A 143169-nucleotide genomic window follows, 5' to 3' on the forward strand; every position below is an offset into this window, starting at 1 on the left:
AGATATATCATGCCCACGAATTAGAAGACTTAATATTGTTAAGATGTCAGTTCTTCTGAAATTGATCGACAGATTATTTGTAATCCCAACCAAAATTTCGGTAGGCCGTTTTTGTTTTGGTATAAACTAATAAGCTGATTTTAAAATTCTAAGCTGTGGCCAGGCACAGTGTCTCATGCCTGTAATCCCAGCACTTTGGGAGGCCGAGGCAGGGCTGGATCACCTGAGGTCAGGAGTTTGAGACCAGCCTGGCCAACATGGCAAAACTCTGTCTCTACTAAAAGTACAAAAATTAGCTGGGCATGGTGGCAGGCACCTGCAATCCCAGCTACTTGGGAGGCTGAGGCAAGAGAATCATTTGAACCTGGAAGGCAGAGATTACAGTGACCCGAGTTCGTGCCACTGCACTCCAGCCTGGGCAACAGAGCGAGACTCTGTCTCGAAAAAAAAAAAAAAATTCTAAGATGTATATCTTTTACAACTACTAGCCAAAGTAATTAGAAAAGAGTAACAAATTCAGAGGGTTCACCTTATTTTACAATAAAGTAGTGTAGGCATATACTGATCAATGAAATAGAAAAGAATGTCTAGAAACGGACACTTATATAATCAACTGATTTTTGATTAAGGTGCCAAAGATATTCAATGGGAGAAAGGAAAGTCTTTCAACGAAAGTGTTGGAATAACTGAATTTCCTTAAGGAAAAAATATGCTTTTGCTCTTATTTCACACTATATTTAAAAATTTACTCATAATGACTCAGACTTAAAAGTAAAAGCTGTAACTGTGAAATCTTCAAAAGAAAGCATAGGAGAAAATCTGTGTGACCTTGGGGTAGACAAAGATTTTTAAAATGAAAAAATCGATCATACTTCTTTATTTGGAAATTAAAATAAAAATGCCATACCTAGCATTATATTTGGCTTCCATTTAGTGTAAGACCTACACAGTAAAACCCACTAAACATTGCTGTATCATGTTGAAGAATTTTTTCCTTCCTTCCCTTTCTTCCTTGCTTCCTCCCTCCCTCCTTCTTCCCTTCCCTTCCATTCCTTTCGCTTCCCTCCTTCCTTCCTTCCTTCCTTCCTTCCTTCCTTCCTTCCTTCCTTCCTTCCTTCCTTCCTTCCTTACCTCTCTCTCTCTTTTTTTTTTTTTTTTTTAAAGACAGAGTCTCGCTCGGTCACTTAGGCTGGAGTGCAGTGGCACGATCACAGCTCACTGTAGCCTTGTCCTCCCAGGCTCAAGCCATCCTCCCACCTCAGCCTCCCAAGTAGCTGGGCCTACAGGTGCACATCACCATGCCTAGCTAATTTTTGTATTTTTTGTAAAGACAGGGTTTCACCATTTTGCCAAGGCTTGTCTTGAACTCCTGAGCTCAAGTGGTCCTACCTGCCTTGGCCTCCCAAAGTGCTGGGATTACAGGTGTGAGTCACCGCACTCGGTCAACCTTTTCTTTTTCTTTCATAAAAGTTGTACTATTTATGGAGCACATGTGATATTTTGACACATACACACAATTTGCAATGATCGAATCAAAGAAATTGGGATAACCATAACTTCAGGCATTTATCATTTCTTTGTATTAGGAACGAACATTCCAATTCCACTCTCAGTTATTTTGAAATATACTACAAATCATTGTTAACTACATTCACCCTATTGTGCTACCAAACACTAGATGTTATTCTTTCTATATAGCTGTATTTTTGTACCCATTAACCATCTCCTTTTTATCCTCCCTTCTCCAATACCCTTTTCAGCTTCTGCTAACCATCATTGTACTCTCTACCTCCATGAGTTCAATTTTTTTTTTTAAGCTCCCCCGTAGGAGTGAGAACATGTGACATTTGTCTTCCTGTGCTTGGCTTGTTTCACTTAACATAATGTCCTCCACATCCGTGTTGTAAATGCAGAATCTCATTCTTTTTTATGACTGAATAATACTCCATTGTGTGAATGTACCACATTTTCTTTATCCATTTATCTGTTAATGGACACTCAGGTTGTTTCCAAATCTTGTCTACTGTGAATAGTGCTGTAGTAAACATGGGAATGTGGATATATCTTGGACATACTGATTTCTTTTCTTTGGATATATATAGTGGTATTGCTGGATCATGTGGTAATATGGACGTATACACCAGGGTTGCTGGATCATATGGTAATTTTATTTTTAGTTTTATGGGGAACCTCCGAACTGTTCTCCATAGTGGTTGTACTGATTTACATTTCCACCAACAGATATGTATGAGAGTTCCCTGTTATCCACATTCTTGCCAGCATTTGTTATTGCCTGTCTTTTGGATAAAAGTCATTTTAACTAGGGTGAGATGACATCTCATTGTAGTTTTGATTTGCATTTCTCTGGTGATAATTATGATGAGCACTGATATGGTTTGGATCTGTGTCCCCACCAAATCTCATGTTGAATTGTAGCTCCCAATGTTAGAGGTGGGCTCTGGTGGAGGGTGGCTGGATTTCTCATGAATGGTTTCATACTGTCCTCTTGGTGCTGTTCTTGTGATAGTGAGTGAGTTCTCATGAGATTTGGTTGTTTAAAAGTGTACAGCACTTCCCTCCTCACTCTCTCTTGCTCCTGCTCCCGCCATCTAAGATGCCTCACTCCCCCTTTGCTTTCTGCCATGATTGGCAGTTTCTTGAGGCCTCCCCAGAATGCTTCCTGTACCGCCTACAAAACTGTAAGCCAATTAAAACTCTTTTCTTTATAAATTACCCAGTCTCAGGTATTTCTTTATAGCAGTGTGAGAACGGATTAATACAAGTCTCAGGTATTTCTTTTCTTTTGTTTGAGATGGAGTCTCACTCTGTCCCCCAGGCTGGAGTGCAGTGGTGCGATCTCAGCTCACTGCAACCTCCACCTCCCAGGTCCAAGCAATTCTCCTGCCTCAACCTACCAAGTAGCTGGGACTACAGGCACCCACCACCACGCTTGGCTAATTTTTTTGTATTTTTAGTCGAGACAAGGTTTCACCATGTTGGCCAGGCTGGTCTCGAACTCCTGACCTCAGGTGATCTGCCTGCTTTGGCCTCCCACAGTGCTGGGATTACAGGCATGAGCCACTGCGTCATCAGGTATTTCTTGATAGCAGTGTGAGAATGGATTAATACAAGCACCTTCTCATATACCTGTTTGCCATTAGTATGTCTTCTTTTGAGAAATGTCTATTCAGATCTTTTACTCATTTTAAAATTGGATTATTAGATTTTTTCCTATTGTCTGAGATTCTTTTTTTTTTTTTTTTTTTTTTTTTTTTTTTGAGACGGAGCCTCTGCCGCCCAGGCTGGAGTGCAGTGGCCCGATCTCAGCTCACTGCAAGCTCCGCCTCCCGGGTTCATGCCATTCTCCTGCCTCAGCCTCCCAAGTAGTTGGGACTACAGGCGCCCGCCACCTCGCCCGGCTAGTTTTTGGTATTTTTTAGTAGAGACGGGGTTTCACTGTGTTAGCCAGGATGGTCTCGATTTCCTGACCTCGTGATCCACCCGTCTCGGCCTCCCAAAGTGCTGGGATTACAGGCTTGAGCCACCGCGCCCGGCCTGAGATTCTTATATATTTTTGTCAATAATTCTTTGTCAGATGGATAACTTGCAGATATTTTCTCCCATTCTGTAGGTTGTCTCTTCACTTAGTTGATTGTTTCCCTTGCTATGCAGAAGCTTTTTAACTTGATGTGATCCCATTTGTCTGTTTTTGCTTTGGTTGCCTGTGCTTGTTGGGTATTACTCGAGAAATCTTGCCCAGCGCAATGTCCTGGAGAGCTTTCTCAATGTTTTCTTTTAGTAGTTTCATGTTTGAGGTCATAGATTTAAGTCTATGATCCATTTTGGTTTGATTTTTGCGTATGTCAAAAATAGGGGTCTAGATTCATTCTTCCGCATATGGATGTCCAGTTTTCTTGGCATCATTTATTGAAGGAACTGTTATTTCCCCAATGTATGAATATTCTTGGCACCTTTGTTGAAAGTGAGTTCACTGTAGATGTATGAAGTTGTTTTTGGACTCTCTATTATGTTCCATTGGTCTACGTAACTTATTATGGTAGTATCTTGCTGTTTTGGTTACTATAGCTCTATAATATGATTTGAGGTCAGATAATGTGATTCCTCCAATTTTGTTCTTTTTGCTTAGGGTAGCTTTGGCTACTCTAGCTCTTTTGTGGTTCTGTTTAAATTTTAGAATTGTTTTTTTCTATTTCTGTGAAGAATGTCATTAGTATTTTGATGGGAATTGCATTGAATCTGTAGATTGCTTTGAGTAGTATGAACATTTTGACAATATTGCTTCTTCCAGTCCATGAACACAGAATATCTTTTCAATTTTTGGTGTCCTCTTCAATTTCTTTTATCAGTGTTTTATAGTTTTCATTATAGAGATCCTTTACTTCTTGGGTTAATTCCTAGGTATTTCATTGTATTGTAGCTATTGTAAATGGGATTACCTTTTTTTGAGATAAAGCCTTGCTCTGTCATACAGAGCTGGAGTGCAGTGATGTGATCTTGGCTCACAGCAGCCTAGACCTCCTGGGCTCAAGAGATTCTCCTACTTCAGACTCCCAAGTGGCTGGGATTACAGGCACACACCACCAGGTCCAGCTAATTTAAAATATATTTTTAGTAGACCTGGGGTTTCGACATGTTGCCCAGGCTGGATTTTTAAAAATTTCTTTTTCAAATTGTTTGCTGTTGGCAGATAGAAATGCTACTGATTTTTGTATGTTGATTTTGTATTCTGCAATTTTACTGAATTTGTTTATCAGTTCTAATAGTTGTTTTGTGGAGCCTTTAGGTTTTTCCAAATAGAGGATCATACCATCTACAGACAAGGATAATTTGACTTCTTCTTTTCCAATTTGGATGCCCTTTTTTTCCCTTCTCTTGTCTAATTGCTCTAGCTAGGACTTCTGGTACTATGTCAAATAACAGTGGTGAAAGTGGGCATCTTTGTCATATTCCAGATCTTAGAGGAGGAATTTCAGTTATTCCCCATTCAATATGATTCTAGCTGTGGGTCTGTCATTCATGGCTTTTATTATGTTGAGCTATGTTCCTGCTATACCTAGTTTTTTGATGGCTTTTATTATGAAGGGATGTTGAATTCCATCAAATGCACTTTCAGCATCAACTGAGATGATCATATGGTTTCTCTTCTTCATTCTGTTGATATGATGTATCACACGGATTGATTTGAGGTGCCAGCTCAGTTGCAATAGACTAGAGCACCAGGTAGATTGCTAAGGCCTTGGCTCCTGGACAGCATCTCTCTTCCTGCCTGGGGCCTGGAGGAACTCGCCACAGCAAAGGGAAGAACAAACACCTCCTTCCTCCCTAAACTCCTGGCAACTACTATCTTTGTACTGTCTTCACAGTTTCATTTCTCCAGACTGTCATATAGTTGGAATCATATAGTATGTGGCCTTTTCAGAGGGGCTTCTTTCACTTAGCTACATACATTTCAGGTTCTTCCATGTCTTTCTGTAGCCTGATTTCTTTTTATTGTCGAATAGTATTTCTTTTCTTTTTTCTTTTTTTTTGAGACAAAATCTCACTGTGTCTCCCAGACTGGAGTGCAGTGGCTCCATCTCAGCTCACTGTAACTCATGGGTTCAGGCAATTCTTCCACCTCAGTCTCCCAAGTAGCTGGAAGTGCAGGCGCATGCCACCATGCCTGGCTAATTTTTGTATTTTTGGTAGAGATGGGGTTTCACCATGTTGGCCAGGCTGGTCTTGAATTCCTGACCTCAAGTGATCTATCTGCCTGCCTCTGCCTCCCATAGTGCTATAATTACAGGTGTGAGCCATCACGCCCTGCCATATTTCATTGTATGAACATATCACAGTTCATTTATCCATTCACTTGTTGAAGAACAGCTTGGTTGATTACAAGATTTGAATTACGAGTAAAGCTGCTATAAACATCTGTGCAGAAGTTTTTGTGTGGCTATTTGTTTTCAACTCATTTAGGTTAATACTGAAGAGCATGATTGCTGTCACACATGGTAAGAATATGTTTAGCTTTGCAAGAAACCGCCAATTTGTCTTCCAAAGTAGCTGTGCCATTTTGCATTCCCACCATCAATGAATGACAGTTCTGTTGAGCCACCTCCTTGTCAGCATTTGGTGTTGTCAGCTTTGAATTTTAGCCACTCTAATAGGTGGGTAGTGGTACATCATTATTGTTTCAATTTGAAATGGCTACTGACATATTATATGGAGCATCTTTCCTTATGCTTATTTGCCATGTGTATATTTTCTTTGGTGAGGCGTCTGCTCAGATTGCTTGCCCATTCTTTAATTGGGTTGTTTTCTATTGTTGAGTTTTAACAGTTTTTTGTGTATTTTGAATGTAAGTTCTTTATCAGGTATGTCCCCTTCAAATATGTTCTCCCAGTCTGTAGCTTGTATTCTCATTCTCTTGACAAATCTTTTGCAGAGGAGAAGTTTTTAATTTTAATGACACAGAACTTATCAAGTGCTTCTTTCAAGCATTGTTCTTTTGGTGTTGTATCTAGTAAGTCATCACCAAACTTAAAGTCATCACGATTTTCTCCTACATTATCTTTTAGAAGTTTTATAGATACTCATTTTTCATTTAGGTCTACAATAAACTTTGAGTTAATTTTCATGAAGGCTGTAAGGGAGTTTCTAAGGGGGACATACGCTAACTTCTTTGAGAGTGGGCAGTGACTGTGAAACTCTTAGCTGGGTCTTACAGTGGACCCCAGATCCATCAGGAGAGCCCAACCTTCAGAAACCCATAGTGGAATGTGTTTCATGGATACACAGAGGAGAATATGTAGTCATATGCTCACATGCACACCTGCACATGATCACACACATGCATATGGTATGTCCTGATCCAGAGTTCTCTCATCACTCTCTGTAAGTGGTTCTCTCCTTCAACTTCTTCATTAGGGGATATATTGACAGAATGTCATTAAAATTAAAAACTTCTGCTCTGCAAAAGAATTGTTAATGGACTGACTATGTCCATTCATGTCTCGTTGTGTCCCCGGACTGACTCTGAATGGGCCACAGCGGCCTTACCTGGTAGTGAGCACAGATTACACCCTGGTATTCAAAGCATGTTGAGTAGGTGAGAGTGTGGGCAAGTGGGCAGTGAAGGCAGGACGGCCACTCACCAGGTCTCTGGAAAAAGCCCCAGGACAGGGATGTTCAGGCCATGTGATGCTATACTAAGCTGTTTTAGTGAGGAATGGGTGCTTTTTAAGAATCTTTCTAGAGGGCTATGGGCACAGATCTGTGTTCAAAGATTTTCTGGGCACTTAGACATTTTGTGAGACATCAGATAGACAACTTTCTAAGTCTCAGCTTTGTCACGTGTAAAATGGGCATGAACGCTTTTCCCCTTCGCAGAGGTTTGTGGCAATTAAGTGAGGTGAGCGTGCAACGCTTTGTGAACAAACGCTTTTTGTACAAAGCTGACATGGGGGTACTTGTTCAGGAAATAAGAGCTGCTATTATTACTACTCTTCATAGCATAAGGTAAGGTTTCCCTTCCTCTCATCCCAGCTCGGAAGCACCTTATCAAGGTCAACTAAGCCCCTTCTGTTTCTTCTCTTCCCTCTAACCACCTCGCGGCTTCCTTTCCCCCATCCTGTCCCCATTCTTAGCCCCGCCCCTCCCACGAGCCCCGCCCCTAGCCCCGCCCTTTCCACGGCCCCGCCCACCAGACCTGCACCAGCGCAGCCCTCACTCAGCGGGGCAGGAAGCTCATGGTGTAGTTTCGTGGGATCGTGGCAAAGCCCACGTGTTTGGGGGACACGTCGATGTCCTTGGGCGACTGGGGGGACTTGAAGCGGAAGTTCTGCATGATGGTGGTGAAGAAGAGAAAGAGCTCCATTCTGGCCAGGCCTTCTCCAAAACAGTTCCGCTTTCCTGAGGAGGAGAGGCGGGAGGGGTGGAGGTGAAGCCCACTCTCAGTGCAGCCTCGCCCCACTACCGACCCCCAGCTGCAGCTCTCCCAGGGAGGAGAGGTGGAATATTATGAACTCAGAGACTTTCAGAGGAGACTTTAATCCTCCCTGAGCCTCAGTTTCTTTCTATAAGAGATGTAACAATGGTGAACCAATATTGATATATTATTACTAACCAAAGTCCATAGTTTACATTAGGGTTTACTCTGTGTTGTACATTTTTATGGGTTTTGAAAAAGGCATAATGTCACGCACGCATCCATCAGAGATGGATGATCCATGCCAGGTGTAGCAATGGGAGGTTTAGATGTCCCTTCCTGCAGGATAGACTTGAAAATACGACTCCTGTGCCATCATCTCTTTTTTAGGGATCTGAAGAATCTGCTGTGTGACCCTAGACAAATAAATACGGGGAAAGATGTTTCCTTTCCTTTTACCTGGGCGCAGGTAGTGGGTGCTTGGTAGTTAAGGAAGTATCAGCTGGTGGCTCAAGGGTAGATTCTAACAGGAACTTCCAAGCTGGAGAAATACCAGACTACACAGCACAGAGGGGAGCTGGGTGAGGGAGGCGCCTGCTGGTGTGAGCAGTGGCCTGGCGGCAAACAGTAGTTAGTCTCTTACCGATGGAAAAGGGCACAAAAGCATCGCTCTTCTTAAACTGCCCCTTCTCATCCAAGAAGTGCTGGGGATTGAAGTCCTGGGGGTTGGAGAAGAACTTGGGGTCTTTCAGCACGGAGCCCAGCATAGGGAACACTTCGGTGCCCTGGGAGGGAGGAGGAAGGTGTGTGTGATGAGGCAGGTTGGGGGATTGGTGAAAGTACACAGGGGCTGGAGGGGGAACTAGGGTGCCCCAGGTAAGGGGAAGTGGCAGGCATGGAGGAGTTGGGGACCTCTGAGGGAGGAGCTTTGGGGGATAGAAGGTTCACATCTCCAAAACAGGGAGTTTGGGAGACATGGGGTCCATGTCCTGCTAGGCCGGGTGTTTGGGGGACCTGAGACTTGTGTCCCTAAGGCAAAAGGCCTAATGGAAAGGGGGCTCTTGTTTCTTAAGACAGGAAGTTTGGGAACATGGGGTTGATTCTCCTGATACAAAGAGTCTGGGAAGATGCAGGACTCAGGAGTCTCTAAGTGGGAAGGTGGAATGGATGTGCTGGTGGGGGAAGTCCTTTTGGACTGATTGAGGGAGTGGGACAGGGTCTAGAAAGCTTCTAATGGGGGTGGGATGTTGGGGACACAGAGAGGGGCTGGAAGTCCCCATAGTCTGGGGGGATGGGGAGGGTAGCACCTTAGGGAGGAAGAAATCCCGAAACTTGGTGTCCTTGTTGACCCTGCGGGCCAAACTCATGGGGATCACGTTTCCAAATCTTTGGATCTCATGGATCACTGCCTCCATGTAGGGCATCTTGACCCGGTCCTCAAACTTGGGCTGCCAGTTCTTGCCGATCACTCTGTCAATCTCCTCATGGACCTTGGCTGGGGGAGGATGGGGAAAGCGTTTGGGTGGCTAGAGGTCTCAGGGCAGGGATGATAGTCCAAATAGGTAAAACGGGGTGGATGACATGTCTCCACATATGATACAGAGGTAGATCATTCATAACAGACCTCAGCCATTCTCATTGTTGGAGTAGAATCCTGTTAACCAGACCGTGCCAGAATCACAGGGGAGGCACAGAGAGGAACTTAGGGGATGATCCGGAGGAGCAGGTAGCAGGGCACTCAGTGGGCTTGGGACAGGAGTGACTGACCAATCACTACAGACATTTTCAGTATTTTAATAGCTAGTGAGACTCAGCTGATGCCTATCAGCTGAATATTGCCCTGTCTCTGGACAGCAAAGCACGTCTCACCTGGGATCTGGGACAGGTGGGGACATTGCACCAGGCTCAGGGGAGTTTTGAGGGTCTGGGGCTCTCCACTTCCCTCCCCATCCAGCCTTACCCTCCACCTCTGGGTGCTTCATGAGCAGCAGGAAGCCATAGCGCAGGGTGGTGCTGACGGTCTCGGTGCCTGCAATGAAGAGGTTCAGCGCGGTCATCAACAGGTTCTGCATGTAGAACTCCGTGTTGGGGTTCTTCTCCTCCTGCAGGGAGAGGGGGCTTTAGACCAACCTCACTCCTCTTGCCCTCAGGGCCCTTCTAGGGCTTTTCCTTTGGATCTACCTCTCTTTGGTCCAGATGAAAGGTGGAAAGAGGGACCCTAGATCTACCAGACTCGCTCTAGCTTCCAGCCCTTGCCCTGGCTGCTGGCTTTGCCCAAAATGCTCTTCCTTCTCACCTTCTTTACCTTGCTGACCATCTGTCCTTTAATTATCAACTTAGCTGTCAATTTTTTTTTTCTTATACTGACTTGGTGTTGCTAAGTTGCACAGGCCGGACTCGAACTCCTGGGCTCAAGGAATCCTCCAGCCTCAGCCTCCTGAGCCTCACTGAGTAGCTGGAACTACACATGCACACGACCATGCAGGCTCACTTGTTACTTTTTAAAAAATAATTAATTTTTTTTTTTTTTTTGAGACGGGGTCTCATTCTGTCACCCAAGCTGGAGTGTGGTGCTGTGATCTTGGCTCACTGCAACCTCTGCCCCACTGGACGCTACCATACGCAGCTAATTTTTGGATTTTTAGTAGAGAGGGGGTTTCACCATGTTGGCCAGGCTGGTCTTGAATTCCTGACCTCAGCTGATCCACCTGCCTCGGCCTCCCAAATTGTTGGGATTACAGGTGTTAGCCACCGCGCCTGGCCAATTGTGAGGATTATTATGATGAGGGCTAATTTGATGGGCCTGTGTCTTCTGCCCGCCTCACTCCCAGCCTGATTTCCCTCTGCCTGGCTTTGCATCTCCCCGCACTGGCTGCTGGGGTGTACCTCCTGCATGCGGATGAGAAATGAGTCGATGAAGTCCCGTGGGGAGTTGGGATCCAGTGTGCGCTGGTTGTGCTCCACCTTCTTGGCTATGAAGTCCTCCAGCCCTTGCAGCTCCTTAAAGGCCTGTTGCTGTGGTCCTGGCAGGTGTTTCATCACTGAAGAGAACATCTCATGGAGCTGGGGTTTGCAGAGAGAGGATGGGAGGAAAGGACAGTTGTCAGGGGCCAGGAGCTGATGGGAATGGGACTTGTTTCATAGCAAGGAAGGAATTGAGTTAAAGGCATCTGTCCAGGTGTTTAGGTATTTCAGTGGGGTTGGATGGGAAGCTATATCTAAGTTTTCACGTGAGTTAGATGCCAGGGCCACGGTCTAGTAATTTAGGTGAGAAGAACTCAGGCATATATCCAGGTTTCAGGTATGCAAATGAGGCTGGATTGGAGCACACATCTAGGTGTTCAGATATTCAAGTGAAGTTGAGTTGGAAGACACCTGTCCAGGTGTTTAGCTATTCAGGTGGGGCTGGTATGAGGGGAGTGTCATCTGTCTAGGTATTTAGGCATTCAGATGGGCTTGGTTGGAGACAACTACCCAGATATTTATTGGGTCTGGATTGGGGGCTTTTGTTCAGGTGTTCAGGTATTAAAGCGGGGCTGGTGAGGATGTTGAAGTGGAGGGGATACCTGTTCAGGTGTTTACCTATCCAAGTGGGATGCATCAGGGGCACCTCTGTAAGGTGTGTGATTGGAAAGGGTTGGGGAACACTTATTTGGGTGTCTGGGGAATAATCTGTCTAGATATTTATGTGTTTAGGGTGTTGGTTAGGGCAGCTGTCCATGTTTTCAGGTTTTCAGGTATTTAAGTGGGTGAAGTAGAGGGCGCTTGGCCAGATATTCCAGTGGGCTAATTTGGGACATTTGTGTAGATGTGAAATGATTATGATGGGCTGGATTTTGCAGCACCAGGTGTTCAGGTATGCAGGAGGCCAGTTGAGGCAGTCACTTGTCCAGATGTTAAAATAGTCAGAACAGGGTAGGGAGCACCTGTTACAAATTACAGTAAGTTGGGGATGGGAACACGTGCCCAGGTGAGAGAGCTGAGCTGAGGGCTTGCATCCTGCTGGCAGGCTCTGTTCTGGGGAGCATCTGTTGAGCTATCCAGGTGCTCTTGGAGACTGGGTATTGGACACCCATCTTGGGTTCTGTTGCAACTGCCCAGTTGTCCAATATTGGGGGCTGATTTTGAGGGGACACTGTCTGGAGGGGGGTGGGAGTTTGGGGCACCTGTCTCCAGGTAGGGGAGCAGTTGACAGGTTGCAGTAGGGGCGTCAGGGGCCGGGCTGCAGCCGGTTACCTGCCCCATGGAGGTTGATGTGAACTGGAAGCTTCCCAGCATCATGCGCAGCAGTGACAGGAACTCTTTGTCCTCATAGTCAAAGCGGTCCCCAAAGACAATGGAGCTAATGACATTACAGACGGTGCGGCTCAGGAAGAAGGTGGGATCGATATTGGCGCCTGCAGATGTGGCCGGAGAAGAGGGTTGGGGAGAGAGTCAACTCAGAGGCCTGGGGAGAGTCAGAATTCCGGGAGGCAGGGCCCTGTTGAGCCAAATTCCCAGCGCCAGACTCCAGGGCTGGAAGTGCGGGGGCCTTTCCCCACCGAGTCCCCATCCCCAGGCAGAACGCGCGCGCGCGGGTCCCTAGCCCTGGGCGTTTTCCTGCTCTTGCCCCCGCACTCGGGGTCCCCTGCTCACCATGCGTGCCCCGGAGGGCCTCGATGAGGAAATCCGCCTCCTCCTGGATGCGCTCCTCGATGCCGCGCTTGCCCACCCCGAAGTCCCGCAAGGTGGCGATGGAGAAGCGCCGGAGCTGCTTGGCGCGCTCCCCGTTGCTGAACGCCACGCCTGAGAAGGTGAACGTTGGGGTGGAGAGAGGTCAGGGGGCGGCGGGGGCAGGAGCAGACCAGTCCCAGCGGGCTTCCCAAGGGTGGAGCAGAGAGGGAGTGGGGTGGGAGAGAGATGGATTCCGAGAGAGATGGATTCAGCGAGAGTGCCCAGGAGAGCTGCAAACTCAGAGTGAGAGAGAGAGAGAGAGAGAGAGAGAGAGAGAGAGAGAGAGAGAGAGAGAGAGAGACTGGGTAGAAAGAAAAGAGAATGAGAAGAGAAGCAGAAAGTCCAGACAGACAGATGCCCAGAGAAACAGAGGAATAGGGGGACACTCCATGGAGGAAGGGAAGGAAGGGGGGAGAGAAAGAGAGAGAGAGATGGAGGAAGAGGATGGAGGGAGGGGAAGTGAGATATGGGGAGATCTGGGAGGAGGAAATAAAAATGGTGAAAGATTCTTAAGCTGAGCTGAAGAAGAGAGAAAAATACGGAGACAGAAACAGAGAGGGTCTGGAAGGAAGAGAGACTGTTACCAGGAGATGGAGGCTGGAGATGTGGAAGTTTGAATACCATGAAATCCTAAGACAGAGGAAGAAGTGGGAGAGGGAAGCGGAGAGAGGAGAAACACGGAGAAGCACAGAAGCTGAGAGTGACAAAAAGACAAATGAAGACAGAGGACCAGGGTTGGAAAACAGAAACCCGGGATGTCCTCAGAGGTGGAGAGAGAGGGAAAAGAGGAGATTCCAGTGAGAGAGAAGGAGGAGAGAGAATAAGGGGCAGAGAGAGGCAGGGAGGAATCAGGATAGGGACGCTGGAGACAGGTGAGGGATACACAGGGAGAGCCCACAATGAAGGGAGATGGGGAGATAAAACCAGACTGGGGTCTCTGTCATAGCCTCCAGTGGGCAGGAGAGTCAGGGAGAAGGCTGGGGCACTGAGACTATTGAGTTCTCTTGGCCACCTTCCCCCTCTTGGGCACCCCCTCACCATAGCCTTTGAAGACCCAGTTGAAGGTGGCTTGCTCGCCTCGCCCGCTGAACTCCTCAGCATGGTCCACCAGAGCCTCCTTGACAGCATCATATCCGCACAGCACCACCACCCGCCGGGGCCCCAGGTGAATGGTGAACACCGGGCCATAGCGCTCACTGATCTGATGGAGGCGGGTGGGAGTGGTTAGAGGGAGCAGCCCCCACTCTGAATGGGCCCAGCACGGAGATGTCAAGTACTGGGATCCTTCGTCCCCAAGTTCTCACAGTCAGGGAGCTGGACATCCCAAGATCCTTTCTTTCCTGGCTAGGACCCTGATGCTGAATCTCCAAAACTCCCTTTCCTGAGACTCTGGTCCACAGTGGTCAATCCCCGCCACAAAGCCCCAGCCAGCTGGGCAGCCCCCACCCTGTGCCACCCATCTCCCTGCCTTGGGACACCTTCATGATGGAGTTGTACATCTGCTCTGTGTTCAGCTGCAGGTAGTTTCCAATGAAGGGCAATGGGGTGGGTCCCGGAGGCAGCTTTCCCTTGCTGTTCCTCTGCTGCCAGACAGACATCAAGACCATCACAGTCAGGCAGGCCAGCAAGGCCACCAGGAGCAGCCCCGAGGCCAGCATGGTGGCAGTGGGATGATCGATGGTGACGGCTGGGGTGGTTTGCCTTTATACTGCCTGAAAAAGAGGGGTGGACTTTGGCTGATTACACAATCACCTCATTTCACCTCCCCACTACACCCCCCACCATGAATCCCGCCTAGCTTGGGACACAGTCAGCAAGGGAGTGGGAGGGGGACCCCAGGGCAGCTGAACAGGGAGGGGACCTCCAGACTAAATCTGTGGTACTTCAGGAGGGATGCCCTAGGGCAGTGGATTAAGGAAGGGGCAACAGATAAACTGTACAACGGAGGAGTTTGGAATATTTGCACAGGGGAGCACCTGGACTTTGGATTTTTGGTCTGAGAATGAGAATGTACCCCAAAGTTTTGGATTTGGGGGTTCCAGGGAGAGGAATCCAAAGGTCTGGGTTTTATTAGGGTGAGATGGAAGTGTGGCTGTGCATTTGGGGGTCTTCTGGTGAGGAGGATGCAGGATTAAGAGTCTCAGGAGGGGGGATTCCAGGCATATGGACTTGAGAGTCTTGGGGCTAGGAAGACCCAGGGTGTGGGTGTGGAGTTTCTGGGAGGAGGAGTGTGTAGCAAGCCCAGCAGCTCCTCCCAGGAAGCCCACAGCTCACCACTGCGCCCGGGTACTGACTTGATTTTGTTGTGGCCCAGAGCTGTCTCTTGATGCCCAGAATCCTCATTGGAACCTCAGAGTGAGGCCAGAATGGGTGCCATAGAACCTCCACTGCACATCTCTGGTTGGGAAAGGGGTGGAAGACCAGAGCCATATTTCAGGGGAACTTTCCCCACACCTGGAGGAGAGTACCTCGAGTTACCAGTTGGCAGAGGGATTGGCCAGGTCTGGAGAAATAGTAATAACAACCCCCAAATGGTGGAAAGATCTCATGTCCCAAGGGTTGTAATTTACAAAGACCTCCACTGGTTTCCAACAAGATCCTTAGGGAAACGCACTAGATTGATTGTATCATCCCTATTAATATTATTATTGTTATTTATGTTTCTCATTTTATATAAGGGTCTATGGAGGACAGAAAACAGACAGTGGGCAGGGGATATGCGTGAGTGGCCCTGAACTCCCGTCTTTCCTCCTCTGCGTCCTTAGTTCCACTTTGTGGATTTGGTTTTCCCGCCAGTGGAAAGGGAGTGTTTAGGAAGAGAAGATCATATTTGAGGGTGAGTTAAGTCTCCTTTAAGGGTGATGCCTGCTTTGTCAGGGGCTACTACTATTAGCAGGCAGAGGGAACAATCGCAGAAGAGATTGGGGTAAACTCCAGTGTCAGGCACAGAGGCAGAGCCTGGGGTGGGTGGGAGTGGAGAAGGGATGAGTAGCCCTCCTGTCCTTCCCTCAGGGAAATTCTTCCTTAGTAAACAGGACAGTTACCCTTTGGTGAGCACGGTCGCATATGGGAAGATTAAGTCTAGGTGTGTATGATCTGGTCGAATCTTTGTAACAATGAGGTTGGTTCATCATCATCCTCATTTTGAAGATGAGCAGATCTGGACTCCATAAATCCTCTTGAGTGAGGTCACACAGGGAGTAAGTGAGGGAGCTGGGATGTGAACTCTCTCCTCGTCCACCTGCAGTGACTGGCCTAGATCACCCTGGGAGTCAAGTGCGGGCCAGGCTTAGCAGGAGGTGAGTGCTGAGATTGGTATCAGCAGTGGACACAAGGATGACACTGGCGGGTTCTGATATCAGCCTCAGGTACGACCCGGGAGGGGAGGCATCGTGTTGGCTTTGGGACTGCCCCCAGGTGTACGCGAGGATGGGAAACAAGTTGGCACTGAACTTGACAGCAGGAGAATATTAAAGTCATGTTTGGTACCAAGAGGGCTCTGTGTGTTGTCTGAAGTGTCATTCAGGGCATAAGTGTGTCCTGCTTCAGGAGGGCATAGGAATGGCACCATATAAGGTCTGAGGTTGGTTCCAGTGAGCTCTGACGTGAGCATGAGGCAGGTGCTGAGATTGGTCCTATGTGGGCCTGAGATGAGCCTCAGCGAGACCCTGAGAGGGTCCTCAGATGGCCACAGGACAGGCTCTGATGTTTGGACCCTCCAGGGTTGCACCTGTCCTCAGGGTCACCAACTTTGGACAAGGGGAGGTGGGTGAGGTTGGCACCCCCAGGACTGACATCTTGTTCCAAGTGTTCTGGGATGCTGAGCTCTGAGACCTGTGTGGAGGGAGCAAAGTTCAGAGAACAAAGCGGAGAGAGGAAAGTTGTTTGTTGATTTTGGAGGGGAAGAGGTGGGAAGGAGGATTAACACCAGCTGGGCAGACATCAATCCCTCTAATCCTGGTCACCAGCCTGCACCTGGGCTTGCCCCAAGCCTGGGTCTTTCCTTTTCCTTCTTGTTTCTTAGAAAGGTGGGAGACAGAAATCTGGGGAGTTTGTTTCTCAGTGATGTTGGCACAGGGAAGGGCACTGAGTGGTCAGCAGGCTGCCATGACCTGGCCATGGAGGGGTGAGGAGAGACAGGCTGGGAGAACTCCAGTATTTGTGGACATAGAGGTCAATCGATGTTGGACTTGTTGATTACCCTGGAGCGTGGAGTGAGAGAATGGTGTCTGAAATCATGTGGGGTGGACTTGTCCTAGTGGGCAGTGTCTTGGGTACAGGCTTTCAGAATGAGTTAGTGACGAACCCAGGAAGATCCCTTTTCTTTGCTGGGCCTCAGTTTCCCTTTCTGGATGGATGGTACAATGATTAAGGCCTGGATTGGAATCCTAACCTTATCCCTTCTTTGTTGTGTGGCTTTGAACAGTTGACTTTATCTCTGTGAGCCTTATGGAGCCAAGAACAGCTCCTACCTCTTTGGCTATTTAGGGGAGAAGTGTATGTGTTAATGCCGATGAGGTACATGGCAGTAGGTGTTCAATGAACAGTAGTTGTTCTCTTTAATCTGTAGGATGAAGTGGATGGATGAGATGTTCCCTAAGCACCTTCTCTGCTTTTACATTCTCTAGTCTAAAGCTCCCAAATCTTTTCCTTTGGGAAGGAGGGAAGGGACAGAGTCTTTGGGAACCTCTTTCCCCATCCCTTCCTCAGCACAGCCAAGACTTACCCCATGGAGCTGTGAATAGGAAATTAATCCTTCATGGCCTCCTGGAGCGTGGTGCTGAGTTCAGCAGTATCTGCAGAAGGACAGACCAGCATTAGACTCTCAGGTTATTCTGGTTGGCCCTGGAGCCCTGCACAGGACTTTGCCCACCTGTCTGTCTACCCGTGTCTTGGATCCCGTCTTTCTATCTTTCTCTTTCTCCTTCCCTGCAAGTCAGTGTTCCCCTCAATCACCCTGAGTGCTCCTGCATCTTTATATTTTATGCCATTTTGTCCATTGGGTTCTCCTGGATGCCTCTGCCATGTTTATCCTCATTTATACAACCGTCTGTGTGTCATTCTGGGTGCATGCTTGTAGTGTCTATGTGCATGTATGTTTCAGTATGTCCATGTTGATACACGAATTTATGTGTGCACCAGGCTTTGTGGGGTGTATGTTAGTGTTTGATAATGGGTATCCATTCCAACTTATGTCTACACATGCACATGTGTGTGTGTGCCTGACAGGGTGTGCCACTGTTTCTCAATGTTTGCCAACTTTTGCGTGTGTCTCTGCATACAGCATGTGTGCACACATGATTTAGGGGTGTCTACGATGTGCATTTCTGTGTGAAACAAGATGTATGCTGCATATTCATATTTGTGTGTACGCATTCACAACTGGGTGACTACATGTAAGTATGTGGATGTTTTCATGTGTGCATTCAGGTGTCTGTGCAGGCTTGTGGGCCATGTTGCATACATGTGAACAGCTGATATTTTTCTGTGCTCGTCTGTGTTTGGATTAAAACAGTCCTAGCCCAGCTCCATTTATCTGCTTGAAAAAAACCCCAGAACTGCAGGAAGCTTTTTATGAGCATAATCTTAATTAAACTCCTCATCGCAAGACTGTGAGGTTGGCTTTATCATCTCCATTTTGCAAATGAGTTAGGCAAGGACCCAAAAGTTGGTCGTAAGTGACTTGGTTCTGCATTCCACAGCTAATGAGGGTAGAGTCTTAGTATGGTCTTGGGTTACCGTAAATTTTTTTTTTTTTTAGTTGGAGTTTTGTTCTTTTGCTCTTGTTGCCCAGGTTCAGTGCAGTGGCGCGACCTTGGCTCACTGCAACCTCTGCCTCCTGGGTTCAAGTGATTCTCCAGCCCCAGCCTCCCGAGTAGCTGGGATTACCGCCACCACGCACAGCTAATTTTTGTGTTTTTAGTAGACACGGGGTTTCACCATGTTTGTCAGGCTGGTTTCACACTCCTGACCTCAGGTGATCCGCCCACCTCGGCCTCCCAAAGTGCTGGGATTACAGGCGTGAGCTACCACGCCTGGCTGTGAATGTAAATTTCGTGCTGTTAACCACCACTTTGAACTGCCAGGTCCCGCTTGTTTTTCTTTATGAAACATTAGAAAAACTGCTTGTAATCTTTTGTGTTTCTTCAAATACTTCTGTGTAAACATGTAGCAAAAGATTTCAAAATGTTAGAAAAAAAAGTCTTTTAATAGGAGGGAGACTTGACCTTCTATAGTGTTTGCACTCTTTGGAACCTTAACCAAAGACCTAGCTGGCCAGTATACCCCTCAGGCCATTGGCAATGAAGCAGTAGAGGTTGTGGTCAGAGAATGAAATGTCTGTGTTTGACATTTCAGAGTGATGACAAGGATTGGGGGTGGCTGTGGGAATGTTGGCTGAAATAGAGTGAAGAAGGTCAAAGAAGAGAAGATAGTCAAGATTCTTTTCTTCTGAGTGTTTGGATAACTCACATCCATGGCCATGAAGTTCCTCCCTACCAGGAAAATGGCAGGACTTAGAGTTCAGTGATGGGAAAGAAGTTGGATAGATGACAGGATGAACAGCTTTTTTTTTCTTTTGAGCGGAGTCTTGCTCTGTCACCCAGGTTGGAATGCAATAGTGCAATCTTGGCCCACTGCAACCTCCACTTCTTCGGTTAAACCAAGTGACAAATGTCTCAGTAATGGATATAATAATTACCTGAATTTGATTGTTATACATTGCACACATGTATGAAAACATCACACTGTACCCCACAAATATGTACGATTATTATGTGTCAATTTAAACAATTTAATAACTGATTAATTAGGGTTATCTTTAATTAAATAATGAAGAAAGAGTTTTCCTTGTTGTCTATCAAGACTTTCTAAAACAACATGGTCTGCCAGCTGCGGTGGCTCACGCCTGTAATTCCAGCACTTTGGGAGGCTGAGGGGGATGGATCACTTGAGGCTGTGAGTTCGAGACCAGCCTGGCCAACATGGTGAAACCACATCTCTAGAAAAATACAAAAATTAGCTGGACATGGTGGTATGCGCCTGTAGTCCTAACTACTTGGGAGGCTGAGGCATGAGAATTGCTTGAACCCGGGAGGCAGAAGTTGTAGTGAAATGAGATCACGCCACTACACTCCAGCCTGGGTGACAGAGTGAGAATCTGTCTCAAAAATAAAATAAAATAAAATATAAAATAAAATAAAATAAAATAAAGTTTCCCTATTTGATAGATGGTGAAACAAGTCCCAGAGGTTAAGTGACTTGCCCAGTGAAGAAAAGACAGAGCTGCTACTTGTACCCAGATCGTCTGGATCCTAAAATCAATAGCCTAAAAAGAGAATAATCTGCCTCTTCACACCCCACCAAGAAATTCTGTTCAGTTCTGTTGAGCTGAGAGAGAAGAAGAGGCAGACTGGAAATATGAAGAAAGGGGAATGGCCCCAGAGGATTTCCAAGTGTGAATTCAATTTACCCTTATTCAGATGGGAGATTATAGGTTATATAACCACCCCCCATATAAAGCAATCTCTTCCCCGATGACATTCAAACCTGGAAAACTTGAATCCCAGGGTGTTCAGATTTTGGTATAAGCTGATCTCCCAGGACCTATTTAGGCAGGATCTGGTGCCCAGGACAGAACCTGTTGACCTGGCACCATGGAGCTGGGAGGGGCTGTCACCATCTTTCTGGCACTCTGCTTGTCTTGCCTGCTCGTCCTCATTGCCCGGAAATGAATGAATAAGGCAGGAAAGCTGCCCCAGGTCCTACACCAATTCCTTTCCTGGGGAACCTGCTGCAAGTTCGAACTGACGCTACGTTTTAGTCTTTCATGAAGGTGAGTGTGTCTGTCTCCTCTAACAGGGCTTAGAGGAACTAATCCTGTAGCCAGATTCACATAGAACCTTATGCCTTCTAAAGATAGACTCTCAGAAGCACAGACTTTGCAAATCTTAGAATTCTGAAATTCCAGAATCCTGAAATGTTGGAAACACACATTCTCAGTGCATTGAAATAAGACTTTCATGATCTCAGGACTTTGGAATCACAGTACATTATATTTTTTAAACACAGGATTCTTTGACTCAGGTTGTCTTAGCGCTTTGAGACTTGGTATCATGACGTCTTCAGATTCTAGAAATTTAACATTTCAGAGAGAGAAGTATGAATCTTGGAATTTATCAAATCCAGGTCCATTATTTTATAGATAAGAACAGTAAGTCTTGTGGGGAGGGATGAGCTTTTGCCTAGGATGACAGAAGCCAAGACTTCCGTGCCTGTTTCCCAGTAGTCCTTCCAAGCCCAGATTTACCTTGATTCCTTAGTACCATGTTTATATCCCCCGGAAATCACCATCCTCTAAAATCCTATTGGCCTATATGTGGTACTCCAATCAGCCCCTCCTCTTGTGTTTTCCTTCACTCCAAGCTCAGGGAGAAATACGGCTCTTTGTTCACTGTGTACATGGGTCTCTGGCCTGTGGTGGTTTTATGTGGACATGAAGCAGTGAAGGAAGCCTTGATCGACCAAACGGATGAGTTCAATGGCCATGGAGAATGGACTTCAATAGAGCAAAACTTCCAAGGTCATGGTAGGTAGCAACAACAACAAAAACAATAAAACCAGAAATGACTGCAATGTACTCCCTCTATGCCAGGTTCTTTGGTAAGTAAGTACTCTACATGACTACTGCATTGACTCCCTTAGGAGAGCTGTAACATTATACTAATGTTGTCAATGAAAAGCTAAGACAGGCCAGGGGTGGTGGCTCACGCCTGTAATCCCAGCACTTTGGGAGGTTGAGGCGGGCAGATCACCTGAGGTCAGGAGTTCGAGACCAGCCTGGCCAACATGGTGAAACCCCATTTCTACTAAAAATTAAAAAAAATTAGCTGGGCATGGTGGTGCACGCCTGTAATCCCAGGTGCTCAGGAGGCTGAGGCAGGAGAATCGCTTGAACCCTGGAGGCAGAGGTTATAGTGAGCTGAGATCGCACCATTGTACTCCAGCTTGGGCAACAAGAGTGAAACTCTGTCAAAAAAAGAAAAGAAAAGAAAAGAAAAGAAAAAGCTAAGATAAAGGTTAGATAATGTCACACAGTAAGTGGTATGATCATTTTATTTTGAGCCTATGCCATCTGACTCTAAACTGTTTTTTGTGTTATTTTCTGCTCTTATTTTTAATGGATTAGTGATATATACATATATATATATATATATATATATATATATATTTTTTTTTTTTTTTTTTTTTTTTTTTTGAGACAGAGCTTCACTCTTGTTACCTAGGCTAGAGTGCAGTGGCATGATCTCGGCTCACCACAACCTCTGCCTCCTGGGTTCAAGCGATTCTCGTGCCTCAGCCTCACGAGTAGCTGGGATTACAGGCATGCACCACCACACTGGGATAATTTGTATTTTAAGTCGAGATGGGGTTTCTCCATGTTGGTCAGGCTGGTCTCGAACTTCCAACCTCAGGTGATCTGCCCGCCTCAGCCTCCCAAAATGCTGGGATTACAGGTGTGAGCCACCAAGCCCGGGGGATTAGTGATATTCTTTATGCACCCATAGCCAGCCCTCATAGCCCTCATAGCCAACCTTATTTCTCATCTTCCTATACTTATACACATACCTAACCCATAGGTCTCTGCCTCCTTCACTTAGGTAGATCTCTTTCTCTCATGCATCCATCTCTAACTGCCCACATCCTTCAATTCCAAGCAGGCTCACCACATGCTGGTTGTCTGTCTGTCTATCTATCTATCTATCTATCTATCTATCTATCTATCTATCTATCTATCTTTCTATTACCTTTTCTTCCTCTGTGCATTGATCCATATTCATCAGAAATTCCATTCATTATTCTTTCTATAAAAATCTTTCACTCTATTATCTATGTATTGGTCAATTAACTTTCTATTTATTCATCTATTTATCATTCCATCCATTCATTAATGCTTTCATCATTCATACATCTATCAATCTCTCTATTCACTCTCCAACCATCATTCACTCAGTTATTTTTTTATTCATCCAATTCCACCTCTCCTTCCTGTGAAAAACACTGTTTGATCTCCCCTATCACTCCTGCACTGATTCCCTTTTCCTCCACCTCAGTCTGAACTTTTTTTTTTTTTTCCCGAGGATCCTGCAGAGAGGGAACCTTACTCTCTTGATTGAGCCTTGAAGGTTGAGGATGGCTTCCTGGACAGCACAGTCTAGAGCTTTCATAATCTGTCCCCATCACTGTGTAGCACCGAGTTGAACACAGCAAGGGGAGGGAGGCAGAAGCCTGAGACTGAGATCTTGGCAGGTGTAGCTCTGGCCAATGGAGAACGATGGAGGATTCTCCGACGCCTCTCCCTGACCATCTTTTGGGACTTCAGGATGGGAAAGAGGAGCATTGAGGAGCGAATTCAGGAGGAGGCCAGCTACCTACTGGAGGAGTTCCGGAAGACCAAGGGTATGGGGGCCACAAGGGGGAGAGCCACTAGGTGACTGGGTGGTTATGGAGCTCTCAGTCAAGAGAAGATGGGCTTTCGTGGGGGAAGCTCTGGAATGGAAGAAGAGGGAAAATATTAAGAATCCACTGAGATTTCTTCCGTATTAAGAGTTTACATGAGCTGGGCATGGTGGCACAGGCCTGTAGTGTCAGCCACTTGTGGGGCTGAGGCCGGAGGTTGCTTGAGTCCAGGAGTTCAAGGTTGCAGTGAGCTATGATCGTGCCACTGCACTTCAGTATGGGAGACACAGTGAGACTCTGTCTCTTAAAACAACAACAACAACAAAACAGTTAACATGGAAGACCCTTAGGGACCACTCATCTAGAAACTGTAATCAGTGGATCTCAGGGGGTCTGTGAGCTCTTGATATCCTATGCAGATTTTGGTGACATGTGACTTTGTGACTTTTCCTGAAGACAGGCTCAAATTTCATTACATTTGTCTATCTGTATTGTGGTAAAAAAATACATAACATAAAATTTACCATATTCAGCATTTTAAGTGTCCAGTTCAGTACTGTTAAGTATATTCATGTTGTGAAAAAAATCTTTTGAACTTTTTTATCTTGCAAATCTGAAACTCTATACTCATTTCGTTGTGATTTTAAAAGAGTTCAGTCCCACCAAAAAATAAGGTCTAGAAACACTGGGGTTTATAGAGAAAAGACACAGAGGCTGAAAAAAACAAAAACAAAAACAAAAACAAAAAAACCAGAGAAAAATAGATAAGAGGTAGAAATAGAGACACATTTTCTCTACATCCGAGGCTCCTTGCCTGGTCTACATGAGTGATTCACAGGTCTATATAAACGTTTCAAATGCCCATGTACCCCAGACATTATTCATAAAATTGTGTATTTGTGAATATGTGCATTATTCTAGAGAAATTCTTCCCAGATCGACTGATCTTGTTTTACAGAAGGTGTAGGTGATGGCAAGGGAAGGATTTTGTTTTGTTTTGTTTTGAGACAGAGTCTTGCTCTCGTTGCCCAGGCTGGAGTGCAGTGGCATGATCTCAGCTCACTGCAACCTCCACCTCCCAGCTTCATGCGATTCTCCTGCCTCAGCCTCCTGAGTAGCTGGGATTACAGGCACCTGCCACCACGCCTGGCTAATTGTTGTATTTTTAGTAGAGATGGGGTTTCGCCATGTTGGCCAGGCTGCTCTCCAACTCCTGACCTCGTGATCTGCCCACCTCGGCCTCCTAAAGTGCTGGGATTACCAGGCATGAGCCGCCACGCCTGGCCGGGAAGGATTTTTTAAATTACCCAAATGGAATCATCGGTAGAGCTAAACAGAATTCAGGAACTTTTATAATGTGTCCCTTATTCCACTTTTCCCCAAATATGTGAGTCTCTAACATCAACACATTTAAGTAATAATAATAAAAAATAATGATTAAGCTCAATGATTAGGTTTTCTTTTTTTTTTTTTTTTTTGAGACGGAGTCTCGCTCTGTCACCCAGGCTGGAGTGCAGTGGCCGGATCTCAGCTCACTGCAAGCTCCGCCTCCCGGGTTCACGCCATTCTCCAGCCTCAGCCTCCCGAGTAGCTGGGACTACAGGCGCCCGCCACCTCGCCTGGCTAGTTTTTTTTTGTATTTCTTAATAGAGACGGGGTTTCACCGTGTTAGCCAGGATGGTCTCGATCTCCTGACCTCGTGATCCGCCCGTCTCGGCCTCCCAAAGTGCTGGGATTACAGGCTTGAGCCACCGCGCCCGGCCAACTAGGTTTTCTTGAGTGCTTACTGTATGCCAGGCTTTGTGCTAATTATTTTATACAGATAATGATATTGAATCCTCATGAATCAGTGAAATAGTTCCCAAACCAATTTGCCGATTGGCCAATCTTGACCCAAAACACAAAAATGAAGTGGTTCACACATGCGATTAAGTAGTAGAGCTGGGACTCAGATGTATCACTGTGACTCCACACCCCATATTCATGACGATTACCTCCAACATAGACAATTTCCACTGCCCAGGTGCCCCCATCGACCCCACCTTCCTGCTGAGCTGCAGCGTTTCCAACGTCATCAGTTCTGTTGTCTTTGGAAGTCGCTTCGACTATGAGGACAAGCAGTTCCTGAATCTGCTGCGGTTGATCAATGAGAGTTTCACTGAGATGAGCACTCCCTGGGCGAGGTGCCCACGCAGCCACCTCTCTGTCCTCGCACCAACCCCAGTTAACTAAGCACCTTCCTATACCCCACATGATCCTCCCCACACCCCAGGGAAGTTAGTACAGTAGTTCCCCCTCATTGCTGGGGGATATGTTCAAGACCCCCAGTGGATGCCTCAAGCCATGGATAGTACCCAATTCTATAGATACTAAGTTTTTCTGATATATACATATCATGATAAAATTCAATGTATAAATTGAGTACAGTAAGAGACTGGCATTCATAAGTAATAAAATAGAACAATTATAACTATATTCTAACAACAGTTATGTGAATGTACTCTTTCTGTCTCAAAATATCTTATTATATGTAATATTTTTAGACTGCAGTTGACTGCACACATAACTGCAATGGTGGAAGGCAAAACCAAGGTGAAGGGGGAACTACTGTCTCAATAGGACCCAACTTCTGGGAAGCAAAAGGGCCTCACCTGATTCTTAGACCCAGCACTGGACTTTGAGCCCAGCTGTCCAACTCCAGACTCAGCCCATGCGGGCCCCTGGCACCCATCACTGACAAAGTCCTCTTGCCTATTCCCACAACTATATGACATGTACTCTGGAATCATGCAGTATTTGCAAGGAAGACACAATCGCGTCTACTACTTGATAGAAGAGCTCAAGGACTTCATTGCCTCCAGGGTCAAGATCAACGAAGCATCCTTTGACTCCCAAAACCCTCGGGACTTCATTGACTGCTTTCTCATCAAGATGCACCAGGTATCTCCTCTTCTTCCACTGGTCCTTCCCTCTCATCTCCCCAACCTCTAGTCCCTGCAACTTTCCACCAATCTGCAAACATTGAGGGCAAAACAAAACAAAACAAAACATAAAAAAACAAGCATTATTTCACAGCGTTTACTTTTATCTGTAGATGAATATAGAGACTGTAAAAGTATAAACTGTTACAACTTTAAAACAGACTTTGAATCTAGAAATTTCAGGAGTTTGGAAAATTTAGGAACTTGGAAACTTAAAATCTTCCACCTTATACATGCCAGAGAGTTACAACTGTAGTTTTGAACCTTAGAATCTCAAAAACTTAGAAATTTAAAGTTTTTAAATGTAAGACTTTAAACATTTAAGTTAAAGTTAAAAGACTTGAACGTGTAGGGACAGTAGGGTATAGAATTTAAATTTCCAAGGTCAAAGGTTCAATAACATAAAAATATAAATTTACAAATGTATAAAACTCTAAGAAATGATGATGCAGAAGTGTTAACCTTCTGAATTTGTATAGAGATATATCTCTATTTCTATATCTCTTTAGAAATTTAGAAGGTTAATACTGCCATATCATCATTTCTTAGAGTTTTATGCATTTGCATATTTATATTTTTATATTTTTGAATCTTTGCCCTTGGAAATTTAAATTCTATATCCTACTGTCCCTACATGTTCAAAACTTACAAGGCATCCTACATTCTTCTCCTCCCATCCTCCCTGTTGTTCACTCCATCCCATCCACCCTGGCTTCTGCCTTGCTGTTCCTCTAACACACCAGGCACGTTCCTGCCACAGGACCTTTGTTCTGACTGTGTCCTCTCTCAGACACGTTTGGTTTACCCACCTCCTGTCTCCGTATACGATAGACAATAAAGCCAATGAGAAAATAACACAATAGGCCAGGCGCCGTGGCTCAGTCCTGTAATCCCAGCACTTTGGGAGGCCGAGGTGGGTGTATCAACTGAGATCAGAAGTTTGAGAGCAGCCTGGCCAACATTTTATATTTTTTTATATTATTTTTCTTTTTTTTTTTTTTGAGACAGAGTCTTTCTCTGTTGCCCAGGCTGCGGTGCAGTGGCGTGATCTCAGCTCACGCAACCTCTGCCTCCTGGGTTCAAGCGATTCTCCTGCCTCAGCCTCCTGAGTAGCTGGGATTACAGGCGTGTGTCACCACACCCAGCTAATTTTGTATTTTTAGTAGAGACAGGCCTTCACCATGTTGGCCAGGCTGGTCTCAAACTCTTGACCTCAGGTAATCCACCCGCCTTGGCCTCCCAAAATGCTGGGATTACAGGTGTGAGCCACTGCGCCCAGCCTCACATCTTTTTTTTTCTAACTCCAATTCTCCTGCCTCTCTTATGCAGACACACAATATTCTATTGAGGGCCAATCTCGACAACCCAGGCTAATCTTTTCATCTCAAGATTCTTAATTTACTGGCATTTTCAAAGTCTCTCTTGTCTTTTTGTTACCCTTATATACACAGCCTTCCAGGCATTAGGTTTTAGGGACTTGGAGGTGATTATCTTTGATGGCCATTATTGAGCCAACCACCCTGCCAAAGTTAAATAGAATCCGTCTCCAATAAATTATGATCTGGTCCATTTGAGTAACTTTAGTGATGAGAAACTCATTACTTGATTAAGGAAAGTTCCCAATTTTGGCCCCTCTCCTTAATAATACAATTCAAAACAAGCCAAAGGATTTCTCCTGGTGCAGATGAGAGACACTAACACACTTCCACTCAAACGTTTCTAGTCTTAGCTCCGTTGTCTGAGTTATCTTTCACGGGTCTAAATAATCAGGCTGGGTGCGGTGGCTCACACCTGTAATCCCAGCACTTTGGGAAGGCAGAGATGGGCAAATCGCTTGAGGCCAGGACTTCAAGACCAGCCTGGCCAACATGGTGAAACCCTGTCTCTACTAAAAATGCAAAAATTAGCCAGGTGTGGTAGTGCACACCTGTAATCCCAGCTACTTGGGAGGCTGACACACCAGAATCATTTGATCCCAGGAGGCAGAGGTTGCAGTGAGGCAAGATTGCACCACTACACTCCAGCCTGGGGGACAGAGCGAGACTCCATCTTGAAAAAAAAAAAAAAAAAGAAAATCAAATATTTATTGGATGCTTCTATGTGCCAAGCACTGTCCTAGTTCCTTGTACACCAGATTTATGTAATGTTTACAACTCTATGACCTTGTCCAACCATCACACTCATTTTGAAGATGATGAAACCCAAGTTCAGAAGGTGAAGTCACTCATCCCTAAAATGCAAAGAGGAGTAACTCCACCAGTGGTGATCTTAATCAGTCACGTAACCACTTGCCATTTGTGTTGATCCTGTCCTAGTCACCCAGCATGCCTCTTTCCCATTCTGTAAAATACCCATGTATGAAAACCAAGCTGGGACCATGGTTTTTTGATGCTTTTAAGTAAAGACCAATTGTCCTGGCAGCATTCCAGACTCCAAGCTGCCTGTTTCCCGATGTCTGACGAATAATTGAGCACCACCAGTGTGTCAGTTGTTAAGTTAAAGAAGTGACAAAACAGGCCAGGTGCCTTGACTCATGCCTGTGATCCCAGCACTTTGGGAGGCCGAGGTGGGTGGATCATGAGGTCAGGAGTTCGAGACCAGCTTGACCAACATGGTAAAACTCCATCTGTATTACAAATACAAAAATTAGCCGGGCGGATGGCAGGTGCCTGTAATCCCAGTTACTCAGGAGGCTGAGGCAGGAGAATCACTTGAACCTGGAAGGCGGCGGTTGCAGTGAGCCGAGATCGTGCCATTGCACTCCAGCCTGGGTGACAGGCTGTCCAAAAAAAAAAAGAAAAAATAAAAGAAGCAACCAAACATGCATGGCTTGCATCTGACATCTCTCTGCTGGAGCTTGGAATGCATGATTTGCCCTGGCTTCCCTAACAAAAACACCCTTTTATTTGTGTGTGTGCCATTCTCCGCTATATTTTCTGGCCCCTTCCAGCTAAGATCCACAAAGAGATTAACCAGGTGATTGGACCACACCAGCTTCCAAGTGTGGATGACCGGGTCAAGATGCCCTACACAGATGCCGTCATCCATGAAATACAGAGATACAGAGACTGGTAGATATCGTGCCCATGGGTGTCCCCCACAACGTCATCCGGGACATTCAGTTTCGAGGTCACCTTCTGCCCGAGGTGGGGTAGCCCCCTCATTGCCTCCCTTCCACTGCACTCATCTCTCCCCCTGGTTCCCTACTCCTGTAGCCCAACACTGATTTCTCCTAACTGCCCCCATTTTCACCCCAGGGCACAGACGTATTTCCCCTGCCTGGCTCTGTCCTCAAAGACCCCAAATACTTCTGCTAGCCAGAAGCCTTCTATCCCCAGCACTTTCCGGATGAGCTGGGCCGCTTCAAGAAGAATGGAGCCTTTGTGCCTTTTTCCTCTGGTAGGTTTCTCTGGTCTGACTCCCCCCAGGCATGTGCTAAATCCACCCCTCAGCCACTGGTCTGTATTTGAGGTCAAAGTCATAATGTGAATTTGAAGGTTATATCTTAGAACCATAAAGTTTTAGAATCCCAGAATTAGTAAATATTGGAACGATTATCCCTGATAATTAGAAAAAAAGTTAGGATGGCAATAGCACTAAACAGGGCATAAACCAACTGGCTGTTAAGAAGAAAATAAGATATATTTTCTATGTTTCCAGGCAGATAGCCTCTGAACCTTTGCCATTGATCTACAAAAGCAGCCATAGACAATATGTAAATGAATGAGCATGTGTGTGAGCCTGAAAAACTGTTTATGGACAATGAAATTTGAATTTTGTTTTATCTTCATATATCACAAAAAAGTCTTTTTTCCCCAACCATTTTAAAATGCCAAAAGCATTCCTAGTTTGCAGGCTGTATGAACACAAGCAGCAGGGCAAATTTGCCCGACAGTCATTTGCCTACTCATGGCAAAAAATCTTTATGCAGCAACATTTTAAGTATATATTGGTGGGGCACAATGGCTCACACCTGTAATCCCAGCACTTTGGGAGGCCAAGACAGGTAGAGCACTTGAGGCCAGGAGTTCGAGACCAGCCTGGCCAACATGGTGAAACCCTATCGCTACTAAAAATACAAAAATTAGCCAGGCATGGTGGCCTGCGTCTCTAATCCCAGCTACTCGGGAGGCTGAGGCACAAAAATCACTTGAACCTGGGAGATGAGGTTGCAGTGAACCAAGATCATGCCACTGCACTCCAGCCTGGGAGACAGAGTGAGACCCCGTCTCAAACAAACAGAAAACAACAACAAAAGTGTATGTTGTTTGGATCCTGGAGTCAGGGCAGCGGTTGGGAACCTGGACTCCACTCCACCTTTTAGAAATGGTGAGGCCTTGGGTGAGTCACTTCAGCCGCCGTCTGTGAAACAGGGATTCATCCCTCCAAACAATTGGAAGAGCGGCTTACAAACAGTAGGTGTTATTAACGGTGAGTTTTCACTTTTTTTCTCACCAGTGTCTGGCACGTAATAGGCATTTGACAAACCCTTGAGGAACTGAAATGAACACAACCTTGAAACTCATGGGTCCTATAGAACCATTCCCTCTTGGAATGGGATGGAATCAGAGCCATCAGAGAAGTAGCAGGTCCTAGCTGAGCCTAACTATAGACACCCACTAAGCCTGTGTAACACCCCTTTATAAAGCAGGCACAGTCATGAGTCCTGAGGTGCTGATGAGGCAGCTGAGGCTCAGTGGGGTGGTCAGTCCAGACACCCCCGACACCCCATGACCTGTGCAGGTGCGACCCTTCCTTCTGTCCTCCCCTGTGCCTGCAGGAAAGCGCACCTGCCTGGGCGAGGCCATGGCCCGCATGGAACTCTTTCTCTACTTCACCTCCATCCTGCAGAACTTCTCTCCACGCTCGCTGGTGCCGCCTGCGGACATCGATGTCACCCCCAAGCTCTCAGGCTTTGGTAACATCCCTCTGACTATGAGCTCTGCCTCGTGGCCGCTGAGTGCCACCTGTGGGGCAAGGAGGAAGCGGTGAAGAACGCAGCTCCACCAATGACACGGAGGTAGACCATTCATAACAGACATCAGCCATTTGCATTGTTGGAGCAGGGTCCTGTTAACCAGGTTGTGCCAGAATCACGGGGGAGGTACAGAGAGGAACTTAGGGGATGATCCAGAGGAGTGGGCAGTGGGCACTCAGTGGGCTTGGGACGGGAGTGACTGACCAATCACTACAGACATTTTCAGTATTTTAATAGCTAGTGAGACTCAGCTGATTCCTGTCAGCTGAATATTGCCCTGTCTCTGGACAGCAAGGCACGTCTCAGGGTCCTGGGATCTGGGACAGGTGGAGACATTGCACCAGGCTCAGGGGAGTTTTGAGGGTCTGCGGACCTCCTCTTCCCTCCCCCTCCAGCCTTACCCTCCACCTCTGGGTGCTTCGTGAGCAGCAGGAAGCCGTAGCGCAGGGTGGTGCTGACGGTCTCGGTGCCCGCAATGAAGAGGTTCAGTGAGGTCAGCATCAGGTTCTTCAAGTAGAACTCCGTGTTCTTCTCCTCCTGCAGGGAGAGGGGGCTTTAGACCAGTCTCACCCCTCTTGCCCGTAAGGCGTGCCACCACATCTGGCTAATGTTTTAAAAAATTTGTTGAAAAGACCGCCTCCTGCCACGTTGCCCAGGCTGGTCTCAAACTCCTGGGCTCCAGCAATCCTCCTTCCTCAGCCCCACAAAGTGCTGGGATTTCAGGTGTGAGCCATTGCTCACAGCCCAGATTATTATTTATTTATTTATTTTTTGAGATGGAATCTTGCTATGTCACCCAGGCTATAGTGTAGTGGCGTGATCTCGGCTCACTACAGCCTCCACCTCCTTAGTTCAAGAGATTCTCCTGCCTCAGCCTTCCAAGTAGCTGGGATTACAGGCGTGCACCACCATGTCTGGCTAATTTTTGTATTTTTAGCAGAGATGGGCTTTCACCACGTTGGCTAGGTTGGTCTCGAACTCCTGAACTCAAGTGATCCGTCCTTCTCAGCCTCCCGAAGTGCTGGGATTACAGGTGTGAGCCACTGTGTCTGGCCGAGGCCCAGATTAAAATGTTAAAAAAAAAAGCTCTTAATGCAGATTCACCTGAGGTTAACATTTTAACCCATTCCCAGTGTGATTTGTTCTATTCTATCAATCAATCATCTATCTATCTTACTGTGTTTTATGCTACTATAACAAAATACTACAGACTAGGTAACTTATTCATTTGTTTGAGATGGAGTTTCACTCTTGTTGCCCAGACTGGAGTGCAAATGGCATGATCTTGGCTCACTGCAACCTTCGCCTCCCGGGTTCAAGTGATTCTCCTGCCTCAGCCTCCAGAGTAGCTGGGATTACAGGCACCTGCCACCACGCCTGGCTAATTTTTGTATTTTTAATAGAGACAGGGTTTCACCATGTTGACGAGGCTGGTCTTGAACACCTGACCTCAAGTGATCTGCCCACCTGAGTCTCCCAAAGTGCCAGGATTACAGGAGTGAGCCATAGCACCTGGTCTACTTACAAATAATAGAAATTTATTTCCCACAGTTCTGGAGACTGGGAGTCCAAGATCGAGGAGCTGGTAGGTTCGGTGCCCGGTGAGGATCAGGTTTCTCCTTTCAAGATGGCATCGTGTTGTTGGATCCTCCAGAGGGGAGAAACCTTGTGTCCTCACATGGGTGGAAGGCAGAAGACCAAGAGAGGTGAAGTTCATCCATCAGGCCCTTTTGTAGGGTACCTAATCCCATTCATGATGGTGGAACCCTCCTGACCCAATCACCTGTCATAGGCCACACATCCCAATACTGTTGCATTGAGGATTACATTCCAACATGGATAAAAACATTCAAACCATAACAATATCTATTCAGTACTTTTTCTGAACCACTTAGGGTAAATTACATACAACATAGCTTTTACCTGTAAATACTTTGGAGTGTATTTCCTAAGAATAGGGACATTTTCTGATATAACTGCAGCTATATATATATATTTATCAGCTATAGTAAATTTAATGCTGATGATGCAATACTTTCATCCGTAAGGTTTATACTCCACCTGTTGGTTTGAGAAGTAGTTTGACAACTTTGAAATGAAATGGCAGTTTCTTTGTTGCCTGAGTGACGCCACGCTTAAGACTCACTCATGGTTGGGCGTGGTGGCTTATGCCTGTAATCCCAGCACTTTGGGAGGCTGAGGCAGGAGGATTGCTTGAGGCCAGGAGTTTGAGACCAGCCTATGCAACACAGTGAAACCCTGTCTTTACCAAAAACAGAAACAAAACAAAATAAAACAAAAAAGAAAATCACATCTAAGTTTCCAGAGGCATCACAACAGTTAAAGGCAAGGGCCCTGGAACCAGGGAGCTGGGCTTTTGATCCTGGCTCTGAATCCCATCAGAAAAGTGACCTTGATTAAGTTATGTGATCTCATCATGCCTCAGTTTCCCCAGTGGTAAAATGGGGATAATTTTAGAGATGCGTGGTGAAAACATTTATAGGTGAATTGATGCAAGCTCTGGACTTTGCTTCAAAATAATCCCAATTTTTGGGGGTGCAGGGAGGGGGATTGTCGGGAGCATAGATGAAACAAGATTGGCCATGAGTTGATCATTGTTGAAGCTGGATGATGAATATATTCTTACATCTACTCTAGTGTATGTTTGAAATAATCCACAGATAAAACAGTTTTTTCAAAGAAAAGTAAAACTGAAGGACATGAATAGACAATTCTCAAAAGAAGATATTCAAATGGTCAACAAACCTATGAAAAAAATGCTCGACATCACTCATTATCAGGGAAATGCAAATTAAAAACACAGTGAGATACCACTTTACTCCTGCAAGAATGATCATAATTAAAAAATCAAAACATACAGATGTTGGCCGTGGATGTGGTGAGAAGCGGACTTTTACACGTCCGGCGGGAATGTAAACTAGTACAATCACTATGGAAAACAGTATGGTGATTCCTTAAAGAACTAAAAATAGAACTATCATTTGATCTAGCAATCCCACTACTGGGTATCTACCCAAAGGAAAATGAGTTGTTATATGAAAAAGACACTTGCATGCACATGTTTATAGCAGGACAATTTGCAGTTGCAAAAATATGGAACAAATCTAAATGCCCATTGACCAGCCAGTGGATAAAGAAAATGTAGTACCAGGCGTAGTGGCTCCTTCACGCCTGTAATCCCAGCACTTAGCGAGGCCGAGGCAGACAGATCATGAGGTCAAGAGATCGAGACCATCCTGGCTAACATGCTGAAACCCCGTCTCTACTAAAAATACAAAAAATTGCTGGGCTTGGTGGTGCACGCCTGTAGGCTGAGGGAGGAGAATCGCTTGAGCCTGGGAGGTGGAGGTTGCAGGGAGCCAAGATCGCACCACTGCACTCCAGCCTGGTGACAGAGTGAGACTTCGTCTAAAACAAAAACAAAAACAAACAAACAAACAAACAAACAAAATTGTGTATTCACCAAGGAATACTGCTCAGCTACTCAGCCATAAAAAGGAACAAAATAATGACATTTGCAGCAAGCTGGATGGAGGTGGAGACCATTATTGTAAGTGAAGTAACTCAGAAATGGAAAATCAAATATCGAATATTCTCACTTATAAGTGGGAGCTAAGCTATGAGGGTGCAAAGGCATAAGAATGTTCTAATGGACTTTGGGGACTCATAGGGGAAGGGTGGGAGGGGAGTGAGGGATAAAAGACTACACATTAGGTATAGTGTAAACTCCTCAGGTGACGGGTGCACCAAAATCTCAGAAATCAGCCCTAAAGAAATTATCCATGTAACCAAAAACCACCTGTTCCCCCAAAAATATTGAAATAAGAAAAGAAAAATGGGTGAAAAGTGGAAGGGGTGCCGATTACAACTTACGTGCCTTAGCGGGTTGTTAAGAGGAGGGATTAAGTAATTTAAATTAAATCGGCCGGGCGCGGCGGCTCACGCCTGTCATCCCAGCGCTTTGGGAGGCTGAGGCCGGAGGATCACGAGGTCAGGAGCTTGAGAGCAGCCTGTCCAACATAGTGAAACGCCATCTCTACTAAAAAAATCACAAAACATTAGCTGGGCGTGGTGGCAGGCCCCTGTAATCCCAGCTACTTGGGAGGCTGAGGCAGGAGAATCCCTTGAACCCGGGAAGCAGAGGTTGCAGTGAGCCGAGACCATGCCACAGCACTCCAGCCTGGTCGAAGAGTGGGACTCCGTCTCAAAAAAGAAGAAGAAGAAGAAAAAAATCTAAGTAAAGCACTTAGAATAATGACTGGCACATAGTAAATGCTGTGTGAGTTGCTGTTCTTCCAGGCCAGAAGCGGCGCAATGTTACCACCAGGTGGCGCTGTATTCTCCCTGCTCCACAGGTTACTCAGGCTCAGAGTCCTGGGGGGCATCACAACAGCCCTGAATTTGAATCCTGCTCTGCCACTGCCTGGTTGAGACTTTTACTACCTGCCTAGCTGAGACATTTACTAGCTCTAGGCCTTATTTTATTCATCTCATTACTTTTCTTCTTTTTTTTTGAGACAGAGTTTCACTCTGTCGCCCAGGCTGGAGTGCAGTGGCATAATCTCGGCTCACTGCAACTTTCGCCTTCAGGGTTCAAAGGATTCTCCTGCCTCAGCCTCCCGGGTAGCTGGGATTACAGGTGCCTGCCCCACGTCTGGCTAATTTTTGTGTTTTCAGTAGAGACGGGGTTTCACCATGTTGGCCAGGCTGGTCTTGAACTCCTGACCTCCTGTGATCCACCCACCACGGCCTCCAATGTGCTGGGATTACAAGCGTGAGCCAACACACCGGGCAGAAAGCTGGTTTTCTTGAGAGATGATGAAGACTTGAGGCCACGTCAATCATACCTGAGTTAGAATTCCAGTTCCAGCACCTACAATCTATATTTCCTTTGATAAATTACTTAACCAATCTGCCCTTCAGTTTCCTCCTTTATCAAATGAGTATTTTAACAAAATCTCTATATAACATACAGCAATCACGATAGATACACCATGAGGATTCAATATGATACTGTAGGAAATCCTTTAATGCAACGCTTGGCACCAAAAGCAACTCCTATCAACCTTAAAATATTAAGACTAATATTAAACTAATACTTGAGGGCTTGTTATGTGTCAGGCACATAACACCATGAATTCTCATAGTAACACCATGAGACAGATAATACTGTCATGATCCCCATATTATGGAAGAGGGAACTGAGGCTCAAGGAGATATTACTTGTGGAAAGTCACACATTTGGGATTTTAAAAAAGGCATCCTGTCTCCAGAGCCCGTATTACACACCATTATGCTAGACTGGACTCCCTCACCCTCCTAACCCATCTTGTGTGCCCCAAATTCAAGTTTCTTCTGGGTGCAAGGTCTTTGAACAGCCAGAGGTCTTCCATCCCTTCCATCTTCTCTACTGGAGTGGATGACTCAAGAAGTAGAATATAGGCCAGGCGCGGTTGCTCACACCTGTTATCCCAGCACTTTGGTCTGGGGTCAGCGTTCAGGCGGAAGCAAGGCTTGGGGTTCAGGTTGTCCATTTTTCATTTTCTCAGAATATTTACTGACCTGTTGTCAGCTGATATTTTGAGATATCCAAGCCCTGGCCCATTCCCGCACCAGATAAGTCCAAAAGCTAGGCTAGGATAGCATGTTCAATCTCTCCTTCTATCACCACATCACCTTTTCTTTCTTTGTTTCTTTCTTTCTTTCGTTCGTTCATTCTTTTTTTTGCCAGGATCTCACTCTGGCACCCAGGCTGCAGTGCAGTGGCATGGTCTGGGCTCACTGCAGCCTCGACCTCCTGAGCTCAACTGATTCTCTCACCTTAGCTTCCCAAGTAGCTGGGAATACAGGTATGTGCCACCACATTCAGCTCCTTCTTTTTAATTTTTTTATAGAGAGGGTAGAGAGGGAGTCTTGCTATGTTGTCCAGGCTAGTCTCAAACTCCAGGGCTCAAGCAGTCCTCCTACCTCGGCCTCCCAATATATTCTGGGATTACAGGTGTGAGCCACCGCACCCAGCCTACATTACCTTTTCTTACTCGGTCCCTCCTGCCTCCCTCTAAAAAGGATCCCTGTGATTACATTAGGCCCAGCCAGATAGTCTGGAGCAAACTTCTTATCTCAGAATCCTCAACTTAATCCCATCTACAAGGTCCTTTTTACCACGTAAGGTAACAAATTCACAGGTTGTAAGCATAAGGACATGGACATCTTTGGGGGCCATCACAACCCGCCACGACACCATGATCTGTAACAGCCTCGCACTGGGTCAGGCCCTTCACTGACTCCCAGTCACACACTCACTAACTCCTTATAGTAGCTCCATGATGAGAGAAGTGCCATCAGACCCATTTTACAGATGAGAAAACTGAGGCTCAGAGAAAGGAAGTCAGTTTGCCAAGTCACACCAAGACTAAGAGACCAATGAGGATTCAAACCGCGTCCATCTAACTCCAGATCTGGTTTTCTGGGCTGTGCTATTGCGTCCTGGGTGCTGTGTTGAAATGTGTTGTTTCGGCTGGGCATGGTGGCTCACGCCTGTAATCCTAGCACTTTGGGAGGCCAAGGTGGTGGATCACTTGAGCTCAGGAATTCGAAACCAGCCTTGGCAACATGGTGAAACCCTGTCTCTACAAAAAATACAAAAACTAGGCCTGGCACGGTGGCTCATGCGTGTAATCTTAGCACTTTGGGAAGCCGAGGCGGGCGGATCACTTGAGGTCAGGAGTTCGAGACTAGCCTGGACAACATGGTGAAACCCCATCTCCACTAAAAATACCAGAAAAAAAAAAAAAAATTAGCCAGGTGTGATCTCAGCTCCTTGCGGGGGCTGAAGCAGGAGAATCACTTGAACCCGGGAGGCAGAGGTTGCAGTGAACCGAGATCCTGCCACTGCACTCCAGCATGGGCGGCGGAGCAAGATTTCATCTCAAAAAAAAAAAAAAAAAAAAAAAAAAAAAAAAAAAAACCCAGAAAGAAAGAAGTGTGCTGTTCGGTATTTACTATGGTCTGTTCAGCTGTTGGACGGCCAGATGCTAGGTGTTGTGTTATTTCTGGGTGAGATTGTAGAGTTGTCAGGCGCTGCATGTGGTTTTGCGTTGTGTCATCTGCTGGCTGCCAACGTTGTTGCGTTGCTGCATAGTGTGGCCTTTGTTCTGCTGCCTTGATTGTACGTGTTGTGATGTCACATCGTGTGTTGGGTGCTGTCTGCTGGGTTGTTGTGTACTAGTGTGTGTTGTGTGGCAGGATTATGGAGCTGTATGCTGGCATGATGTGTTGGTGTGTGGTTACCGTGTCTTGGGATGTTTCCGGGCTGGTTGTTAGGTCACCGAGTGTCCTGTGTTAGCATCTACTGTGATCCTATTTGCTGGGTGTTCTGTTCCCTGTGTTGTTGTGTTCCGTGATGCCTGATGATTGCCTTGTGCTATGTTGCGTGTTGTGTGTTGTGTTGCCAAGAATAGCCGGTTCTGTGGTTGGGTATTGTTGCTGTGGATGTGCTGCAGGAAGTTGTGGGTTCTGTGCTGTCTGTGGCATTGACACATGCTTTTGGGGTGTTGTTAAGCAGCATGTTGTGACCATGTGCCTGTGCTCTGCACCGCAAGACACGTTGCCATGCTTGAGTCGGATGTTGTGCAAATTAATGGTGTTGCTGCATGAGGTCCGGTGTGCTGCACATCGCGTCTTCCTGATCCATTCCATTCCCCACCCTCAGGCGAGCCCTTTGACCCCACGTTTGTGCTGAGTCACTCAGTGTCCAACATTATCTGTTCCGTGCTCTTCGCCAGCTGCTTCCACTACGATGATGAGCGTCTGCTCACCATTATCCGCCTTATCAATGACAACTTCCAAATCATGAGCAGCCCCTGGGGCGAGGTCAGCCAAGTGAGTCCAGCTGGGACGGGGTGTGGGTTCCGCAGGACCTAGGAATGGAGAGGAAACAGTGGGCGGGGAAAGGGCTGCGAATGGCCCTCCCAGGGCCCGCCCCTCCCATCTGACCCCGCCCAGAGTTACACGGCCACGCCCCCTCCCCTCCCCTGAGCATTTATGGCCGCCATTCCCTCCTTCCCACTCCCCCTCAGCCCCAACCCCAACCCCGGCCTCTCCAGAACCTGGCTACCTTTGGAGACCCAGTCCCTGCCTACCTCATCCACACAGAACCCGTTCGCCCCTGAACACCCTTCGTCCTCCTCCAAAACCCTCCCACTCTGTCTGGTCCCCAGTTGTACAACATCTTCCCGAGCCTCCTGGACTGGGTGCCCGGGCCGCACCAACGCATCTTCCAGAACTTCAAGCGCCTGAGAGACCTCATCGCCCACAGCGTCCACGACCACCAGTCCTCTCTAGACCCCAGATCTCCCCGGGACTTCATCGACTGCTTCCTCACCAAGATGGCAGAGGTAATCCCTACCTGGAAATCCCACCTCTAGTCTGACCTGAAATTCTCCTGCTGCCCCGGCCTCAAACCCACAGGGACCCCAGATGGGGCAGGGTTGGGGGACCTTCTCCCTGAAGAAGCTGAAGCATCTGGCCCAGCTGGGCTGGAGCCAGGAGCCACTGGCAGCCACCTCCAATTACAGCTCATTAAGAAGTCATCAAAGGAGGTGGGGCGGGGCGGGGCGGGGGAGGGCGCGGGAGGGCGCAGTTGCTCACCCTTGTAATCCCAGCACTTTGGGCGGCCGAGGCAGGAGGATGGCTTGAGTCCAGGAGTTCGAGACCAGCCTGGACAATATAGTAAGACCCAGTCTCTACAATACATACATACATACATAAAACATATTTTTTAAAAAACAAAAAACAAGAAGTCATTCAAGCTCTATCTAAGAAGTTAATTGTAGGCCCTGCAGCTGAGATTTTCCCAGCCCTGCCCTTCTGCGTTCCCCAGCTCTCCTAGGGAAAGAAAGTTAAACCCAGCTGGGACTGAATGGGCCCCCAGCAGCAGTCCTACTGGTCTAGAGGGAAGGGGTCTCCATCCCTGGCTCACATCCCCACCCCTCCACCCCGGCAGGAGGAGGACCCGCTGAGCCACTTCCGCATGGATACCCTGCTGATGACCACACATAACCTGCTCTTTGGCGGCACCGAGACTGTGGGCACCACGCTGCGCCACGCCTTCCTGGCACTCATGAAGTACCCGAAAGTTCAAGGTGAGGCCCACCCACACAGCAGCGCGGAGGTGCCCATGTGTTCCAGCCTCCCCCCAGAGCAGGGAGCCACTGCCCCGCCTCCCAGGTCTGAGATAGCCTCCTGCTGACCCCAGGAGTCCAAGCCAAACCCACAAACCCACACGGAGGCCGATCCCACCCACACAGACCATGAGGTCCACGCAGCCTGCCCGAATCCCGACCCACATCCCACCCGCTTAGTTGTTTTTTTTGTTTTTGTTTTTGTTTTGTTTTTTTGGAGATGGAGTCTGGCTCTGTCACCCAGGCTGGAGTGCAGTGGTGTGATCTCGGTCGGCTCACTGCAATCTCTGCCTCCCAAGTTCAAGGGATTCTCCTGCCTCAGCCTCTCAAGTAGCTGGGATTACAGGTGCACAGCACCACATCCAGCTAATTTTTGTATTTTCAGTAGAGACAGGGTTTCACCAAGTTGGCCAGGCTGGTCTCGAACTCCTGGCCTCAAGTGATCCACTCGCCTCAGTTTCCCAAAGTGCTGGGATTACAGGCGTGAGCCACTGAACCCAGCTCTGCTTAGTTTTTTGTTTGTTTTTGAGACAGAGTCACTCTGTCGCCCAGGCTGGAGTACAATGGTGCAATCACAGCTCACTGCAGCCCCTTGGGCTCAAGAGATCTTCCCACCTCAGCCTTATCAATAGCTGGGAGTACAGGCGTGCACCACCACACTCAATACACTCAGCTAACTTTTTATTTTTTGTAGAGACAGGGTCTTGCTGTGTTGTCCTGGTGGGTCTCCAACTCCTGGGCTCAAGCAATCCTCTCACCTCGGCCTCCCAAAGTGCTGGGGTTACAGGTGTCAGCCACCGTTCCCCACCTCCACCCACTTGGTCTTGCCTTGTTCCGACCGTGTCCACCACTGCATACGTCCACCTCCGGCTCCAGAACCCAGCTAACAGTCTTCCCAGAGCCCCAGCCACACACCTGCCAGGGAACCCTACCTCTCCCACACAGCCTGGCCCCCACACACAGCTCTGTCTGCTATTCCACCTCCCCAAGCTCTACCCTGGCTAATTCTTTTTTTTAATTTTTCCTTTTTTTTTTTTTTTTTTTTTTTTATGACGGAGTCTCGCTGTGTTGCCCAGGCTGGAGTGCAGTGGCCCGATCCCGGCTCACTGCAACCTCCGCCTCCCGGGTTCAAGCGATTCTCCAGCCTCCGCCTCCCAAGTAGCTGGGACTATAGGTGTGCGCCACCATGCCCAGCTAATTTTTTTATTTTGTTTTAGAGACGGGGTTTCACCATGTTGCCCAGGCTTGTCTCTGACGGGGGCCAGCCCCTCCACACCTGTGGGTATTTTTCGTCAGGCGGGACGAGAGGCAGAGAAAAGAAATAAGGCACAGAGACAAAGTATAGAGAAAGAACAGTGGGCCCAGGGGACTGGCACTCAGCATACGGAGGACCCGCACCGGCCCCAGTCTCTTGAGTTCCCTCAGTATTTATTGATTACTATTTTCACTATCTCGGCTAATGGAATGCGGCAACAGAACAGGGTGATAGTGGGGAAAAGGTCAGCAGGAAAACATGTGAGCAAAGGAATCTGGGTTACATATAAATTCAAGGGAAGGTACTGTGCCCGGATGTGTGCCTAAGCCAGGTTTATGCTTCTCTCCATCCAGACGTCTCAGTGTAGCAAAGAGTAACCGAGCAGCATTGCCGCCAGCATATCTCGCCTCCAGCCACAGGGCGGTTTTCTCCTATCTCAGAATAGAATGAATGTATGATCAGGTTTTACACCGAGACATTCTGTTCCCAGGGATATGCAGGAGTCAGAGGCCTTCCTCTTATCTCAACCGCAAGAGGCTTCCTCAGCACAAACCCTTCAAGTGTGTCAGGCTGGGGGACGGTCAGGTCTTTCCCTTCCCATGAGGCCATATCTCAGGCTGTCTCAGTAGGGGGAACCTTGGACAATACCCGGCTTTCTTGGGCAGAGGTCCCTGCGGCTTTCCGTAGTGCATTGTGCCCTGGTTAATCGAGAATGGAGAATGGCGATGACTTTTACCAAGCATACTGCCTGTAAACATATTGTTAACAAGGCACATCCTGCACAGTCCTAGATCCCTTAAACCTTGATTCCATACAGCACGTGTTTCTGTGAGCACAGGGTTGGAGTTAAAGTTACAGATCAACAGCATCTCAAGGCAAAACAATTTTCTTAGTACAGATCAAAATGGAATTTCTTATGTCTTCCGTTTCTACATAGACACAGTAACAGTCTGATCTCTCTTTTCCCTACATATCCCCCTTTTCTTTTTGACAAAACCGCCATCGTCGTTATGGCCCTTTCTCGCTGGTCACTGTCTCTTCGGAGCTGCTGGATACACCTGTAGACTAACAACAGACAAAACAGGCATACAAGGATTACTATGAAATTTACAATAGTGGAACTTCTAATGATTTTAACCCAACTGACCGGGTTAAGATTGGCGAGGCCATCAGCAGCATTCACGATTGCCTCAGTTCCTGGCACCACATTTAAATGGGCTTTTGATGCCTCAAAAATGTGTTCTTTTAATTTTGAAAAGTCTAAAGTAAGATTATCTTTTCCTTGTAGGTGGTGTCTAACCATGTCCCGGTAATGCTCAGACTCATTATAGGCTTGGGGTGTAATACAAAAATCTGACGTATTCCAGTCACACTGTAACTGAAAATGATGTTCCAAGCTCATGAGCCTATCTCTCATCCAAATGACAGTTTGTCTAAGATCATTAATTTGGTTTGCCAATTTTTGATCTATTTGGGTCTCAGATTTTCACAATTTTGAGAAATTCTTTGGCCAATCATGGACAGATTTTGCAGTTTGAACAGAGGATTGTAAAGCAATTCCAGCACCCGCAGCAATAGCTGTGACTGCAATAAGGCCCATAATCACTGAAATCAAAGTAAAAATGAATCTTTTGGATCAAGTTAGAATTCCTTTATAATACTTCCATTAAAATATGGATGAATGGCGAGGCCTCCCACGGTTGGTCCATGGACACAGGATCCACACGTCCTCTCTTGCTCTCACTAGTAGAATATGGTGCTGCCAATTAAAAGTCGAATCAATGCAAGGAAAAAATCTACAATTTTCACAGGTTATAGTTTGGGAATCTGGTTTGATAACTATGTTTCCTACAACTAGCATATAAGGGGGTTTTATACAACTTTGCAAAGAAATTTTCAGACTGGAATTTAGGTTGATAGTATAATATGGCTTATAATCTCTTGTTCCTGTGGCTTGATTTCCAGACCAAATTCTAATGTGGTGCAAGGCCGCAGTAAACTTCCGTAATTCTGGATGTTCAGGACCAGTAACAGGACTAACTAACTTTGGTCGAGGTGATGAAATTCCCTTTTCACCCCATTTCCATGGATAGGGTGATTCTAACCTTCTATAAATCTGGTTCAGTGTTTCAGTTAAATCACTATCATAGGCCGGATTAATGGGCAAGATGGCTGGGGCCTGTGAATATGAGTGAGTCTGGCCCATACAATTATGATATAATTGGCCTCGAGGGGCCCAGTCTCTACTAGTTCCGAGTTCATTGTTTTGTAGTACCACCGCAGTGTCAGCCACATATTCTTCCCAAACTGAGACTTCTGGGCTTTTTGGTTCTTCGGGAATTTCCTTGGGGCAAGGCTTCCCCTTAAGCCTAGGTTTTAATGATCTTTGATAAGAAGGGTCCTATAAATCATTTATTTGTGGCCCGAGTGACATTCCACTTACCATGTGATAAGTAAATCTACTGGTGGCACTGACAGTAGGTACTTTTACCAACCTTTTGGCTTGTAGGCATTAAACATCCTGGTGCCTTCCCTAAGCAAATAGGAGGATAATGATACCCAATGGAAATATTTATCATCATTTCTTCTTCTTCAGGATGGGCAGAGCAACGGTCATCTGTGGGGCCAGGTACGCATGCACTATTATTAACATATACTTCAATAGGATTATCCATCCATGTGACTGCCCGAATGAAGGGCGGGAAAGGCACATAGGCCCAGTGGGTATAATTAGCTGCAGCTGCTCCTGCAGACATGGGAAGACTTACCACCATTGATACAATCATCAAAGCTGCAAGCAGCATATTCTCTGGAGTTTGTGTCACCTTTGTGTTTTCTAGGCTTTTTTCAGCCAACTGTGTCAGCTTCTTTAATTGTGCCCAAGTTGGCAGCTCTGCTTTCTTGGTGGATGACAGCATTATCTCTAAGTTATAGATACCTAAACTGGAAGCTGGTTTTTTTCCTGGAGAAATACAAGCAAAACCTCTCCCCCACGTTATCACCTTCCCTATTTCCCATGTTTTATTTTTATTATCTTTTTACCAAATCAGTTTTTCTTCATGTGGGCTGTTCCTTTTACCATTAAGTTGTTGTTCTACAGAGGTAGTGGTCTGATTTCTATAAATGTGTAAAAAATTTAAAGTATAGTGTGCTAGATTAAGTTGCATCTGGGGAGCGTTACACTCTTTACTGTCTTTTCCTTTTTTTTTTTTTTTTTTTTTAACCAATTGAGCTTTGAGTGTTCTATTAGTTCTCTTAATTATGGCCTGTCCTTGGGAATTATAAGGAATTCCTGTTGTGTGTGTAATTTTCCACTGATTTAATAATTTTTGAAATGCTTTACTACAGTATCCTGGTCCATTGTTCGTTTTAATTTTTTTTTTTTGAACTTTTGTGGTAGCAAAACAAGATAATAAATGTCTTTTTTTTTTTTTTTTTTTTGAGACGGAGTCTCGCTCTGTCACCCAGGCTGGAGTGCAGTGGCCAGATTTCAGCTCACTGCAAGCTCCGCCTCCCGGGTTCACGCCATTCTCCTGCCTCAGCCTCCGGAGTAGCTGGGACTACAGGCGCCCGCCACCGCGCCCGGCTAGTTTTTTGTATTTTTTAGTAGAGACGGGGTTTCACCGTGTTAGCCAGGATGGTCTCGATCTCCTGACCTCGTGATCCGCCCATCTCAGCCTCCCACAGTGCTGGGATTACAGGCTTGAGCCACCGCGCCCGGCCAATAAATGTCTTTAAACATGGGAAGTACTTTCTCCTGTCTGGCAGGTTGCCCATATGAAATGTGAATAATTATCAACTGTCACATGGACAAATGACAATTTTCTAAATGAACCTAGGAGGCAGAGAGGTTACAGTGAGCCAAGATTGTGTCACTGCACTCCAGCCTAGGTGACAGAGCTAGACTCCATCTCAAAAAAAAAAAAAAAAAGAAAAGTATAAATTGCTTAAAACAGTGTGTGACACATAGTAGGCATTCAGCTCATGTTAACTGTTGTTTTCCCTGTGGCCACTGATAATTCTTCACACCCTGTGTGATCTGATCTCATTTTTGATGGAGAGGGCAGTAATTATTACCACCCCCCAGATCACAAAACAGGAAACTGTTGTTCACAGACGGCCTAGGATTAAATAAGGAGTTTCGGCAAAACTAGGCCAGAACTCCAAATCCTGCTACATAAGCACTCACGAGGGTTGCTAGTTATTAGTAGTATTACTTTCTTGTTATTTTTAGGAGTGGAGCAGGTTGTATTTGTATCTTACATCACAGGCTCTGATCGGATTTCAATTAATGTCACAAATAGCATTTAAACATTTCTTTTATTATTTTTAAGATTTTAGGCCAGGCGCGGTGGCTCACGCCTGTAGTCCCACAACTCTGGGAGGCCGAGGAGGGGCAGATCACCAGAGGTCAGGGGTTCAAGACCAGCCTGGCCAACATAGTGAAACCCCATCTCTACTAAAAATACACACACAAAAAATTAGCTGGGCTTGTTAGCACATGCCTGTAACCCCAGCTGTTCAGGAGGCTGAGGCAGGAGAATCGCTTGAACCCAGCAGATGGAGGCAGTGAACTGAGATCACTCCACTGCACTCCAGCCTGGGTGAGACAGCAAGACTCCGTCTCAAACAAACAAACAAAACATTAATTGCACAGCTCAAAATTAGGGGAGAAATCACTTTTTAAAAACATTACAGATATAGCAAAACAAAAACAAACAAAACAAAACAAAACACCCACACACACATAAAACAACAGAAATTCCTCCCTAATCCTAATTTTTACAATAATTTTATCTGTAAGTATTTTAAAAAGTGTAGCCTTTTAGAATAATCATATTTTCATAATCACCTTGAATAGTTATATTTAGTAATTTTATAATGCAATTAGAAGATGTTTAATATATTGCCTTGAACCATATGGCATAGAAATACTTATTTCTGAATGATTCTCTAATACAAGTTCATTTATCTTATCTCTTTCTATAAATTAAGAGTGCAGGTTGGGCACGGTGGCTCGCACCTGTAATCCCAGCAATTTGGGAGGCTGAGGTGGGAGGATTGCTTAAGGCTTGAGGCCCAGGCTAGTCTCAAACTCCTGTATTTTAGTAGAGATAGAGGTTCACCATATTGGCCAAGGCTGATCCTGACCTCAAGTGATCCACCCTCTTTGGCTTCCCAAAGTGCTAGGATTACAGGCGTGAGTCACCATGCCCAGCCAGAAGTATCCTTTAAACAGGATTTTGAAAAGTGGGAGTTGACCCTTTCAAAAATCTGGAGTTGGGATGGGCATTAGTGGTTTGGAGAGGAAAGAGCAGGTGTGTTGTGGCTGGGAGGCGATTCCTTTCAGCACCTTGGGTGATGTCTGAGGCCATACCCGCTTTCTGTGCTAGTTTTGGGATTATGATGATTAAACCAAACTCCCTTTGTTCCTCCCATGTAAGCTGGATTTTTGGGCATTCAACCAATATTAAATCCTTCCTCTGAAAAATTCCTGGATTGACAAGACCACACTGGACCCATTTTCATTCCCCATCATGATCAATAGGTATCAAAAGAAATGATAGCTTCTGGCCGGGCGCGGTGGCTCAAGCCTGTAATCCCAGCACTTTGGGAGGCCGAGACGGGCGGATCACAAGGTCAGGAGATCGAGACCATCCTGGCTAACACGGCGAAACCCCGTCTCTACTAAAAACACAAAAAATTAGCCGGGCGAGGTGGCGGCGCCTGTGGTCCCAGCTACTCGGGAGGCTGAGGCAGGAGAATGGTAGGAACCCGGGAGGCGGAGCTTGCAGTGAGCTGAGATCTGGCCACTGCGCTCCAGCCTGGGCGACAGAGCGAGACTCCATCTCAAAAAAAAAAAAAAAAAAAAAAAAAAAAAAAAGAAATGATAGCTTCTTAGAATAGAAATTTGTAGCCATTGGAGAATGTAGTTCTTAAATGTGAATACAGAAGAATCTTTTATTACAAAACTCTGTATGGCTCTGGATTTAAGATATTTTCATTTGTTTATTTTTTTAAACATGGTCTCTCTCTGTCACTCAGGCTCGAGTGCAGTGGCACAATCTCAGCTCACTGTAGCCTCTGCCTGCCAGGCTCAAGCGATCCTCCCACCTCATCCTCCCACCTCATCCTCCCGAGTCGCTGGGACCATAGGTGTGCACTACTACACCCAGCTAATTTTCTTGTATTTCTGTATTTTACCAAGTTGTCCAGGCTAGTCTCGAACTTCTGAGCTCAAGCGATCTACCCACCTTGGCCTCCCAAAGTGTTGGGATTACAGGTATGAGTCACTGCGCATGGCCAGGATTTAAGATTTTAAGAGATATTGAAAGCCTTTTATTATAATACCATTGAAAACATAAACTACTTAAAGATAAAATTAATAAAAGTTGTGCAGTAGCATAACTACAAATCATTGATGAGAGAAATTAAATATCTAAATAAAGAGATATACCATGGCCATGAATGGGAAGACTTAATATTGTTAAGATGTCAGTTCTTCTGAAATTGATCAATAGATTATTTGTAATCCCAATCAAAATTTCAGCAGGGCTTTTTTTGTTTTGATATAAGCTAATAAGCTGATTTTAAAATTCTAAGATGTGGCCGGGCGCGGTGTCTCACACCTGTAATCCCAGCACTTTGGGATACCAAGGTGGGCAGATCACCTGAGGTCAGGAGCTTGAGACCAGCCTGGCCAAGATGGTGAAACCCTGTCTCTACTAAAAACACAAAAATTAGTTGGGCATGGTGGCAAGTGCCTGTAATTCCAGCTACTCGGGAGGCTGAGGCAGGAGAATCACTTGAACCCCAGAGGCAGAGGTTGCAGTGAGCTGAGTTCGCGCCACTGCACTCCAGCCTTGGTGACAGAGCGAGATTCTGTCTCTAAAATAAAATAAAATAAAATAAAATAAGATTCTAAGATGTGTATCTTTTACAACTACTAGTCAAAGTAATTATAAAAGAGTAACAAACTCAGAGGGCTCACCTTATTTTTCAATAAAGTCATGTAGGCATATACTGATCAATGAAATAGAAAAGAAGGTCTAGAGATGGACACTTATATAATCAACTGATTTTTGATTAAGGTGCCAAAGCTATTCAATGGGAGAAAGGAAAGTCAACGAAAGTGTTGGAATAACTGAATTTCCTTAAGGAAAAAATATGCTTTTGCTCTTATTTCACACTATATTTAAAAATTTACTCATAATGACTCGGACTTAAAAGTTAAAGCTGTAACTATGAATTCTTCAAAAGAAAGCATGGGAGAAAATCTTTGTGAACTTGGGGTAGACAAAGATTTTTAAAATGGAAAAATCGATCACACTTCTTTATTTGGAAATTAAAATAAAAATGCCATAAGCAATAACACAAAAAATGCCATACCTAGCATTGCATTTGGCTTCCATTTAGTGTAAGACCTACACAGTAAAACCCACTAAACATTGCTGTATCATGTTGATGAATATTTTCCTTCCTTCCCTTCCTCCCTCCTTCCCTTCCCTTCCCTTCCCTTCCCCTCTTTTTTTTTTTTTTTTTTAAGACAGAGTCTCGCTCAGTCATTTAGGCTGGAGTGCAGTGGCATGATCACAGCTCACTGCAGCCTTGTCCTTCCAGGTTCAAGCCATCCTCCAACCTCAGCCTCCCAAGTAGCTGGGCCTACAGGTGCACATCACCATGCCCAGCTACTTTTTGTATTTTTTATAAAGACAGGGTTTCACCATATTGCCAAGACTGGTCTTGAACTCCAGGGCTGAAGTGGTTCTGCCTGCCTTGGCCTCCCAAAGTGCTGGGATTACAGGTGTGAGCCACTGCACCCTGGCCAATCTTTTCTTTTTCTTTCATAAAACTTGTACTGTTTATGGAGTACATATGATATTTCGATACATACACACAATGTGTAATGATCGAATCAAAGAAATTGGGATATCCATAACTTCAGGCATTTATCATTTCTTGGTTTTAGGAACATTTCAATTCCACTCTCAGTTATGTTGAAATATACTATAAATCATTGTTAACTACATTCACCCTATTGTGCTACCAAACACTAGATTTTATTCTTTCTACCTAACTGTATTTTTGTACCCATTAACCATCTCCTTTTTATCCTCCCTTCTCCACTACCCTTTTCAGCTTCTGCTAACCATCGTTGTACTCTCTACCTCCATGAGTTCAATTTTTTTTTTTAGCTCCCCCGTAGGAGTGAGAACATGCGACATTTGTCTTCCTGTGCTTGGCTTGTTTCACTTAACATAATGTCCTCCAGTTGCATCTGTGTTGTAAACGCAGGATCTCATTCTTTTTTATGACTGAATAATACTCCCCTGTGTGAATGTACCAGATTTTCTTTATCCATTCATCTGTTGATGGACACTCAGGTTATTTCCAAATCTTGTCTACTGTGAATAGTGCTGCAGTAAACATGGGAATGTGGATATATCTTGGACATACTGATTTCTTTTCTTTGGATATATACAGTGGTATTGCTGGATCATGTGGTAATATGGACGTATACACCGGGGTTGCTGGATCATATGGTAATTTTATTTTTAGTTTTATGGGGAACCTCCGAACTGTTCTCCATAGTGGTTGTACTGATTTACATTTCCACCAACAGATATGTATGAGAGTTCCCTGTTATCCATATTCTTGCCAGCATTTGTTATTGCCTGTCTTTTGGATAAAAGCCATTTTAACTAGGGTGAGATGACATCTCATTGTAGCTTTGATTTGCATTTCTCTGATGATAATTATGATGAGCACTGATATGGTTTGGATCTGTGTCCCCACCAAATCTCATGTTGAATCGTAGCTCCCAATGTTGGAGGTGGGCTCTGGTGGAGGGTGGCTGGATTTCTCATGAATGGTTTCATACTGTCCTCTTGGTGCTGTTCTTGTGATAGTGAGTGAGTTCTCATGAGATTTGGTTGTTTAAACATGTACAGCACTTCCCTCCTCACTCTCTCTTGCTCCTGCTCCCGCCGTCTAAGATGCCTCACTCCCCCTTTGCTTTCTGCCATGATTGGCAGTTTCTTGAGGCCTCCCCAGAATGCTTCCTGTACCGCCTACAAAATTGTAAGCCAATTAAAACTCTTTTCTTTATAAATTACCCAGTCTCAGGTATTTCTTTATAGCAGTGTGAGAACGGATTAATACAAGTCTCAGGTATCTCTTTTCTTTTGTTTGAGATGGAGTCTCACTCTGTCTCTCAGGCCGGAGTGCAGCGGTGCGATCTCGGCTCACTGCAACCTCCGCCTCCCAGGTCCAAGTAATTCTCCTGCCTCAGCCTCCCAAATAGCTGAGACTACAGGCGCCTACCACCACACTTGGCTAATTTTTTTGTATTTTTAGTCGAGACAAGGTTTCACCATGTTGGCCAGGCTGGTCTCGAACTCCTGACCTCAGGTGATCTGCCCACTTTGGCCTCCCACAGTGCTGGGATTACAGGCATGAGCCACCGTGCCATCAGGTATTTCTTTATAGCAGTGTGAGAACAGATTAATACAAGCCCTTTCTCAAATAACCTGTTTGTCATTAGTATGTCTTTTGAGAAATGTCTATTCAGATCTTGTACCCATTTTTAAATTGGATTATTAGATTTTTTCCTATTGAGTTGTTTGAACTTCTTATATATTTTTGTCAATAACTCTTTGTCAGATGGATAACTTGCAGATATTTTCTCCCATTCTGTAGGTTGTCTCTTAGTTGATTGTTTCCTTTGCTGTGCAGAAGCTTTTTAACTTGATGTGATCCCATTTGTCTGTTTTTGCTTTGGTTGCCTGTGCTTGTTGGGTATTACTCGAGAAATCTTTGCCCAGCACAGGGTCCTAGAGAGCTTTCTCAATATTTTCTTTTAGTAGTTTCATGTTTGAGATCATAGATTTAAGTCTATGATCCATTTTGGTTTGATTTTTGCGTATGTCAAAAATAGGGGTCTAGATTTATTCTTCTGCATATGGATGTCCAGTTTTCTTGGCATCGTTTATTGAAGGGAATGTTATTTCCCCAATGTATGAATATTCTTGGCACCTTTGTTGAAAATGAGTTCACTGTAGATGTATGAAGTTGTTTTTGGGCTCTCTATTATGTTCCATTGGTCTACATAACTTATTATGCTAGTATCTTGCTGTTTTGGTTACTATAGCTCTATAATATGATTTGAAGTCAGATAATGTGATTCCTCCAATTTTGTTCTTTTTGCTTAGGGTAGCTTTGGCTACTCTAGATCTTTTGTGGTTCTGTTTAAATTTAGAATTGCTTTTTCTGTTTTCTATGAAGAATGTCATTCATATTTTGATAGGAACTACATTGAATCTGTAAATTACTTTAAGTAGTATGAACATTTTGACAATATTGCTGCTTCCAATCCATCAACACAAAATATTTTTTCAATTTTTGGTGTCCTCTTCAATTTCTTTTATCAGTGTTTTACTGTTTTCATTATAGAGATCCTTTACTTCTTGGGTTAATTCCTAGGTATTTCATTGTATTGTAGCTATTGTAAATGGGATTACCTTTTTCTGAGATAAGGTCTTGCTCTGTCATGTAGAGCTGGAGTGCAGTGATGTGACGTTGGCTCACTGCATCCTAGACCTCCTGGGCTGAAAAGATTCTCCTACTTTGGCCTCCCAGGTTGCTGGGATTACAGGTGCACACCACTAGGTCCAGCTAATTTTTAAAATATTTTTAGTAGAGATGGGGTTTTGACATGGTGCTCAGGCTGGATTTTTAAAAATTTCTTTTTCAAATTGTTTGCTTTTGGCAGATAGAAATGCTACTGATTTTTGTATGTTGATTTTGTATTCTGCAATTTTACTGAATTTGTTTATCAGTTCTAATAGTCTTTTTGTGGAGCCTTTAGGTTTTTCCAAATAGAGGATCATATCATCTACAGACAAGGATAATTTGACTTCTTCCTTTCCAATTTGGATGCCCTTTTTTTTCCTTCTCTTGTCTAATTGCTCTAGCTAGGACTTCTGGTACTATGTCGAATAACAGTGATGAAAGTGGGCATCTTTGTCATGTTCCAGATCTTAGAGGAAGACTTTCAGTTATTCCCCATTCAATACGATACTAGCTGTGGGTCTGTCATTCATGGCTTTTATTATGTTGAGCTATGTTCCTGCTATACCTAGTTTTTTGAGGCCTTTTATTATGAAGGGATGTTGAATTCCATCAAATGCATTTTCAGCATCAATTGAGATGATCATATGGTTTCTCTTCTTCATTCTGTTGATATGATGTATCACACGGATTGATTTGAGGTGCCAGCTCAGTTGCCATAGACTAGAGCACCGGGTAGATTGCTAAGGCCTTGGCTCCTGGACAGCATCTCTCTTCCTGCCTGGGGCCTGGAAGAACTCGTCACCCCAAAGGGAAGAACAAACACCTCCCTCCTCCCTAAACTCCTGGCAACTACTATCTTTGTACTGTCTTCACAGTTTCATTTCTCCAGACTGTCATATAGTTGGAATCATATAGTATGTGGCCTTTTCAGAGGGGCTTCTTTCACTTAGCTACACACATTTCAGGTTCTTCCATGTCTTTCTGTGGTCTGATTTCTTTTTATTGCTGAATCATATTTCTTTTCTTTTTTCCTCTTCTTCTTTTTTTTTTTTTTTTTTTTTTTTTTTTTTTTTTTTGAGACAAAATTTCACTGTGTCTCCCAGGCTGCAGTGCAGTGGCTCCATCTCAGCTCACTGTAAGCTCTGCCTCATGTGTTCAGGCAATTCTCCCACCTCAGCCTCCCAAGTAGCTGGAACTGCAGGTGCATGCCACCGTTCCTGGCTAATTTTTGTATTTTTGGTAGAGATGGGGTTTCACCATGTCGGCCAGGCTGGTCTCGAATTCCTGACCTCAAGTGATCTGCCCTCCTCAGCCTCTCATAGTGCTATAATTACAGGTGTGAGTGATCATGCCCTGCCATATTTCATTGTATGAGTGTATCACAGTTCATTTATCCATTCACTTGTTGAAGAACATCTTGGTTGATTACAAGATTTGGCAATTAGGAGTAAAGCTACTATAAACATCTGTGCAGAAGTTTTTGTGTGGCTGTTTTCAACTTATTTGGGGTTAATACCGAAGAGCATGATTGCTGTAACACATGGTAAGAATATGTTTAGCTTTGCAAGAAGCCGCCAATTTATCTTCCAAAGTAGCTGTGCCATTTTGCATTCCCACCATCAATGAATGACAGTTCCTGTTGAGCCACCTACTTGTCAGCATTTGGTGTTGTCAGTTTTGGACTTTAGCCATTCTAATAGGTGGGTAGTGGAACATCATTATTGTTTCAATTTGAAATGGCTACTGACATGTGATATGGAGCATCTTTCCTTATATTTATTTGTTATGTGTATATTTTCTTTGGCGAAGTGTCTGCTCAGATCATTTGCCCATTTTTTAATTGGGTTGTTTTCTATTGTTGAGTTTTAACAGTTCTTTGTGTATTTTGAATGTAAGTCCCTTATCAGGTATGTCCCCTGCAAATATGTTCTCCCAGTCTGTAGCTTGTATTGTCATTCTCTTGACAATTCTTTTTCAGAGAAGAAGTTTTTAATTTCAATGACACAGAAGTTATCAAGTGCTTCTTTCAAGCATTGTTCTTTTGGTGTTGTATCTAATAAGTCATCACCAAACTTGAGGGCATCTAGATTTTCTCCTACATTATCTTCTGGAAGTTTTATAGATACTCATTTTTCATTTAGGTCTATAATAAACTTGGAGTTAATTTTCATGAAGGCTGTAAGGAAGCTTCTAAGGGGGCCATACACTAACTTCTTTGAGAGTGGGCAGTGGTTGTGAAACTCTTAGCTGGGTCTTACAACAGACACCAGATCCATCCGGAGAGCCCCACCTTCAGAAACCCATAGTGGAATGTGTTTCATGCATACATGGAGGAGAATATGCGGTCACATGCACACCTGCACATGATCACACACATGCATATGGTATGTCCTGATCCAGAGTTCTCTCATCTTTCTCTGTAAGTGGTTCTCTCCTTCAACTTCTTCCTTAAGGGATATACTGATGGAACATCATTAAAATTAAAAACTTCTGCTCTGCAAAATATTTGTTAATAGACTGACTCTGTATGTCCATTCATGTCTCGTTGTGTCCCCGGACTGACTCTGAATGGGCCACAGCGGCCTTACCTGGTAGTGAGCACAGATTACACCCTGGAATTCAAAGCATGTTGAGTAGGTGAGAGTGTGGGCATGTGGGCAGTGAAGGCAGGACAGCCACTCACTAGGTCTCTGGAAAAAGCCCCAGGACAGGGATGTTCAGGCCATGTGATGCTATACTAAGCTGTTTTACGTGAGGAAGGGGTGCTTTTTAAGAATCTTTCTAGAGGGCTATGGGCACAGATCTGTGTTCAAAGATTTTCTGGGCACATGTTTTGTGAGACATCAGATAGACAACTTTCTAAGTCTCAGCTTTGTCACGTGTAAAATGGGCATGAACGCTTTTCCCCTTCGCAGAGGTTTGTGGCAATTAAGTGAGGTGAGCGTGCAACGCTTTGTGAACAAACGCTTTTTGTACAAAGCTGACACGGGGGTACTGGTTCAGGAAATAAGAGCTGCTATTATTACTACTCTTCGTAGCATAATGTAAGGTTTCCCTTCCTCTCATCCTAGCTCGGAAGCACCTTATCAAGGTCAACTAAGCCCCTTCTGTTTCTTCTCTTCCCTCTAACCACCTCGCGGCCTTTCCCCCATCCCGTCCCCATTCTTAGCCCTGCCCCTCCCACGAGCCCCGCCCCTAGCCCCGCCCTTTCCACGGCCCCGCCCACCAGACCTGCACCAGCGCAGCCCTCACTCAGCGGGGCAGGAAGCTCATGGTGTAGTTTCGTGGGATCGTGGCAAAGCCCACGTGTTTGGGGGACACGTCGATGTCCTTGGGCGACTGGGGGGACTTGAAGCGGAAGTTCTGCATGATGGTGGTGAAGAAGAGAAAGAGCTCCATTCTGGCCAGGCCTTCTCCGAAACAGTTCCGCTTTCCTGAGGAGGAGAGGCGGGAGGGGTGGAGGTGAAGCCCACTCTCAGTGCAGCCTCGCCCCACTACCGACCTCCAGCTGCGGCTCTCCCAGGGAGGAGAGGTGGAATATTATGGCCTGAGAGACTTTCAGAGGAGACTCTGATCCTCCCTGAGCCTCAGTTTCTTTCTATAAGAGATATAACAATGGTGAACCAAAATTAATATATTATTACTAACCAAAGTCCATAGTTTATATTAGAGTTTATCTGTGTTGTACAGTTCTATGGGTTTTGAAAAAGGCATAATGTCACGCATCCATCATAGATGGGGTGATCCATGCCAGGTATAGCAATGGGAGGTTTAGATGTTCCTTCCTGCCCCATACACTTGCAAATACGACTCCTGTGCCTTCATCTCCTTTTTAGGGATCCGAAGAATCTGCTGTGTGACCCTAGACAAATAAATCTACGGGGGAAGATGTTTCCTTTCCTTTTACCTGGGCGCAGGTAGTGGGTGCTTGGTAGTTAAGGAAGTATCAGCTGGTGGCTCAAGGGTAGATTCTAACAGGAACTTCCAAGCTGGAGAAATACCAGACTACACAGCACAGAGGGGAGCTGGGTGAGGGAGGCGCCTGCTGGTGTGAGCAGTGGCCTGGCGGCAAACAGTAGTTAGTCTCTTACCGATGGAAAAGGGCACAAAAGCGTCACTCTTCTTAAACTGCCCCTTCTCATCCAAGAAGTGCTGGGGATTGAAGTCCTGGGGGTTGGAGAAGAACCTGGGGTCTCTCAGCACGGAGCCCAGCATAGGGAACACTTCGGTGCCCTGGGAGGGAGGAGGAAGGTGTGTGTGATGAGGCAGGTTGGGGGATTGGTGAAAGTACACAGGGGCTGGAGGGGGAACTAGGGTGCCCTACATAAGCGGAAGTGGCAGGCATGAAGGAGTTGGGGTCCTCTGAGAAAGGAGCTTTGGGGGATAGGTTCATGTCTCTGAAACAGGAAGTTTGGGAGACATGGGGTCCATGTCCTGCTAGGCAGGGTGTTTGGGGGACCTGAGACTTGTGTCCCTAAAGCAAAAGGCCTAATGGAAAGGGGGCTCCTGTTTCTTAAGACAGGAAGTTTGGGAACATGGGGTTGATTCTCCTGACACAAAAAGTCTGGGGAGATGCAGAACTCAGGAGTCTCTAAGTGGGAAGGTGGAACGGATGTGGTGGTGGGGGAAGTCCTTTTGGACTGATTGAGGGAGTGGGACAGGGTCTAGAAAGCTTCTAATGGGGGTGAGATGCTGCGGACACAGAGAGGGGCTGGAAGTCCCTGTAGTCTGGGGGGTGGGGAGGGTAGCACCTTAGGGAGGAAGAAATCCCGAAACTTGGTGTCCTTGTTGACCCTGCGGGCCAAGCTCATGGGGATCACGTCTCCAAATCTTTGGATCTCGTGGATCACTGCCTCCATGTAGGGCATCTTGACCCGGTCCTCAAACTTGGGCTGCCGGTTCTTGCCGATCACTCTGTCAATCTCCTCATGGACCTTGGCTTGGGGAGGAGGGGGAATGTGTAGGTATCTAGGGGTCTCAGGGCAGGGGTGATAGTCTGAATAGGTAAAACAGGGTGGATGACATGTCTCCACATATGATACAGAGGTAGACCATTCATAACAGACCTCAGCCATTCTCATTGTTGGAGTAGAATCCTGTTAACCAGACTGTGCCAGAATCACAGGGGAAGCACAGAGAGGAACTCAGGGGATGATCCGGAGGAGCGGGTAGCGAGGCACTCAGTGGGCTTGGGACAGAAGTGACTGACCAATCACTGCAGAGATTTTCAATATTTTATGAACTAGTGAGACTCAGCTGATGCTTGTCAGCTGAATATTGCCCTGTCTGTGGACAGCAAAGCATGTCCCACCTGGGATCTGGGACAGGTGGGGACATTGCACCAGGGTCAGTGGAGTTTTGAGGGTCTGGGGCTCTCCACTTCCCTCCCCCTCCATCCTTACCCTCCACCTCTGGATACTTCATGAGCAGCAGGAAGCCATAGCGCAGGGTGGTGCTGACGGTCTCGGTGCCTGCAATGAAGAGGTTCAGCGTGGTCATCATCAGGTTCTTCAAGTAGAACTCCGTGTTGGGGTTCTTCTCCTCCTGCAGGGAGAGGGGGCTTTAGACCAACCTCACTCCTCTTGCCCTCAGGGCCCTTCTAGGGCTTTTCCTTTGGATCTACCTCTCTTTGGTCCAGACCAAAAATGGAAAGAGGGACCCTAGATCTACCAGACTCGCTCTAGCTTCCAGCCCTTGCCCTAGCTGCTGGCTTTGCCCAAAATGCTCTTCCTTCTCAGCTTCTTTACCTTGCTGACCATCTGTCCTTTAATTATCAACTTAGCTGTCATTTTTTTTTTTTTCTTATACTGACTTGGTGTTGCTAAGTTGCACAGTCCGGACTCGAACTCCTGGGCTCAAGGAATCCTCTAGGCTCAGCCTCCTGAGTAGCTGGAACTGCACATGCACATGGCCATGCAAGCTCATTTATTACTTTTAAAAGAATTAATTTTTTTTGAGACGGGGTCTCATTCTGTCACCCAGGCTGGAGTGCAGTGCCGTGATCTTGGCTCATTGCAACCTCTGCCCCACTGGGCGCTACCATGCGCAGCTAATTTTTGGATTTTTAGTAGAGAGGGGGTTTCACCGTGTTGGCCAAGCTGGTCTCGATTTCCTGACCTCAGGTGATCCACCTGCCTCGGCCTCCCAAAATGCTGGGATTACAGGTGTAAGGCACCGCGCCTGGCCAATTGTGAGGATTATTATGATGAGGGCTAATTTGAATGGGCCTGTGTTGTCTGCCCGCCCCACTCCCAGTCTGATTTCCCCCTGCCTGGCTTTGCACCTCCCCGCACTGGCTGCTGGGGTGTACCTCCTGCATGCGGATGAGAAAGGAGTCGATGAAGTCCCGTGGGGAATTGGGATCCAGCGTGCGCTGGTTGTGCTCCACCTTCTTGGCTATGAAGTCCTCCAGCCCTTGCAGCTCCTTAAAGGCCTGTTGCTGTGGTCCTGGCAGGTGTTTCATCACTGAAGAGAACATCTCATAGAGCTGGGGTTGCAGAGAGAGGATGGGAAGGGAAGGACAGTTGTCAGGGGCCAGGAGCTGATGGGAATGGGACTTGTTTCATAGCAAGGAAGGAACTGAGTTAAAGGCATCTGTCCAGGTGTTTAGGTATTTCACTGGGGTTGAATGTGAACTTATATCTCAGTTTTCACACGGATTAGGTGCCAGGGCCATGGTCTAGTAATTTAGGTGAGAAGAACTGAGGTATATATCTAGGTTTCAGGTATTTAAATGAGGCTGGATTGGAGCACACATCTAGGTATTCAGATATTCAAGTGGAATTGAGTTGGCAGACACCTCTTCAAGTGTTTAGTTACTCAGGTGGGGCTGGTATGAGGGGAGTGTCATCTGTCTAGGTATTTAGGCATTCAAGTGGGCTTGGTTGGAGACAACTACCCAGATATTTATTGGGTCTGGATTGGGGGCTTTTGTTCAGGTGTTCAGGTATTAAAGCGGGGCTGGTGAAGATGTTGAAGTGGAGGGGATACCTGTTCAGGTGTTTACCTATCCAAGTGGGATGCATCGGGGGCACCTCTGTAGGGTGTGTGATTGGAAAGTGTTGGGGAACACTTATTTGGGTGTCTGGGGAATAATCTGTCTAGATATTTATGTGTTTAGGGTGTTGGTTAGGGCAGCTGTTGATGTTTTCAGGTTTTCAGGTATTTAAGTGGGTGAAGTAGAGGGCGCTTGGCCAGATATTCCAGTGGGCTAATTTGGGACATTTGTGTAGATGTGAAATGATTATGATGGGCTGGATTTTGCAGCACCAGGTGTTCAGGTATGCAGGAGGTGGGTTGAGGCAGTCACTTGTCCAGGTGATAAAATATTCAGAAGAACAGGGTAGGGAGCCCCTGTTACAAATTACGGTTAAGTTGGGGATGGGAACACGTGCCCAGGTGAGAGAGCTGAGCTGAGGGCTTGCATCCTGCCGGCAGGCTCTGTTCTGGGGAGCATCTGTTGAGCTTTTCAGGTATCCTTGGAAACTGGGTATTGGGCACCCATCCTGGGTTCTGTTGCAACTGCCCAGTTGTCCAATATTGGGGGCTGATTTTGAGGGCACACTGTCTGGAGGGGGGTGGGAGTTTGGGGCACCTGTCTCCAGGTAGGGGAGCAGTTGACAGGTTGCAGTAGGGGCGTCAGGGGCCAGTCTGCAGCCGGTTACCTGCCCCGTGGAGGTTGATGTGAACTGGAAGATTGCCAGCATCATGCCCAGCAGAGACAGGAACTCTTTGTCCTTGTAGTCAAAGCGGTCCCCAAAGACAATGGAGCTGATGACATTAGAGACGGTGCGACTCAGGAAGAAGGTGGGATCGATATTGGCGCCTGCAGATGTGGCCGGAGAAGAAGGTCAGGGAGAGAGTCAACTCAGAGGTCTGAGGAGAGTCAGAATTCCGGGAGGCAGGGCCCTGTTGAGCCAAATTCCCAGCGCCAGACTCCAGGGCTGGAAGTGCGGGGGCCTTTCCCCACCGAGTCCCCATCCCCAGGCAGAACGAGCACGCGCGGGTCCCTAGCCCTGGGCGTTTTCCTGCTCTTGTCCCCGCACTCGGGGTTCCCTGCTCACCATGCGTGTCCCGGAGGGCCTCGATGAGGAAATCCGCCTCCTCCTGGATGCGCTCCTCGATGCCGCGCTTGCCCACCCCGAAGTCCCGCAAGGTGGCGATGGAGAAGCGCCGGAGCTGCTTGGCGCGCTCCCCGTTGCTGAAAACCACGCCTGGGGAGGTGAACGTGGGGGTGGATAGAGGTCAGGGGGCGGTGGGGGCAGGAGCAGACCAGCTCCAGGGGGCTCCCCAAGGGTGGAGCAGAGAGGGAGTGGGGTGGGAGACAGATGGATTCAGCGCGAGTGCCCAAGAGAGCTGCAAACTCAGTCAGAGGAGAGAGAGAGAGAGAGAGAGAGAGAGAGAGAGAGAGAGAAAGAGAGAGAGAGAGACTGACCGGGTAGAAAGAATAAGAGAATGAGAAGAGAAGCAGAAAGTCCAGACAGACAGATGCCCAGAGAAACAGAGGAATAGGGGGACACTCCATGGAGGAAGGGAAGGAAGTGGGGAGAGAAAGAGAAAGAGAGATGGAGGAAGAGGATGGAGGGAGGGGATGTGAGATATGGGGAGATCTGGGAGGAGGAAATAAAAATGGTGAAAGATTCTTAAGCTGAGCTGAAGGAGAGAGAAAAATACGGAGACAGAAACAGAGAGGGTCTGGAAGGAAGAGAGACTGTTACCAGGAGATGGAGGCTGGAGATGTGGAAGTTTGAATACCATGAAATCCTAAGACAGAGGAAGAAGTGGGAGAGGGAAGCGGAGAGAGGAGAAACACCGAGAAGCACAGAAGCTGAGAGTGACAAAAAGACAAATGAAGACAGAGGACCAGGGTTGGAAAACAGAAACCCGGGATGTCCTCAGAGATGGAGAGAGGGGAAAGAGGAGACTCCAGTGAGAGAGAACAAGGAGATGGAGGCAGAAAGAGGCAGGGAGGAATCAGGATAGGGACGCTGGAGACAGCTGAGGGATACACAGGGAGAGCCCACAATGAAGGGAGATGGGGAGATAAGACCAGACCGGGGTCTCTGCCATAGCCTCCAGGGGGCAGGAGAGTCACGGAGAAGGCTGGGGACACTGAGACCATTGTGTTCTCTTGGCCACCTTCCCCCTCTTGGGCACCCCCTCACCATAGCCTTTGAAGACCCAGTCGAAGGTGGCTTGCTCGCCTCGCCCGCTGAACTCCTCAGCCTGGTCCACCAGAGCCTCCTTGACGGCATCATATCCGCACAGCACCACCACCCGCCGGGGCCCCAGGTGAATGGTGAACACCGGGCCATAGCGCTCACTGATCTGATGGAGGTGGGTGGGAGTGGTTAGAGGGAGCAGCCCCCACTCTGAATGGGCCCAGCACGGAGATGTCAAGTACTGGGATCCTTCATCCCCAGGTTCTTACAGTCAGGGAGCTGGACATCCCAAGATCCTTTCTTTCCTGGCTACGACCCTGATGATGAATCTCCAAAACTCCCTTTCCTGAGACTCTGGTCCACAGTGGTCAATCCCCGCCACAAAGCCCCAGCCAGCTGGGCAGCCCCCACCCTGTGCCACCCATCTCCCTGCCTTGGGACACCTTCATGATGGAGTTGCACATCTGCTCTGTGTTCAGCTGCAGGTAGTTTCCAATGAAGGGCAATGGGGTGGGTCCCGGAGGTAGCTTTCCCTTGCTGTTCCTCTGCTGCCAGACAGACATCAAGACCATCACAGTCAGGCAGGCCAGCAAGGCCACCAGGAGCAGCCCTGAGGCCAGCATGGTGGCAGTGGGATGATCGATGGTGACGGCTGGGGTGGTTTGCCTTTATACTGCCTGAAAAAGAGGGGTGGACTTTGGCTGATTACATAATCACCTCATTTCACCTCCCCACTACACCCCCCACCATGAATCCCGCCTAGCTTGGGACACAGCCAACAAGGGAGGAGGAGGGGGACCACAGGGCAGTTGAACAGAGAGGGGGCCTCCCGACTAAGTCTGTGGTACTTCAGGAAGGGTGCCCTAGGGCTGTGGATTTAGGAGGGGGCAACAGATAAACTGTAGAACTGAGGAGTTTGGAATATTTGCACAGGGGAGCACTTGGGCTTTGGATTTGGGTTCTGAGAGTGAGAATACACCTCAAAGTTTTAGATTTGGGGGTTCCAGGGGAGAGAAATCCAAAGGTCTGGGTTTTATTAGGGTGAGACAAAAGTGTGGCTGTGCATTGGGGGTCTTCTGGTGAGGAGGATGCAGGGTTAAGGGTCTCAGGAAAGGGGATTCCAGACATATGGACTTGAGAGACTTCGGGCTAGGAAGACCAGGGTGTGGGTGTGGAGTTTCTGGGAGGAGGAGTGTGTAGCAAGCCCAGCAGCTCCTCCCAGAAAGCCCAGGAGCTCCTCCCAGAAAGCCCAGGGGCTGACGATTTTGCTTTGGCCCAGAGCCGTCTCTTGATGCACAGAATCCTCACTGGAACCTCAGAGTGAGGCCAGGATGGGTGCCATAGAACCTCCACTGCACATCTCTGGTTGGGAAAGGGGTGGAAGACCGGATCCGTATTTCAGGGGAACTTTCCCCACACTTGGAGAAGAGTGCCTCGAGTTATCAGTTGGCAGAGGGATTGGCCAGGTGTGGAGAAATAGTAATAACAACCCCCAAATGGTGGAAAAAACTCAAGTGTCCCAAGGGTTGTAATTTACAAAGACCTCCACTGGTTTCCAACCCAGATCCTTAGGAAAACCCACTAGATTGATTGTATCATTCCTATGAATATTATTATTGTTATTTATGTTTCTCATTTTATATAAGGGTCTACAGAGGACAGAAAACAGACCGTGGGCAGGGGACATGCGTGAGTGGCCCTGAACTCCCGTCTCTCCTCCTCTGCGTCCTTAGTTCCACTTTGTGGATTTGATTTTCCTGCCAGTGGAAAGGGTGTATTTAGGAAGAGAAGATCATATTTGAGGGTGAGTTAAATCTCCTTTAAGGGTGATTCCTGCTTTGTCAGGGGCTACTACTATTAGCAGGCAGAGGGAACAATAAGAGAAGAGATTGGGGTAAACTCCAGTGTTAGGCACAGAGGCAGGGCCTGGGGTGGGTGGGAGTGGAGAAGGGATGAGTAGCCTCCTGTCCTTCCCTCAGGGAAATTCTTCCTTAGTAAACAGGACAGTTACCCTTTGGTGAGCACGGTCGTATATGGGAAGATCAAGTCTAGGTGTGTATGACCTGGTTGAATCTTTGTAACAATGAGGTTGGTTCATCATCATCTTCATTTTGAAGATGAGCAGATCTGGACTCCATAAACCCTCTTGAGTGAGGTCACACAGGGAGTAAGTGAGGGAGCTGGGATGTGAACTCTCTCCTCGTCCGCCTTCATTGACTGGCCTAGATCACCCTGGGAGTCAAGTGCGGGCCAGGCTTAGCAGGAGATGGGTGCTGAGACTGGCATCAGTGGACACAGGGATGACACTGGCGGGTTCTGATATCAGCCTCAGGTATGGCCAGGGAGGGGAGGCATCGTGTTGGCTTTGGGACTGCCCCCAGGTGTACGCGAGGATGGGAAAGAAGTTGGCACTGAACTTGACAGCAGAAGAATATTAAAGTCATGTTTGGTGCCAAGAGGGCTCTGTGTGTTGTCTCAAGTGTCATTCAGGGCATAAGTGTGTCCTGCTTCAGGAAGGTATAAGAATGGCACCATATAGGATCTGAGGTTGGTTCCAGTGAGCTCTGACGTGAGCATGAGGCAGGTGCTGAGATTGGTCCTATGTGGGCCTGAGATGAGCCTCAGCCAGATCCTGAGAGGGGCTCCAGATGGCCACAGGACAGGCTCTGATGTTTGGACCCTTGAGGGTTGCACCTGTCCTCAGGGTCACCAACTTTGGACAAGGGGAGGTGGGTGAGGTTGGCACCCCCAGGACTGACATCTTCCTGAAAGTGTTCTGGGATGCTGAGCTCTGAGACCTGTGTGGAGGGAGCAAAGTTCAGAGAACAAGGTGAAGAGAGAAAAGTTGTTTGTTGATTTTGGAGGGGAAGAGGTGGGAAGGAGGATTAACACCAGCTGGGCAGATATCAATCCCGCTAATCCTGGTCACCAGCCTGCACTTGGGCCTGGCCCCTCCTTTTCCTTCTTGTTTCTTAAAAAGGTGGGAGACAGACATTTGGGGAGTTTGTTTCTCAGTGATGTTGGCACAGGGAAGGGCACTGAGTGGTCAGCAGGCTGCCATGACCTGGCCATGGAGGGGTGAGGAGAGACAGGCTGGGAGAACTCCCGTATTTGTGGACATAGAGGTCAATCGATGTTGGACTTGTTGATTACCCTGGAGCATAGAGTGAGAGAATGGTGTCTGAAATCATGTGGGAGGGACTTGTCCCAGTGGGCAGTGTCTTGGGTACAGGCTTTCAGAATGAGTTAGTGGCGAACCCAGGAAGATCCCTTTTCTTTGCTGGGCCTCAGTTTTCCTTTCTGGACGGATGGTACAATGATTTAGGCCTGGATTGGAATCCTAACCTTATCCTTTATTTTTTGTGTGGCCTTGAACAGCTGACTTCATTTCTCTGAGCCTTATGGAGCAAAGAACAGCTCCTACCTCTTTGGCTATTTAGGGGAGAAGTGTATGTGTTAATGCAGATGAGGACATGGCAGTAAGTGCTCAATGAATAGTAGTTGTTCTCTTTAATCTGTAGGATGAAGCGGATGGATGAGATGTTCCCTAAGCACCTTCCCTGCTTTTACATTCTCTAGTCTAAAGCTCCCAAATCTTTTCCTTTGGGAAGGAGGGAAGGGACAGAGTCTTTGGGAACCTGTTTCCCCATCCCTTCCTCAGCACAGCCAAGACTTACCCCATGGAGTTTTGAATAGGAAATTAATCCTTCATGGCCTCCTGGAGCGTGGTGCTGAGTTAGGCAGTATCTGCAGAAGGACAGGCCAGCATTAGACTCTCAGGTTATTCTGGTTGGCCCTGGAGCCCTGCACAGGACTTTGCCCACCTGTCTGTCTTGGATCCTGTCTTTCTATTTTTCTCTTTCTCCTTTGCCATGTTTTCCTCATTTATACAACTGTCTGTGTGTCATTCTGGGTGCATGCTTGTAGTGTCTATGTGCATGTATGTTTCAGTATGTCCCTGTTGATACATGAATTTATGTGTGCACTAGGCTTTGTGGGGTGTATGTTTGTGTTTGATAATGGGTATCCATTCCAACTTATGTCTACACATGCACATGTGTGTGTGTGCCTGAGAGGGTGTGCCACTGTTTCTCAATGCTTGCCAATTTTTATGTGTGTCTCTGCATACATCATGTGTGCACACATGATTTAGGGGTGTCTACGATGTGCATTTCTGTGTGAAACAAGATGTATGCTGCATATTCATATTTGTGTGTACGCATTCACAACTGGGTGACTACATATAAGTATGTGGATGTTTTCATGTGTGCATTCTGGTGTGTCTGTGCAGGCTTGTGGGCCATGTTGCATACAGCTGAACATCTGATATTTTCCTGTGCTCGTCTGTGTTTGGATTAAAACAGTCCTAGCCCAGCTCCATTTATCTGCTTGAAGAAAACCCCAGAACTGTGGGAAGCTTTTTATGAGCGTAATCTTAATTAAACTCATTGCCAAGACCGTGAGGTTGGCTTTATCATCTCCATTTTGCAAATGAGTTAGGCAAGGACCCAAAAGTCGGTTGTAAGTGACTTGGTTCTGCATTTCACAGCTAATGAGGATAGAGTCTTAGTATGGTCTTGTGTGACGGTATATATATGTATATGTACACACACACATCTATATATACACACACATATACATATATGTGCATATACATATATATACACATATACGTATATATATACATACACACACACACACACACACACACACACACACATATATTTTGAGATGGAGTTTTGCTCTTTTGCTTTTGTTGCCCAGGCTGGAGTGCAATGGTGCGACCTTGGCTCACTGCAACCTCTGCCTCCTGGGTTCAAGTGATTCTGCAGCCTCAGCCTCCTGAGTAGCTGGGATTACCACCACCATGCACAGCTAATTTTTGTATTTTTAGTAGACACGGGGTTTCACCATGTTTGTCAGGCTGATTTCAAACTCCTGACCTCAGGTGATCCGCCCACCTTGGCCTCCCAACGTGCTGGGATTACAGGCGTGAGCTACCACGTCTGGCTGTGAATGTAAATTTCGTGCCGTTAACCACCACTTGGACTGCCAGGTCCCGCTTGTTTTTCTTTATGAAACATTAGAAAAACTGCTTGTAATCTCTTGTGTTTCTTCAAATACTTCTGTGTAAACATGTAACAAAAGGTTTCAAAATGTTAGAAGAAAGTCTTTTAATAGGAGGGAGACTTGACCTTCTGTAGTGTTTGCACTCTTTGGAAACTTAACCAAAGATGTAGCTGGCCAGTATACCCCTCAGGCCATTGGCAATGAAGCAGTGGGGGAGTTGGGGTACCAGTGGTTGTGGTCAGAGAATGACATGTCTGTGTTTCACATTTCAGAGTGATGACAAGGATTGGGGGTGGCTGTGGGAATGTTGGCTGAAATAGAATGAAGAAGGTCAAAGAAGAGAAGAAAGTCAAGATTCTTTTCTTCTGAGTGTTTGGATAACTCACATCCATGGCCATGAAGTTCCTCCTTACCAGGAAAATGGCAGGACTTAGAGTTCAGTGATGGGAAAGAAGTTGGATAGATGACAGGGATGAAGAACTTTTTTTTTTTTTTTTCTTTTTTGAGTGGAGTCTTGCTCTGTCACCCAGGCTGGAATGCAATGGTGTAATCTTGGCCCACTGCAACCTTTGCTTCTTGGGTTCAGCCAATTGTCCTGCCTCAGCCTCCCAAACAGCTGGGATTACAGCCACCCGCTATCGTGCCCGGCTAATTTTTGTATTTTTATAGAAATGGGGTTTTGCCATGTTGGCCAGGCTGGTCTTGAACTCATGACCTTAGGTGATCCATCTGCCTCAGCCAACCAAGGTGTTTGGATTACAGGGATGAGCTGCCATGCCTGAACAACATTTTTTTTTTTTTTTTAGACAGAGTCTCGCTCTGTCACTCAGGTTGGAGTGCAGTGGTGCAATCTTGGCTCACTGCAAGCTCCACCTCCTGGGTTCATGCCATTCTCCTGCCTCAGCCTCCCAAGTAGCTGGGACTACAGGTGCCCGCCACCACACCTAGCTAATTTTTTGTATGTTTAGTAGAGATTCTGTCTCAAAAACAAAACAAACAAAAACAAGCAAACTTGATGCAACTATATGCTGCCTATAAGAAACTCACTTTACCTGTAAAGGTGCATATAGACTGAAAGTACATAGATGGAAAAAGATATTCCATGCAAACAAAAACCAAAGCAAGCAGGAGTCGCTATAACTTATACCAGTTAAAACGGATTTTAAGGCCGGGTAGATGCAGTGGTTCACGCCTGTAATCCTAGCACTTTGGGAGGCTGAGGTGGGTGGATCATGAGGTCAGGAGATGGATACCTTCCTGGCCAACATGGTGAAACCCCGTCTCTACTAAAAATACAAAAATTAGCCAGGCGTGGTGGCGTACGCCTGTAGTTCCAGCTGCTGGGGAGGCTGTGGCACGAGAATCACTCGAACCTGGGAGACGGAGGTTGCAGTGAGCAGAGATCGCGCCACTGCACTCCAGCATCGGTGACAGAACGAGACTCCAAAATAAAAAACAAAAAACAAAAAACAAAACAAAAAATGACAAAAAGAACCCCAATTTTAAATCAAAAACATTAAAAATAAAAACGAAACAAAGAATGAACCTGGAGGGTGGAGGTTGCAGTGAGCCAAGATCGTACCACTGCACTCCAGCCTCAGTGACAGAGTGAGACTCCGTCTCCAAAAACAAAACAAAACAAAACATGACAAAAAGAACCCCAATTTTAAATCAAAAACATTAAAAATAAAAATGAAACAAAGAATGAACCCGGGGGATGGAGGTTGCAGTGAGCCAAGATCATACCACTGCACTCCAGCCTGGGCAGCAGATCAAGACTCTATCTCTAAACAAAAAACAAAAAACAAACAAATTCTGGCAGCGTTACATTTCTTAGTCCCAGAAAGAGGGGCATGTGACTAGGCATAAAATGACCCAGGTTCCATTTCACGCACACACCCTCTGGAGCACAAATCTCCTTCTCTCTATCCCACTTAGATCTGGGTTTGTCTCTTGTCTCTGTATCTCTTTGTTTCTTTGCCTTTCTCTTTGTTCATCTCCATCTCCAACTTTTTGTCTAGTTGGATTTCTCTCTGAGTCACTGGTGCATTCACTCTTTGGGTTCCTCTTGATGCTCTTCTCAGTCATATGTCACTTTTTCATTCTCTGTGTCACTGAAACTTTTTTCCTGTCTTTTATTCTTTCTGTTTCTATCTGCTTCTGTCTGTTTCTTTGAATTGTCTTTTGTCTCTGTGTCCTCCTTGACATTGTCTTTGACTCATTGAATCTCTCTCTCATCTCTGTTTTGTTTTGTTTTTGAGACAGAGTTCCGCTCTTGTTGCCCAGGCTGGAGTGCAGTGGCGCGATCTCAGCTCACTGCAACCTCCACCTCTCGGGTTCAAGCAATTCTCCTGCCTCAGTCTCCTGAGTATCTGGGATTACAGGTGCCTGCCACCACGCCTGGGTAATTTGTGTGTGTGTGTGTGTGTGTGTGTGTGTGTGTGTGTGTGTGCGCGCGCGCGCGCGCGCGCATGTATTTTTTATTAGAGACGGGGTTTCACCATGTTGGTCAGGCTGATCTTGAACTCTTGACCTCAGGTGATCCACCTTTTCGGCCTCCCAAAGTGCTGGGATTACAGGTGTGAGTCACCAAGCCTGGCCTCATCTCTATTTTGATCTCGCTCTGGTTCTGTTTCTATGCACTTCTATTTTCTCTCAATCTTGACCTCTGTCTCCATCACATAATACCTGGCATAATCTGCCATGCTCTGAATTTCTCTGCCTCAAGTCCTCTGCAATTATTTTTCCTCTTTAGCTTGCTTCTACTTTTTAGTGCAAGTTCCTCCACTCCTGGCTTCCTATCTGGAGGTGGGATGGTGAGGGGAGCTGTTCTAAGAGTACTTGCTCTCTTCCTTCCTGTCTGAATCAGAAAATCAGACTCACAACCGACCACCTTCACCACACACACACCACCACTGCAAGATGGTTAAGAGATTAGTCCTGAATGGGTGTTAAGTGCTGGGGGGTGAGGATCAGAATGGGATGGGGAGGTGAAAGCTAAGAGAGTCAAAGGAGATGGGCTGAGCTGAGTCTCTACTCCAAGAAAGACATTCTAGCAGCAGATCCAAGAGACAAAAGGTGGCACTGTGTGTGAGTCACTCAGTTTTCCCAGAATTTCCACCACTTCTGGACACAGGATGCCTCAGCTCAGCCAGCCAAACCCCATTCCTCAAACCTACAGATACCTTGAGGGATTCAGTTTCCAAGTCTGAGAATACAGTCGCATGAAAAGGACATTGAATTTTGATAAATAGCATATGTGGGTAGGATATGATATCCACGAAGTTCATTTCAGAACATTAAGGCTTTGAAAATATTTGGTGCAGAAAAGGTAGTGAATCACTTTCTAGATTATTAAGGAACGCAATCACTAATTGTGCTGGAGGAGACGTTCCCCTCCAGAGACTGCGGTTCAGGGGTGATCCCTACACCTTAGACTTTCCAAATACACACACACACACACACACACACACACCCCGACACATACTACAGCAAAGTTCTTTTTTCTCTTTTTTTAAATTTGATACAGCAAAGTTCTGATACACCAACACAGGTAATCTTTGATTATTGTTATTTAACATTATCTTGAGTAGAAAACAAGAACTTTTTGAACAAACCCTTTCAATTGATTTATTTATCTTGTTTTCTAAATCTTCAGCTTACTTTGCTTATTAATATTCTAGTGTTCCATTACATAGTAGAGTGGCTGTAGTTAATGATAATACATTGCGTATTTCAAAATAGTTAGAAGAGAGGATTTTGAATGTTCTTACCACAACAAAATGACAAATGTCTCAGTAATGGATATAATAATTACCTGAATTTGATTGTTATACATTGCATACATGTATCAAAACATCATACTATACCCCACAAATATGTACAATTATTAATGGATATAATAATTACCTGAATTTGATTGTTATACATTGCATGCATGTATCAAAACAGCACACTGTACCCCACACATTTGTACAATTATGTGTCAATTAAAAAATTTTAATTAATTAGGGTTACCTGAATTAAATAATGAACAAAGAGTTTTCCTTATTGTCTATCAAGGCTTTCTAAAACAACATGGTCTGCCAGCTGCGGTGGATCACGCCTGTAATTCCAGCATTTTACGAGGCTGACGGGGGTGGATCACTTGAGGCCAGGAGTTTGAGACCAGCCTGGCCAACATGGTGAAACCACATCTCTAGAAAAATATAAAAATTAGCTGGGCATGGTGGTATGCGCCTGTAGTCCTAGCTACTTGGGAGGCTGAGGCATGAGAATTGCTTGAACCCGGGAGGCAGAAGTTGTAGTGAAATGAGATCACGCCACTACACTCCAGCCTGGGTGACAGAGTGAGAATCTGTCTCAAAAAATAAAAATAAAAAAAATAAAACAACATGGTTTCCCCGTTTGATAGATGGTGAAACAAGTCCCAGAGGTTAAGTGACTTGCCCAGTGAAGAAAAGACAGAGCTGCTACTTGTACCCAGATCGTCTGGATCCTAAAATCAATAGCCTAAAAAGAGAATAATCTGCCTCTTCACACCCCACCAAGAAATTCTGTCAATCCTATTGAGCTGAGAGAGAAGAACAGGCAGACTGGAAATATGAAGAAAGGGGAATGGCCCCAGAGGATTTCCCTGTGTGAATTCAATTTACCCTTATTCAGATGGGAGATTATAGGTTATATAACCACCCCCCATATAAAGCAATCACTTCCCCGATGACATTCAAACCTGGAAAACTTGAATCCCAGGGTGTTCAGATTTTGGTATAAGATGATCTCTCAGGACCTATTTAGGCAGGATCTGGTGCCCAGGACAGAACCTGTTGACCTGGCACCATGGAGCTGGGAGGGGCTGTCACCATCTTTCTGGCACTCTGCTTGTCTTGCCTGCTCGTCCTCATTGCCTGGAAACGAATGAATAAGGCAGGAAAGCTGCCCCAGGTCCTACACCAATTCCTTTCCTGGGGAACCTGCTGCAAGTTCGAACTGACGCTACGTTTCAGTCTTTCATGAAGGTGAGTGTGTCTGTCTCCTCTAACAGCGCTTAGAGCAACTAATCCTGTAGCCAGATTCACATAGAACCTTATGCCTTCTAAAGATAGACTCTCAGAAGCACAGACTTTGCAAATCTTAGAATTCTGAAATTCCAGAATCCTGAAATGTTGGAAACACACATTCTCAGTGCACTGAAATAAGACTTTCATGATCTCAGGACTTTGGAATCACAGTACATTATATTTTTAAACACAAGGACACTTTGACTCAGGTTGTCTTAGCGCTTTGAGACTTGGTATCACGAAGTCTTCAGATTCTAGAAATTTAACATTTCAGAGAGAGAAGTATGAATCTTGGAATTTATCGAATCCAGGTCCATTATTTTATAGATGAGAACAGTAAGTCTTGTGGGGAGGGATGAGCTTTTGCCTAGGATGACAGAAGCCAAGACTTCCGTGCCTGTTTCCCAGTAGTCCTTCCAAGCCCAGATTTACTTTGATTCCTTAGTACCATGTTTATATCCCCTGGAAATCACCATCCTCTAAAATCCTATTGGCCTATATGTGGTACTCCAATCAGCCCCTCCTCTTGTGTTTTCCTTCACTTCAAGCTCAGGGAGAAATACGGCCCTTTGTTCACTGTGTACATGGGTCTCTGGCCTGTGGTGGTTTTATGTGGACATGAAGCAGTGAAGGAAGCCTTGATAGACCAAGCAGATGAGTTCAGTGGCCATGGAAAAGTGGCTTCAATAGAGCAAAACTTCCAAGGTCATGGTAGGTAGCAACAACAAAAACAATAAAACCAGAAATGACTGCAGTGCGCTCCCTCTATGCCAGGTTCTTCGGTAAGTAAGTACTCTACATGACTTACTGCATTGCCTCCCTTAGGAGAGCCGTTAACATTATACTAATGTTGTCAATGAAAAAGCTAAGATAGGCAGGGCATGGTGGCTCACGCCTGTAATCCCAGCACTTTGGGAGGTTGAGGCGGGTGGATCACCTGAGGTCAGGAGTTCGAGACCAGCCTGGCCAACATGGTGAAACCCCATTTCTACTAAAAATTAAAAAAAATTAGCTGGGCATGGTGGTGCACACCTGTAATCCCAGGTGCTCAGGAGGCTGAGGCAAGAGAATCGCTTGAACCCTGGAGGCAGAGGTTATAGTGAGCTGAGATTGTACCATTGTACTCCAGCTTGGGCAACAAGAGAGAAACTCTGTCAAAAAAAAAAAAAAAAAAAAAAAAAAAGAAAAGAAAAAGCTAAGATAAAGATTAGGTAATGTCACACAGTAAGTGGTAGGATCATTTTATTTTGAGCCTTTGCCATCTGACCCTAAACAGTTTTCTGTGTTATTTCTGCCCTTATTTTCAATGGATTAGCAATATATATATAATATATATATTTATATATATATACACACATTTTTTTTTTTTTGAGACAGAATTTGACTCTTGTTACCCAGGCTGGAGTGCAGTGGCATGATCTTGGCTCACCACAACCTCTGCCTCCTGGGTTCAAGTGATTCTCGTGCCTTAGCCTCCAGAGTAGCTGGGATTACAGGCATGCACCATCACACAGGGCTAATTTTGTATTTTAAGTCGAGATGGGGTTTTTCCATGTTGGTCAGGCTGATCTGGAACTCCCAACCTCAGGTGATCTGCCCGCCTCAGCCTCCCAAAGTGTTGGGATTACAGGTGTGAGCCTCCGAGCCTGGGGGATTAGCGATATTCTTTATGCACCCATAGCCAGCCCTCATAGCCCTCACAACCAACCTTATTTCTCATCTTCCTATACTTATACACATACCTAACCCATAGGTCTCTGCCTCCTTCTCTTAGGTAGATCTCTTTCTCTCATGCATCCATCTCTAACTGCCCACATCCTTCAATTCCAAGCAGGCTCACCACATTCTGTCTGTCTGTCTATCTATCTATCACCTTTTCTTCTGTCCATCGATCCATATCCATCAGAAAATCCATTCATTATTCTTTCTATGAAAATATCTTTCACTCTATTATCTATACATCAATCAATTAACTTTCTATTTATTCATCTATTTATCATTCCATCCATTCATTAATGCTTTCATCATTCATACATCTATGAATCTCTCTATCCACTCTCCAACCGTCATTCACTCAGTTATTTTTTTATTTATCCAACTCCACCTCTCCTTCCTGTAAGAAACACTGTTTGATCTCCCCTATCACTCCTGCACTGATTCCCTTTTCCTCCACCTCAGTCTGGACTTTTTTTTTTTTTTTTTTTTTTTTTTTTTCCTTTCCCGAGGATCCTGCAGAGAGGGAACCTTACTCTCTTGATTGAGCCTTGAAGGTTGAGGATGGCTTCCTGGACAGCACAGTCTAGAGCTTTCATAATCTTTCCCCATCACTGTGTAGCACCGAGTTGAACACAGCAAGGGGAGGGAGGCAGAAGCCTGAGACTGAGATCTTGGCAGGTGTGGCTCTGGCCAATGGAGAACGATGGAGGATTCTCCGACGCCTCTCCCTGACCATCTTTTGGGACTTCAGGATGGGAAAGAGGAGCATTGAGGAGCGAATTCAGGATGAGGCCAGCTACCTACTGGAGGAGTTCCGGAAGACCAAGGGTATGGGGGCCACAAGGGGGAGGGCCACTAGGTGACTGGGTGGTTATGGGGTTCTCAGTCAAGAGAAGATGGGCTTTGGTGGGAGAAAGCTCTGGAATGGAAGAAGAGGGAAAATATTAAGAATCCACTGAGATTTCTGGCCAGCTTCCGTATTAAGAGTTTACATGAGCTGGGCATGGTGGCACAGGCCTGTAGTGTCAGCCACTTGTGGGGCTGAGGCTGGAGGTTGCTTGAGTCCAGGAGTTCAAGGTTGCAGTGAGCTATGATCATGCCACTGCACTTCAGTATGGGAGACACAGTGAAACTGTCTCTTAAAAAACAACAACAACAACAAAACAGTTAACATGGAAGACCCTTAGGGACCACTCATCTAGAAACTGTAATCAGTGGATCTCAGGGGGTCTGTGAGCTCTTGATATCCTATGCGGATATTGGTGACGTGACTTTGTGACTTTTCCTGAAGACAGGCTCAAATTTCATTACATTTGTCTATCTGTATTGTGGTAAAAAAAATACATAACATAAAATTTACCATATGCACCATTTTAAGTGTCCAGTTCAGTACTGTTAAGTATATTCATGTTGTGAAAAAGATCTTTTGAACTTTTTTATCTTGCAAATGTGAAACTCTATACTCATTTCATTGTGTTTTTAAAAGAGTTCAGTCTCACCAAAAAATAAGGTCTAGAAACACTGGGGTCTATAGAGAAAAGATACAGAGGCTGAAAAACAAACAAACAAACAAACAAACAGAGAAAAATAGATAAGAGGTAGAAATGGAGACACATTTTCTCTACATCCAAGGCTCCTTGCCTGGTCTACGTGGGTGATTAACAGGTCTATATAAAAGCTTCAAATGCCCATGTACCCCAGACATTATTCATAAAATTGTGTATTTGTGAATATGTGCATTATTCTAGAGAAATTCTTCCCAGATCTACTGATCTTGTTTTACAGAAGGTGTAGGTGAGGGCAAGGGAAAGATTTTGTTTTGTTTTGTTTTGAGACAGAGTCTTGCTCTTGTTGCCCAGGCTGGAGTGCAGTGGCATGATCTCAGCTCACTGCAACCTTCACCTCCCAGCTTCAAGCGATTCTTCTGCCTCAGCCTCCTGAGTAGCTGGGATTACAGGCACCTGCCACCACACCTGGCTAATTGTTGTATTTTTAGTAGAGACGGGGTTTTGCCGTGTTGGCCAGGCTGGTCTCCAACTCCTGACCTCGTGATCTGCCCACCTCGGCCTCCTAAAGTGCTGGGATTACCAGGCATGAGCCACCACATCCGGCCAGGAAGGATTTTTTTAATTGCCCAAATGGAATCATCGGTAGAGCTAGACAGAATTCAGGAACTTTTATAATGTGTCCCTTATCCCACTTTTCCCCAAATATGTGAGTCTCTAACATCAACACATTTAAGTAATAATAATAAAAAATAATGATTAAGCTCAGCTAGGTTTTCTTGAGTGCTTACTGTATGCCAGGCTTTGTGTTAATTATTTTATACAGATAATGATACTGAATCCTCATGAATCAGTGAAGTGGTTCCCAAACCAATTTGCCGATTGGCCAATCTAGACCCAAAACACAAAAATGAAGTGGCTCACACATGCAATTAAGTAGTAGAGCTGGGACTCAGATGCATCACTGTGACTCCACACCCCATATTCATGACCATGGCCTCCAACATAAACAATTTCCACTGCCCAGGTGCCCCCATCGACCCCACCTTCCTGCTAAGCTGCAGCATTTCCAACATCATCAGTTCTGTTGTCTTTGGAAGTTGCTTCGACTATGAGGACAAGCAGTTCCTGAATCTGCTGCGGTTGATCAATGAGAGTTTCATTGAGATGAGCACTCCCTGGGCGCAGGTGCCCACCCAGCCACCTCTCTTTCCATGCACCAACCCCAGTTAACTAAACACTTTCCTATACCCCACTTGATCCTCCTTAGACGCCTGGGAGGTGAGTACAGTAGTTCCCCCTCATTGCTGGGGGATATGTTCAAGATCCCCGTGGATGCCTCAAGCCATGGATAGTACCCATTCTATAGATACTAAGTTTTTCTGGTATATACATACCATGATAAAATTCAGTGTATAAATTGAATGCAGTAAGAGACTGGCATTCATAAGTAATAAAATAGAACAATTATAACTATTCTAACAACAGTTATGTGAATGTACTCTTTCTCTCTCAAAATATCTTATTATATGTAATATTTTTAGATTGCAGTTGACTGCACATATGACTGCAATGGTGGAAGGCAAAACCAAGGTGAATGGGGAACTACTGTCTCAATAGGACCCAACTTCTGGGAAGCAAAAGGGCCTCACCTGATTCTTAGACCCAGCACTGGACTTTGAGCCCAGCTGTCCAACTCCAGGCTCAGCCCATGCGGGCCCCTGGCACCCATCACTGACAAAGTCCTCTTGCCTATTCCCACAACTATATGACATGTACTCTGGAATCATGCAGTATTTGCCAGGAAGACACAATCGCGTCTACTACTTGATAGAAGAGCTCAAGGACTTCATTGCCTCCAGGGTCAAGATCAACGAAGCATCCTTTGACCCCCAAAACCCTCGGGACTTCTTTGACTGCTTTCTCATCAAGATGCACCAGGTATCTCCTCTTCTTCCACTGGTCCTTCCCTCTCATCTCCCCAACCTCTAGTCCCTGCAACTTTCAACCAATCTGTAAACATTGAGGGCAAAACAACACAAAAGAAACAAAAAAACAAGCATTATTGCACAGGGTTTACTTTTATCTGTAGATGAATATAGAAACTGCAAAAGTATAAACTGTTACAGCTTTAAAACAGACTCTGAATCTTGAAATTTTAGGAATTTGGGACATTTAGGAACTTGGAAACGTAAAATCTTCCACCTTATACATGCCAGAGAGTTACAACTGTAGTTTTGAGTCTTAGAATTTCAGAAACTTAGAAATTTAAAGTTTTGAAGTGTAAGACTTTAAGCATTTAAGTTAAAGTTAAAAGATTTGAATGTGTAGGGACAGTAGGGTATAGAATTTAAATTTCCAAGGCCAAATGTTTGCTAACATAAAAATATAAATTTACAAATGTATAAAACTCTAAGAAATGATGATGCAAAAATGTTAACCTTCTGAATTTGTATAGCCCTCCACTTCCCTCCCCTTCCAGCCTTACCCTCCACCTCATGAGCAGCAGGAAGCCGTAGTGCAGGGTGGTGCTGACGGTCTCGGTGCCTGCAAAGAAGAGGTTCAGTGAGGTCAGCACCAGGTTCTTCAAGTAGAACTCCATGTTTGGGTTCTTCTCCTCCTGCAGGGAGAGGGGGCTTTAGGCCAGTCTCACTCCTCTTGCCCTTAAGGCATGCCACCACATCTGACTAATGTTTTAAAAAATTTTGTCGTCAAGACCGCCTCCTGCCATGTTGCCCAGGCTGGTCTCAAACTCCTGGGCTCCAGCAATCCTCCTTCCTCAGCCCCACAAAGTGCTGGGATTTCAGGTGTGAGCCATTGCACACAGCCCAGATTATTTATTTATTTATTTATAAGTAGACTGGGTTCATGCCTGTAATCCCAGCACTTTGGGAGCCTGAGGTGGGCAGGTTTATTTTCTGAGATGGAATCTTGCTATGTCACCCAGGCTGTAGTATAGTGGCATGATCTTGGCTCACTACAGTCTCCACCTCCCCAGTTCAAGAGATTCTCCTGCCTCAGCCTTCCAAGTAGCTGGGATTATAGGCGTGCACCACCATGCTCAGCTAATTTTTGTATTTTTAGTAGAGATGGGGTGAAACCTTGGCTCTACTAAAAATACAAAAAAATTAGCGAGCTGTGGTGGTGTGCACCTGTAATCCCAGCTACTCTGGAGGCTGAGGCAGGAGAATCGCTTGGACCCTGGAGGCGGAGGTTGCAGTGAGCTGAGATCGTGCCAATTGCACTCCAGTCTGGGCAACAAGAGCGAAACTCCATTTCAAAAAAATAAATAAGTTACCTAGTCTGTAATATTTTGTTATAGTAACATGAAACAGAGTAAGATAGATAGATGATTGATTGATAGAATAGAACAAATCATATTGGGAATGGGTTAAAATGTTAACCTAAGGTGAATCTGCTTAAAGAGTATTATTATTATTTTTTTTGCCGTTTTATATTTTACTTTTTTTTTTTTATTATACTTCAAGTTCTAGGGTACACGTGCACAATGTGCAGGTTTGTTATATATGTATACATGTGCCATGTTGGTGTGCTGCACCCATTAACTCATCATTTACATTAGGTATATCTCCTAATGCTATCCCTCCCCCCTACCCCGTCACCGCAATAGGCGCTGGTGTATGATGCTCCCCTTCCTGTGTCCAAGTGATCTCATTGTTCAATTCCCCCCTGTGAGTGAGAACATGCGGTATTTGAGTGAGAACATGCGGTATTTGGTTTTCTGTTCTTGCAATAGTTTGCTGAGAATGATGGTTTCCAGCTGCATCCATGTCCCTACAAAGGACATGAACTCATCCTTTTTTATGGCTGTATAGTATTCCATGGTGTATATGTGCCACGTTTTCTTAATCCAGTCTGTCACTGATGGACATTTGGGTTGATTCCAAGACTTTGCTATTGTGAATAGTGCCACAATAAACATACGTGTGCATGTGTCTTTATAGCAGCATGACTTATAATCCCTTGGGTATATCCCCAGTAATGGGATGGCTGTGTCAAATGGTATTTCTAGTTCTAGATCCTTGAGGAATCGCCACACTGTTTTCCACAATGGTTGAACTAGTTTACAGCCCCACCAACAGTGTAAAAGTGTTCCTATTTCTCCACATCCTCTTCAGCACCTGTTGTTTCCTGATTTTTTTAATGATTGCCATTCTAACTGGTGTGAGATGGTATCTCATTGTGGTTTTGATTTGCATTTCTCTGATGGTGAGTGATGATGAGCATTTTTTCATGTGTCTGTTGGCTGTATGAATGTCTTCTTTTGAGAAGTGTCTGTTCATATCCTTTGCCCACTTTTTGATGGAGTTGTTTGTTTTTTTCTTGTAAATTTGATTGAGTTCTTTATAGGTTCTGGATATTAGCCCTTTGTCAGATGAGTAGATTACAAAAATTTTCTCCCATTCTATAGGTTGCTTGCTCACTCTGATGGTAGTTTCTTTTGCTGTGCAGAAGCTCTTTACTTTAATTAGATCCCATTTGTCAATTTTTGCTTTTGTTGCCATTGCTTTTGGTGTTTTAGATGTGAAGTCCTTGCCCATGCCTATGTCCTGAATGGTATTACCTAGGTTTTCTTCTAGGATTTTTATGGTTTTAGGTCTAACATTTAAGTCTCTAATCCATCTTGAATTAATTTTCATATAAGGAGTAAGGACAGGATGCAGTTTCAGCTTTCTACTTATGGCTAGCCAATTTTCCCAGCACCATTTATTAAATAGGGAATCCTTTCCTCATTTCTTGTTTTTGTCAGGTTTGTCAGAAATCAGATGGCTGTAGATGTGTGGTATTATTTCTGAGGGCTCTGTTCTAAGTCATGCTGCTATAAAGACACATGCACACGTATGTTTATTGCGGCACTATTCACCATAGCAGAGACTTGGAATCAACCCAAATGTCCATCAGTGACAGACTGGATTAAGAAAATGTGGCACATATACACCATGGAATACTATACAGCCATAAAAAAGGATGAGTTCGTGTCCTTTGTAGGGACATGGATGCAGCTGGAAACCATCATTCTCAGCAAACGATCGCAAGAACAGAAAACGAAATACCGCATGTTCTTACTCATAGGTGGGAATTGAACAATGAGATCACTTGGACATAGGAAGGGGAACATCAAACACCGGGTCCTATTGTGGGTGGGGGAGGGATAGCATTAGGAGATATACCTAATGTAAATGACGAGTTAATGGGTGCAGCACACCAACATGGCACATGTATACATATGTAACAAACCTGCACATTGTGCACATGTACCCTAGAACTTAAAGTATAATAATAAAAAAAAATACTGAAATAACAACTCTATCAACCCAGGATTCTATATCCAGCAAAAAGAACTTCCAAAAACAAACACAAAATAAAGATATTTTTAGATGTACAAAAGTTTAAAGAATTCATCACTGGTAGGTTTACAGAGTAAGAAATGTTAAAGTCCTTCAGGCAAACTACATTGTTACTAATTTTGTTCAAGCAATCAATTATTCTTCTAAATGTTTAAATAATAGGGGAAAATCTTATATATTTACCGTTTCTGGTGCTCTTCATTCTGTTGTGTAGACGTGTATTTCCATCTGGTCTTGTAGTTTTGTAGTTTTCCTTGTAAAAGTCTTTTACCTCCTTGGTTAAATTTATTGCTAGGTTTTTTTTTTTTTTTCCGGGAGCTATTTTAAATGGGATTGCTTTCTTGATTTCTTCCTCAGCTAGTTATTGGTGCATAGAAATGCTACTTTTTTGTCTGTTGATTTTGTATCTTGAAATGTTGCTGAATTTATCAGATGTAAGAGTTTTTTTCATGGAGTCTTTCGTTTTTTCTAGAAATAAGATCATGCTGTCAGCAAAGAGAGACAAATTGATTTTCTCTTTTTCAATTTGGATGCCCTTTACTTATTTTTCTCTTGTCTGATTGCTCTGTCTAGGACTTCCAGTACTGTATTGAATAGGAGTGGTGAAAGTGATCATTCTTGTCTTGTTCCAGCTCCTTCAGAGAAGTTTTCAGCTTTTCCTCATTTAGTATGATGTTAGCTGTGAGTTTGTCATATGTAGCCTTTATTTTGTTGAGGTGTGTTTCTCCTGTGCCTAATTTGTTGAGAGTTTTTGTCATGAAGGGATGTTGCATTTCACCAAATGCTTTTTCTGTGTCTATTGAGATGATCATACGGGTTTTGTCCCTCATTCTGGTGATGTGATGTGTGATGTATATTGATTTACATATGTTGAGCCATCCTTGCATCCCTGGGATAAATTCTACTTGATTATGGTGTAATCATACCATCATTTTCAATGTATTGTTGGATTTGTTTTGTGTATTAGTCCATTCTCACATTGCTATAAATAAACACCTGAGACTGGGTAATTTATAAATAAACTAGGTTTAATTGGCTCATGGTTTCACAGGCTGTACAGGAAGCATGATGATGGCACCTGCTCAGCTTCTGAGGAGGCCTTAGGAAACTTTTACTCATGGCAGAAGGCAAATCGGGAGCCGATGTCTTCACATGGCCAGAGCAGACAGAAGAGAAAGAGGAGGTATGTGCTACGCAGTTTTACAAGGCCAGCTATCATGAGAACTCAATTACTATACAGTACAAAGGAGGGATGGTGCTAAACCAAGAGAAATCACCCCCATGATACATTGGGGATCCATGATGGATCCATGTTCCATTGCAGCAGGCTCCACCTCCTACACTGGGGATTACAATTCCATATGAGATTTTGGTGGGAACACAGATCTAAATCATAGCAGTTTGGTAATATTTTGTTGAAGATTTTTTGTCTATGTTCAGCAGGAATATTGGCTTATAGTTTCCTTTTTTGTTGCTGTGTCTGGTTTTGGTATCAGGGTAATATTGGCCTCAGGATGAATTGGGAAGATTTCCCTTCCCTTCATTTTTTTGAAAGAATTTGAGGAGAATTGGTGTTAGTTCTTTGTAAGTTTGGTAGAATTCAGCCATGAAGTCATCAAGTCCTGGAATTTTCTTTGTTGGGATAGTTTTTATTACTAATTCAACCTCCTTTCTCATCATTGGCCTTTTCAGGTTTTCTGTTTCTTTCTGCTTCAAACTCAGTGGGTTGGATGTGTCCAGCAATTTATCCATTTCCTCTAGATTCTCCAGTTTGTTAGTATATAATTGTTCATAATAGCCTCTGATGATCTTTTATATTTATGGTATCAGTTGCAATGTCTCTTTTTTATTTCTGAATTTAATTATTTGGGTCTTCTCTTTTTTTGTTCTTGGTTAGTGTAGCTCATGGTTGATTTATCATTTTTTTCAAAAAACATTTTTCATTTCATTGATCCTTTGTATTTTTTTAAGTCTCTATTTTGTTTAGTTCTGCTCTGATGTTTATTCTTTCATTCTACTAATTTTGAGTTTGGTTTGTTCTTGCTTTTCTAGTTCCTTGAAGTGCATGATGAGATTGTTTATTGGAAACCTTTCTACTTTTTTGATGTAGGCATTCATTACTATAAGTTTCCCTCTTATTACTGCTTTTGCTGTATCCCATAGGTTTTTCTATATTTTGTTTCCATTTTCATTCATTTCAATACATTTTTTTGATTTTCTTCTTAATTTCTTCTGTGACCCAGTTGTCACTCAGGAGCATGTTGTTTAATTTCCTTGTATTTTTACAGTTTCCAAAGTTTCTCCTGTTTTTGCTTCTAGTTTTAATCCATTATGGTCTAAGAAGGTACTCAATATGATTTTGATTTTCAAAAATGTGTTGAGAGTTGTTTTGTGGTCTAACGTATGATCTATCCCAGACAATGTTTCATGTGCTTATGAGAAGAATGTGTATTCTGTAGCTGCTGGGTAAAATGTTCTGAAAATATCTGTTAGATTCATTTGTTCTATGGTGCAATTTCAATCCCATGTTTTGTTGTTCATATTCTGTCTAGATGATCTGTCTAATGCTGAGAGTGGGATGTTGAAGTCCTCAACTATTATTGTGTTGGAGTCTATCTCTCCCTTCAGATCTAATAATATTTGCTTTGTATATCTGTGTGCTTCAGTGTTGGGTGCATATATGTTTAGAATTGTTATAACCTCTTGCTGAATTGATCCCTTTATCATTATGTAATGACCTTCTATGTCTCTTTTTAGTTTTTGATTTAAAGACTGTTTCATTTATAAAACCTAACTATTCCTGCTCACTTTTGGTTTTCATTTGCATGGAATATCTTTTCTCATTTCTTTACTTTAATTACATATGTCTTTACAGTTGAGATGAGTTTCTTATAGGCAGCATATAGTTGGGTCATGCTTTTTAAAAATTCATTTAGCCAGTCCATTTCTTTTAAATGGAAAGTTTAATCCATTTAATTCAAGGTTATTATTGATATGTGAGAGGTTAACCCTGTGATATTATTAGTTGGCTTGTGGTTATTTTGTATATCCTTTGTTCCTTTCTTTCTCTCTTATTGTTTATTATTGTAGTTTTGAGAGATAGGACTAGCTGGATTTCCCAGGCTGACTAAGAATTCCTAAGTCTAGCTGGGGAAGGTGACCACACCTACCTTTAAATATGGGGCTTGCAACTCAGCTCACACCAGACCAATCAGGTAGTAAAGAGGGATCACTAAAATACCAATTAGGCTAAAAGTAGGGGGTAAAGACATAGTCAAATCATCTATCATCTGAGAGCACAGGGGGAGGAACAATGATTGGGATATAAACCCCAGGCATTCGAGCAGAGAGTGGGCAATCCCCTTGGGGTCCCCTCATACTGTATGGGAGCTCTATTTTCACTGTATTAAATCTTGCAACTGCACACTCTTCTGGTCCGTGTTTGTTCCAGCTCAAGCTGAGCTTTCGCTTGCTGTCCACCACTGCTGAATGCCGCCATCACAGACCCAATGCTGACTTCCACTCCTCTGGATCCGGCAGGGTGTCTGCTGTGCTCTGAACTAGTGAGGCGGCCATTGCCACTCCCATTTGGGCTAAAGGCTCGCCATTGTTCCTGCATGGGTAAGTGCCCAAGTTCATCCTAATCAAGCTGAACACTAGTCGCTGGGTTCCATGGTTCTCTTCCATGACCCATGGCTTCTAATAGAGCTATGACACTCACTTCATGGCCCAAGGTTCCATTCCTTGGAATCTGTGAGGCCAAGAACCCCAGGTCAGAGAAGAAAAGGCTTGCCACCATCTTGGAAGTAGCCCACTCCATCTTGGGAGAGGCCTGCCACCATCTTGGGAGCTCTAACAACAAAGACCCCACCGTAACAGTTTGGTGGGTTTTTTGTTGTTGTTGTTGTGCTACCATTTGAGTCTATTCTCTTCCTCATTTGTGTGTTTTCTCTACCAATGGGTTTTACATTTTGTGTGCTTCCTTATGTTAGATATCCTCCTTTTGCTTCTATGTGTAAGACTCCTTTAAGCATTTCTTGTAGGTCTGGTTTAGTGATGCTGAATTTACTCAGCTATTATTTGTTTGGAAAAGACTGTATTTCCTTTTCATTTATAAAGCATAACTTTTTCAGGTACAGTATCTTGGCAGATAGTTTTTTTTCTATCAGCACATTGAATATATGATCCCACTTTCTCCTGGCCTGTAAGGTTTCTGCTGACGAATCCACTGTTGATGGGCTCCTTTATAGATGGCTAAATGCTTTTCTATCACTGTTTTTAGAATTTACTCTTAATCTTTGACTTTAAGCAGTCTGACTACAATTTGCCATGGAGAAGACTTTCTGCATTTGTAAATACCTAGGAATCTTGGAACTTCTTATATCTAGATGTCTAAATCTCTTGATAGACTTTAGAAGGATTTAGCTATTATTTCATTAAATAGGCTTTCTATCCCTTTTGTTTCCTTTTTGCCTTCTGGGATAGTGAAAATTTGAATAGTTGGTTGCTTTTTGGTGTTTTATATGTCAGGTATGCTTTGCTCAGTTTTTAAAAAAATTTTTCTGAGTTTTTCAAAAGACCTGTCTGCAGGTTCTGAAACTCTTAATTTTTTTTGATCAGTCTGTCATTGAAGATTTCAATTTTGTTTTGTATTTAATTCAATGAATTCTTCAGTTCCAGAATTTCTGTTTGGTTCTTTTTTTTAATGATAGTGATCTGTTTGGTAAATTTCTCATTCATATTCATATTTCACTGAGCTTTCAAAATATCATTATTTTGAATTTTAAGGCATTTTATGGATTTCTTTTTCTTCTTCCTCTTTTTTTTTTTGATGGAGTCTCACTCTGTAGCCTAGGATGGAGTGCAGTGTTGCGATATCAGCTCACTGCAACCTCCACCTCCCAGGTTCAAGTAATTCTAATGCCTCAGCTTCCCAAGTAACTGGGATTACAGGTGTGCACCACCATACCTGGCTAATTTTGTATTTTTAATAGAGGTGGGGCCTCACCAAATTGACCAGGTTGGTCTCAAACTCCTGACCTCAAGTGATCCACTTGCCTCGGCCTCCCAAAGTGCTGGGATTACAGGCATGACAACCCCACCTGGCCTAGATTTATCTTTTATTAGAATCTCTTGCTGGAGAATTATTGTGTTCCTTTGGGGGTGTCATGTTTTCTTGCTTTTGCATGTTTCTTGTGTCTTTACGTTGATATCTGTGCATCTGGGATCATGGTTGCTTCTTTTAATTTTTTGAATCTGCTTTCATAGGGGAGGACTTTTTCCTGAAGATGTGTACCTATGGTGTTGATTGGGTTGGGCACTTTGACTTTGATTCTGGGTGCATACATTAGTGTGCTTCCCATACGATTTTTTCCTCTGTATACAGTGGCAGTGGACATGGCATGAGCAGTAGTAGTGGCAGGATAATCCTCTAGCTCCAAAATAGTCCATGCTGGTGGTGTTGGTGGTGTAATGGGCTGGATTTACAAAAAGGAGAACTACAGACCAATACCCTCATTAACATAGATTTAAAAATACTAAACAAAATTTTGGCAAATCTAACAACATAAAACAAGTATACTGTATTATGGGATAAACACAATGGAAATGGGTTTAACCAGGGATGCAAGGTTGGTTTAATGTTTGAAAATCAATTAAGGAAGCTCAGCATATTAACAAGCATATATATATTCATTAAAATACGTTATAGGATGTCAGGGACCCTAAATGGAGGGACTGGCTGGAGCAGCAGAAGAGGAACATAAATTGTGAAGATTTCATATTAATATGAACATTTATCAGTTCTCAAATAATACTTCTATAATTTCTTATGCCTGTCTTTAATCTCTTAATCCTATTATCTTCATAAGTTGAGGTTGTATGTTACTTCAGGACTGCTGTGATAATTGTGTTAACTGCACAAATTGATTGTAAAACGTGTGTTTGAACAATATAAAATCAGTGCACCTTGAAAAAGAACAGAATAATAGCGATTTTTATGGAACAAGGGAAGACAACCATGGGGTTGAGCAAAAAGAGCCATATTTTTCTTCTTGGAGAGGGCCTATAAACGGATGTGCAAGTAGGAAACATATTGCTAAATTCTTTTCCTAACAAGGAATGTTAATATTAATACCCTGGTAAAACTATGCTTTCCTGGGAAGAGGTTTATAAATGGCTGCTCTGGAAATGTCTGTCTTGTGCAGTTGAGATAAGGACTGAGATAAGCCCTGGTCTCCTGCAGAACCCTCAGGCTTACTGGAGTTGGGAAAACTCAACCCTGGTAAATTTGTGATCAGACAGGTTCTCTGCTCTCAAACCCTGTTTTCTGTTATTTAAGACGTTTATCAAGACAATATGGGCACCGCTGAACATAGACCCTTATCAGTGGTTCTGCTTTTGCCCTTTGCCCTGTGATCTTTGTTGGACCCTTATCAGTTGTTCTGCATTTGCCCTTTGCCCTGTTCCCTCAGAAGCATGTGATCTTTGTTAGACCCTTATCAGTGGTTCTGCTTTTTGCTCTTTGAAGCATGTGATCTTTGTACCTACTTTCTGTTCTTACACCCCCTCCCCTTTTGAAACCCTTAATAAAAACTTGCTGGTCTGAGACTCAGTTGGGCATCACGGTCCTACCGATAAGTGATGTCACCCCGGTGGCCCAGCTGTAAAATTCCTCTCTTTGTACTGTCTCTATTTCTCAGCCAGCTGACACTTATGGAAAATAGAAAAAGAACCTATGTTGAAATATTGGGGGCAGGTTCTCCCAGTAATAATACAGATATGAAAAACATTTGATAGAAATCCAACATCTATTCATGATTAAAAATTATCAGCAAGCTGGAAATAAACAATTTCTTTTTTTTTTTTTTTTTTTTTTTGAGACGGAGTCTTGCTCTGTCGCCCAGGTTGGAGTGCAGTGGCCGGATCTCAGCTCACTGCAAGCTCCGCCTCCCGGGTTCACGCCATTCTCCTGCCTCAGCCTCCCGAGTAGCTGGGACTACAGGCGCCCGTCACCTCGCCCGGCTAGTTAGAAATAAACAATTTCTTACCATGACTAAAACCATCTACAAAAAAGTCCACAGCCAATATCATACTTAAAGGTGAAAGATTTAATGCTTTCCCTCTAAGATTGGGAGCAAGTAAAGAATGGCTGTTCTTACTACTCTGATTCAAAATTGCATTGGAGGTTCTATCAATCCACTCTCTAGGTCGGTGTGTACACATTGTTTAGCACCCACTTAGGAATGAGAACATGTGATACTGACTTTCTGCACCTGACTTGTTTCACTTAAGATAATCACCTCCAGTTGTATCCATGTTGCTATAAAAGACAAGACTTTATTCCTTTTTATGGCTAAACAGTATTCAACAGTGTATATATACCACATTTTATTTAACCATTCATCTGTTGATTCCCTATCTTTGCTATTGTAAACAGTATTTGGACCACATTTCAAGTACTTAATTAGTGTCCACATGCAGCAAGTGACTACCATATTGGACAATGTAGCCCTAACCCACTGTACGACCTTGGGTAAGACTTGCAAACTGTCACTGCTTCGATCTCTCCATTCATAAAATGAGGATGGCAACAATACTTCCCTAAAAGGGTACAGACTGAGTTACCGTGTGTACAGCACTTCATGCCTCCCCATCGGTGCTTCACCCGGGGGCTGGAATGAGGACCCAATCTTAGTGTCAGATGACACAGCACAGCAGGACCCAGGTCCTTGGTTCAGAAAAGTCCATGTTCGCACCTCTCCAGTGTCAGGAAAGTACAGCTTCCTCCTCTTAAAAATCAGAACTGTTTGTCTGCTTTTCCTGGGTCAAAGTAACTTCTGGGCTCAGGGTAAACACCGAGTTACTGTGTGTAAAGCACTTCACGCCTCCCCATCGGTGCTTCACCCTGGGGCTGGAGTGAGGACCCAATCTTAGTGTCAGACAACACAGCACAGCAGGACCCAGGTCCTTGGGTCAGAAAAGTTCATGCTGGCACCTCTCCAGTGTCAGGAATGTACGGCGTCCACCTCATAAAAATCAGGACTGTTTGCTCTCCTGGGTCAAAGTAACTTCTGGACTCAAGGTAAACACTGAGTTACTGTGTTTAAAGCACTTCATGCCTCCCCATTGGTGCTTCACCCTCGGGCTGGAGTGAGGACCCAATCTTAGTGTCAGATGACACAGCACAGCAGGACCCAGGTCCTTGGGTCAGAAAAGTCCATGCTGGCACCTCTCCAGTGTCAGGAATGTACAGCGTCCACCTCTTAAAAATCAGGACTGTTTGTCTGCTCCTCCTGGGTCAAAGTAACTTCTGGACTCAGGGTAAACACTGAGTTACCGTGTGTACAGCACTTCACGCCTCCCCATCGGTGCTTCACCCTGGGGCTGGAATGAGGACCCAATCTTAGTGTCAGATGACACAGCACAGCAGGACCCAGGTCCTTGGGTCAGAAAAGTCCATGCTGGCACCTCTCCAGTGTCAGGAAAGTACAGCTTCCTCCTCTTAAAAATCAGGACTGTTTGTCTGCTCCTTCTGGGTCAAAGTAAGTTCGGGGTCAGGATCCTGGATCCAGCAAAGGGTTTGGTTAACATTGCAAGAAAGATGTTGCCTCATGGTCAAAAGTCAGGCCTAGGATGAGACAGGGAGACACGGACACATTCACACCCACATTTTGCAAATATGGACTGACCCTGTCAGAGGCTGTGTGGGTGCAGGCTCACAGTGAAGATAGAGACAAATGGGAGTCCAGTAGACGTCAATCAAACTGGACCCAGTTTCTGCACACCTGGAGCTCAAGAGTCTCCGGGGGGAACACAGAGACACAAAGTTAGAGAGAGACAGAGCCAGAGAAATTTCCTGCACTGTGAAGATGGTCAGAGGCAGGGAAGAAACTCCTCAGCACTAGTTAGAGTGATCAGAAACCAAGGGGACCTGATCGCTGCACCTGCGAGGTCTCAGTTTCTGTCTCCCTCCAACTGACCACCTCTTCCTCTGAGACTCACCAGTTCTGCATCTCTTGTCTCTCATTCTGTTTCTCCCATCACTTCCACCTGTGGCTGTCACAGAAGGGCGGATTAAGGAGGGGACACTGGAGATAGACCCTGACCATTGAAGGGAGCTAGCCCCTCCACAACTGTGGGTCTTTCTCATCAGGTGGGTTGAGAGACTGAGAAAAGAAATAATACACAGAGACAAAGTATAGAGAAAGAACAGTGGGCCCAGGGAACTGGTGCTCAGCCTACGAAGAACCCGCATCGGCGCCAGCCTCTGAGTTCCCTCAGTATTTATTGATGATTATTTTTACTCTCTTAGTGAAGGAAATGTAGCAGGGCAACAGGTGGGGAGAAGGTCAGTAGGGAAACATGTGAGCAAAGGAATCTGTATCATGAATAAGTTCAAGGAAAGGTACTGTGCCCGGATGTGCACGTAGACTAGATTTATGTTTCTTTTTACCCAAACATCTTAGATTAGCAAAGAGTAACAGAGCAGTATTGCTGCCAGCATATCTCGCCTCCAGCCACAGGGCAATTTTCTCCTATCTCAGAATAGAACGAATAGGAATGGTCAGTTTTACACCAAGACATTCCATTCCCAGGGAGGAGCAGAAGACAGAAGCCTTCCTCTTATCTCAGCTGCAAAGAGGCCTCCCTCTTTCCCTACTCCTCCTCAGCACAGACTCTTTATGGGTGTCGGACTGGGGGACGATCAGGTCTTTCCCTTCCCACGAGGCCATATCTCAGGCTGTCTCAGTGGGGGGAACCTTGGACAATACCCGGCTTTCTTGGGCAGAGGTCCCTGTGGCTTTCCGCAGTGCATTGTGTCCCTGGTTAATCGAGAATGGAGAATGGCGATGACTTTACCAAGCATACTGCCGGCAAACATATTGTTAACAAGGCACATCCTGCACAGCCCTAAATCCTTTAAAACTTGATTCCATACAGCACGTGTTTCTGTGAGCACAGGATTGGGGCTAAAGTTACAGGTTAACAGCATCTCAAAGCAGAAACAATTTTTCTTAGTACAGGTCAAAATGGAATTTCTCATATCTTCCTTTTCTACGTAGACACAGTAACAATCTGATCTGTCTTTCTTTTCCCCACAAGCATCTGCAGGCTTCCAAAGAGAGGGGCTAGGAGACGCACCAACACACAAGCACAAATACGCCAGCACACAGATACACACAACTGGTTCACATATTGCTGGATTACAGTTTGCTATGCTACAAAGACTGTGGGCCAAATTTGATTGAATTGAACAATTCCTTCTTTTTGTCAGCTTCTTAATTTTTATTTTATTTTATTTTCTTGAGATGGAGTATCGCTCTGTCATCCAGGCTAGAGTGCAGTGGCATAATCCTAGCTCACTGTAGCCTCCACCTCCCAGGTTCAAGTGATTCTCTTGCCTCAGCCTCCCGAGTAGCTGGGATTAAAGGTGCCCCTCACCACGCCTGGCTAATTTTTATGTTTTTAGTAGAGATGGGGTTTTGCCATGTTGGCCAGGCTGGCCTCGAACTCCTGATCTCAAGTGATCTGCCCGCCTTAGCTTCTCAAAGTGCTGGGATTAGAGGCGTGAGCCACTGCGCCCAGCCAGCCTCCCAATTTTGAACATACACTACCACCACCTCCACAACACACAAATGAAATGCACTTTCATATATGAAGCTGTATAAATACAAGGAAGCTCCAAACATGCAAGGATATACACATAAGCACCCCCAGATTCAACCACAGAAACACACAAACCAGGTCCCTGCCCTCTGCCCCTTTTGGGAAACCTTCTGCAGATAGCAGAAGAGGCCTACTCAGATCCTTTCTGAGGGTAAGGCACAGATGAATGGGGTCTGAGGGTGGGCTGCTTCTTGCCTCTGTACTCGGGGATCCTTCACCAAACAGAATGAGGCAGACTTCCTGAGTCAGGTTGGTGAGTACGGCGCATAGTGAAGCATGATGGGTACTCTTATTAGGAGAAAAACATCAGTCAAATTAAATTCAGCAGAGTTTATTTGAGCAAAGAAGTGACTCATGAATCGGACAACTCCCTAAACCAGGAGACATCACACGGCAGTATGGGCAAGCGGTATTTACAGGCAGAAAAAGGAGGTGACATACAGAAACAGCCTGATTGGCCACAGATCACAGCTTGCCTTACTTGGTAACAATCTGAGCAGTTAGTAGCCTGTGATGGACTGAAGGCCCAGCTGCTCTGATTAGCCAACACTTGGCTACTTGTCACAAGAATATATTCGTGTGGGCCGGGTGCAGTGGCTCATCCCTGTAATCCTAGCACTTTGTGAGGTTGAGTGGGTGGATCACCTGAGGTCAGGAGTTCAAGACCAGCCTGGTCAACATGGTTAAACTGTGTCTCTACCAAAAATACAAAAATTAGCTGGGCATGGTGGTGCGTGCCTGTAATACCAGCTACCCAGGGGGCTGAGGCAGGAGAGTCACTTGAATTCAGAAGGCGAAGGTTGCAGTGAGCAGAGATGGTGCCACTGCACTCCAGGCTGGGTGACAGTGTGAGACTGCATCACAAAAACAAACAAACAAACAAACAAACAAAAGAATATACTCCCTCCTAAGTTAGGTTGCAGTTCACTCTATGCAGAGAGAGCTTTAGGTCAAATTTAATTTAATTAAACAATTCTTAGGCATCAACATTACTTCTGTCACCATCGTAATTGACTTGTTTGCTCTCAGTATGGAATTCACAATGGACAATGTCAAAGTAGTTGAGTGATTCTTTATGTTTTCTTCATGTTTTTGTTATTCATACTGTAATGAAGCCATTGGATGTACAAAGAATGGCTGCATATGAGCATTTAAGACTCTCTCTCTTTTTTTTTTTTTTTTTTTTTTTTGAGACAGGGTCTCACTTTGTCACCCAGGCTGGAGTGCTGTGGCATGATCTTGGCTCTCTGCAGCCTTGACCTCCCAAGGCTCAGGTGATCCTCCTGCCTCAGCCCCCCAAGTAGCTGGAACTACAGGTGCATGCCACCATGCCCAGATACTTTTTGTATTTTTTTGTAGAGACAGGGTTTTACCATGTTGCCCAGACTGGTCTCAAACTCCTGGGCTCAAGCAATCCACCTGCCTTGGCATCCCAGAGTGGTTGGATTACAGGTGGGAGCCATTGCACCGGCCAAGACTCTTGAGAAAATACAACACATCAGGGAGACTGTTATGATGGCTCTCAGGAGGGTAATACAAAGAAAATGAATTCTGTACCTTACCAGGAGTCTCCATGAACCAAACTGATCAAAATCGAATAATTCAAAGCTCAGGCAATAAAGATAGTTCAATAGTATTAGAGTCTGATTGGTCATGGACTTTGTTCAGGGCACGATGGTGATTAAGGACCAGAACTTGCTATAAAATAACTTGATTTAAAGAGTTATTCATTTTTGTAGTTGGCCTGGTAACACATGTCATAGTATCCTGGAGACCCACTAGAAGAAACATTAAGAGTAGAAAACCTTGGGATAGTCAGGCTTGCTGTGTTAGTCTGTTCTCACACTGTTATAAAGAGATACATGAGACTGGGTAATTTATAAAGAAAAGGGATGTAACTGACTCACAATTCCACATGGCTGGGGAGGCCCCAGGAAACTTACAATCATGGCAGAAGGTGAAGGAGAAGCAAGTACCTTCTTCACAAGGTGGCAGAAGAGAGAGCGAGCGAGCGAGAGAGAGAGAGAGAGAGAGAGAGAGCAAAGAGGGAAGAGCCTCTTATAAAACCATCAGATCTTGTGAGAACTCACTCACTCTCACAAGAACAGCATGGGGGAAACCGCCCCCAGGATCCAATTACCTCCTACCAGGTCTTTGCCTCCACACCTGGGGATTACAATTCAAGATGAGATTTGGGTGAGGACACAGAGCCAAACCATATCACTTGCCATCCCATTCAGGATGCTTGCAAACGAACTGTTAGCTGCCCCCATAAACACATATCTTCTTTTTGCCCTGAGAAATTTCATTAGTGTATTTTGTGGCAGTGTCTAGAGAAATAGCATTGTCAGCCACATTTTAAATTAAGTTATCTGTACTAGCAAATTCATGGGAAAGATAAGAGCAATATTTGGTTTTGTTCAGCACCATACACAAGCCTCCAAGATGGGCAAAGAGGAGATCTAAAACTGGATGATGTTCCATTAGGCGTTTCTGTTGAACACAAATGTTCTTATCCTCCTTTTGGAGAGTGGCTTCTACCCATCTGGACACCTTGGAGGTTCAATTGGCTACAAAATTCAAGATATCCCTTAATGTATAAATTAGCCTCAGATTCCATACAACTGTCACCCCAGTACCACCAAGAGTGAACACCCAGGGACTCCACTGGAAACTTTTCTCAGCAGAAACCAACTTATCTTCATCAATTTTGAGGTTGATAGTGATTTCAGTTATTGACTGGTTTGGCTTTTAACTATGGGAGGTATTATTGAAATCTCAGGGAAACAATTTGGAAACCAGCAGTGAACTCAGGAAGGACCAGGCGTCCATCCAGGTTCTCCATGAGTGCATGCTTCACACTGGAGTTACAGCCTCTTAAATACAAATTTTTAACACCATAAGTAGCAATTTATGCTTCTCTAATTCAGGCACATAACACTGGTTTATTAAATAGGTTATCATAGGTAATTTGATGGTGCCATTGCACTCCAGCCTGGGTAACAGATTGAGACCCTGTCTCTGAATTGGAACAATGTGGGGGCACTGTCCTTGGAGGGGCGAGTGGGCATGAAGAGGTGTCTGGGTATGAGCCACAGGTGTGGAATTTCACTCTTCTCTGCCATCCTCTGTTACATCTTTGGGTACCTGCCTGCCACTGAAAGAACGAGGTAAAAGAAGTGGTGGCACGAATCAAATAGATTTTGCTGTGCCATTGAGAGACAGCAGACTAGCAAATCTCTGTGCCAGGCCAGTGGAGGAGAGAGGAAGAGCAGGAAAGGAGTCTGGGCAGGGAGTGCTTATCAACAATATACATAATGCCCTATAACGGTAACTGCCACTTGGTCAGTGTTTACCTGGCTTATCACTGCTTACCATGCATGATTTTATGTTTAAATATGTACTTATTATTAGTAATCAATCAACCCATTTTCCAATGGGAGAATTAGAACACTGACAATACCTTCCAGCTCTTCTTCCCCTTCCCCCTCCCATGTTGACCATACTCCTGAATCTTAGGCTTGTTATCCCTTTGCTATTAATAAAGCTTTTTTTTTTTTTTTTTCTGATCAATGGTCTTTTTACTGATACCAAGCACAGAGTATATATGCCAATACTATTATGAATTTTAAAAGTATTTGCTTAGACAGAATACATGGACATACAAATGATGAATGTGATAATTGTCATACATATATGTTTATCTTAGACACTTAATCGAAACACATGGTCTTTGGTTATTGTTAGACACTGACACTTTACCTGGAAGATACAAGATAATTGGGTCATAGACTCTCAAATTATGGAACCTTTAGATTTTTCAGGGCAATGCCATGGAGGGAGCCAGGGAGGCTTATGATTAGGTAAGATGTTGTTTGGGTGGCTCACCACCCAACTGGTCAACACCCAAAGACGTGGTGGCTTATAGCTGTATTCCCAACACTTTGGGAGGCTGAGGTGGGAGGATCGCTTGAAGCCAGGAGTTAGAAATGAGCCTGGGCAACCAAACAAGACCCTGTCTCTACAAAAAAATTTTTAAAATTTAGCCAGTCATGATGGCATGTGCCTGTAGTCCCAGCTACTTGGGAGACTGAGGCAGGAGGATCACTTGAGCCCCACAGTTTGAGGCTGCAATGAGCTATGCTCACGTCACTGCACTCCAGCCTGGGTGACAGAGCAAGACCCTGTCTCTTAAAAATATATCATCTGCAGTGTGAGGGGTGATAACATTTAGGAAAGTGTGTATAGGTTTAAATTCTGACCAAAGACATCCTACACAATGCACTGAACCTTGTCTTTAAGGGCTTTTTCTAAGCAAGGCAGAGGCTACCTGGGTACCAATCATGCCTCTATTAACAGAATTTGTTGCTCCTTCTAGTTCTTGGTATCTCACTGCCCCCTTTCTTTATGAGAGCTGGTATGGTCATTGAATAGCCCAATCATTTACAAATTCTGAAACAAGCAAAACTGTCAGTGAAATTTGTATTTGCCTAAACTGAGTTTTCAAAAGGATCTTTGTGGCTAACTTGTTAGTTCATAGAAAGTAGAGGCTTGTCAGGAATGATACTGAATTTTTTCATTTCAATTGTTTTAGAGACAGGGTCTCAGTCTGTTACCCAGGCTGAAGTGCAATGGCACAGTCATAGCTCACTGCAGCGTTGAACTCCTGGGGTCAGGAGATTCTCCTGCCTTAACCTCTAGAGTAACTGGGACTACAGGTATGAGCCACCATGCCCCACTATTTATTTTTATTTTTGTAGAGATGGGTTCAGGGGAGGATCTCACTAAAATGCCTAGGCTGGTCTCGAACTCCTGGCCTCAAGCAATCCTCCTGCCTCAACCTCCCAAAGTGTTGGGATAAGTTTTGAAAAGACATGTTTGACCCTCTCCCCTTCTTTCTTGCAGCAAAGATTTCTATTTTCCCACACGGAGGACTTGGGGTAAATAGTTTGTTTTGCTGTTGTTGTTGTTGTTGTTTGAGGATGTGGGTGGATCATCTTGGTTAATGTCAATGCAAGAACAGTGTCTGTTCCTCATTATTGGGGTTCCTTAGCTATCCAGGCAGGCAGCAGCTCCCTTGAGAAGATTGCCTGAACCCCAGGTTCCCACCATATGCTCTCATACACCAGCTGCCCCTTGTTACTGAGCCTATGTTCTTGACAGTGCTGCATTTACCTGTGAACCTGTGGCTGAGCTCTCCCTCACACTTCCAGACAAGGAAGGCCTGTGAGGTCTCAGCAAAGTGCTGAACATAGTGCCTGGTACACAGTAGGCGTTTAGTAAATATGTGTCCAGGAACAAATGAAGGAGTCAGTGAGTGAAAGCTCCAAGCCTGACTTAGCAGAACTGGCAGTCAGCCAAGTCCTGTAAAGTGCTGCTTGGCCCCCAGTAGGGGGTCAGAGATCTGGGGATCCCTCCCCACCAAATAGAGCTGCATCACGTAGGTGAAGGTCCCAAGTGCCCATTGTTTTCTTTTCATTGTTTTCCACGTGTCACAAGAGTATCATGTGAATCAATGGACTTAGTTTTCTCACTAGAGTAATGTGGCTGGGAATTATCTGTGTTGTCATAGGGGATTTTCCAGGTGTCATTTACAACTACCTGTGGACAAGGTGAGGTGCTACCCTCATCTTAGAAGTAGGGATGGTGGCCAGGCATGGTGGCTGATGCCTGTAATCTCAGCACTTTGGGAGGCCGAGGAGGGCAGATCAACTGATGTCGGGAGTTCGAGACCAGACTGACCAACATTCACCTGCCTTATCCCATTCCATCTTCACTGCAACCCTCTAAGGGGGCTTGAGAAAGAAGATTACATTCCCAAAGGCACATCTTGGAAAGCAGGACCTTGGGCAAGTATTTTAATATCTCTAAACCTCAGTGAATTCATTTTCTTAAAGAGAAAAAAATCTGTTGAGCACTACCCTAAGGGCAGTGCTGTATTGGGGGCTGAAGATAATGCATCAAACAAGTCACACAGAGACAGGGTTCCTGCCCCAGGAAATTTAAAGTCCAACAGGGAAGATGGGCATTCATCAAATAACAGTAAAATAATCATCTCATGAAATGAATGAATGCCTGCAACATGCTTAGAACTGCCTGCCACTAAGGACATGCTCACATGGACAATTATTTTTTTATTTTTATTTTTTTTTGAGACGGAGTCTTGCTCTGTCACCCAGGCTGGAGTGCAGTGGCCGGATCTCAGCTCACTGCAGCCTCCGCCTCCCGGGTTCACGCCATTCTCCTGCCTCAGCCTCCCGAGTAGCTGGGACTACAGGCGCCCGCCACCTCGCCCGGCTAGTTTTTTGTATTTTTTAGTAGAGACGGGGTTTCACCGTGTTAGCCAGGATGGTCTCGATCTCCTGACCTTGTGATCCGCCCGCCTCGGCCTCCCAAAGTGCTGGGATTACAGGCTTGAGCCACCGCGCCCGGCCAGGACAATTATTATAATTAGACATAATTGTGATAAGTGCTCTAAAGGGAGCTTTGGGATCACAAAATAGGAAATACTAGCTAATCTTGTGGGGTCAGTAAGGAAAAGCTTACCAGAGGAACCGGCTTCCAAGCCGAGATGTTCATGGATGAGTGTCAATCAACCATTGCAAAGTGTGTTCCAGGCAAAGGAAGCAGCAAAGGCAAAGGCCAAAGGTGGAAACATGATGGTATCACTGAGAAACTATAGGAAGTCCAGTGTGCCTTGGTTGTAGATTGCAGAAGGGAATAAGACAAAGGGCTCAGCTCGGCAGGACCTTGAGGGTTGCGGGACGAGTTTGGTCTAGCACTGGGGAGTGGAGAAGGTCTTGACGTGCTCTGACTTGTCCCAGTTCTCATCCTCCACTCTTTGGTTGGTTAAGAGAAAAGTTTTAGACAAATTAAACTTAGCAGAATCTATTTGAGCAAAGAAACAATTCATGAATTGGGCAGCACATGGAACCAGTAAAGGTTCAGAGAGCTCCACCCAGCAGTGTGGTCAGGCATTATTTATCCACAGGGAAAGGAACTGAGGTACAGAAACAGCCTGATTGGTTACAGCTCTGTGTTTGCCTTATCTGAGCGTGTCTGGGCAGCTTGCAGCCTGTGACTGGCTGAAGCTTGGCTGCTCTGATTGGCCAAGGTTACTTGTTCCAAGAATATACTCTCAAGTTACATTGCAGTTTGTTTACATATTGAGTTAGGTTACAGTTTGTTATGTAGGGAGGCCCCTTTAGGCCAAATTTAATTTAACATGCACCATCCATGAAAGGCCCCAGAAACCAACCCCCAGTCTTGAATTTCATCAGTGACTTCAGTGATCCAGGGTCCTGCCCCAGCCTGTGGTTTTGTGCAGTACAGTGACCTCCTTCCACATTTTATCTTCAATGAAAGTTGGAAACACATGGGGTGGTGGCTTGAGGGTCAATGTCTTCTCTCAATTTTGCTATCTTTTTTTTTTTTTTTTTTTTTGAGATGGAGTCTCATTCTGTCGCCCAGGCTGGAGTGCAGTGTCGAGATCTCAGCTCACTGCAACCTCTGCGTCCTGGGTTGAAGTGATTCTCGTGCCTCAGCCTCCCGAGTACCTGGGATTACAGGCTTTTGCTACCACGCCTGGTTAATTTTTTGTATTTTTAGTGGAGACAGGGTTTCACTGTGTTAGCCAGGATGGTCCTGAACTTCTGACCTAGTGGTATGCCTGCCTCAGTCTCTCAAAGTGCTGGGATTACAGGCGTGAGCCACTGTGACCGGCCTGCTATTTTGTTTTAAGAGAGGCAGAGATGTAGGGAAATAAGGACAGAGACAGATAAGTAACAAAGATAACGAGACTGAGAAACAGAGTTAGGGACAAAGAGGGAACACACTGAGAGATAGAGATGGGGAGACAGTGGCAGAAAGACAGACAGCAGGTGAACATCAGACAGTATATGGAGAGGAAGAGAGAGAGAGACACACAGAGAGGGCCACATAAGGAGAAGGAGGAGAAGGAGGAATAAGAGGAGAGGGAGGAGGAAAAGGAAGGAGGAGGGGAGAAGGAAGGAGGGAAAGGAGAGAAACAGATAAGAGATAGGAAAACGAGAGAGTAACATAAGAAGAGAGGAAGAAAGAATGAACAAGACAAATAAAGTATCTTTAGAGGGAGATGAAAAAAGGATAGAGCAAGAGATATTGGGGAGGAATCAGATTCAAATAGACGGAGATAGGAAGTTAAGCAAGATGGAAGAAAGCCAAAAAAAGGAGAGGAAAGGAAGAAAAACTGTGTCTGACAGGTATAGACAGAGAAAAAGACAGGGGTAGGGCTGCCAGGAGCAGAAAGAAAGGTATAACCCAAGCCAAAAGTGTACTGCAGCCAAAGAAATTCCAAAAGGTGTCCAAACAGACGGCCCCAGAGATGGGGAGGGCGTGATGGGAGGGAGCTAACAAGCATCAGGCTGTTGTGGAAAACGTTAGGTCACACAAATAGTTACAGAAGGACAAGCCCAGAGACCTGCCTGTTTCTAAGCTCATGTCGCCCACCTTCTGGATGTGCCAAAGGGACGTGGACCCTTTTCCAGACACCTCCACGTAGACACACTTGTCCAACAACTTGACAGGCGTAGGGAATGCCTGAAAACTCACACTTGACATGGCCTTTCCAAGGTCTGCAGGTTATGAACACTGAAGTGAAGGGAAAGGCTCCCTTTGTCTCTGCCTCAGCTTTCTCTGGCTCCCGTTGTTCTCATTTTTCTCCAGGTCTGTAGTTTAGAACCTATGGGGGGTTCCTTGCACCTCTGAGAATCAGTGGAAGAAAAAGACCCTCCCTGACTCACATGCATTGGTCCCATTCACAATTTACATACAACTTGGGTTTTTTCCCCCCTGAGCTCTTGAAGCCTGTGGATCTCAGGCTGAGACCTGAAGACAGCCTAGACACACACACACAGACACATGGCCAGAAACACATACCCCACACATACCCCCAGAAACAAACACAAGACGATAACCAAACCTTAAGGCTCCTTAGCACAAGCCAAGTGCTATCCTAAGAGTTTTGTCAATTGTCTCCTTTAACCACACAAGAGCCCTTTGAGAGGGGTGCCATTCTCCCCGTATGAGAAGTGAAGAACACTAAGAATGTTGTCATAAATACGCTCACACTCACACATGTAGAGGTACACACACACACACACAACCGGAAGCAGGTCATTGTACTCTGTGGAGGTCACCAAACCCTTTGGAACTCTAACAGAAGCTACAAACCCTCTACCAGAAAAATGAACATGGCGCTGGGCGCAGTGGCTCATGCCTGTAATCCCAGCACTTTGGGAGGCCAAGGTGAGAGGATCACCTGAGGTCAGGAGTTTAAGACCAGCCTGGCCAACATGGTGAAACCCCATGTCTACTAAAGATACAAGAAATTAGCCAGGCACGGTAGTGGATACCTGTAATCCCAGTTACTTGGGAGGCTGAGACACGAGAATCATTTGAACCCCCTGGGAGGCAGAGGTTGCAGTGAGCCGAGATGGCGCCACTGTCCTCCAGCCTGAGTGAGAGAGAGAGACTCCATCTCAAAAAAAAAATAAATAAATAGAGAGAGAGAGAGATGAACGTGGCACATCCACTCAAAGATTTGCACCTGGTTTCAGAGCAGCTTCCTCAAAGTCCACCCTGAATTGTAGGTAAAAGGCCAGTCTTATGCAAATCTGTTGCAGTGGACATACGTATCTGGGCTTAGGGACATATGAGAGTGAAGAGTATTCACCTGCCCTGTGCCCACACTGGTGACCTTCTGTGTCCACAGGGAGGCGGATTTGCCTTGATGAAGGCATCGCCCGCAACGAATTGTTCCTCTTCTTCACCACCATCCTCCAGAACTTCTCCGTGGCCAGCCCCGTGGCTCCTGAAGACATCGATCTGACACCCCAGGAGTGTGGTGTGGGCAAAATACCCCCAACGTACCAGATCCGCTTCCTGCCCCGCTGAAGGGGCTGAGGGAAGGGGGTCAAAGGATTCCAGGGTCATTCAGTGTCCCCATCTCTGTAGACAGTGGCTCTGACTCCCCGCAACTTCCTGCCTCTGAGAGACCTGCAGCAAGCCAGCTTCCTTCCCCTCCATGGCACCAGTTGTCTGAGGTCACATTGCAAGTGAGTGGAGGAGCGAGATTATTGAAAATTATACTATACTATATATATATATTATATATTATATATATTATAAATATAATTTATATATATATAAATATATATATTATATATAATATATATATATTTTTTAAGACAGAGTCTCACTCTGTCACCCATGCTGGAGTGCAGTAGCACAATCTCGGCTTACTGCAACTTCCACCCCCGGGGTTCAAGCAATTCTCCTGCCTCAGCCTCCCTAGTAGCTGGGATTACAGGCGTGTGCTACCACGCTCAGTAATTTTTGTATTTTTGGTAGAGACGGGGTTTCACCATGTTGGCAAGGCTGGTCTCGAACTCCTGAACTCAAGTGATTCACCTGCCTCAGCCTCCCAAAGTGCTGGGATTACAGGTGTGAGTCACCGTGCTCGGCCATGTACATATAAGATTTTAAAAATTAAGATGAAATTCACATAACATAAAATTAGCCATTTTAAAGTGTGCATAGTGGCATGTGGTTCATTCACAAAGCTGTACAGCCACCACCATCTAGTTCCAAACATTTTCTTTTTTCTGGTAGGGAGTTTCACTCTGTCACCCAGGCTGGAGTTCAGTGGCGCCATCTCAGCTCACTGCAACCTTCACATCCTGGGTTCAACAGATTCTCCTGCCTCAGCCTCTGGAGTAGCTGGGATCACAGGTGCCCTCCACCATGCCGGGCTAAATTTTGTATTTTTAGGTGGTCTTGAACTCCTGATGTTAGGTGATTTGCTTAGTTCCAAATGTTTCATTATCTCCCTCCAACAAAACCCATACCTGTCAAGCTGTCACTCCCCATACCCCATTCTCCTTTTCATCTCAGCCCCTGACAATCTGGTTTTTGTCCCTATGGACTTACCGATTCTCAATATTTCCTATAAACAGAATCATACAATACTAGATTTTTTTTTTTTTTGAAACAAAACCTTGATCTGTCTCCCAGGCTGGAGTGCTGTGGTGTGATTTTGGTTCACTGCAACCTCTGCTTTCCAGGTTCAAGAGATTCTCCTGCCTCAGCTCCCAAGTAGCTGGGATCACAGGCACGTGCTACCACGCCTGGCTGATTTTCTTATACTTTTAGTGGGGACATGTTGGCCAGGCTGGTTGTGAGCTCCGGGCCTTAGGTGATCCACCCATCTTAGCATTCCAAAGTGCTGATATTACAGGCGTAATATGTGATCTTTTGTGTCTGGTTGCTTTCACGTTGAACGCTATTTTTGAGGGTCGTGCCTGTTGTAGACCACAGTTACACACTGCTGTAGTCCTCCCCCATCCTCATTCCCAGCTGCCTCTTCCTACTGCTTCCCTCTGTCAAAAGCCTCCTTGGCCCAGGTTCCCTGAGCTGTGGGATTCTGCACTGGTGCTTTGGATTCTCTGATATGTTCCTTCAAATCCGCTGAGAATTAAACATCTCTAAAGCCTGACCTCCCCAGGTCAAGAGGTGATCTGTGCCATTTCGTGTGGGATTCTTTTGTTGTCAGGTCCCTAGGGATTTTTCTGGAAGAAACATTGGTGAGAATGCCTCTCTCACCTCAATGCCAACTCTGTGAAGGGCTAAACCATTGTCTTGCTCATCACCGTACTCTCAACACAGCGTGTGGCCTATGACAGGTGTTCAAAATATTTGCTGAGGAATGAATGGATGAATGAGTGGCTAATCAGCATCCCCTACCCCCACAGCCCTCCCAAAATGGAGCTAGGCCTCCTCCATCAGACTGTCTCCTCCATATCCCACTTTCTTCTGAGACCCAGAATAAATTCTCATCCCCAAAGAGCCCAAGATGCCCCCAATTCTGCCTGCCAGTTACTCTCGATCCCCTGTGCTGCAATGCAACCTTTTGATAAAGCTTAGCAGTATTCTTGAAGTGGAACCAGTCTAAATCCAGCCTCCAGGCTGGACATGGTGGCTCATGCCTATAATCACAGCACTTTGGGAGGCCAAGGCTAGTGGAGCACCTCAAGTCAGGGGGTTTGAGACCAGCCTGACTAACATACGGAAACCCTGTCTCAACTAAAAAAATACAAAAATTAGCCTGGTGTGGTGGCACGCACCTGTAGTCCCAGCTGCTCAGGAGACTGAGACAGGAGAATCACTTGAACATAGGAGGCAGAGTGTGCAGTGAGCCAAGATCCCACCACTGCACTCCAGCCTGGGCGACAACACAAGACTCCATCTCAAAAATCAATCAATCAATCAATCAATCCAGCCTCCACACATTCCACCAGCAGGACTACCACCCTTCCCTGAGGGAGGTGCTGCAAGTTTAATATCTTTATCACGAGGATACACCAGCCAGCCTGTGGCCAATGGGAAGCTGGCTCTGAGACTCAGCCCTGAGATGCTAACCTGTTGGTCTCTGTAGCACCTGCCAGCTTTGGGCTCCTTGTAGCCTCTGAAGAGTTAGCAGGGACTCTGCCAGTGCAAATGCATGGCACATCTTCCCTTACCAACCACAGAAATCAAACAACAAACAGAACAACATGTCTTTTAAGAGCGACAGCAGAATGGAAGGTGGGTGGAATGAGGACCACGGCGCCCTCAGCCTTCTCACTCCTCATTGTTCCCAGTGACCTCTTGTTACTCTGGGTCTGGGGCCATTCCCACCTCCCAGGGCTGCCTCTCTCCTAGGCCCTGGCCTCTGTCCTTCCTGGGGGAGCACTTTGCAAATAAACCACAGGGCTTTCTCAAGTTTGTCCAGGTTTTCAGATGCGGGAGTGTGGAAGGGATGGAAAGGGTGGAGGTGGGTAGAAGGGAAACCGCTCACGGGCAGCAAGTCAGTTGGGGTGAAACTTTGGATGGGACTCCACAGAAAAGATTAGGAGTTCCTTTCTCGCTTATATATTAACTACAGAAGCTTCTAGAATTTTATAAGGTCAAATGAAGAGGAGGCCGACAGGAGGGAGAAATTCTGATAGACTTGAGGTTTTGAGCTGTGGTCCTGGGGTGGAGCAAGACAAGAAAAGTACTGGAGATTGGGGTTTGAGGAGTCTATGCAATTTTTATTTTTAAAAATCTTTGTGGCTACATAGTAGGTGTATATAGTATAGGGTGTGTGAGATATTTCGATACAATGTATAATCACAGACATACAATGTAGATAGACATACAGTGTATAATCACATATAATAATCACATCAGGGTAAATCTGGTAACCATCACCTCAAGCACTCACCATTTCTTTGTGTTACAAACGTTACAATTATATTCCCTCTATAATGTAAAATGTACAACAGGCTGGGCACTTACATGTTCAACCGAATCATATGGTTACCAGCTGTCTTAGAAATAATCACTAATAAAACCGACAGAGCCTTGACTATTTTGGCCTGGCAAGAAACACAGACGAGAAGTACTATCTATCAAAATAGATTGACTCTTGAGTACTTGCTAGCAGCTGAAGGAGGCGCCTGTGAGCAACTTAACCTTACTAATTGTTGTCTACACATAGATGACCAAGAACAAGTAGTTGAAGACATAGTTAGAGATATGACAAAACTGGCACATGTGCCCGTGTAAGTGTGGCATGGATTGGATCCGGGGGCCATGTTTGGAAAATGGTTCCCAGCACTAGGAGGATTTAAACTCTCATAATAGGAGTTATAGTAGTAATAGGAACCTGCTTCCTGCTCCCTTGTTTGCTACCTATACTTCTTCAAATGATAAAAAGCTTCATCACTACCTTAGTCCAACAAAATGCTACAGCACAAGTGTACTATATGAATCACTATTAATCTGTCTTGCAAGAAATCATGGGTAGTGAGGATGAAAGCGATAACTCCCACTAATGAGTGAGGTTCTCAAAGGAGGGGAATAAAGGAGGAGAAACTTGGTGTCCTTGAAATTTGTGTCCTTCCTGAGGAGGAGAGGCGGGAGGGGTGGAGGTGAAGCCCACTCTCGGTGTAGCCTCACCCCACTACCGACCTCCAGCTACAGCTCTCCTAGGGAGGAGGGGTGGAATATTATGGCCTGAGAGATGTTCAGAGGAGGCTCTGATCCTCCCTGAGCCTCAGTTTCCTGAGTGTACAAAGGATGTACGAAAGATGGGGTGATCCATGCCAGGTGTCATAATGGAAGGTTTAGATGCCCCTTCCTCCAGATACACTCACAAATATGACTGCTGTGCTATCATCTCCTTTTTAGGAATCTGAAGAATCTGCTGTGTGACCCTAGACAAAGAATCTGATTCACTCTGGGCCTTGGTTTTCCCCACTCTGAAAGGGGTAAGATGTTTCCTTCCCTTTTGCCTGGGTGCAGGTACTGAGTCGTTAAGGGAGTATCAGCTGATGACTAAAGGGTAGATTCTAACAGGAACTTGGAAGCCAGGGAAATACCAGCTACACCACAGAAAGGACAGCTGGGTGAGGGAGGCCCCTGCTGGTGTGAGCAGTGGCCTTGCAGCAAACAGTGGTCTCTTACCAATGGAAAAGGGCACAAAAGCATCACTCTTCTTAAACTGTCTCTTCCCATCCAGGAATTACTGGGGATTGAAGTCCTGGGGGTTGGAGAAGAACCTGGGGGTCTCTCAGCACAGAGCCCAGCATAGGGAACATTTCTGTGCCCTGGGAGGGAGGAGGAAGGTGTGTGAGATGAGGTGGGTTGGGGGATTGGTGAAGGTCCACAGGGGCTGGAGGGAGAACTAGGGTGCTCCAGGTGACGGTAAGTGGCAGGCATGGGAGCTGGGGACCTCTGAGGGAGGAGCTTTGGGGGATAGAAGGTTCATGTCCTGAGACAGGAAGTTTGGGAGACATGGGGTCCATGTCCTCTTAGGCAGGGTGTTCAGGGAAAATGAAATTTGTGTCCTTAAGGCAAAAGGGCAAGGGGAAAGGAAAAGGAAACTCATGTCCCTTGAGACAGGGAGTTTGTGGACATGGAGCTGCTTCCTCTGCGGCAAAAATTCTGTTGGAGATACAGGATTCAGGTGTCTCTGAGACGGAAGATGGAAGGGATGTGGTGACTAGAAAAATCTTTGATTTAAGGAGTGGGACAGGGGCTAGAAAGCTTCTCATGGAGATGGGATGCTGGGGTCTCAGGGAGTGTGTCGGAAGTCCTTCTAGGCTGGTGGGGGGACATGCAGCACCTTCAGGAGGAAGACATCCTGAAACTTGGTGTCCTTGTTGACCCTGTGGGCCACAGCCATGGGGATCACGTCTCCAGATCTTTGGATCTCGTGGATCACTGCCTCCGTGTAGGGCATCCTGGCCTGGTCCTCAAACTTGGGCTGCCGGTTCTTGCCGATCACTCTGTCAGTCTCCTCATGGACCTTGGCTGGGGGAGGAGGGGGAATGTGTTTAGGTATTTAGGGGTCTCAGAGAAGGGATGATAGTCCAAATAGGTAAAATGGGGTAGATTACATGGCTCCACCAATGACACGGAGGTAGACCATTCAGAACAGACATTAGTCATTCGCATTGTTGGAGCAGGGTCCTGTTAACCAGGTTGTGCCAGAATCACAGGGGAGGCACAGGGAGGAACTCAAGGGATGATCCAGAGGAGTGGGCAGTGGGCACTCAGTGGGCTTGGGACAGGAGTGACTGACCAATCACTACAGACATTTTCAGTATTTTAATAGCTAGTGAGACTCAGCTGATTCCTGTCAGCTGAATATTGCCCTGTCTCTGGACAGCAAAGCATGTCTCAGGGTCCTGGGATCTGGGACAGGTGGGGACATTGCACCAGGGTCAGTGGAGTTTTGAGGGTCTGGGGCTCTCCTCTTCCCTCCCCCTCCAGCCTTACCCTCCACCTCTGGGTGCTTCATGAGCAGCAGGAAGCCGTAGCGCAGGGTGGTGCTGACGGTCTCGGTGCCCGCAATGAAGAGGTTCAGCGCGGTCAGCACCAGGTTCTGCATGTAGAACTCCGTGTTGGGGTTCTTCTCCTCCTGCAGGGAGAGGGGGCTTTAGACCAACCTCACTCCTCTTGCCCTCAAGGCCCTGCTAGGGCTTTTCCTTTAGATCTACCTCTCTTCGATTCAGACCAAAGGTGGAAAGAGGGACCCTAGATCTACCAGGCTCACTCCAGGTTCCAGCCCTTGCCCTGGCTGCTGGTTCTACCCAAAATGCTCTTCCTTCTCACCTAGCTTACCTGACTAGCTGTCCTTTAACTGTCAGATTTGTTATACCTTTTCTTTTTTTTCTAAGTTAGAGACTGGGTCTTGGGATGTGGCTCAAGCTGGAGTGAAACTCATTGGCTCAAGCAGTCCTTCCGCCTCAGTCCCAGGTAGTTGGGACTATAGGCATGCACCACCAGGCCAGGCTCAGTTGTCCCTTTTTTTAAATGGTAGAAATATTTAGAAAAAGAGGGATAGAGAGATACAATGAGAAAAAGCACAGATATTGTAAGGTCGAATGAGTCAGAGAGAGTAAAAAAGAGGCATAGTTTCTCTGACAGACAGAGCTTTAAGCAACAGCATCCTATTTCTTCCCTAAAAATCTTGATGCTTACTGTGGAGGAACCCCCTCCCTTGATCCTTTCTCCCTGAGCTTAGACTCCCTAAAGCCTTCCCACATGGGAGACTGACATCCACATGGAGGTGGGGATCCTGCAATGTACAGCCAGGTCACCTGTCCACAGAGGTGTGTCTGCTAACCAGGGCATGATAGGTTAGCGAGCATGGTGGCTAAAAGCACCAGCCCTTGGATCACCTGAGGTCAGGAGTTCAAGACCAGCCTGGCCAACATGGTGAAACTCCATCTCTACCAAAAATACAAAAATTAGCTGGGTATGGTGGTGGGCGCCTGTAATCCCAGTTACTTTGGAGGCTGAAGCAGGAGAATCACTTGAACCCAGGAGGTGGAGGTTGCAGTGCGCCAAGATTGCACCATTTCACTCCAGCCTGGGTGACAAAAGCGAAACTCTGTCAAAAAAAAAAAAAAAAAAAAAAAAAAAAAAAGCACCAGCCTTAGACTTAGATAGACCAGGGTTTGAGCTTGGGGGACCTCAGCTTCCTCTCTGTGTGACCTCAGGGAAGCCACTTATACTCTCTGGGCCTCAGTTTTCTCAATTGTAAAATTGAGGCCATGATTGAACCTCCTCAAGAGCTGTCATGAGTGCTAAAGCAGGGACTATCTTAAAGCACTTAACACAGTGCCTGGCACATGGTAGTTCTGTAGAAGTGCTTGCTATTTGAATTCACATACAAAAGTCCTGCCTCTGGGTGAGGGGTCGGTAGATAGGGGTCACTATATCAACAGCAGTGGTTGATATAGTTGGGATTGTGAGGATTATTATGACAGGGGCTAATTTGAATGGGCCTGTGTTGTCTGCCCTCCCCACTGCCAGCCTGATTTCCCTCTGCCTGGCTTTGCAGCTCCTCCCATTGGCTGCTGGGGTGTACCTCCTGCAAGCGGATGAGAAAGGAGTCGATGAAGTCCCGTGGGGAATTGGGATCCAGCGTGCGCTGGTTGTGCTCCACCTTCTTGGCTATGAAGTCCTCCAGCCCCTGCAGCTCTTTAAAGGCCTGTTGCTGTGGTCCTGGCAGGTGTGTCATTACCGAAGAGAACATCTCCTAGAGCTGGGGTTGTGGAGAGAGGATGGGAAGGGAAGGACTGCTGTGAGGGGGCAGGAATTGATGGGAATGGAACCTGTGTCAGAGAAAGAAAGGCACTGGGTTGAAGGCACTTATGTGCCCAGGTGTTCAGGTATTTCAGTGGGGCTGGATGGGAGCATATATCTAAGTTTTCATGAGGGTTAAGGGAGAAGGCTACTGTCCAGGAATTTAGGTAAGATGGATTGAGGCATACATCCAGGTTTCAGTGAGGCTGGATTGGAGCACACAGCTAGGTGTTTAGATATTCAAGGCAGGATGTGTTGGAAGACACCTGTTCAAGTGTTTAGCTACTCGGGTGGGGCTGGTATGAGGGGAGTGTCACCTGTCTAGGTATTTAGGCATTCAGGTGGGCTTCCTTGGAGACAACTACCAAGATACTTATTGGGTCTGGATTGGGGGCTTTTGTTCAGGTGTTCAGGTATTAAAGCGGGGCTGGTGAAGAAGTAGAGGGGATACCTGTTCAGGTGTTTACCTATCCAAGTGGGATGCATTGGGGGCACCTCTGTAAGGTGTGTGATTGGAAAGGTTGGGGAACACTTATTTGGGTGTCTGGGGAATAATCTGTCTAGATATTTATGTGTTTAGGGTGTTGGTTAGGGCAGCTGTCGATGTTTTCAGGTATTTAAGTGGGTGAAGTAGAGGGTGCTTGGCCAGATATTCCAGTGGGCTAATTTGGGACATTTGTGTAGATGTGAAATGATTATGATGGGCCGGATTTTGCAGCACCAGGTGTTCAGGTATGCAGGAAGGGGTAGAGGCAGTCACTTGTCCAGGTGTTAAAATAGTCAGAAGAACAGGGTAGGGAGCACCTGTTACAAATTAGGGTAAGTTGGGGATGGGAACACGTGCCCAGGTGAGAGAGCTGAGCTGAGGGCTTGCATCCTGCCCGCAGGCTTTGTTTTGGGGAGCATCTGTTGAGCTATCCAGGTGTCCTTGGAGACTGGGTATTGGACACCCATCCTGGTTTCTGGTGCAACTGTCCAGTTGTCCAGTATTGGGGGCTGATTTGAGGGGACACTGCCTGGAGGCAGGTGGGCGTTTGGGGCACCTGTCCCCATGTAGGGGAGCAGTTGGCAGGTTGTGGTAGGGGCGTCAGGGGCCGGGTTGCAGCCGGTTACCTGCCCCGTGGAGGTTGCCGTGAACTGGAAGCTTTCCCGCATCATGCGCAGCAGTGACAGGAACTTTTGTCCTCATAGTCAAAGCGGTCACCAAAGGCAATGGAGCTGATGACATTGGAGACGGTTCGGCTCAGGAAGAAGGTGGGATTGATCCTGGAGCTTGCGGGTATGGCGGTGTGTTGGGGGAGAAGGGGTTTGGGGAGAGAGTCAACTCAGAGGTCTGATGCCAGTCTGAGAATTCCAGGAGGCACTGCCCTGATAAGCCAAATTCCCAGCGCCAGACTCCAGGGCTGGGAGCGCGGGCGCCTTTCCCCACCTAGTCCCCGTTCCCGGACATAATTGCGCGTGCGGGTTCCTTGCCCTGGGCGTTTTTCTTCTCCAGCCTCAGCTGCTCACCGCGCGTGCTCACCGCGCGTGCTCACCGCGCGTGCTCACCGCGCGTGCTCACCGCGCGTGCTCACCGCGCGTGCTCACCGCGCGTGCTCACCGCGCGTGCCCAGGAGGGCCTGGATGAGGAAGCCCGCCTTCTCCTGGATACCTCCTGCTGCCGTGCTTGCCCACCCCGAAGTTCCGCAGGGTGGCGATGGAGAAGTGCCTGAGCAGCTTGGCGCCCTCCAGGGTACTGAAGGTCACTCCTGGGGAGGGAACGCAGGGGTGGAGTCAGGCGGCGGGGGCAGGCGCAGAAGCCTCGCGCAGGAGAGCTGCAAACTCAGTCAGAGAAACAGAAAGGGACAGAGACCGAATGGGAAGAAGAGGATCGGAAAAGAGACAGGCCAGACAGATGCACAGCGAAACAGAGGGAGACGGGACACTCCACAGAATATAAAGAGGGAAGGAGGGAGAGAAAGAGAGACAGAGATGGGAGAAGAGGATGGAAGGAGGGGAAGTGAGATATGGGGAGATCTGGGAGGAGAAAATAAAAAATGGTGAAAGAGTCTCTTTTGTTTGTATATTTGTTTATTTGTTTTTGAGACAGATTCTCGCTCTGTCGCCCAGGCTGGAGTGCACTGTCGCGATCTTGGCGGCTCACCGCAACCTCCACCTTCCGGGTTCAAGTGTAAAAATGGTGAAAGATTCTTAAGCTGAGCTGGAGAAGAGGGAAAATTACTGCGACAGAAACAGAGAGGGTCTGGAAGGAGGAGAGACCGTTACCAGGAGATGGAGGCTGGAGATGTGGAAGTAGGAATACTGTGAAATCCTAAGACAGAGGAAGAAGGAGAGGTCAGTGGACAGAGGAGAAACACGGAGAAGCACAGAATCTGAGAAGGACAAAAAGACAAATGAAGACAGAGGACCAGGGCTGGAAAACGGAAGCCCAGGATTGTCCTCAGAGATGGAGACAGAGGGGAAGGAGGAGACTCCAGTGAGAGAGGCAGGGAGAAATCTGGACAGGGACAGGGATGCTGGAGACAGGCAAGAGGGAGAGGACACAATGAAGGGAGCTGGGGAGAGAAGACCAGACTGGGAGCTCTGCTGCAGCCTTCAGTGGGCAGGAAAGTCAGGGAGAAGGCTGGGGACACAGAGGCCATCGAGTCGGCCTGGCCAACTTCCTCCTCCGGGATCCCCTCACCATAATAGCCTTTGAAGACCCAGTCGAAGGTGGCCTGCTCGCCTCGCCCGCTGAACTCCTCAGCCTGGTCCACCAGAGCCTCCCTGACGGCATCATGTCCGCACAGCACCACCACCCGCCGGGGCCCCAGGTGAATGGTGAACACCGGGCCATAGCGCTCACTGATCTGATGGAGGCGGGTGGGAGTGGTTAGAGGGAGCGGCCGCTACTCCGGATGGACCCAGCACTGAGATTTCATGTACTGGGATGCTTTGCCCAGTCAGGTTCTCACAGTCAGGGAGCTGGACATCCCAAGATCCTGTCTTTCCTGGCTAGGACCCTGACGCTTAACCTCCAAAACTCCCTTTCCTGAGTCTCTGGTCCACAAAGCCCCAGCCAGCTGGGCAGCCCCCACCCCGTGCCACCCATCTCCCTGCCTTGGGACGCCTTCATGATGGAGTTGTACATCTGCTCTGTGTTCAGCTGCAGGTAGTTTCCAATGAAGGGCAATGGGGTGGGTCCCGGAGGCAGCTTTCCCTTGCTGTTCCTCTGCTGCCAGACAGACATCAAGACCATCACAGTCAGGCAGGCCAGCAAGGCCACCAGGAGCAGCCCCGAGGCCAGCATGGTGGCAGTGGGATGATCGATGGTGACGGCTGGGGTGGTTTGCCTTTATACTGCCTGAAAAAGAGGGGTGGACTTTGACTGGTTATATAATCACCTCATTTGGTGATTGTAACTACACTCCCTCCATGAACTCCACCTAGCTTGGGACACAGCCAGCAAGGGAGGAGGAGGGGGACCCCAGGGCAGCTGAACCAGGAGGGGACCTCCAGACTAAATCTGTGGTACTTTGGGAAGGGTGCCGCAGGGCTGTGGATTTAGGAGGAGGCATCAGATAAACTGTAGAACTGAGGAGTTTGGAATATTTGCACAGGGGAGCACCTGGATTTTGGATTTGGGATCTGGGAGTGAGAATGCACCCCAAAGTTGTGGATTTGGGAGTCCCAAGGAGAAGAATCCAAAGGTCTGAGTTTTATTAGGGTGAGATGGAAGTGTGGCTGTGCATTTGGGGTCTTCTGGTGAGGAGGATGCAGGATTAAGAGTCTCAGGAGGGGGGATTCCAGGCATATGGACTTGAGAGTCTTGGTAGGAAGACCAGGGTGTGGGTGTGGAGTTTCTGGGAGGAGGAGTGTGTAGCAAGCCCAGCAGGTCCTCCCAGAAAACCCAGCAGCCCAGCACTGGGCCCAGGGACTGACTTGATTTTGCTGTGGCCCAGAGCTGTCTCTTAATGCCCAGAATCCTCATTGGAACCTCAGAGTGAGGCCAGGATGGGTGCCATAGAACCTCCACTGCCCATCTCTGGTTGGGAAAGGGTTGGAAGACTAGAGCCATATTTCAAGGGAACTTTCCTCACACCTGGAGGAGAGTACCTCCTGTTATCAGTTGGCAGAGGGATTGGCCAGGTCTGGAGAAATAGTAATAACAACCCCCAAATGGTGGAAACATCTCATGTCCCAAGGGTTGGAATTTACAAAGACCTGCACTGGTTTCCAACAAGATCCTTAGGGAAACCCACTAGATTGATTGTATCATCCCTATTAATATTATTATTGTTATTTATGTTTCTCATTTTATATAAGGGTCTATGGAGGACAGAAAACAGACAGTGGGCAGGGGACATGCGTGAGTGGCCCTGAACTCCCGTCTCTCCTGCTCTGCATCCTTAGTTCCCCTTTCTGGATTTCGTTTTCCCGCCAGTGGAAAGGAACTATTTAGAAAGAGAGGATCATATTTGATGGTGAGTTAAGTCTCCTTTAAGGGTGATTCCTGCTTTGTCAGGGGCTACTACTATTAGCAGGCAGAGGGAACAATCGCAGAAGAGATTGGGGTAAACTCCAGTGTTAGGCACAGAGGCAGAGCCTGGGGTGGGTAGGAGTGGAGAAGGATGAGTAGCCCTCTTGTCCTTCCCTCAGGGAAATTCTTCCTTAGTAAACAGGACAGTTACCCTTTGGTGAGCATGGTTGCATATGGGAAGAGCAAGTCTAGGTGTGTATGACCTGGTTGAATCTGTAACAATGAAGTTGGTTCATCATCATCCTCATTTTGAAGATGAGCAGATCTAGACTCCATAAATCCAGTTGAGTGAGGTCACACAGGGGGTAAGTGAGGGAGTGGGGATATGAACTCTCTCCTCGTTCCCCTTCAGTGACTGGCCTAGATCACCCTGGGAGTCAAGTGTGGGCCAGGCTTAGCAGGAGGTGAGTGCCGAGATTGATATCAGCAGTGGACACAAGGATGACACTGGCGGGTTCTGATAATCTGCATCAGATATGGCCAGGGAGGGGAGGCATCGTGTTGGCTTTGGGACTGCCCCCAGGTGTACGCAAGGATGGGAAACAAGTTGGCACTGAGCTTGACACCAGGAGAATATTAAAGTCATGTTTGGTGCCAAGAGGGCTCTGTGTGTTGTCTCAGGTGTCACTGAGGGCATAAGAATGTCCTGCTTCAGGAGGGCATAAGAGTGGTACCATATAGGGTCTGAGGTTGGTTCCAGTGGGCTCTGACATGAGCATTAGGCAGGTGCTGAGATTGGTCCTATGTGGGTCTGAGATAAGCCTCAGCCAGATCCTGAGAGGGGCCCCAGATGGCCGCAGGACAGGCTCTGATGGTTGGTCCTTCCAGGGTTGCACCTCTCCTCTGGGTCACCAACTTTGGACAAGTGGAGGTAGGTGAGGTTGACACTCCCAGGACTGGCTCTAACTGGCTCAAATTAGCTGTTGAGCTCTGAGACCTATGTGGAGGGATCAAAGAGCAGAGAACAAAGCAGAGAGAGGGAAGCCGTTGATTGATTTTGTGGGGGAAGAGGTGGGAAGGAGGATTAGCACCAGCAGGACAGACATCAATCCCTTTAATCCTGGTCACCAACCTGCACTCAGGCTGGCCACAAGCCTGGGTCCTTCCTCTTCTCCCCCATTGCTTAAAAAGGAGAGAGGTAGAAATGTGGGGAGTTTGTTTCTCAATGAGGTTGGCACTAGGAAGGGCACTGAGTGTTCAGACAGGCTGCCATGACCTGGCCAGGGAGGGCGTGGGGAGTCAGGTTGGGAGAACTCTAGTATTTGGAGACATAGAGGTCTGGCAGTTTTGGCCCTGTTGATTACTCTGGAGCGTGGAGTAAGAGAATGGTATCTGAAATTACGTGGGAGGGACTTGTCCCAGTGGTGGTGACTTGGGTACAGGCTTTCAGAGTGAGTTAGTGGCGAACCCAGGAAAATCCCTTTCCATTGTTGGGCCTGTGTTTCCCTTTCTGGATGGATGGTACAGTGGTTAAGAACAAGGTTAAGGCATGGATTGGAATCCAAACCTTATCCCTTCTTTGTTGTGTGACCTTGAAGAACTGACTTCATCTCTCTGAACCTTATGGAGCCAGAAACAGCTCCTAGCTCTTCAGCTGTTTAGGTGAGAAGTATATGGGTCAATGCAGGCGAGTTACATGTAAGTGTGCAATGAATATTGGCTGTTCTTATTAAGGATGAACAGAATGGATGAGATGTTCTCCAAGCCCCCTCCTGGCTTTTGCAATTCTCTGGTCTAATGTTCCCAAAGCTTTTCCTTTGAGAAGGGGGAAGGGAGACAGAGTCTTTTGGGAACCTCTCTCCCCATCCCTTCCTTAGCATAGGCAAGCCTTACCCCATGAAGCTGTGAATAGGAAATTGACCTTAGGCTGCCTCCTAGAGCATGGCACTGAGTTAAGTAATATTCGCAGGAAGAAAGGCCAGTGTTAGGCCCTCAGATTACTCTGGATGGGCCTGGAGCCCTGGCCAGGACTTCGCCCACCTGTCTCTCTCCCTTTTTCTCTGGTCTTGTCTTTCTGTCTTTCTCTTTCTCCTTCCCTGCAAGTCAACCTTCCCCTCAAACACCCTGTGTGCTCCTGCAACTTTGCAAGTTTGCGTCATTTTGTCCAGTGGTTTCTCCTAGATGCCTCTGCCATGTTTATCCTTATTTATATGCCTGTCTGTGTGTGTGTCACTCTGGGTGCATGCTTGAGGTTTCTGTATGCATATATGTTTCAGCATGTCCCTGTTGATAGATGAATTTATGCATGCACCAGGCTTTGTGGGATGTGTGTTTGTGCTGGATAAGTGGGCATCCATTCCAACTTATGTCTGCACATGCATGTTTGTGTGAGTGCCTGATGAGGTGCATGTATGTCCATGCCACTCTTCCTGAATGTTTGCCAGTCTCTGTCTGTCTGTGCATGTAGTCTGAGTGCATGCTTTGGGTTTTATCCCTTGGGGGGTATCTATGATGTACATTTCTTTGTCCAACCTGATACATGGCTGCATGTTCACATTTGTGTGGATGCATGCACAACTGGGTGACTACATATACGTGTGTGGATGTTTTTGTGCATACATTCTGGTGTCTGTATGCAGGCACGTGGGCCCTGTTGTGTACACATGAACATCTGGTTCACAAACACCTGTCTGTTTGGATTAAAAAATAGCCCTAGCCTAGACCCATTTCTCTTCAAAACAAAACAAAGCAACAACAACAAAACACCGTGTGAAGCTTTTTATGAGTATGATCTTAATTACACTCTGCACTGCAAGCCTGTGACGTTGGTTTTATCATCTTCGTTTTGCAAATGAGTTGGATAAGGCTTCCAAAATTGGAAGTCCTTTGCTTTGGATTCTACAGCAAATGAGGGTAGAGCTGGTGTATGGCCTTGTGTGACTGTCAAGTCCATGCTGTGAACTACCACTCTGGACTGCCAAGTTCCACCTGTTTTCTTTATGAAACATCAGAAAATTACCCCTAATCTCCTGTGGTTCTTGAAAAACTTCCCTGTAAGCCTGTAACAAAGCATTCCAAAATGTTAGGGGGAAAAAAAGTCTTTTATTAGGAGGGAGACTTCAACTTCTATAGTTTTTGTGTTCTTTGGAAGATTAACCAAAGATCTGGTCAGCTGGCATACCCCTCAGGCCATTGGCAGTGAGACAGTGCAGGGGTTGGGGAGCTAGCTGTTGTGGGTGGAGAGTAAAATGTCTGTGTTTCATATTTCAGAGTGATGACAAGGGTGAAGGTGGGCCTGTGGAAGTGTTGGCTGAAATAGAGTGAAGAAGGTCAAAGAAAAGAAGAAAGTCAAGATTCTTTCTTTCTGAGTGTTTGGACAGCTCACATCCATGGCCAGAAAGTGCTTCCCTACCAGTAGAATGTCAGGGCGTAGAGTAGAGAGGCAGGAAAGAAGTTGGGTAGATGACAGAGATGAACAACTTTTTAAATAACAGGGTGAAGTGTCAGTGTCCAAGTGTTCTGGAGAGTTTTTTCTGGTAATTGTTGAGTAGCTTCTATTAGATCAAGCATCCTGTGAATAACAGCTATTAACTCTGAATAAAACATTTTTAAGAACCCAATTCTCTGAAATTACTGGAGAGTGAACAAAACCAGTAGATACTGAAGGGGGTTGGATGAAAGAGATTTCCTATTTTGGGTGTTTTTTTTTTTTAATGCTTTCAGCCTAAAGGCAGACCCTGGAAAGTGCCTTGTGAGGTGGCTTAATCCCAGATAGAGATGTTTTAATTTTTTTTTTTTTTTTTTTTTTTTGCTTCTTTGTTTTCTTATTTTTATTTTTAGAGACACAGCCACACTCTGTCCCCCAGGCTGAAGTACAGTGGTGCAACCTTGGTTCGGTGCAACCTTGGTTCATTGCAGCCTTGACCTCCTGGACTCAAATGATCCTCCCACCTCAGTCTCCCGAGTAGCTGGGACTACAGGCATATATCACCGTGTATGGCTAATTTTTTTTTTTTTTTTTTTTTTTTTGAGACGGAGTCTCACTCTGTTGCCCAGGCTGGAGTGCAGTGGTGCGGTTTTGGCTCACTGCAAGCTCCACCACCTGGGTTCATACCATTCTCCTGCCTCAGCCTACTGAGTAGCTTAGACTACAGGTGCCTGCCAGCATGCCCAGCTAATTTTTTGTATTTTTTAGTAGAGACGGGGTTTTACCGTGTGAGCCAGGATGGTCTCTATCTCCTGACCTCGTGATCCACCCACCTTGGCCTCCCAGAGTGCTGGGATTACAGGTGTGAGCCACTGCACCCGGCTGCATATGGCTAATTTTTTAATCTTCATTTTTTTTGTAGAAATGGGGCTGCCTATGCTGGTCTCGAAATCCTGGTCTCAAGTGATCCTCCTGCCTTAGCTTCCCAAAGTGCTGGGATTACAGACATGAACACACCATGCCTGGCCTATGTCTTAGTTTTCAACAAGAAAGCTTAAATAGTAAAATAAACAAATAAATAATCCTAGAAATAGAAAAAAAAAACTGTAGGATATAAAGGATATATATTAGCATATAAAGACAGAAAATATTTTGGTATAGCTGTACAGTGTGTTTGTGTTTTCAGCTAAGTGTTATTACCAAAGAGTCAACAATTTAAACAATTTTTAAAGCTTATAAAATAAAACAGTTACAGTCAACTAAAGTTAATATATTTACTCATTTATTTAATTTTGAGACAGGGTCTTGCTCTGTCACTGAGGCTGGAGTGCAGTGGTGAGATCATGACTCACCGAAGCCTCGACCTCCTGGGCTCAAGCAATCCTCCCACCTCAGCCTCCTGAGTAGCTGGGACCACAGGCATGTGCCACCACACGCAGTTAATTTTTGTATTTTTTACAGACAGAGTTTTGCCATTTTGCCCAGGCTGGTCTCAAACTCCTGGGCTTAAGTGATCTACCCACCTCGGCCAAAGTGCTGGGATTACAGGCATGAGCCACTGTGTCCAGTCTAAATTTAATTTATTGTTAAAATATTTTAAAAAATAAATTTATTTAAAATAATTAAAAAAGATAAATTTAGTCTACAATAGTGTACAATAGTGTCCTAGGCCATCACATTCATTCATCCCTCACTGACTCGCCCAGAGTAACTCCCAGTCCTGTAACCTCCATTTATGGTGAGTGCCCTACATGGGTGCCACTTGTTCTTTTTTTTTTTTTTTTTTGAGACGGAGTCTTGCTCTGTCGCCCAGGCTGGGGTGCAGTGGCCGGATCTCAGCTCACTGCAAGCTCCACCTCCTGGGTTTACGCCATTCTCCTGCCTCAGCCTCCTGAGTAGCTGGGACTACAGGCGCCCGCCACCTCGCCCGGCTAGTTTTTTGTATTTTTTAGTAGAGATGGGGTTTCACCGTGTTAGCCAGGATGGTCTTGATCTCCTGACCTCGTGATCCACCCGTCTCGGCCTCCCAAAGTGCTGGGATTACAGGCTTGAGCCAGCCACTTGTTCTTTCATGCTATATTTTTACAGTACCTTTTCCATGTTTAGATATGTTTACATACACAGATATTTACCATCGTGTTATAGTTACCCACAGTATTCAGTACAGTAACATGTTGTACAAGTTTGTAGTCTAGGAGCAATAGGCTCTACCATATAGCCTAGGTGTGTAGTAGGCTATTGTTAGAAATAAATTTTCAGTGCCGCAAAAGAAATAACACTCAAACACAAATTTAATTTTCTCAGCAAGGCAATTTTTACTGCTACAGAAGGGTGTGATTCATGGATGGAACAATGGCAAGAGCACATCTGAACAAGGGAGGGGAAGGGATTCTTATTCCTGATGCAGGTAACCCCTACTGCTGCATCATTCCCTGACTGGCTAGGGTTGGATCTCACAGTCTACGCTAATTCTGATTGGTGATTTTAAAGAGAGCAGGAGTACGAGCTGGAGTGGTGGGGTGAGTAGTTTGGTGGGAAGGACAGTTACAGAACAGGTGACTCAGGATGACTCAGGTCAGAGCAGGTGATGAGGGGTGACTCAGGATGGAGTAGGTGATAGAGGCTAGGAGAGGGTAGTTTATTGAAATGAGGGGCAAGGAGACAAAGAGAATGAGAAAGTTAAACTTTAAAATGAAGAACAAAGAACAGGGGAGCTGAACATACTGACACGTTGGTCCTTTGGAGAGGATCTCAGAACTCATTGTACTTAACAATTTACAGGCTAAAATCTTTGATGAGGGATTTATTATATCCTACACTATGTACCAACTCACAGCCCAAGCAGCATGCTCAGGTGGTGTTGGTGGCATTGGCAGTGGCATGGTGGGTAGGAAGAGCTTGTCCTCAGGACATGAGCAATTGTGCAGCAGCCTTGCTGTTGGGGGTACAAGGTTCATGGCAGTGGCCCCAGACAGGCAGCTCTCAGGCTCTGGGGAGCATGTGCTTTGACTCCCTTTGTCCCTGAGGCAGCTTCCCAGTATGCTGCACCACCCATCCCTCAGGGTGTAAGCCCACTACATGGGCTAGAGTGCTGGGGACCCAGCCATGTTGCTGTATCCTGCTACAGTCCTCTAGGCAAATGGAGGGATGTCAGTGGGGCTCTAGGGATTTGGAGATGATGGGGCTGTTGACGCCCCAGGGCTGTTTTTTGTTTGTTTGTTTTTGAGACAGAGTTTTGCTCTTGTTGCTCAGGCTGGAGTGCAATGGCGCAATCTCGGCTCACTGCAATCTCCACCTCCCAGGTTCAAGTAATTCTCCTGCATCAGCCTCCCAAGTAGCTGGGATTACAGGTGCCCATCACTGTACCCAGCACATTTTTGTATTTTTAGTAGAGATGGGGTTTCACCATGTTGGCCAGGTTGGTTTCGAACTCCTGACCTCAGGTGATCTGCCCGCCTCAGCCTCCCAAAGTCCTGGGATTGCAGGTGTGAGCCACCATGCCCAACCCGCCCCAGGGTTGTTGAAGCCCATGGCAGGATGTGGTATAGTTGGGGCTGGGCTCTCACAACAGCACCGTACTGCAGCTGCTTGGGTCTCAGTGCATGTGGGAACAGCATGAGCTCCCTATCTGGAAAAATATCATTGCGTGGACTCCAGGCAGTTCTTTACACTGGTCTCAGGGCCTGAGAGTGTCAAGGGGCTCTCCCACAGCAGGAATGTGGGAGTCCATGGTGGCAATATGGGCTTCTAGGAGTCTCTCACCTTCCCTCCTCGCCCCCACCAGCCAATTCCCTCCCTCTCATTCCATGCCTCAGGTGTTAGCTGTCACTTCTCTGCTCAATCCTAGTCCCTCTTAGATGTGGTGATCTGCTGGCTGTTGAGGTTGTTCTTTGTGGAAGAGGAGGAGTGCAGGGCGGGTGCCTCCAGTCAGCTGTTTTGAAGCCTCCCCTTCAGGACATGATGTTTGAATTACAGTTGCTTTATAATAGGTTTTGAAATCAGGTGGTGTAATACCTCCAGTTTTGTTCTTTTGCTCAAGATTGTTTGGGCTAGTCAGGGTCTTTCACGGTTCTGTTTGAATTCAAGGATTTTTTTCTATTTCTGTAAAAATGACATTGGAATTTTGATAGGGAGTGCATCGAATCTGGAGATCTCTCTCTCTTTCTCTCTCTCTCTCTTTCTTTCTCTCTTTCTTTCTTTCTTTCTTTCTTTCTCTTTCTTTCTTTCTTTCTTTCTTTTCTTTCCTTTCTTTCTTTCTTTCTTTCTTTCTTTCTTTCTTTCTTTCTTTCTTTCTTTCTTTCTTTCTTTTTCCTTTCTTTCTTTTTTCTTTTCTTTTTTTTTTGTTTTGTTTTTGAGATGGAGTTTCACTGTTGTCGCCCAGGCTAGAGTCCAATGGCACCATCTCACCTCACTGCAACCTCTGTCTCCTGGGTTCAAGTGATCCTCCTGCCTCAGCCTCCCCAGTAGATGGGATTACAGGCACCTGCCACCACACCTGCTCAGGGATATATATATACACACATACACATATATATACACACACATACACACACACATAGTATTTTTAGTAGGGAAAGGGGTTCACCATGTTGGCCAGGCTGGTCGCGAACTCCTGACCTCAGGTGATCCACCCACCTTGGCCTCCCAAAGTGTTGGGATTACAGGCATGAGCCACTGCGCCTGGCCAGATCCCTTCTTTCTTGGAGGCAGCAGCCAGAAGCTCTGCTGGGAGAGAGCAACATCCTCCCCTAACTGCCCCCTCTCATTTTAGCCTTTCTAGGGAAAACCTGACTGCCTGGTTTGTCAGTCAGCCTGGTCTCCTCAACTACTGCATGTGTGTGTTGAAAATATTTGCATGATGCTGTCAAGGTTGCAGACAAATAGCAATAATTTTACATGGTTGGTGAGAATGTAAATTAATTCAACCATTGTAGAAGATGGTGTTCCACAAAGATTTAGAACCAGAATTCCTCAAAGATTTAGAACCAGAAATACCATTTGACCCAGCAATCCCATTACTAGGTATAAACCCAAAGGAAAATGAATCATTCTATTACAAAGAGAAATGCACACATGTGTTCATTGCAGCACTATTCACAATAGCAAAGACATGGAACAACACAAATGTCCATCAATGATAGACTGGATAAAGAAAATGTGGTACATATACACCATGGAATACCACACAGCCATAAAAAGGAACGAGATCACATCCTTTACAGGGACATGAATGGAGCTGGAAGCCATCATCCTCAGCAAACTAATGCAGGAACAGAAAACCAAACACCGCAAGTTCTCACTTATAAGGGAGCTGAACAATGAGAACACCTGGATACAGGGAGGAGAACAACATACACTGGAGCCTGTCAGGGGTGGGGTGAGAGGAGAGGAGAGCATTAGGGAAAATAGCTAGTGCATGCTGGGCTTAATACCTAGGTGATGGGTTGATGGGGGCAGCAAACCATTATGGCACACATTTACCTATGTAACAAACCTGTGCACCCTGCACACATACCCCAGAACTTAAAATCGAAATTAAAAAAAAAAAAATTTGCATGATTGTTGGTGTGTGAAAGTCTCACAATAAACCATGAATTCAAAAGTATTTAAATTGGCTGATGAGTCATCATGAAACTGCTCATCCTAACCCCTACACCTGTCAGAGTTAGCACAATTGACAGGGGTTGCATAAGAATTCCAACCTCACATGAGACTGGGTCATGCCCCAAAATCAAGGTGTGAGGATGTACACTTGTACATGGGGATGGGGAGAGATGTGGAGGGAAGGGGAGGAAAAACTATTTCAGAACAATAATTTATCTACCATAGGAGTAATTTTTACTTTCTTCTTTACATTTTCTGTATTGTTTAAATTATTTTAATAAAGTGTGCATCATTCCAGCATCAGACAAAAAAATAAAGCCATGTTGGGTTGCAAACCAAAGGGTGGAGCTGTCGAGTATTTGTGTATCTTTATTATTACCCAGGTTTTAAATGGTTTGTTTTTGGGTAAAGTAAACCATATTAGTTTCCCTAAAGCTTCCATAACAAATTACAACAAACTGGGTCATTCAGAACAACAGAAATTTGTTCTCCCACAGTTCTGGAGGCCAGAAATCTGAAATCAATGTAACAGCAGGGCCATACTCCCTCTCAAGGCTTGGAGGGAGAAGTCGCTTCGTGTCTTTCTCCCAGTCTTTGGGAATTGCCTGCAATCCTTGCATTCCATGGTTTATGAACTCCATCATTCCAGTCTCTGCCTCCATATTCACATTGCCTCATCTTTTGTGTGTGTGTGTTTTGCTTTTCTGTCTCTGATCTCTCTCGCTGTGACTTTTTCTTATATTATAAAAAAAAAAACAAACTTGTATTAGGCCAGCACAGTGGCTCATGCCTGTAATCCCAGCACTTTGGGAGGCTGAAGTGGGAGGATCAGGTGGAAGGATTGCTTGAGCCTAGGAGGTGGATGTTGCAGTGAGCCAATATCACACTACTGCATTCCAGCCTGGATGACAGGGCAAGACCCTGTCAAAAAAAAAAAAAAAAAAAAAAAAAAAAAAAAAAAAAAAAAAAAAGAAAGGTAAAAAAAGAAAGAATGAAAGAACACATGATAGAAAGAAAGAAATAAAGAAAAGAAAGAAAGAAAAGAGAAGGGGGAGGGAAGGAAGAAAAGAAGGAAGGAAAAAATGTATTAAAGGTTGATCTTGATGGGCTTCAGGATACAACTATCCCAAAATATAGTATTTGGCCTTTGACAAAACAGCAGAAGCAGGAAGATAGATCATCCTCCTCTTCTCCCTCCTTTCTCCTGTGAAGGAGGTAATAAAACCTAGGAATGATTCTCTGGCACTGCTCAAGCCCACACAGAGCTCCAGGGGCCTTAAATCCGGAGCAGCCCTGCACCAGGTGCCATAGCCCCACCAAGGGAGGACAGACTCCTTCACACACCCCAGGATATGTGTCACAGTGAAGTGACCACGTTGTCTGGGGTGATACTCAAGGTTTGCTGTCTCGGCGAAGGAAATCAAGGATGGGGACTCACAAAGAGTGAGGTTAAGAGTGAAAGTTTAATAGGTGAAAGAAAGAGAATAGCTCTCTGCTGGAGAGAGGGATCCTAGAGAAATGGGTTGCTGGATCCACAGTGAAATGCAGGAGATTTTATAGATGCCTGGTGAGGAGGTGGTGTCTGATTTACATAGGGTGTGAAAGATTGTTGGACCATATGTGCCATTTGCATAGGGCATGAAAAACTGGTTAAGACTAGGTGTTCCATTTGCATAGGACACAAATTTCTGGCTGCCTCCACCCTAATCTTTTATTGTGCAGGCAGGTCCTCTGCCTGGCCTGCACCATGTTGCCCATCCCTGTGTTGTACACATGGTAACAGAGAAAAAAGGGGGATGATGGAGCCTCCATGTTGAACATACCTGGCTCCTAGCTAGCCCTTTTCTATTGGTACAGCTGCCAGCATTCCCCAGTACAAGCTTCCAGCTCACTTATTTATCTTTGCAGCTGGATTTTTCAGGCTGCTCTTTGTTAGAAAAGAAATTATTTTGGGGATTGCTTTGTGTTAGAAGGGAAGCTCTGTCAAGGACTCTGTTGCCCTCACTATCTGCTTAAATCATTTCTTTCTACCTTCTGTATCAACAGGATACTGAGGTGTGGAAAAACTGTGGACTGTGTGATCCCCCACCCATGCTGCTCCTCACCAGACAGGGCTCACCACCTTGGGCTCCCAGTACAGCTACCCTGCCCCTACCTGGATACTGTGGTTGGTCATGGCTCTTGCATTCCTCTGGAATGGAACTCCAAAGGTAACTGACAGGCCCTGTGCAGTTGCTGGCAGCAGCTGTCCTCATTCCTTCTGCCCTGAGGCTAAGAGAGAACAAGGAGGCTGGACACTTCTGTGCACCTCCAGCAGAACTGTGCATACCACAGCTCCCTACTTCTGCTGTTCTCTGACAAATGTGGTTTGCCACCTTCTGGCATTCAGTGTACCCATCCTACCCCTGTGTGAGCATTTTGGCTGCAGCCCAGTGCCCTTCTGAAAACTGTACCCCCAACAGGCTTGTGGTCTTCCCTTAGGCATCCACCACCAAAGTGTTTTACCTGCCCCTGCCTAAGAGCTCAGCCAATGACCCATGGACCAGTCTGCCCTCCCCATCACAGCCAGCACCTGGACTCTGGGCCAGTCCAACCCCAGTCCAGCCCCCTTAGAACAGATACACTCTGGCCAGTGGCCCATCTACTGGCCTGGGAACTGGGAAACTACCTAGTCCATCCCAACTCTGCTGGCACATTACCACTTTTTCCAGGGCCTCAGGTCAGGCCAACCCAGTCAGCTAACAGCACCACAATGAACACCATCCCCATGGGCCCAATGGTGGGGCAACCTCTTTCTTTACTGCCACGTTGGATAACAGGTGAGCCATAAACTGATAGTTTGCTTAGAATGATGATTTCCAGCTTCATCCATGTCTCTGCAAAGGACATGAACCCATCCTTTTTTATGGCTTATGGCTACATAGCATTCCATGGTGTATATGTGCCACATTTCTTAATCCAGTCTATCATTGATGGACATTTGTGTTGGTTCCAAGTCTTTGCAATTGTGAATAGTGCTGCAATAAACATATGTGTGCATGTGTCTTTATAGTAGCATGATTTATAAATCTTTGCATATATACCCAGAAATGGGATCACTAGGTCAAATGATAAGAAATGCTATGATTTTCTATACACCATTGTACATTGGTATGTAGAAAATCATAGCATGTCTATACACCAGTAACATTTAAGCTGAGAGGAAAATCAAGAATGCAATCTTCGTTATAATGGCCAATACAAAACATGAAATACCCAGGAATACATCAAACCAAGGAGGTGAAAGAGCTCTACAAGGAGAACTACAAAACACTGCTGAAAGAAATCGCAGATGACAGAAACTAACGGAAAACATTGCATGTTCATGTATTGGAATAATCAACATTTTTTTTACATGGCCATACTGCCAAAGCAATCTATAGATTCAATACTATTCCCATCAAACTACCAACATCATTTTTCACAGGATTAGAAAAAAATCATTCTAAAATTCATAGGGAACCAAAGAAGAGCCTGAATAGCCAAATCAATCTTTAAGCAAAGAGAACAAAGCCAGTCATCACACTATCAGACTTCAAACTATACTACAAGGCTACAGTAACCAAAATGGCATGGTACTGGTACAAAAACACATAGTCCAATGGAACAGAAGAGTGAACCCAGAAATAAAGCTGCACACCTACATCCATCTGATCTTTGACAAAGTCAACAAGGCAAACAATGGGGAGAGTTCTACCTATTCAATAAATGGTGCTGGGATATCTGGCTGTCCATATGCAGAAGAATGAAACTGGATCCCTACCTATCACCACACACACAAATTAAATCAAAATGGAGTAAAGACTTAAAATTAAGACCTACAACTATGAAAATCCTAGGAGAAAACAAAGGAAGCACTCTCCTAGATATCAGCTTTAGCAAAGAATTTATGACCAAGTCCTCAAAAGTAGTTAAAAGAAAAACAAAAATTGACAGGTGGGACCTAATTAAACTAAAGAGCTTCTGCATAGCTAAAGAAACTATCAACAGAGTAAATAGGTACCCTACAGAATGGGAGAAAATATTCTCAAACTATGCATCCAACAAAGGTATAATGTCCAGAATCTACAAAGGACTTAAAACAATTTAACAGCAGAAAATATATAATCTCATTAAAAAGTGGGCAAAGGTGCTCGCTTCAGCAGCACATATGCTAAAAAGTGGGCAAAGGACATGAACAGACACTTCTTAAAAGGAGACATATAAGCGGCCAACAAACATATGAAAAAATGCTCAACATCACTAATCATCAGAGAAATGCAATTCAAAGCCTCCATGAGAATACCATCTCACAGTTTTTAGAATGGCTGTCATTAGAAAATAAAAAAATCACAGATGTTGGTGAGGCTGCAGAGAAAAGATAATGTTTATATACTGTGTGTGGAAATGTAAATGTAAATTAGTTCAGCCACTCTGGTTTGTACATTTCTCAAAGAATTAAAAATAGAACTATGAATCAACCCAGCAATCTTATTACTGGGTATATATTCAGAAAAAAACAAATTCTTCCACCAAAAAGACACATGCATTTGTGTTCATTGCAGCACCATTCATAATAGCAAGGATGTGGAATCTACCTAGGTGCCCATCAGTGGTGGATTGGATTAAGCAAATGTGGTACACATACACCATGGAATACTACACAGCCATTAAAAAAGGAAATCTTGTTCTTTGCAGCAACATGGATGCAGCAGGAGTCCATTATATCTAAGCAAATTAATGCAGGCACAGAAAACCAAATACTGCATATTCTCATTTATAAGTGAGAGCTAAATGTTGGGTACACATGGACACAAAAAATGGGAACAACAGACACTGGGGACTACTTGAAGGGACAGAAAGCAAGGGAGCAAGGGTTGAAAAAAATGCCTAATGGGCACTACGCTTACTACCTAAATGGGATCATCCATACCCCAAACCTCTGCATCATGCAATATACCCATGTAACAGACCTGCACATGTACCCCCTGAGTCTAAAAAAAGTTGAATTCTTTAAAAAAACAAATAATAATAGCATTAAAGACATAGATTGGCTGAATGGATTGAAATAAAATAAGATTTAACTATACGCTGTCTGAAAGAGACTCAGATTGGTTGAATGGATTGAAATAAAAATAAGATTTAACTATATGCTGTCTGAAAGAAACTTATTATAGATCTAAAGGACACACATAGGTTAAAAGTGAAATGATGGAAAAAAAAATTCCATGTAAACAGGAACCTACAGAGAGAAGAGGTGGCCATATTTACAGCAGATGAAATAGATTTTAAGACAAAAACTGTTATAAATGATAAAGAAGGACATTTTATAATAATAAAAGCATCATTTCAACAACAAAACAATTATATTAGAGGTCTCAACATTAGAGCTCCCCAATACATGAAGCAAATATTGACAAAATTAAAGGGAGGTCTAGACAATAAAAAAAAATCGTAAAAGACTTCAATGCCCCACTTTCAATTATGGACCGAATAACCAGACAGAGGATAAAGAAACAGAGGACTTAAACAACACTATAGATCAATTGGACCCAAGAGACATACACAGAAAACTCCACCCAATAACAGCAGAATAAATTATCTTCTTAAGTGCACATAGAATGTGCTTCAAAACAAACCACGTGTTACAAATAAGTTTTACAAATATAAGAAGATTGAACTAATACAAAGTACCTTTTTCAACCACAATGAAATGAAACTAGAAATCAATAGCAGAAGGAAGACAAGAATATCCACAAATAGGTGGGAATATTTAACTTCTTCCCAAAGAATGAAAAGATCAAAGAAGAAATCACATCAGGAATTAGGAAATTCCTGGAGACAAATGAAAATGAAAACACAACATACCATACCATGGAGGTACAGTGAAAGCCGTACTAAGAGGGAAGTTTACAATGATAAACACTGACATTAGTAAAGAAAATATCCCTAATCAAAAAATTTACTTTACAACTCAAGGAACTAGAAAAAAGAAAACAAACTAAATCAAAAGTTAGCAAAAGAAAATAATAAAGTTTAAAGTGGAGTTAAATGAAGTAGAAAATAGAAAAACAATAGCAAACATCAGTGAAACTAACATTTTGGGTTTAAAAAAAATTCAAAAATCCTTAGCTAGATTAAGAAAAAAGAGAGAAGACACACATAATTAAAATTAGAACTGAAAAAGGAGACATTACAATTAATTATAGAAATAAGACAGATTGTAAGGAAGTATTATGAAAAATTCTATGCCGACAAGCTGGATAACTCAGAACAAAAAGAAAAATTTACAGAAACATAAAATTTACCAAGACTGAATTATGTTGAAATTAAGAATTTGAACAGATCTATAACTAATAAGGATATTGAAATAGTAATCAAAAACCATTCAATAAGGAAAGCTCAGGGCAAGATGGCTTCACTGCTGAATTCTACAAAACATTTAAGGAAGAATTAACACCAAGCCTCCTCAAACTCTTTCTCAGAATTGACAAGGAGGAGGCACTTCTGAATTCATTCTTATGAGGTCAGAATTACCCCAATACCAATGCCAGACAATGATGCAAAAAGAAAAGAAAAATATAGACCAATATCCCTGATGAATATTGATGCAAAAATTATCAACAAAATACTAGCAAACCAAATTCAACAGCCCATTACAAGGATTATAATTATAATATGGTGACCAAGTTGAATTTACGATCTAGAATGCAAGTATGATTGAACAAAAAGTAATCAATGTGAAACGCCACATTAACAGAATGAAGAACAAAACTACATCATCATCTCAACTGATGCAGAAAAAGGAATTGACAAGACTCAGTATATTTTCATGATTAAAAATACACTCAATGAAGTGGAATAGAAGAAATGTTCCCCAGCATAATAAAGGTCATTTATGAAAATCCCACAGGTAATATCACGCTAAGGGTGAAAGAGTGAAACCTTTTCTTCTCAGATCAAGAGAAAGGCAAAGATGCCCACTCTTACCACTTCTATTCAACATAGTACTGGAAGTCCTAGCCAGAGAAATTAGAAAATAAAAATTAAACACACCAAAATTGGAAGAAAAAAAATAAAGATCCTCAAAATAAATCCTCATGTATATTATCAAATGACCTTCAACAAGGGGTGGCAAGACCAAACACAGGGGAAAAGGAGAGTGTCTTTAACAAATGATGTTAAGAAAATTGGATATCCACCTGCAAAAGAATGAAGTTGGACCCTTACAATATACTATATACAAAAATTAACCATAAAGACCTAAAAGTAAGAACTAGAAATATAAAACTCCTAGAAGAAAACATAGAGGGAAAGCTTCAAGACATTGGGTTTGGCAATGATTTCTTGAACATAACACCAAAAATAGACAAATAGGATTACCTCAAACTTTAAAACTGCTGCACATCAAAGAAAATAATCAAGACAGAGAAAAGGCAACCTATGAAATCGAAGAAAATAAGCGCAAATCATACACCTGATAATCAGTTAATAGCAGCATATATAAAGAAGTCCTACAACTCAACCCCCCAAAAATAAATAACCTGACTTGAAAATGGGCAAAGGACTTGAATTGAAAATTCTCCAGAGAAGATATATAAATGGCCAATAAGTATATTAAACTTAATGTCATTAATTATTAGAGAAATGCAATATCACTACAATATGACATCATCTCACAAACCATTCGGATGGCCACTGTTAAGAAAACATAGAAAACAAGTGTTGGTGAGCATGCAAAGAAATCAAAACTTTTTGCTCTATTGGTAGGAATGTAAATTGGTGCAGCCACTATAGAAAACAATATAGAGGTTCTTTAAACAGTAAAAATATCGGCTGGGCAAGGTGACTCACGCCTGTAATCCCAGCACTTTAGGAGGCTGAGATGGGCGGATCACCTGAGGTCAGGAGTTTGAGACTATCCTGATCAACATGGAGAAACCCCATCTCTACTAAAAATACAAAATTAGCTGGGCGTGGTGGTGCATGTCTGTAATCCCAGCTACACGGGAGGCTGAGACAGGAGAAACACTTGAACCTGGGAGGCAGAGGTTGTGGTGAGCGGAGATTACATCATTGCACTACAGCCAGGGCAACAAGAACAAAAGTCTGTCTAAAAAAAAACAAAAGTAAAAATATCATTGCCATATGGCCCAGAAATCCTACTTCTGAGAATATAGCCAAAACAATTCAAAGCATGATCTTGAAGAATTTGCACACTGACTGGTTGCAGCGTTATTCACAGTAGTCAAGATGTGGAAGTGACACAAATGTCTATGATGGATGAATGGATAAAGAAAACGTGAGATATTTATATAATGAGGTATTAATGTCGTTAAAAAAAAAAAAGAAGTCCTATCACATGCTATAACATGGGTGAATCTCAAGGACATGATGCTAAGTATAATAAGCCAATCACAAAAAGACAAATACTATATGAGCCCATTTATATGACATATGTAAAGTAGTCAAAAATAATAGAAAGAGAAAGTAGAAAGATGGTTGCCAAGGACTAGTGGAGGGGAAGGAAAAATTGTTCAGTTTGTATAGAATTTGAGCATTGTAAAATGAAAAAAATCTACAGATCTGTTGCACAATAGTGTAAATATATTTAACCCTGTTGAATCGTACTCATAAAAAAATTTTTAGAGACATGTCCCACTCTTCCACCCAGGCTGGAGTACAATGGCACAGTCATAGCATAATGCAGCCTCGAACACCCCTGGGTTCAAGTGATCCTCCTACCTCAGTCTCTGGAGTAACTAGGATTATAACAGTGGGTCATTACACCTGGGTAATTTTTTATTTTTATTTTTTGTAGAGATGGGGTCTCATTAGGCTGGCCAGGCTGGTCTTGAACTCATGAGCTCAAGCAATTCTCCCACCTTGGCCTCCCAAACTGCTGGTATTATAGGCATGAGTCATCATGCCCAGCCTTGAAAATGTTTAAGATGGCAGGCCAGGCACAGTGGCTCATGCCTGTAATCCCAGCACTTCGGGAGGCCAAGACAGATGGATCCCTTGAGGTCAGGAGTTTGAGACCAGCCTGTCCAACATGGTGAAACCCTGCTTCTACTAAAAATACAAAAATTAGCAAGGCGTTGGTGGAGGATGGGGGTGTCAGCCATTGCTGAGACTTCAGTATGTAAATAAAGCAGCAAGGATGGTGTTTGAGCTCTGAGAATGAACAGAATGCCTCGCCAAGTGGGTCCCTGACCCCTGTGTAGCCTAACTGGGAGACACCTCCCAGTAGGGGCTGACAGACAACCTCATACAGGTGGGTGCCCTTCTGGGATGAAGCTTCCGGAGAAAGGATCAGGCAGCAATATTTGCTGTTCTGCAATATTTACTGTTCTGCAACCTCTGCTGGTGATACCAAGGCAAACAGGGTCACAAGTGGACCTCCAGCAAACTCCAACAGACCTGCAGTTGAGGGACCTGACTGTTAGAAGGAAAACTAACAAACAGAAAGGAACAGCATCAACATCAGCAAAAAGGACATCCACCCCAAAACCCTATCTGTAGGTCACCAACATCAAAGACCAAAGGTAGATAAAACCACAAAGATGGGTAGAAACCGCAGCAGAAAAGGTGAAAATTCTAAAAACCAGAGTGTCTTTTCTCCTCAAAAAGATCATAGCTCCTCACCAGAAACAGAACAAAGCTGGACAGAGAATGTCTTTGAAGAGTTGTCAGAAGTAGGCTTCAGAAGATCCGTAACAACAAACTTCTCTGAGCTAAAGGAGCATGTTTGAACCCATCTCAAGGAAGCTAAAAACCTTGAAAAAAGCCAGGTGATGGTGGGGAGTGGGGGCGTCAGCCATTGTTGAGATGAATAGCTAATTAGAATAAACAATGTAGAGAAGACCTTAAATGACATGATGGAGCTGAAAATGATGGCATGAGAACTTCATGACATATGCACAAACTTCAATAGCCAATTCGATCAAGTGGAAGAAAGGATATCAGTGATTGAAGATCAAATTAATGAAATAAAGTGAGCAGACAAGTTTAGAGAAAACAAAGTAAAAAGAAATGAACAAAGTCTCCAAGAAATATGGGACTATGTGAAAAGACCAAATCTACATTTGATATGTGTACCTGAAAGTGACAGGGAGAATGGAACCAAGTTGGAAAACACGGTTTGGGATATTATCCAGGAGAACTTCCCCAACCAAGCAAGGCAGGCCAACATTCAAATTCAGGAAATGAAGAGAATACCATAAAGATACTCCTTGAGAAGAGCAGCCCAAAGACACGTAATTGTCAGATTCACCAAGGTTGAAATGAAGGAAAGACAGCCAGAGAGAAAGGTTGGGTTACCCACAAAGCGAAGCCCATCAGACTAACAGCGGATCTCTTGGCAGAAACCCTGAAAGCCAGAAGAGAGTGGGGGCCAATATTTAATATTCTTAAAGAAAAGAATTTTCAACCAAGAATTTCATATCCAGCCAAACTAAGCTTCATAAGTGAAGGAGAAATAAAGTCCTTTACAGACAAGCAAATGCTGAGAGATTTTGTCACCACCAAGCCTGCCTTCCAAGAACTCCTGAAGGAAGCACTAAACATGGAAAGGAACAACTGGTACCAGCCACTGCAAACACATGCCAAATTGAAAAGAGCATCGATGCTAGGAAGAAACTGCATCAAGTAATGGTCAGAATAACCAGCTAACATCACAATGACAGGATCAAATTCACACATAACAATATTAACCTTAAATGTAAATGGGCTAAATACCACAATTAAAAGACATAGACTGGCAAATTGGATAAAGGGTCAAGACCCATCAGTGTGCTGTATTCAGGAGACCCATCTCACATGCAGAGACACACATAGGCTCAAAATAAAGAGATGGAGGAAGATCTACCAAGCAAATGGAAAGAAAAAAAAAAAAAAAAAAAAAAAGGCCGAAATTGCAATCCTAGTCTCTGAGAAAACAGACTTTAAACCAACAAAGGTCAAAAGAGACAAAGAAGGCCATTACATAATGGCAAAGTGATCCATTCAATAAGAAGAGCTAACCATCCTAAATATATACGCACCCAATACAGGAGCACCCAGATTCTTAAAGCAAGTCCTTAGAGACCTACAAAGAGACATAGACTCCCACACAATAATAATGGGAGACTTTAACACGCCACTGTCAATATTAGACAGATCAATGAGACAGAAGGTTAACAAGGATATCCAGGACCTGAACTCAGCTCTGCACCAAGCAGACCTAATAGACATCTACAGAATTCTCCACCCAAAATCAACAGAATATACACTCTTCTCAGCACCACATCGCACTTATTCTAAAACTGACCACATTATAGGAAGTAAAGCACTACTCAGCAAATGTAAAAGAACAGAAATCACAACAAACTGTCTCTCAGTCAACAGTGCAATCAAATTAGAACTCAGGATTAAGAAACTCATTCAAAACCACACAACTACATGGAAACTGAATTATCTGCTCCTGAATGACTACTGGGTAAATAACAAAATGAAGGCAGAAATAAAGATGTTCTTTGAAACCAATGAGAACAAAGATACAACATACCAGAATCTCTGGAACACATTTAAAGCAGTGTGTAGAGGGAAATTTATAGCACTAAATGCCCACAGGAGAAAGCAGGAAAGATCTAAAATTGACACCCTAATATCACCATTTAAAGAAATAGAGAAGCAAGAGCAAACACATTCAAAAGCTAGCAGAAGGAAAGAAATAACTAAGATCAGAGCAGAACTGAAGGAGACAGAGACAGAAAAAAAACTTCAAAAAAATCAATGAATCCAGGAGCTGGTGTTTTGAAAAGATCAACAAAATTGATAGACTGCTATCAAGACTAATAAAGAAGAAAAGAGAGAAGAATCAAACAGAAGCAATAAAAAAAGGTTAAAAGGGATATCACCACCGACCCTACAGAAATACAAACTACCATCAGAGAATACTATAAACACCTCTATGCAAATAAACTAGAAAACCTAGAAGAAATGGATAAATTCCTGGACATATACACTCTCCCAAGAATAAACCAGGAAGAAGCTGAATCCCTGAATAGACCAATAACAGACTCTGAAATTGAGGCAATAATTAATAGCCTACCAATAAAAAAAAGTCCAGGACCAGAAGGATTCACAGCCAAATTCTTCCAGAGGTACAAGGAGAAGCTGGTACCATTGCTTCTGAAAATATTGCAATCAATAGAAAAAGAGGGAATCCTCCCTAACTCATTTTATGAGGCCAACATCATCCTGATACCAAAGCCTGGCAGAGATACAACAAAAAAAGAGAATTTTAGACCAATATCCCTGATGAACTTCGATGCAAAAATCCTCAATAAAATACTGGCAAACCGAATTCAGCAGCCACATCAAAAAGTTTATCCACCACGATCAATTGGGCTTCATCCCTGGAATGCAAGGATGGTTCAACATATACAAATCAATAAACGTAATCCATCATATAAACAGAACCAAAGACAAAAATCACATTTCCATTCTGTGTAGGTACCAATTTTATCCATTTATGTGCTGATTGTCACTTGGGTGGCTTCCACGTTTTGGCTTCTGCAAATACTGCTGCTATGAACATGCGTGTACCAAGATCTCCTTGAAATCCTGCTTTCAGTTTTTGTCAATATATACCTAGGATTAGATTTGCTGCATCATATGGCAATTCTATTTTTAATTTTTTTAAAAATTGCCATATTATTTTCTAAGGTATTTTTATTTTTCTATATTTAAGGGTTACAAGTTCAGATTTCTTTTTTCTTTTTTGAGACAGAGTCTCACTCTGTTGCCCAGGCTGGAGTACAGTGGCCTAATCTCAGCTCACTGCAACCTTCGCCTCCACCCACCCCCCCGCCCCACACCCCAGATTCAAGCAATTCTCCTGCCTCAGCCTCCCAAGTAGCTGGTACTGCAAGTGTTTGCCACCACACTCAGCTAATTTTTGTATTTTTAGTAGAGATGGGGTTTCACTATGTTAGCCAGGCTGGTCTTGAACTCCTAACCTCAAGTGATCCGTGAGCCTTGGCCTCCCAAAGTACCGGAATTGCAGGTGTGAGCTACTGTACCAAGTCACAAGTGCAGATTTCTTATGTGCATATATTGCATCATGGCAAAGTCTAGCCTATTAGCTTTCCCAGCACCCAAATAGTGAACACTGTATCCAATCAGCAACTTTTCAAGCCTCACCCCCTCCCACCCGCCCACCTTTCAAAGTCTACAATGTCCGTTGTTCCACTCTGTATGTCCAAGGGTATCCATTGTTTAGCTCCCATCTATAACTGAGAACATGTATTATTTGACTTTCTGGTCTGACTTCTTTCTCTTAGGGTAATGGTCTCCAGTTCCATCCATGTAGCTACAAAAGGCATGATCTCATTCCTTTTTATGGCTGAATAGTATTCTATGTTATACATATACCACATTTTCTTTATCCAAACCTCTATTTTTGGGCTTAGATTGATTCCATAGCTTTGCTATTATCAATACTGCTACAGTGAAATACAAGTGTAGGTATCCCCTTTATAAAATGATTTTTCTTTTTTTTTTTTTGTTTCCTTTTTTTCTTTATTTCTTTCTTTTCTTTTCTTTTCTTTTTTTTTTTTTTTTTTTTTTTTTTTTTTTTTTTTGCAGTGGAGTCTTATTTTCTTGCCCAAGCTGGGGTGTGCAACAGCACGATCTCAGCTCACTGCAACCTCTGCCTCCCCGGTTCAAGCGATTCTCCTGCCTCATCCTCCTGAGTAGCTGGGACTACAGGTGTGTGCCACCATGCCGGGCTAATTTTTTGTATTTTTAGTAGAGATGGGGTTTCACCATGTTGCCCTGGGTGTTCTCGAACTCCTGACCTCAGGCGATCTGCCTGCCTCAACATCCCAAAGTGCTGGGATTACAGGCATGAGCCACCACACCTGGCCTAAAATGATTTATTTCTTTTGCTGTGAAGAAGCTCTTTAAGTTCCATTTGTGTATTTTTTGTTTTATTGCATTTGTTTTTGAAGACTTCATCATAAATTCTTTGCCTAGGCCAGTGTCCAAAAGAATTTTCCCTAGGTTTTCTTCTAAAATTTTTATAGTTTCAGGTCTTAGATTTAGGTCTTTAATCCATCTTGAGTTAATCTTTGTATATGATGAAAGATACTGGTCCAGTTTCATTCTTCTGCATATGATTATCCAATCTTCCCAGAAATATTTATTGAATAGGATATCCTTTCCCCAGTGTATATTGTTGTTGACTTTGTCAAAGATTAGTTGGTTGTAGGTAGGTGGTTTTATTTTTGGGTTTTCTGTTCTGTTCCATTGATATATGTGTTTATTTTTATACCAGTACGATGCTGTTTTTGTTACTATATGCTTGAAGTATAATTGGAAGTCAGGTAATGTAATGCCTCCAGCTTTGTTCAACTTGCTTAGAATTGCTTAAACTATTTGGGCTTTTTTCTGATTCTATATGAATTTTAGGATGGCTTTTTCTAATTCTGTGAAAAATGGCGTTGGTGTTTTGATAGAGATTGCATTGAGTCTATAGATTGCTTTGGACAGTATGTTCATGTGAATGATATTGATTCCTCAAATCCATGAGCATGGGATATTTTTCCATTTGTTTATATCATCTACAATCTCTTTCATCAGTGTTTTGTAGCTCTCCTTATAGATATCTTTCATCTCCCTGGTTAAATATATTCTTAGGCATTTTATTTTCTTTGTTGCTATTGCAAATGGATTGCCTCCTTGATTTTGTCCTTGGCTAGATCGTTACTGGTGTGTGGAAATGCTACTGATTTTGGTAGGGTAATTTTGTATCCTAAAACTTTACTGAATTGTTTTCTCAAATCTAAGAGTTGTTTTTAGAGTCCTCAGAGTTTTCTAGACATAAGATCATCTCATCAGCAAACAGGGATAATTTGACTTCAATTTTCTCTAATTTGGATGCCCTCCATTTGTTTCTCTTGCCTAACTACTCTGGCTAGGACTTCCAGTACTGTGTTGAATAAGAGTGGTGAAAGTAGTATTCTTGTCTTGTTATAGTTCTTAGAGGGAATGCTTTCAAATTTTCACCATTAAATGTTATGTTTGCTGTGGGCTTGTCATATGTAGCCTTTATTACATTGAGATATGTTGCTTCTATGCCTAGTTTGTTGAGGATTTTTATCATGAAGAAATGCTGATTTTTATTGAATAATTTTTCTGCATCTATTGAGATGATCATATGACTTTTGTCCTTCATTCTGTTGATGGAATGTATAACATTATGGATTTGCATATGTTAAACCATCCTTGGATCCCCAGGTTAAATCTGACCCAATCATGGTGTATGGTCTTTTTTATTTGATTTGCTAGTATTTTGCTGAGGCTTTTTGTATCTATGTGATTCAGGGATATTGATCTGTAGTTTTCTTTTTTGTTGTGTTCTTGTCTGATTTTGTTATCAGGATGATACTGGCCTCGTAGAATCAGTTAGGGAGAATTCCCTCCTCCTCAATTTTTTGGAATAGTTTCACAAGGATTTGTATTAGTTCTTCTTGGTATGCTTAGTAGGATTAATCTGTGAATCTATCTGGTCCTGGAATTTATTTTCTTGAAAGACTTTTTTTTTGAGACAGAGTTTCACTCTGTCACCCAGGCTGGAGTGCAGTGGCATGATCTCGATTCACTGCAACCTCCACCTCCTGGGTTCAAGCAGTTCTGCTGCCTCAGCCTCCTGAGTAGCTGGGATTACAGGCGTGTGCCACCACGCCCAGCTAATTTTTGTATTTTTAGTAGAGATGGGGTTTCACTGTGTTGAGCAGACTGGTATCAAATTCCTGAGCTCAAGTGATCTGCCCTCCTCGGCCTCCCAAAGTGCTGGGATTACAGGCATGAGTCACCATGCCCGGCCTTCTTGGGAGACTTTTAATTATTGATTCAATCTTGCTATTCATTATTGATCTGTTCAAGAGTTCCACTTCCTGGTTCAATCTTGATAGATTGTAACTGTCCAGGAATTTATCCATTTCCTCTAGGTTTTCTAGTTTGTGAGGGTATAGCTGTTCATAATAGTCTCTCATGATGTTTTGTGTTTCTATTCAGTCAGTTATAATGTCCCATTCTTCATTTCTGATTGTTTTTATTTTCATTTTCTCTTCTTTCCTAGGTTAGTCTAGCTAGTGGTTTATTAGTTTTGTTTAACATTTTGAAGAATCAAGTTTTGTTTTGTTGATTTTTTTGTTTTTGTGGTTTCTATTTCATTTAGTTCTGCTATGATCTTTGTTACTTCTTTGGCTAACTTTGGGTTTGGTTTGTTCTTTTTCTAGTTCCTTGAGGTGTAACGTTGGTTGTTAATTTGTGATCTTTCTACTGTTTTTTGAGATGGAGTCTCACTCTGTCACCCAGGCAGGAGTGCAGGGGCGTGATCTCGGCTCACTGCACACTCTGCCTCCCAGGTTCAAGTCATTCTCCCACCTCAGTACAGGCATGCACCAACATGCCTTGCTAATTTTTGTATTTTTTAGTAGAGACAGGGTTTCTTCATATGGCCAGCCTGGCCTCAAACTCCTGACCTCAAGTGATCCACCCGCCTCAACCTCCCAAAGTGCTGGGATTACAGCAGTGAGCCACCATGCCTGGCCCTTTCTACTTTTTTGATGTGGGCATTCAGTGCTATAAACTTCCCTATTAGTACTGCTTTTGCTGTATGCCACAGGCTTTTGTATGTTGTATTTTCATTTTTACTCATTTTAATTTTTTTTTTAAATTTCCACCTTAATTTCTTTGTTGACCTGGTGATCTTTCAGGAGCATGCTGTTTAGTGCCCATGTATTTATACCATTTCAAAGTTCCTCCTAGTATTGATGGAATGGAATCCTTTTCTGACTTTATCCACTGTGATCTGAGATGATACTTGATATAATTTTGATTTTTAAAAAATTTGTTAAGACATGTTTCGTGGTCTTAATATATGGTCTATCTTGGAGAATATACCATATGTTGATGAAAAGAATGTATATTCTGTAGTTGTTAGGTAAAATGTTTTGTAAGTGTTTGTTGAGTCCATTGGGTTAAAGTCCAATTTAAGTCTGCATTTGTCCATTTTTGCATCACTCTAAAGGAACACCCAAGGCTGCGTAATTTATAAAGAGAAGTGGTTTAATCAGCTCACAGTTCTGCAGGCAGAACACGAAGCACAGTACTGGCATCTGCTACTGATATGTGTCTCAGGAAGCTTACAATCATGGTGGAAGGCAATGGAGGAGCCAGTGTATCACATTGGCAAGAGATGGAAGGGGGTGGTCCCAGACTCTTTTAAACAACCAGATCTCATTTAAACTGAGTGAGAACTCACTCATCACGAAGGGGACGGCACTGAGCCATTCATGAGGGATCTGCCCCTATGATCTGATACCTCCCTCTAGGCGCTTCCTCCAACACTGGGGATCACATGTCAACATAAGATATGGAGGGGACACACATCCAAAGCATATGAAAGTCTAATGTTTCTTTGCTAATTTTGTCTCTCAATGATCTGTCTAGTGTATGAGTGGGATGTTGAAGTTCTCCACTTTCATTGTATTCTGTCTGTCTCATTCTTTAGGTCTAGTTATATTTGTTTGTAAATTTAGGGGCTGTGATGTTAGGTGCATATATATTCAGCATTGTTATATTCTCTTGCTAAATTGATCCCTTTATCATTATATAATGACCTTCTTTGTTTTGTTTTTAATGTTTTTTATTTAAAATCTGTTTTAACTGGCATAAGATATACCTATTCCTGCTTGTTTGGTTTTTGTTTGCATGGAATATCTTTTTCCAACTATGTACTTTCAGTCTATATGTGTCTTTACTGGTAAAGTGAGTTTCTTATAGGCAGCATAGAGTTGTATCATGGTGTGTGTGTGTGTGTGTGTGTGTGTGTGTGTGTGTGTATTTGTTTTGAGATGGAGTTTTGCTCTTGTTGCCCAGGCTGGAGTGCAATGGCACGATCTCGACTCACTGCAACCTCTGCCTCCCTCTGCCTTGAACTCCCAGGTTCAAGCAAGTCTCCTGCCTCAGCCTCCCAGGTAGCTGGGATCACAGGCATATGCCATTATACCCGGCGAATTTTTGTATTTTTAGTAGAGACAGGGTTTCTCCATGTTGGTCAGGCTGCTCTCGAGCTCCCAACCTCAGGTGATCCAATCGCCTCGGCCACCTAAAGTGCTGGGCATCATGTTGTTTAAAGTATTCTGCCAATACGTATCTTGTAAGTGGAACATTTAATCCATTTATTCAAGGTTAATATTGATATGCTAGGCTTTATTCTTGTCATATTGTTAATTGTTTAAAGTTATTTTATATGATAAATTATTTGTTTCTTTCTTTTTCTCTGTCATTGTGGTTTGATGAGATTCTGCCATGTTGCCATTTGATTCTTTTCTCTTCCTCATTTATGAGGTTGTTTTTGTGAGAAATGTGAGTTTTATTCTTCTGTGTGTTTTCATGATGCTGAGTGTTGACCTTTCATTTCCATGTTTAAGACCCATTTGAGCATCTCCCATAGGAACAGGCTAGTGTTGACAAGTTCACTCGCCATTTGCTTGTCTGGAAAACATTTTATTTCTCCTTCATTTATGAAGCTTATTCTGACAGAGCATAAAAGTTTTGACTGACAGTACTTTTCTTTCAGCAGTTTGAAATGCCATTCTGTTCTCTTCTGGCCTGTAAGGTTTCCACTGAAAAGTCTGCTGTTAGTCTGATGAGTTTTCTTAATAGGTAACTAGATGATTTCTCTTGCTAATTTTAAAATTATTTCTTTCTTCTTGACTTTAGACTTTCTAAATATACTATTATGTGAAGTTCTTTTTGCAATGTATTTGCTGGGGCTTTGTATCTGGATGTCTAACTCTCTTGCTAGATTTGGGAAGTTTTCTTTTTTTTTTTTTTTTTTTAAGTGTTGAATAATCTTTAATATTACACATAAACCATACTAAAATGCTTTTCAATAAGTAAAAGGAACCATTTTAAATACAGGGAATTATAATTAGATTGGCATCGTTAAGGCCAAAACTCTAGACATTGCTACCTTATTTATCTTCAACCCTTGCCTTTAAGAGGCGAATGAACACAAAACACAGGTGAATCTTGCTTGGTTCTGAGACAGTGAAGGAATTTCCCTAGTAATTTAAATACATTCACAAACCAGCTATAGAAATCTAAATATAAAACCAATCTCCAGCAAGTTTTAAGATGGCACTCACCATCTTTGCGAAAAGTTGAACATTACTAACAAAGTCTAATCATATCTTTAGAAGGGGTAAACAGTGATAGCATTTACTGAATTGGAATTACTATTAAAATTCAAAAACTGAATATACTCATTTAACCACAAGCCAGTCTTAGTTTTAAATCAGGACTGCCCAACAAAATATTCTGTCATCATTCATGATCTGAATTCTGGTGTATGAGATCTATTAAAGTATGGTACACATAAAAAAGTCATGAGACATTTGTTTTGTAATAAATAAGGCAGTGGCCAATTATTACTCATTAGTAGCTTTTTTGAGATAAGCTATCAAGTCTGCCCTTTCTTCCTTCTTCTTAATGCCGACAAAGATCATTTTTGTTCCAGGGATGTACTTCTTGGGATTCTCCAAATACTCCATCAGTGCATCCTCTCCCCAGGTGATGCCTTTGTTCTTATTGGCGGCTGTGTAAGAGTATCCAGGGGCCTGACCTGTCTTCCGCCCGAAGAGACCATGGAGATTTGGCCCAGTCTTGTGCTTGCCTCCCTTTTCAACGGTGTGGCACTGGGAACACTTCATAATAAAAATCTTCTTGCCTTTCTCAACATCACCCATATTTAATTCTCTTTTTAGTCGCTGGCGCAACGAATATTCCCGCTCCAAAGCAGGACGTCCCCCACTCTCTTAGATTTGGAAGTTTTCATCAATTACTTCCTAAAAATAGGTGTTCTAATTTTTTAAAATCTCTCTTCCCCCTTGGAAATACCAAAAATACATAAGTTTGGTCACACTATGTAGTCCCAGATAACTCAAAGTCTTTGTCTCTTCTTTTTTATTCATTTTTCTTTATTTTGTCAGACTGGATATTTCAAAAGACCTGTCTTCAAGTTCTTAGATTCGTTTTTTTTTTCTAATTTTAGAGATGGGGTTTCAGTATGTTGCCCAGATTGGCCTTGAACTCTGGCCTCAAGGAATTCACCTACCTTGGCCACCCAAAGTGCTGGGATTACAGGCATGAACCACCTCACCCAGCCATGTTCTGAGGTTCTTTCCTCTGCTTGGTCCAGTCTACTATTGAAGCTTTTGAATATATTCTGTATTCCCTTCATTGAATTTTTTTAGTTCAAGAGTTTCTGCTTTTTTTTCTTATAGTATCTCTCGCCTTGGTAAATTTCTCATTCATTTCCTGGACTGATTTTCCAATTCTTTGTATTGATTTTCAGATTTCTCCTGCATCTTGTAGGGCTTTATAAAATCAACATTTTGAATTATTTATCTGGCATATTGAGGGATTCTTTTTGATTGGGATCTGTTGCTGGACAATTATTGTGATCCTTTGATGATGTCATGATTTTCTCCTTTTTCGTGTTTCCTGTGTCGTTTCATTGATATCTGCAAATCTTGTGTAGTAGTAGCTTGTTCAAGTTTTGGTTTTTTTTTTTGTTTTTTTTTTTTTTTGTTTTGTTTTTTTTTTTGAGACAGAGTCTCGCTCTGTCACCCGGGCTGGAGTGCAGTGGCGCAATCTCGGCTCACTGCAAGCTCCGCCTCCCGCGTTCCCGCCATTCTCCTGCCTCAGCCTCCCGAGTAGCTGGGACTACAGGCGCCCGCCACCTCGCCCGGCTAATTTTTTTGTATTTTTTTTTTTTAGTAGAGACGGGGTTTCACCGTGTTAGCCAGGATGGTCTCGATCTCCTGACCTCGTGATCCACCCGTCTCGGCCTCCCAAAGTGCTGGGATTACAGGCTTGAGCCACCGCGCCCAGCCCTCAAGTTTTTTAAAATTGTTTTTGTAGGAGAAAATTTTTTTCCTGAAAAATGTGTGTATGTTGTTGGTTGAGTAGGATACTTTGGCTTTCATTCTGGGTGCCTATGGTAGTGTGATCTTAGTATGACTTCATAGGCGGTACCCACGGTCACTGGTATCTTTGATTTCCTTGGTAGCTTAGAGTAGTTATTACTTGAGATTGTGGAAAAATTTAGCTGGGTATTGGATGCCAACTGAGCCCATCTTTGGGCCCTGGTGGTGGCAGCAGCTTGGAGAGTGTGCCTGAGCCCCAGAGCAGCCTACACTGGCTTTGGTATTAGTGAGTCCTGGGAGGCTGATTCTTGAGCTTCTTAGTGGCTTGCTTAGAGGGTAGTCATGGAAGTTGGGGGACAGGGACGTGGGCAAGT

At 44.7% G+C, this 143169-nt stretch overlaps 4 protein-coding genes, 1 long non-coding RNA gene and 1 pseudogene across 11 annotated transcripts; 3 read left to right on the plus strand and 3 right to left on the minus strand.

Annotated features, from left to right (window-relative positions):
* Positions 1–1478: 1478 nt before the first annotated feature.
* On the minus strand, positions 1479–62415 carry LOC126942026 (cytochrome P450 2A6). 4 transcript variants are annotated; one of them, XM_050769074.1, is made up of 10 exons: positions 61695–61896; positions 61281–61417; positions 13682–13707; positions 12566–12715; positions 12167–12327; positions 10817–10993; positions 9891–10032; positions 9238–9425; positions 8574–8715; positions 1479–7914 (listed from the first exon to the last, which is right to left on the minus strand). In XM_050769074.1, the coding sequence occupies exons 1-10, from the start codon at positions 61872–61874 to the stop codon at positions 7733–7735; spliced, it is 1485 nt and encodes a 494-aa protein (XP_050625031.1). In that variant the 5' UTR covers positions 61875–61896; the 3' UTR covers positions 1479–7732. The 4 variants fall into 4 exon arrangements, 3 of the variants coding, with proteins under 3 accessions (XP_050625031.1, XP_050625030.1, XP_050625032.1); XM_050769073.1 differs by lacking the exons at positions 61281–61417; positions 61695–61896 and adding an exon at positions 14122–14335 and having other exon boundaries at positions 13682–13844; XM_050769075.1 differs by lacking the exons at positions 1479–7914; positions 8574–8715; positions 9238–9425; ... (3 more) ...; positions 12566–12715; positions 13682–13707 and adding exons at positions 53106–55524; positions 56182–56323; positions 56842–57029; ... (2 more) ...; positions 59755–59915; positions 60154–60303 and having other exon boundaries at positions 61255–61417; positions 61695–62415.
* Positions 15660–64625, plus strand: LOC126942157 (uncharacterized). Its single transcript, XR_007721509.1, has 2 exons — positions 15660–16060; positions 63633–64625. It is a non-coding gene; the product is annotated as an uncharacterized LOC126942157 (long non-coding RNA).
* Positions 20849–105077, plus strand: LOC126942094 (cytochrome P450 2G1-like). Of its 4 annotated transcripts, XR_007721492.1 has the most exons (5): positions 22542–23101; positions 76147–76543; positions 81023–81154; positions 83423–83592; positions 104890–105077. XR_007721492.1 is itself a non-coding variant. In XM_050769319.1 (3 exons), the coding sequence occupies exons 1-3, from the start codon at positions 20969–20971 to the stop codon at positions 25331–25333; spliced, it is 621 nt and encodes a 206-aa protein (XP_050625276.1). In that variant the 5' UTR covers positions 20849–20968; the 3' UTR covers positions 25334–25451. The 4 variants fall into 4 exon arrangements, 1 of the variants encoding a protein (XP_050625276.1); XR_007721493.1 differs by lacking the exons at positions 83423–83592; positions 104890–105077 and adding an exon at positions 100391–100766; XM_050769319.1 differs by lacking the exons at positions 76147–76543; positions 81023–81154; positions 83423–83592; positions 104890–105077 and adding exons at positions 20849–21230; positions 25125–25451 and having other exon boundaries at positions 22952–23101.
* Positions 39153–40576, plus strand: LOC126942134 (cytochrome P450 2F5-like). The gene is made up of 2 exons (XM_050769387.1): positions 39153–39477; positions 40086–40576. The coding sequence occupies exons 1-2, from the start codon at positions 39469–39471 to the stop codon at positions 40329–40331; spliced, it is 255 nt and encodes an 84-aa protein (XP_050625344.1). The 5' UTR covers positions 39153–39468; the 3' UTR covers positions 40332–40576.
* A 6-nt stretch (positions 105078–105083) lies between the features above and the next one.
* LOC126941715 (cytochrome P450 2A13-like) lies at positions 105084–109622 on the minus strand (annotated as a pseudogene).
* A 31576-nt stretch (positions 109623–141198) lies between these two features.
* On the minus strand, positions 141199–141680 carry LOC126942126 (cytochrome c-like). The gene has a single exon (XM_050769364.1). It carries the CDS (start codon positions 141611–141613, stop codon positions 141296–141298), a length of 318 nt encoding a protein of 105 aa, XP_050625321.1. The 5' UTR covers positions 141614–141680; the 3' UTR covers positions 141199–141295.
* Between the last annotated feature and the right edge of the window lie 1489 nt (positions 141681–143169).

The sequence above is a fragment of the Macaca thibetana genome, chromosome 19, assembly GCF_024542745.1.
Source record: "Macaca thibetana thibetana isolate TM-01 chromosome 19, ASM2454274v1, whole genome shotgun sequence".
In the NCBI taxonomy this organism is placed as follows: domain Eukaryota; kingdom Metazoa; phylum Chordata; class Mammalia; order Primates; family Cercopithecidae; genus Macaca; species Macaca thibetana.

Coding starts and splice junctions, on each gene's coding strand:
- LOC126942094 (XM_050769319.1), top strand. CDS start 20,969: ATGTTTATATCCCCCGGAAATCACCATCCTCTAAAATCCTATTGGCCT. Junction 21,231..22,951: donor GCAAAACTTCCAAGGTCATG/GTAGGTAGCAAC, acceptor AGATCTTGGCAG/GTGTAGCTCTGGCCAATGGA. Junction 23,102..25,124: donor GGAGTTCCGGAAGACCAAGG/GTATGGGGGCCA, acceptor TCCACTGCCCAG/GTGCCCCCATCGACCCCACC.
- LOC126942026 (XM_050769074.1), bottom strand. CDS start 61,874: ATGCTGGCCTCAGGGCTGCTCCTGGTGGCCTTGCTGGCCTGCCTGACT. Junction 13,708..61,280: donor GGGCGAGGCGAGCAAGCCAC/CTTCGACTGGGT, acceptor CGAGCAAGCCAC/CTTCAACTGGGTCTTCAAAG. Junction 12,716..13,681: donor CTGGGTCTTCAAAGGCTATG/GTGAGGGGGTGC, acceptor TCACCTTCTCAG/GCGTGGCGTTCAGCAACGGG.
- LOC126942126 (XM_050769364.1), bottom strand. CDS start 141,613: ATGGGTGATGTTGAGAAAGGCAAGAAGATTTTTATTATGAAGTGTTCC.